This window comes from Periplaneta americana, chromosome 9 (assembly GCF_040183065.1).
Source record: "Periplaneta americana isolate PAMFEO1 chromosome 9, P.americana_PAMFEO1_priV1, whole genome shotgun sequence".
Classification (NCBI taxonomy): domain Eukaryota; kingdom Metazoa; phylum Arthropoda; class Insecta; order Blattodea; family Blattidae; genus Periplaneta; species Periplaneta americana.
In genome coordinates, this window is record NC_091125.1 from 51,873,117 (window position 1) to 51,990,383 (window position 117,267).

General features: G+C 35.4%; 1 protein-coding gene across 5 annotated transcripts; it reads right to left on the reverse strand.

Annotated features, from left to right (window-relative positions):
* Nucleotides 1–1,688: 1,688 nt before the first annotated feature.
* Nucleotides 1,689–116,628, reverse strand: LOC138705930 (metabotropic glutamate receptor 6-like). Of its 5 annotated transcripts, none has more exons than XM_069834721.1 (18): nucleotides 116,406–116,628; nucleotides 60,401–60,557; nucleotides 46,631–46,790; nucleotides 42,831–42,967; nucleotides 39,350–39,498; nucleotides 38,932–39,128; nucleotides 35,574–35,726; nucleotides 31,888–32,099; nucleotides 28,391–28,676; nucleotides 26,685–26,810; nucleotides 24,025–24,146; nucleotides 22,677–22,872; nucleotides 18,677–18,959; nucleotides 13,779–13,978; nucleotides 10,151–10,331; nucleotides 7,531–7,694; nucleotides 5,305–5,448; nucleotides 1,689–3,956 (listed from the first exon to the last, which is right to left on the reverse strand). In XM_069834721.1, exons 2-18 carry the CDS (start codon nucleotides 60,554–60,556, stop codon nucleotides 3,820–3,822), a joined length of 3,003 nt encoding a protein of 1,000 aa, XP_069690822.1. In that variant the 5' UTR covers nucleotide 60,557; nucleotides 116,406–116,628; the 3' UTR covers nucleotides 1,689–3,819. The 5 variants fall into 5 exon arrangements, with proteins under 5 accessions (XP_069690822.1, XP_069690823.1, XP_069690821.1 ...); XM_069834722.1 differs by having other exon boundaries at nucleotides 3,674–3,956; nucleotides 5,305–5,445; nucleotides 22,677–22,875; nucleotides 116,406–116,537; XM_069834720.1 differs by having other exon boundaries at nucleotides 3,674–3,956; nucleotides 22,677–22,875; nucleotides 116,406–116,537.
* Nucleotides 116,629–117,267: the final 639 nt, after the last annotated feature.

Below are 117,267 nucleotides of genomic sequence, written 5' to 3' on the forward strand. Positions count from 1 at the left end.
ACGTTGACAGTCCTCAGAAGAAAAATGTGTGGTTTGCAACTTGACAGTGAATACTACTCTCTATTGTGCAGTATACCACTTAGAAGTGGCTGTTGTGAGGTAATGATGTGCAAATCTTTAAAGTGGATTTTGCTGCAGTTAGATTGTGTTTATTTGTGTTTTATTTTATAGAACTTTATTAATAAGAAAATGAAATTTCAAATGTTTGTAGGCTATAATGGTAGCATAGGCGGAGAGAGAACAGTTTCCTTGGGGGAGGGGGGCATAGAAAAATCACAGAATCCCGATATGAATAAGGTTATGGAGGACATTATTTACCTTCTGTCCCCCGTTATAGCCTGACTGTGGTACAGTATATCGGAATATATGATCATTTAATAAAGGTATTTTCGGGGGACATATTTCTTAATGCTACATCCATACCTGTGATGTTTCGGAGCAAGTTGTATAGACCTAGAACTGTAGGTCTACTACAAATTATAATAGGGCATAAGATAAAACAATCTCCCTATTTTTCTCTCTCATACACAAACACATGTATACATAAATAACACTAGGCGCCTAACGCTTACCAGTACCAAAAGAAAGGTACATACTGTAATTACAGAATCACAATAGAAGGTGGAAAATGTAGGTTGGAATTTTATTAGCCTGTGAAAGTTATGTAAAGGGAGAGACTAAATATTCAAATGAATTGTAACCCATTGTATTAATATGATTCATGCTGATAATTCAAACACGGTTTCATTTTACATTCTTTATGTAACACAAATAAAACACTTTGATTACAACAGAGTTTGAAGGAACATTAGAATAGGAAACATCAAGTCAAACGAGTATTTCTAATATTAGTTAACTGGTGGACACAATTGTGTTCTCAAATTTGTGGGGCCAACTTCGTTGATTCTGGCTCTAAATCCACAAGTTGTAGTACGATATATTTTTATTTATATTAATTGTGCTTAATGTTTGGCCTCAAGTCACTAAAGGTTCCATTTTCTTTGTCTCTTTGATTTAATATTACAGTAGGGCCTACCGGTATTAAAAAAAAAAAACATAGTATATAAAATAACATGTATACATGTATATATCCCACAGAAACTTTAAGTATAAATATTATATTTAATACTTATGCTGAAGAATAAAAAAAATATATAGTAACCATCAGTTGTTCTTTGCAATTAAAAATGTTATAGCCTTTATTTCTTCTTTGTTTAAACATTTTAATTTTCATCTGATAATTACAACTGATGGTGAAGTGTCTGAATTGTTACATCTGTTTATATATTTCTTTTTTTATTTGTAAAATTCACTAACATTGTAAGACAAATGGTCTCTGATAGAGGAAAAGATAATTACCAGTAATGTTTTATCTTCATCAGAGTTCTCTGTCGAAAATAATTTATACCAGTATGTGATGAAATTATATTCTAAGTATAAAAAAAATTCTCGATGCATTCTTCACTCAAAATAACATTAATCCTGTCATTACAAACTTTCAATAACATACAGTTTCTTAAACGAGAGAATGAAGAAATAGAAATAAGACAGTTGGTTTGTTTAATTTCAACATTACATAATCATTTGCTTCTAATAATTCTTACTAGTAAGTATATTATGCCTGTAGCCCTAAAATGATGATTGGGTTGGTTATCTTTTACAGTCTATAAATAAATATGTTTACTTGAAATAATTTAATTAATTTTATTCGTAAATAAATCATTTTAAGCATAGATCATTCTATTACAACACAAATGAGAAAATTTTCATAAGTGATGAAACAAGCATGAAATTCGTAAGACAGGATTCCGAACTTAAAATATTGTAACCCTGTATAATTCGGAAACCAAAGGACTAGATTTAAATGTCTTAAACAGCACAATTAGCAATATTTATATTTCTTGTTTATTGAAGTGAGATTGTGTCTACCAGTTCTGTATGGACAGCGGTTGTTTATGCAGATTCCATCAACAGTAACATATAGTTCAGAGCATCAGAATGTACCGGTACCTAACGATAAGTTGGAAGACAAGAGATGGCAGCTGTGCTCTTTTGAATTACAGTAAACTTTATTTCCAATGTAAGAAAGGCAAAATGTGATTAATTTCTCGCCACTTATCAACCTAACGTATACATTTTAATTTTTTTCTCAATCTATATTAAGCTCTTGCAGCTTGTACCCATTACATTTAATACACAGTAATATGAAAAGTAAAATCACTTTCTTTTCCCATGATTAAACCCTTAGTCCAGTAAACTGCAGAAAATACTTTCACTGACTGAGGCAACACTTGCCATAATGTAACACAAGAACTTCAAAACATGTACCCGTATATTTTTTAAAATAAATTCACAGTAACTCTCTTTGTAGACTTATGTTATATTTCGCCCATTACGTATTTAAAACTTTTAAAATATTCTTATCACTAATATATTCTCTTTCACACAGTTTTATTAAACCTGTCAAAATTATAAAATACAACTGTTGAGAAAACTGTGATTCTTTTGTCATATCAAGACAAATTTTTGGAGTTGATAGACGTAGGTACTGAATAATTTTATAAATTACGTGTGTCTGGAAGGCATAAACTACTGCACTCTTGTCAGTAACTTACTATTCTAATGACTAGCTTTACATGGGGTTTCATATATTGACACATCAACACAGAGTTGGCATAATGACAGTTGCTAATGGGTTCATTCCCAAAACACTGCCATAATATCAATATGATGTTAACAGTCTGTTAGTAAATACAAAAATAATTACAACGTATCAGTTAAGATCTGTGATTGGAAGAGTTTTCGTATTTTCTAGATGCCTGTACCTACTGTATTTGTTTTGTAATGTCTCAATTTTGCAAATTGTGTTCATGAGATGTAGGTTATGAAAATCAAAATCAGCAGAAAATTACATTATTGATTTCTTGTACATCAGCAGTTTAGTTGCTAATAAGTTCTACTTTTTAAATAGATTTGGATGATGGAAGGATGTTATTGGCAGAAATGCAGTTCTGTATTATGTTTCTTCATATTTTAAGAATTATAATTATTCCTTTAAAACAAATCATGAGTGATGAATGAATACCCAAGTCGGTGGGTTTGTATAGTCTTTTCGGTAATTCTTGTCGTATTATAATGCTGAGTATATATTTTTTATGTAATATAATACTGTGTCATGTTTGGTCAAATTCACATCATACAGAAATGCTAATGTTTCTGAGATCACAGATACTTGATCACAAGAGTTTGCCTGATTTTACTGCATGCACGAAGCATAATATGTAGGCAATCAAGTAATGTAAGTCACTTTTAGGTTACTTAAATGTTTGATAAAATGCACTTCCGTAAATCATTAGAACAGTACCTTCTCAAACATTCGGATATTTTCCTATCTTAGACATCAGAACATGTCCAAATTTTTTTCTTTTGTCTGAAATTTTATTTATGTTATGTTCATAATCACAGTACATTAATCTGATACATTCGTGTACCTTCTCTGAAATTAACTACTTGCCTACTATGTCTCATAACCAACATTCCGAATAGTACGGTACCTATATAAAATGTCACAATGACAACATTCTTGACTAAGTTGTCACAGCAGTAGCATTATGATGAGGATGACTCTTAGTTTGAAATTGAAGTTGTTCACCCTGCAGGTGTGTTTAAGTTCCCAAAAGTGACTTTCATGTCTTGATAACTCCAGAGTGTCAGAATAACCATACAGGTCATACATGTTGCTGAGTTTTCTAACTCAGTGTCTGATTCTTTCTCTCATAAGAGAGTGTTAACAATTGAATGGAGGAGTTGTGTCTTCTCTCACGCGGGACTAGACTTTGTACTTGCTTGTTCAGAGATATCAATGGAGTCCTCTTCTCTTATGGAGTTTGTGGATGACTGATTGAGTGCAGGCGAATTTCGTCCCATTGACGCCGTCGGTGAAGGTTTACCTCTCCCTGGAATTAATAAGGATATATTTTACTTTGTTTTTCTTTTTTACATTTTGTGAATGCTTAATAGAAGAACTGCATCTCTAAAGCTGGGTACTGATAACTGAATTTTGCGCCTATTTATAATACTATGTTTAATAATGTTTACCTCATACAGTAACTGGGACAAGACTTCATTAGATTTATTGTATGAAACTACCTTGAAATAACTTTAAAATAACTTACGAAAGAGGCATTTCTTAAGACTTAAAATAATGTTGAACCAGAGACGGATTTGAAGCTTTGACTGCTTCAGTACATAAAGAAAATGTCACCTTTTTCCTGACATATTCTAAATTAAAATATTTTTTGAGGTTTAAGAAAATAATTTAAAAATTAGTAATTGATAATAACGTTTACAACTTTAATATTTTAATTTAATGAAATATAGTCAGAAAAACTTGTTTTTAAAGTTGACATCATCGGTAAAGTAGACAAAAAGAAATGGTCCGTTTTATTTCAATAAGAACTTTTTAAGTTGCTTAATTTGTATATTTAAACATTATACAGGTAAACATGTATTTTAGTTCATCAGTTACATTGGCTTAGAAAATGTTATGCTCAAAATATCTAAGTGATCACTTTTTGATGTTTTGACTTTTGACTAAGAAATTGATTTATTAGATCATCATATTCCAATGATCACAACAATTCTTGACTCGATGTTTAGAATAGCTAGCGCATTACGGTAAGTCTGTTCCCGATTAGTTTTGAATGTAAATAGTTCTGACTTTATTGTGAAACATTTAACATTCTGTGCATTTGGCAGTTCATATTGTTGATGTTGATGTTAATAATAATAATAATAATAATAATAATAATAATAACAACAATATACAAAATTTAAAATACCTATAATTTAAACTGTAAACAATTTTAATAATAAGTCCTTCCTTGACAAAATTCTACATACGCCACTGATGATGATCATAATTATTGCATGATTTGGTGGTGGTGGTGGTGGTGGTTTTGGTGGTGGTGGTTTTGGTGGTGGTGGTTATTTAGGTGGTGGTTTTGGTGGTGGTATTATAATTGCCTCTCAGATTAAAAGGAAGGTGACTTTTGTTGGATTTTTGTGATTTTAAAACCGATAAACCATTTCTCCAGTAAAATACGTCGGGTTTGTGGAAAGAAAATTTACCTTTAATGTCAGTAATGGTGTCCATGGAGAGAAGGAATAATTGTGTGAATTCATTGTTATTAATTTATTTTCAGTAATGGAGATATGTGAATAAATTCATATTCTGGTTTTAGTTAACTTGAAGTTTTGAGTAGACACCAGAAGGTACAAACTAGAGGAAGGTAGCACACTCACATTGTCGTGCTACTTGTGGGCTGTATTGAGGTCGAAGTTTCTGCTGTTGGGCCTTCCTGTTGAGCTCTGCTACCACTGACCCCGCATTGGCTGTTACATCCGAATGCAACTCGTCATTGTTCTGCACATAATGCATGCCTCCTGCTGCAAACATAGAAGTTTGCAAAATGTTTTAAATAGATTTTTGTACTAATTTCCAAGACAGTATGTACCAATATGTTTGCATAGGAAATGGATTTTCTGTAACTCAGAATGTCTAACTATTCTTTATTATAAACATTACAAGTGGAACTATGTTTTCCTATATTCGAGATGTGGGGAAATACGTAGATTAACTGACATTGGTACAGCTTGTCTAATACACTATCTGTTTTGTCAATCTAATTAACTTAAGAACCTTTCAAATTAAAGATTGCTGATATTGTGAAATGATATTAATTAAGCGAAATGAGAATGTATGAGGAAAAAGTGTAATAGTTGCTCTTTCCACCACAAATCTGGAAAAAGTTGTCTGGGAATAAAGCCCAGTCCTTTCTATGACAAGGTATCAAGTAAGATATGGGTGGACCTCGAGTCTCCTTACTTGAGACTAGGATGTTTAAAACACTAATATATCTCGGAATGTACACAGTACAACTGTTAAACAATAAGGAGTGCATGGCGGCCAAGAGTTTGAATTTTGTTTTTCATATTTTTAAGAAAGAAATCATTGCTTTGCTCGCAGATTTTGTAGAGTGTGACCCATGGGAGAAAAGAAGCAAAAAGGTTCATCGAATTTTTGTCAAGGTAGCGCATGTGAACTAGCGTTTTCAACGTCAGAAATAAGCTTGCAGTTTTTATTGTATAACAAACCTGATAAAGGAATATTAAATTTTACATTGTCAGAGACAACTGGTATTAGAATGTACCAAAATATGAAATATTTATATAGTGATAACTGAGTCATGCACTGGCCTTTCGATGTTTCGTGCAATTTTAAGAAGACAGTCACTGAGGCTGACCTGTTTGTGTGAGGTTCAACATAGTGTGGAGAAAAATAGAGCATTAGTCGAAATTTTTCTTCGGGAGTTTATTACAGAAGGCGCCATAGTGAATAGTCATTGTTATTGTAAGTGATAACACGTAAACACGTATGCATGCACTGGATTATTTCAGAAACCACTGTCTCCTGTTGCATGATAGTACATCTTCTTTCTGTGCGTTGAGTGTGAAGAATATTCTTGCTTCTAAATTTTATCTTTGTGATCCAGCATTCATCTATTCTTTAGACTTGACACCGATAGACGAAGGTGAAACTATTGGTAAATGTTATGTTTTATTTAACGACGCTCGCAACTGCAGAGGTTATATCAGCGTCGCCGGATGTGCCGGAATTCTGTCCCGCAGGAGTTCTTTTACATGCCAGTAAATCTACTGACATGAGCCTGTCGCATTTAAGCACACTTAAATGCCATCGACCTGGCCCAGGATCGAACCCGCAACCTTGGGCATAGAAGGCCAGTGTTATACCAACTCGCCAACCAGGTCGACAACTATTGGTATTTTTTAAAGAAAAAAGTTTCAGATACATTAGTGACATCTATTGCAGTCTTATTGGTTAAATGGAAGGAGTTAAATAGCAGAACTTCTAGTGTGCTGTTTATTATCTGTACCAATACGACACAAATGTCTACTTTTATGCGTTTTTAGGCTTTCATGTTGAATGTGATCAGAAATAGATTTCTGAGGATTGCACTGTGTCTTGAAACTTAACATTTCCGAAATTTCGGAACTTCATACAGATTCCATCAACAGGGCAAATAGGTACAGCCAGTGAGGTCGTTTACTCTTTTGGGCACATTTTGTCTCGCTTGTTTGGAGTAGCCAGACATAATGCCCAACAGAGTGGGCGATCTTTCTGGTCATATCTATTTGCGCTGTTGATGGAACCTGTGTGTAGTTGTGGAATGTTAAAAATGCTAAGTTTCAGAGTACGGTGGAGTACTCAAGTCATTTTCTGACATCTTTGTATGAAGTTGGGTGACGATTATGTTTTTTTTTTTTTTTTGTCTTCAGTGAAATATTCCAAGTGCATTTGTTAGGTGTTTTCTTAATAAATGCTATTTCGTTTAATTGATGTGCTGTGTAGCCTATTTGGTTAATTAAATGTTAATTTTTTTTGTAAATAATTGATTTCATAATAATGTGGAAATTGACTAGGTCATAATGCTCGCTGAAAAGATTTACCATTGACGACAACTGCAACTGGAGTGAGATTTGTAGGTGTTGGTGTGGCGAGGTACGAGGAGCTGCGATGCTGAGACATGACCACTTCCTTCGTGTTTTTCTCTGGCTTGAACAGCACAATGTATAGCTTTGGAAAGAAGAGGCAGCCCAACTGGACCAGACCACTGCAAAGGAGATAAAAGCATTGACGTGAAATGTACAGGACAGTAAAAAAACACATTCTCGGTTCTAAATTATTCTATTTTGACTTCAAGCATGATAATTGAAAATAATAAAATTTAGCATAAATAGTGAAAAATTCTGTAAAAGTATATATTACATGGAAGAAATTGCATTGCAGGACTGGCTTACTATTAAACGATCATGCTTTCATGGTCGTGGTAGCAGAATTATTGAATTGAAAATCAAAATGCAGTAATTGTTATGACATTTTTGTAGAGGTGAACATTAGAAGAACGTTTGAAACAAGTTATGTTTTAATTAATATATTCCAAACCATTGTGAGACCAGTAAGGGATGAAACAATCTGAGAAACATGTTCTATAATTTCATTTTGATGCAGTATATTGATTCCTAAATTGTGACCTAAAATGTTATTCTATCATGCACTTCAATGATCTTAACATATATTGTAATAACTTCGCCAAGGTTATGACAAGTCCTCTCTGATTTTCATGTTCCTCATTTTACTTTGTATTTAGCTCACATAGCTGGTTAGATCGACCTATAATGCCTTTTTCTTTGTGATTGAGAGTTAGTTTGTGGTACTTGGTAAGGCAAAGAATATATGGAAGGGTGGTAATTAAATAATTGAATTATGATGAGAGAAAACAGAAAAAACAAAGTTTCTGATGAAACCTTTCTTTAATATTGCCTTTGACCAGTATTAATTTACATTTATACTGACTGCGACTTGAAATAATTTAATAAAATATAACTGTTTATTTAATGGTATATAGGCTACATGAATAGCTTCAAATACTTGGGGTGTACTATAAGCAGTACTGGTAACATGAGCTGCTGCCAGGAAGTCAAAAGGAGGATAACAATGGCCAAGGAAGCTTTTAATAAAAAAGGAGCATTTTCTGCGGACCTCTGGAAAAAGAACTAAGGAAGAGACTAGTGAAGTGCTTTGTATGGAGTGTGGCACTGTATGGGGCAGAAACATGGACATTACGACGAAGTGAAGAGAAACGACTAGAAGCGTTTGAAATGTGGATATGGAAAAGAATGGAATGTGTAAAGTGGAAAGACAGAAAAGAAATGAAGCTGTGTTGGAAAGAGTGGGTGAAGAAAGAATGATGCTGAAACTGATTAGGAAGAGGAAAAGGAATTAATTGGATCACTGACTGAGAAAAAACTGCCTACTGAAGGATGCACTGGAAGGAATGGTGAACGGGAGAAGAGTTCGGGGTAGAAGAAGATATCAAATGATAGACGACATTAAGATATATGGATCATATGAAGAAACGAAGAGAAAGGCAGAAAATAGAAAAGATTGGAGAAAGCTGGGTTTGCAGTGAAAGACCTGCCCTTGGGCAGGCTACATCAATAAAACTACATACACTTGCAGTCCTAGTCTTCTAGGAGTTTCCTCTTACGTATTTTACATTTTAAAATTAAGTTTTAAATTTAAAATCTGTTTAATTCTTCAGTCCTGTTTTCGGTATTTGAAGCCGATCATGTATGAAGCCACTCTTGTGGACCAGTTGAGATAATTTGTGCTCGCTGAGCAAATTTTCGCTCATCCTTGGGGGGGGGGCCTGTTTAATTTATAGTTTAATATAATACTATCAACATTATAACTTATTATTTCCTTGGGCAACTGACGCTTCTGTGCTATCTTTGTTATCTGCGAATATATCCTGTTCCTTTTACTCGTGTATTTGAATTTGATCATTGATATGAAAATTTCCTTTTTACATCCATTCCTTTGTTTATGTCTTGTATCTTACACCAGTCAATGCTGCCTTTATTCCTTTTATTCGAGAGTAGGCTATAGAATGCAGTTGCAAGAAAAGAAATGACATATTTAAAAAAATCGTAGATTCAAGAAGGAGTTTGAGTAAAAAAACTTTTTCCTTCAGGTTAGAGATTTGTTAACTATTGTATTGCAAAAGCGAAGGTAATGAGGGAGCAAACATCCAAAGCAATGGATAAATAGCGACGTCAAAAATAAGAAAAATCAAAGATGACGTGCATTTGAGGCGAATGGAAGATTAGCACAGAGATTTGTGACTAGTCTTAATCTGGAATCATGGGATAAGGATTATACATAAATTTGGGAGGTGGTGAAATGAGACTTTGCCCTGCATGGAAAGAAAAGCCTAGTTTTGCTCCTATGTATTGAAACCTCCTTTGTGTTAAGACGAAACAGGCAGTTTTTATCTGAGGGGAAGAGGAGGAAAAGGGTAAGAGAGAGAGAAAAAGAGAAATATAAAAATGAGACGAAATAGGACAGATAGGAGGAAAAAAGAGTGAAATTTCAGTAATTTCTTTGTAATATATTGTATGGGTATATCTTCATTCTTAAAAATATTTTGGATGAATGTAATAACAGAATATCCTTTAAACTGGTATTGCAGCCATAGCGTGACAACGTTCAACATTGTATTCATACCTGAGCGACAGTGATATTGCAAGTGTGACCACTCGGATGGAGTTGCTGGTGGAGGCGAGGTAAAGAGGCACGAATGCCAGCCAGATGATGATAGCAGTGTAGTTAGTGAAGGCTATGTGACGCGTCTCATTGAAGCCACCTGGACATTTGCGCGTTTTGACAGCATACGCAGTACAAAGACCTGTTAAAAACAACAAAATTTTAGTTAAATGCAATAAACTGTTGTTCGATATTGGTGTTGTGTATACCGAAGTTAAGACTAAAATGTTTAGATGTTTGTGACAGTGTATTATACAGGGTGAAAGCGATATAACCCTACACATTGAAAGGAAGGATAGATTACATGAAAATAAACAAAAAACCTATTATACATTTTGAGATTGCCATTTATTTGGTGTTCTGTCCAAGGGCAGGTCTTTCACTGCAAATTCAGCTTTCTCCAATATTTCCTATTTTCTGCCTTCCTCTTTGTTTCCTTACATAATTCATATACTGTATATCTTCTTCTACCCCGAACTCTTCGCCCGTTCACCATTCCTTCCAGTGCATTCTTCAGTAGGCAGTTTTTTCTCAGCTAGTGACCCAACCAATTCCTTTTCCTCTTCCTGATCAGTTTCAGCATCATTCTTTCTTCACCTGTTCTTTCTAACACAGCTTCATTTCTTATTTTGTCTGTCCACTTCACATGTTTCATTCTTCTCCATATCCACATTTCAAATGCTTCTATACACTTCTTTTCACTTCGCCGTAATGTCCATGTTTCTTCCCCATACAATGCCACACTCCATACAAAGCACTCCACTAGTCTCCTCCTTAATTCTTTTTGCAGAGGTCCGCAGAAGATGCTCCTTTTTCTGTTAAAAGCTTCTTTGGCCATTGCTATCTTCCATTTCACTTCCAGGCAGCAGTTCATATTACTGCTTAAAGTACATCCCAAATATTTGAAGCTGCCCACTTGCTCTACTGCCTCATTTAGAATTCGCAAGTTTATTTTCTGTATTTTCCTTCCTATGAGCATGCTCTTCGTCTTATTTGCACTTATCTTCATCCCATACTGCTCACAGCTGTCATTCATCTCCAGTACTTAGCATACCGGTATCCTTTAGTATAATTTCTTCTTCTGATAACAACGCCAGATTGTGTATGATTAATTAAATAATTGAATTCATCCGACGTAAGATGTAAACAAAAGATTATGTATTGCACAATCAAGTGATTGCTTTGGCTTGGGCTTTTCTCCATAAAATTTAAAATCTCCTCCCTGTCAAGAATTTCTTCAGGCCATTGCGAAAAGTTGGAATTACGTTGCCTATGCCGTGGACCAGTTAGCAGACAGTGATGAATGTTTCCGCACTGGATAATATCCTATCGGAAATCTGTCTGCATATAAGCGTTGAACACCATGCGAGTTGCATTTCGTCTCTCTGTAAATTAACATCATGTCCAGACATTCTAACTTAGAAAATCTCGGCATTGCGATACACTAAGTTGAATGGTAATACAATCTTCACTTAAAATCGGAAACTCAAACATCCACTGGATATTCACGTAATACTAGAATAAGACGACCTTGACTATCAATTATCCCCTACCCCTATCGAAAGAAAGTCGAGAACAGCTGATAAGTGTTGCCGTGTCAGTCTTGTCAGTCAGGCAACAAATTTGCTATATTGGTACAGTACTTTTTATTTAATTTATACGAAAAAACTGTCCATTCTATCGAAATACGACAAAAGAAAAAAAGTCGATGGTGTTCAGGTAAAGGGGATTGCCCATTTTTTGTGAAAATGGAATTCTGTTCCCAAAGTGTATACACAAATTAAATTGTACAAGTGGGTGTGCGAAAAACAAAATAATACTAGCACTTGATATGTTTTATTCGTGTAAAAAATTATGTGCAATTCATTCATTCATACATAGTGTTCTGCCCGAAGGCAGGTCTTTCACTGCAAACCCAGTATTCTCCAATCTTTCCTATTTTCTGCATCCTCTTTGTCTCCTCATATGATCCATATATCTTAATGTCGTCTATCATCTGATGTCTTTTTCTGCCCCTAATTCTTCTCCTGTTCGCCACTTCTTTCAGTGCATCCTTCAGAAGGCAGTTTCTTTTCAACGAGTGACTCAGTTAATTCCTTTTTCTCTTTCTGATCAGTTATATCATAATTCTTTCTTCATCCACTCTTTCCAATACAGCTTCGTTTCTTATTCTGTCTGTCCACTTCACATGCTCCATCCTTCTCCATATCCACATTTCAAATGCTTCTGTTCACTTCGTCGTAATGTCCATGTTTCTGCTCCATACAATGCTACAGTTCACACAAAGCACTTCGCTAGTCCTTTCCTTAGTTCTTTTTCCAGAGTTCCGCAGAAGATGCTGCTTTTTCTATTGAAAACTTCCTTTGCCATTGCTATTCTCCTTTAACTTCTTGGCAGGAGCTCATGATTATTTGCAATAATAAGTTTAATTTTCATTTATCTCAAAACTCATTTTTATGACTTACCTCCCTTTACCCAAACAACATCGAAATATTCTTTATTACATTCTCTATTAGTATTGACAGAAATGAAAGAAGGCTGATTATCCACAATGACGACATTTATGTTTTCGAAATATGATCAATTCGCTCTGCAAAGCTGCAGAGCTATTTCATTTCCCTCCTGTATAGGCTAATTTAGTGATGCTTTCTTTTACATATTACGCGAGATTAAAATAACTTTTTTTTACTTAACGGTTTTTCGAATTACGATCACATTTTTTCACAACATGCAGACATATTTATTTTTGCAAAATCACGACATATCCTCTTCTGGAGTTACAGAACTATATTTACTCTAATACCAACCTCAACAAAATCAAATTTCTCTCCCTTGTTTCATGATCATGACCAAGAAACATACGAGAGTTGTATTATAACCTTCTCTACCAACCAGCATGTAGCTGCTACATAATTTTATAGGCAAGTGTTCCAACTCTGAATCAAACACTTTTTAGAACAAAGGCCTATATCATTTAATTAAGATTGTTTATTTAATAAAAATTAAGAAGAAAAGTCAGTAGTGTCGAATTTAACTAAATAGGAGTATTATTGAAGGCTTCATGTAATTTCGTGTAACTTTTGGAACAAGAAGTACCTACCGATACCGTACACTATTTTCATCCATATATCACTAAAGGAACCAATTCATATATATTGAATGTGAACAATATCTGTTCTGCAGGTAAGGAAAGAAAGCTGTAAATGGCATGCCAAAAACCACTTTCTTTTTGGTTCGGGGATGCTTAAAACTTGCATTTCTGCAAAACTCTCGAAATCGATTTTTTTTTTTTTGCAGCATCATAATACAGTAGCTACTTTCCGTAGGTTTCATATAATGAATAAGTATTATGGAGTTCATTGGCCAAAGTAAGATTCAAGAATTTGTACAGGCCAGTAACTTACAGAAGCAGTAAATTGTACTAATCACATTGACTTCGTTGTACGTAGGCCCTAAGAATGTTTTACTTTGTTCACTTGTGCTTTACGAACAATTGTAATAAATTTTACTATTTAGTTACATTAACAACAATTGATTACCATACCAAAAACAATCCATTTTCCCCTTAATGGTATTTTTCAGGCATTACCTATGAGCACAAAAGGGTAGAGTAGTCCCACCATGTAGGAGTAGTCGTCGAGCCCTTCACAGATGAGCAAACGTGACTCCCTGGTAGGAAATGAATGTGTCACGTGGGGCGGTTCATACATGAGCCATGATACGTTGATGACCACCTCCACTGAAGTGAGCAATGCTGTGATCACTAGCTGGGAAGTGGGACTTGTGTACCTGTAGGAATAAACACGTGAAATATTTCATGTAAGAAAATATATTACATAAAATATTTTGAAAAGAATATTTATGTTCTTGTAAAAGTTAAAATAAAAAATAAGAAGAAAAACAATACCTAAAGATAGCTTAGTCTTATTTATATTCGATGTGTCATATAATAACCCAATGCAGAAGCATCACGATGTTGTCAATTTACTTGCTACTGAGAGTAAGTGCAACGGAGCAATGTATTAATATTATGGTAAAACGCTTACAGTATCTTCTAGAAAATGATTACTGTATGAGCTCGAAGCAATTCTTTATTTCACTGACATATCAGGTGTCTCGTTGTTTTTCACATGATGAAACAATTGTCGTTGAACACTACCAGTAAGGAGGTGGTGTGAATTTGAAGAATAATAAAAATAGGGTTAAGAAATAAACTGTTTCTTCATTGTTCTACATACACTTTTAACACTTAGATAATTGCTGATTAACTCCAAACTTCTTTACTGTGTTAACTTACACTTCGAAACTAGTCAGCCAGGTAATTTCCTAAGAAGTTAACATAGTAAAGAAGTTGCAAGTTAATCAGTAAATAAACTGCATTAAATTATGTAAAATACAGATATCAGTCAACCATTAAAATTGCAAAGGTAATTATTCAATCTGGTACATACATAATTGATACTATTTTTTCGTGCTACTCTAGTTTAAAATGCATTATAATTTGGTCTTGAGCGCCAAGTCTTGTTGATGTTAAATGATATGTTAATATTTAGTAACTTAGAAAAATCATACTCACACATATTATTTATCCCTTCAGATGAAATTTTGTTCTGTAGAATCTAGTATTTATTTATTTATTTTTTTTTTTTTAGTATTTAGTATTTATTATCTAGTATTTATTTTATTAATCTAATATTTATTTTATTTTGTTGAGATACAAGTGAAAATATTTAGACAATCAGAAATATTGACTATAACATACAGTAGGTCTCGATCACACGCACGCACACACACACAACTGTTATATGCTGCTCAGAATTTCTAGAAAAGGACATACGTTTCTTTTATAAGTAGTATGAATGAAACTCACATTCATAAAGATACCTTCAAATGAAATATTTACCCAGATTTTTGTTGAACAACTGCTTTTATTTTTCATACATGTGGTTATATAGGCCTTTGGATGACATAGAGGCATCACAGGTTCAGATAGACCTAGAAATAGTTTCCTCTGACATTAAGACAAAGGTTCCAACTGTGCAACAGTTTCACGATGCCTTCAGTGAAGAAGCGTGTCAGTTCCTGTGAAAACCACTCCTCCACCGCATCGCACACCCTCTGATGTGAAGTGAACCGACATCACTTCAAACGTTTTTCATCGGTCCAAATATGTTGGAGTCACAGTGTAACAGACAGGACTGTATAGGAAATGGTGAAGTGTTTCCCATCAGAAACTTTGCAGTGCTATGACCGTGGCATTTGCGTTGCCTACCTTTTTCATGCAGAAGAACAAAGCCATGAGACAACTTCCCTGAACGCTTGTTTTTTATGATTGTATGGAGTAATCAGTGACTCGCAGAATCACGCATCGTTGATGACGCCACTTGGTACCATTCAGTCCAGCAGCAGGAGACCTTATCATGAAACAACATTGTTGTCAAGACTTTTACAGATGTGGCCTGAGTGATTGACGGACGTCACCACTGAATACTCATCCGCTTCATTGCTGGATCAAACCACATTCACCATGTCTCATCATCGGCAGCAATTCTGGACAGGAATAAATGTATTTCCGCGTGGAAGTGTGCCAGATGTTGCAATGCCAATCCCATACATAATGGTTTTCTGTTCGTCTGTTATGGTTCTCATTATGCACATGTCTTGCAAGGACAAACGTTCGTGGATTATCGTATGCACGGAACTGATACTAGTGTTGAGTTCAATGGCAGTGCCATTGATAGTCAATGGTTTCCTCACATCATAGTGTCTACTGATTCAAATTTTTGCTATGTGACAACCAAATCTTGGTTATATCTGCACACGGACACATTCAAACTTATTGCATCATTTGTACATTGTACTCCTCTTAAAACTGTCTTCGCTATAGGCTACATATTCTACCAGTGTCGTTAGCCCAGTGTCTTCCTCCCAAAAAGTGAACTAGCCTTTCGTGCCCACATGGACGTATCCATGAGCCACTTTGACTGTATGTCTTCCTCTTCGAATCCCACATGTTCACGTCACTTGCACAGTAGTACGACATTACGTCAACTCTACAGAGGCGACACAATCTCAGCAGGGGCGTATTTTGCGGGCTACTGGCGGTAGCCCAAGGAAATTACAAAAGAAAAAGTTTATAATATAACATAATGTAATAATTTTGTATTATTAGTTTTACCATAGTAATTAAAATTAAAGTAATTGTTAGATATATTTTGTGTAATAATAGGGTCAGCGGTAGCTCAAACCCTTTAACCAGTACACGCCACTGAATCTCAGAGATTTTTATACTCAGTAACGTGATGATGTGTTTATATTCATATTCTCTTCACTACAAAATAAACAGTTGTGTAAGATTATTTTCAAATTTCAGATGGGTGCACTGAAAATATTTTGCATAGACCGTTATTGCTGAAAATATGAATCATTATCGATATCTATTAATACTCTTTAAATTATTATTTTAAAATTTTCACTTAGTAGGAATGCTCATTTTGAAAAGAAAATATCTTGTGATTTTCTTAAACGTAAAATGTTTAATTGTAGTGTAACTTGATTAATTGAATCGCATTATTTCTATTTTTTTTTTTTTTTTACAAAATGAACTACTCTTGAAAGACTACACTTAGGCCTTTATACCAAAACCAGACATACCTACATAATATTCCTCATTATTATTAATAGCTACAGCCTTGCAGAAAGGAACCAATCAACACAATATACGCTCGTAGATAGTAGCTGAATTTCAATATCAATAAAAAGCTGCAAAACGTGTGTCACTGTTTCTATATCAAGTATCTTTATAAAATTAATTTTATTCTGATCAGAGAAATTATTTGAAAATATACGACGGTTGTACCAAAAGCCATCCATGAATATACCGGTACTACATTCGAAGAAATAGGCCCACAGAAATATACTCGTCATGAAAGATGTTAGAAAATCTGCTTTTCCATACCACCACTGGCGTAGTTCAGGTGTAGAGAGCTAAGCTCGTGCTTCTTCGAGATTGCGTTCGGGCTTCGGTCCGAATCCTGCTTAGTCTAATTGTACATGGTTACGTTTTTTCCGAAGTTTTCCAAAACTGTTTTATGAATTTCAGTTAATCATATGACATATCCTATCAATCATCTCGCCAGATTCCGCTCTGCTACCATCAATTCTATAGACGCAGTTGGTGAAGCGTCATTAAATAGCCGAATAACAAATTATTCCGTTTGACATATTTTGCCACCTTTCCTGAAGCTCAAAAATACCCTTGCAACAGAAGTCCAATTTTGGAATTCCTGAGATGATTATGTATAAGCTGTTGAACATCTTCATCAATGTCGGAATAGTGTCTCGAATTTTATCCTTTATAAAATCAAATTATAGCCCAAGAAGAAGTTTCCTTACATTCTTTTCAGCTGTTCTCTTCACGCACCTGTATCTGTTACAAATCAATTACTTTTCTTCTCTGGTCATTTATCTCTCTGTGAACGACCTAGAGTTTTGAAAATCTTTACTTGCAGATTCATCGAATTAGTATGACAAATATTTGGGAAACTACAAAATTCTCTTACATACGACAGCATGTGACTTCACGTTGTTTCTCTATGAAGAAAAGAGAAGAATTTTCATTTTTCTATTGTACACTTTTAACACTTATATATAACTGAGTCGGCCTGGGTAGCGTAATCGGTATAGCGCTGGCCTCCTGTGCTCGAGGTTGCGGGTTCGATCCCGGTCCAGGTCGATGGCATTTAAGTGTGCTTAAATGCGACAGCCTCACGTCAGTAGATTTATTGGCATGTAAAAGAACTCCTGCGGGACAAAATTCCGGCATACCGGCGATGCCGATATAACCTCGGCAATTGCGAGCGTCGTTAAATAAGTCATATTTTTTTATATCACTGATTAAATTTCCAACTTCTTTACTGTGTTAATATTTAGGCTAGGTTTTGGACAATGAAGAACATGACTTCGAAACTAGTTAGGCAAAGTAAATTCTAAATTTTAACACAGTAAAGGAGTTGGAAATTTAATCAGTGAGAAGAATTTTAATGAAAACTTCTGACTATTGCAACATACAGTTCGGATCTGGAACCCTTGCACCACTATGTGTTTGGTGATCTCAAAGTACTGACATCGCATTTCACACTTCAGTAAATCCAAAATGTCCAACACTGCACGTCATTATTGTTTATGGAATGTTGAAACAATTATATTGCAAAAGCATTTTTTAACGTCAGTAAAGGTGGAAAAAATGCGTTAATCATGTTGGTTATTTCGTGAAGAACTTATCTTATCAATTCATTAGGAATGAATAAAATAATATTCTTTCATAACGAATATGTTCTTATGGACTTCTTTTTGGGTCTGTTTCTCTTAGAATAATATAGAGAAATAGAGTCATGACTAATCCAGTTTTTATAACATTGTGGGTTGGTTTCCTTTGCAAGAAGGTAATATTTCAGTATCTTAAAACTTTGGTTACACTACATGTACCTAGTCTTGTGTGGAGATATTGGACGGTTGTTGAAGATGCGTGAGATGCGGTTAGTCTTTGTGACAATAGCTGCATAACAGAGTGTGTAGCAAAATCCAAGGAAGAAGCGAGTCAAACCGCAAGTGAAAGGAGTGGGTCTTGCCACTATAACAAATGTGACACAGAATGATGCCAGCGTTCCAACTAGCAGCAGATAGCTTAATTCTCTCCCAGAGGCTTTGACGATGGGGGTATCGCTGTAGGTCCAGAAGATCACAAGCACGAATACAGTGACCAATATTCCTGCAACAAACAGTAAGATTTGTTTTTCAGAACATCGTTGTAAACATGAACAGCACTTGCGTTTCTTATGAATTTTAGTGACTTGTCTCTAGTTACTGTTGTAAAATAATAGTTTATAACTATAAAATTATATCTCTGGCGTGTTCTTTGAGATGTGTTGCATAAAAAGTTTTTTTTTAATATTTTTGCCGTCTCATTTATCCTGTTCCATTATTTCGTATCATTTACCATCAGTACCATATAGCACTTAATAATTTAATATAATTTATCGTATTTCTTGATATTTTATTCGATTTTTATTTCATATTACCGGTGTACCTATGATATATATTATGTATCATATTACGTATTGTAATCATACACATACAAAGTATATGATTGTCTTTTGAACAGAATAATGTAAGAAATGGAAATATAAAAATTGGAGATTTATCCTTCGAAGAGGTGAAAAAATTCAAATATCTTGGAGCAACAGTAACAAATGAGCCGTTCAGAGCAAAAGTGGTGTAAGTCAAAATTGGGTAATGAGGTTTAAAGTAAAAATTCTGTAAAATACAGCACAAAGTAGCAGTTAATAATTGTGTCCTTCGTGCTATCCACTGATTACTACTAATAGTTTAAATAAATTGAATATTAATTGCTACTTTGCGCTGTATTTACAGAATGTTTACTTTAACCCTCATTACCCATTTTTGACTTACATCACTTCTACTCTGAAGGCTCAAATATAAATTGACACTCGGGAGGAAATTAAACGCAGAATAAATATGGGAAATGCCTGTTATTATTCGGTTGAGAAGCTTTTGTCATCTAGTATGGTGTCAAAAAATCTTAAAGTGAGAATTTATAAAATAGTTATATTACCGGTTATTCTGTATGCTTGTGAAACTTGGACTCTTACTTTGAGAGAGGAACAGAGATTAAAGGTGTATGAGAATAAGGTTCTTAGGAAAATATTTGGGGCTAAGAGGGATAAAGTTACAGGAGAATGGAGAAAGTTACACAACACAGAACTGAACGCATTGTATTCTTCACCTGACGTAATTAAGAACATTAAATCCAGACGTCAGAAATGCATATAGAGAGTTAGTTTGGGAGGTCGGAGGGAAAAAGACCTTTGTGGAGGCCGACACGTAGATGGGAGGATAATATAAAATTATATTTGAGTGAGGTGGGATATGATGATAGAGACTGGATTAGTCTTGCACAGGATAGGGACCGATGGCAGGCTTATGTGAGGGCGGAAATGAACCTGCGGGTTCCTTAAAAGCCGTTTGTAAGTAAATAATCATACTCTTATTATGTTGATGTTGCTTAACTTCCTTGTTTCCCTATATAATAATGATTGATAACTCTCTTTAAAGACTGAATGCATGCAAATTACTTTAATATTACAATTGTTTCACACATTATACATAGATTGAGGGGAAAAAAATCAAGAAGATGGATAACTTTTGCCATCTAGGGTCAATTTGAGACAGGGATAGAATTTCAAATAGAGTACCGTACTGCAAAGAGGATAAATAATGGCACGAAAACAATAAGCATCTTGAACTCATAGCACGATTGCAAACTCGTGGAATCTGCACGAAAGACGAATTGGCATCCACTTACATGGACCCGTCCAAGAGTCTTGCTGGAGGGGGGGGGATGTTTGAACAGTACGCTCTATGAGTAAGCAGTCGCCCGCACATACAGAATCCCCCCCACTTCGAAGTCTCAGAAAGAAGTTCACGTTGGTGCCACGAGTTTGCGATTGGGTTCTACCAGTGTATGGAACAGAAATATTATAAATATTATATTAATAGAACAAAACATCTTATATAATATAGACGCTGACTTTGCAATATTGGGGTGGGGGGGGAGGAAGGGCAAGACTGCACAAAAGTTTGAGAGTGTACTGCTGTGGAGTAACGGTTAACATGTCTGACCGTGAAACGAGCAGATACTGGGTAACTTTCAGTGCTGGACCCTGGACTCCTTTCGCTGGCATTATCACATTCATTTTACTCAGACGCTAGATAATCATCGCAGTTGATAAAGCGTCATAAAGTAAATCAATTACAAAAAAAGTCTGAGGAAACTTTAATTGCTGTTTCTCAAAAAAAAAATGTCGTTACGTATTTTTTTTTTTTTTTTTTTTTTTTGGGAAAATAACCTCATCTGATTTTTTGTACAATAACCATGGAAATTGTTTACCCCAAGATTGTTAAAAATTACGGCCCTTTTATAATGCCTTTTACCTTTCACTTTCACTGCTTTTCTCGTCCTTCATTGATCCTTTTAGCGATGATGAACATGATCTATTATAATTGAGGGTGTCAGAAGCAAAGGGGTATAAGTGCACTTCAGTTACTTTTGAGAAAATGTGATTGAAAATGTTTAAGCTTTCGTAAATTCCGTGAAGTTTTAATTTTAAATTTTAATGAGTGATATCTTTAAAAGACATATCCTTTTTGCTACTAAAATTGTTCATGATTTAGCTTATCCTGGATGCACTTAAATTGTTTTTTTTTTTTTATAAATGTCACTTGTACACCTTTGCTTCTGACCCACTCAATTCTCTTTCCGTTTATTGCAGTTTTATATTGGATAGTTTTCCTTATTAAGAATGTATCCATTATCGATAATTGTTACAACCCAATAACTGAAACTGCATATTAACAGTTACTTTTAAATTTCGAAACAAATTAATGGTTTACGAAAATTTCGAACAATAATACTCGTAATAATTTGTTAACTGATATTACAGTTAAAATACAGTTGAACATAATGTTGATCTGAACTGTTAATTCCGTATTATTATTATTTCTCCTTGGTAATACTCAGGACCATTTTATTTTCTATCGCTATGTTTGACAAATTTGAACTCAACTGAAAAAATGTGGATAATATAAAATGAGGTGGAGTCACCGTTGCATAATATGTTTCACTTATCCCAAATGTAGGAAGAACGAAAAGGAGTTGTCACTTGTTCGTTGCGGCAGCTGGCCATTTCTATGGATTTGAAATACTCATTTTTGGCCTATGTCCCAGTTCATATTTCAAACAAATTAATTATTTTTAACATGAATCTTACTTCGAATTATTTGGGGGGGGGGGCGACGTACCTGGTTCTTTAAGTTTTGGGGGAAGAGGCTGCTTTGTGCCTCTCGAAGTTGGCTCCTGTGATCTGATATACGTATAAGTCAATCCTCCAAGGTATGATGCTATATGGAGCTGAGTTATGGGTGATAAAAGCAGCATGTGAGTAGATTAATGGCAGTCGAAATGGATTTCTGGAGAAGGGCAGCTGGGAAATCTCGACGAGAAAACATCAGAAATACTGACATCCAGAAAAGACTTCAGATGAGGTCGAGCCAAGGTATGGCCACGTAAGAAGAATGAAGGACAAAAGGCAGTCCAGAGGTGGAAGATTGTAGGAAGGACCTCTATGTTGAACCACATATCAATGGAGAAATTCGGGATGACAGAGAAGATGCAGATGATAAGGACAGATGGCGAAGTTTATTTAATTACAGGATATATGACCTATCATACAGTATATCTCAGTCATATGTTGAATATTTGTGTGGAAGAGAAAATAATTTTTTATATAATATTTGGTTGAAGAGGAATCTCAGGATTAAGGAAAAAATAATATGGAATTTTAGAAATGAAAGTGATATTCTCGCTTCAGACAGCTGAAGTGCTGAAATGTGTATCTGTTAAACTTACCAAGACTTGCAACAGCCATGGCCGCAATGGCCCAGGGATTTTGGTAGTCGATGAATTCTTCGGGAATGGGAAGACATTTGGAGTGATCACGCGATGGTAGAAAACCCATGGGGCAGTCTTCGCAACGGTAGTCATTAACTTTGACCTGATACTCTCCACAACTGCGACATCGCCAGCAACACGTATCCTCCCGCTGCTGCTGAAACAGAGGCCATGTGGTTGAGTTACTAATACTAGCAACTTAAACTGCAAATTATTCTAACTTTCAGAATTTGTTTACTACGAATTACCGATAATGATTAGTTATTGTAATGAATATCTTCTCGTGCTTTTCTTGGCCAATGTCATTTTCAGAGACAGAAATTTCTAATATGAATACTACATATTTTAATACAAATTACAATCATTTTAAAGACTATTATATTTATTTATTTTTTTTATTTTTGTAACTAAGATTACAGGGGAGCATCTCAGAAGAATTCCATTAAAATGTTTCCTTTTAAATTTATGACAGAAATTACTTCTAAACAGAGACTGAGAAAAAAGTCTGTAACATGAGCACAAATTAGTGATTGAGAGAGAATTGGAGTGTTATCATCTATCAGTCTAGAAATAGAAATTAAATAAATTTAGTTACAAATAGAGTCCATAAAGAACATTTTAGAACTGTCATCTTCCTGCTGCATTAAGCCCACTGTAACTTTGTATCTATTTAGGATTTGGACGAGTGCAACTTTGAAGGTTTTCCAGACGAGCATACAGAAAGCTATACTTTTAAAGAAAAAAGTATCTTATAATGAAAGTAGGAATAGCGAAAACAGATAAAAGATGTTCAGTAGCATAACATAGGAGCAAGTCTTAACTATTTGTAGTGCATCTCTTAGACCATAATATGGTTATATTATAACATGTAATGTTTATTAAAAAATTACATTGAAATTATTCGATTGTAGAAATAAATTTATTGAATTCAGAAGAAATTTGGTGGAAAAAGAGTAAAAATATTAAATAAATTTACAACGTTTCGAAGCTTCGATCTGTCTCCATCTTCAGGTGAAAAATCAGGCTCAGAGAAAAAGGTATTCTATTCGTTGAGGTCGTTATAAAGGACTAATCTACATTATGTCACCTGAAGACGATTATAGTTTGAATGTTCTGAGCATTGTGAACTTTTCCCCAAATATAGTTACAAAAAGAAATAAAAGATTGATCTATCTGTTGGATTCAATACTATATAATCAGTTGGAGAAAAAGATGAAAGTGTGGAATTACATTTGGTTATTATGTAAAAGAATTGTCACTTAATTAGAGCTATATTACACAGATGTACTAATGAAACATATCATACCTGGATTTTCACTTGATGTGGTGCACATGGTGTAGCGCAGGCAGAAGGGGGGAAGTTCTCTCCTGAGCGATAGCGGATGGTATCATTGTCAATATTGAGAATTGGCAGTCCTTCATCATTCACTGTGAAAATCGAGCAGTCACTTCAAATTACTGGATTAATCTTTTTTTTTTTTCACACATTAAATTTATATTTTTTTAATGTCTTAATTTTGAAGCAGATTATGATTTTGTATTTATCTCCAAAATACACAATTTATAGAAGGATATCAGTTGATTTAATAAGCAAAAACAGAAATAATTTCGAATGTGGTGAGAGAACTAAAATTACAATGCAGTTTGCAAGAAAATTCAATCTTGAAATGTTGTGAGGAACTTTTAAGCAATCATATTATAGTGAAAATGTAGAGTTCAGAAAAGATTTGCATGTAAACTGCTGTTATGTGTTAAGATAACAGCTGTAACATCAGTTTGTACTTGGAGAAGATGAACAGTGACTCACAATAAGGAAGAAAGCTCCAAACATAAGACAGTTCAATTAAGACAAACTTTTAGTTGCTTGCTCATTTAATCAATTTTACTTGCTCGATTTGTTTGCATTCACTATGTTTTCTCTTACTTGCTTTTTTCCTTGTTTGCTTCCTTCCTTTTTTACTTGTTTTATTCATTTATTTCTTAGCTTATTCAAGTGTTTTCTTTCTGTGTTTGCTCGGCTGCTTTCTTCCCATGCTCCCTTTACTACTCACTTCCTTTTCTTCTCTTGCTTCATTGCTTTTTCTTTTGTTTGATTTCTTTTCTTCCTTACTTGAGTGCTTCATTTCATGGTTATTAAAGTATTTTCTACTTATTTTTTTACTCGATTGCTTTCTTTGCTTTCTTGACTACATTCTTCCTATGCTTTCTAGTCTGTTCTTTTCACTTCCTTGATTGATTAGTATTTTCCTTGTTCTTCCTATGTTTGATTGGCTGCTTTCTTCATTTGCATGGTGGTTTTTTCCCTTTGCTGGTTTTTCCCCTGGATTTTTTCTCTCGCTTGTTTAAGTGCTTTATATCATGGCTTGTTCACGTGTTTCTTCCTATGCTTGTTCAATCATTTCTTCCCTGTGCCTTCTCGACTCCTTTTTTCCCTTCTTCTGTTGTTTCGGTCCACGGGTAGTTCAAGACTGTTCTGCCTATGATTGCTTTCTCCCTTTGCATGTTCGCTTTCTTCTTCTTCTTCTTCTTCTTCTTCTTCTTCTTCTTCTTGAGTAAACAATATGTATGCACAAATTTGTTATTGTTACATATAGTCCCACGCCGTAGCGTCGTGTTCTAAGGCATCATGTCTGGACTCGCGTTATGGAGTGAGCGATGGTTCGACTCCTCATGGGGGAAGAAATTTTCTCATGAAATTTTGGCCAGTGTATGAGACCGGTGCCTACCCAGTATCGTGATGAATTTGGGAAGCTAAGATAGGTAGCGAAATCCAGTTTCGAAAACCAGCTATAATGGCTGGGGGGATCATCGTGCTGACCACACATATGTTTGTATTGGTTGGATGATCGTTCACCTCTTCTGAGACATCTGGACGTGAGGCCAGCAGTCGGCTGGTCAGCCTTGGCCTTTCATGGCTTATTGTTCCACGGGTTGCATTACGTTGGTATTGCTGAATTCATTCCACACTTCGCATGATATGCTAAGGTAAACAATATCCACAAAATATTTTCGGTATAATTTTTCACTTCATTAATCGATAAGTACAGTAAGTAGAATCTCGCTAATTCAAACTAATATTGGGTTTCGAACGTGGTCGTATTAGTAAATGTTTGAATTATCCAAAACTACATTGCATAAAGTATTTTTTGTTTTATGTTTATATTTCTCAATATAAGTTACTTTTAGTGCTTATTCAACAGTATTATGGCTGATATTTATTTCAAAACCATATGTAAAAATATCGATCTGAACCTCATGTGAAATTTAAACTTAGTATGCTTTTAAACCTTTACGTAACTTTTCAAAGAATGGTTGCACTCTGTCAAGGGTGGCTAAAATTTTCAGTAAATTTCTTTTTCTTCGTCCGGATTAACCCGAATTTGGGACTATTGATGGTTCGGATTGGCGAGCTGCTACTGTATATGCTGTAGCCTATTTATTTGCACATTTTAATGTATTATTGATCATTCAATAATAATTGGTTGTTGTCGTATGTACAGTACTTATTTCACAAATACTTAATGATTAGTCAATTCAGATCTTATGTCAAATTCGATTTAACTGCTTGTTCTTGTTAAAAAATTTACAATACAGACCACAACCGTGTAATTTGTCTGAGAGACCTCTATACAAAATCGGCCATTTCTTGTCCATGATCAAATTTAATTTTGATAACCGTAATTTTGTCATCGAAGATAATGAATTCCTCCGTACAGGTATCGCCACCTTTGAAGTGGAATTTTTCAAATTGCTAGACTTGGAAAGTCCAGAAGATTTTCATGATAGATATTTGTAGCAACGATTTCTTTTATTCTCTTTGTTTACTCTTTGTGCCTAATAACTTTCATAAAAAATGTTTGGAATGCAACTTTTTTTTTTTAATTTTTTGTTTACTTGTTTCAAGATTAGTAGATAATCATAGTTGGAGAGGTCTGCGCGGGTATTAAATCTTTGGGGTATACTTACACGTGTAATTGCCCACTATCTTCCAGTGATAACGATTTCCACGTTCATCCTTCTGGAAGTTGAGGATGGAATATCTTGGTGGACCGTCCCGACCATCCATGAACATGAAGGGTTTTCCTCCCTCGTCTGTAACAAGAACAATAAAATTTCTTATACAGATCATTTACACTTAGCATGGCATGGACTTCTAAATTCTGTTCCTGTTACAAGTCTTTTGTCTATATTATGCGTAAGTGTAGGAACTTTGTACTTGTATACATTCGAATAACATAGGTGTTTTTAAAGGTGTAGATTGGACCTAAAGAACTCGGTAGACATTTTCAAAGGTAGATTGATTCTGTAAATAACTCAGAATATTTCATTCCTTGTTTTCAGCCTTTCAGATATTTCCGAATATAATTTTTCCTGAACTTCACTTTTTAGTGATTATGAACTATAGACAATAGAATTAATGAGTAAGTGAATGAATGAATGAATGAATGAATGAATGAGTTTGTGTGTGAGTGAATGAGTGAATAAATTAGTGAATAAGTGAATGAATGAGTTAATAAATGAGTGAATGAATGGATGAATGAGTCAATGAATGGATGAATGAGTGAATGGATGGATGAATGAGTGAATGGATGGATGAATGAGTGAATGGATGGATGAATGAATGAGTGAATGGATGAATGAATGAGTGAATGGATGGATGAATGAGTGAATGGATGGATGAGTGAATGAATGGGTGGATGAGTGAGTGAATGAGTTAGTGAATGAATTAATAAGTGAATAAATGGATAAGTAAATGAGTGTGAACGAATGAGTGAATGAATGAGTGGGAATGAATGAATGAATGAAGTGTGAATGAATGAATGAATGAATGAATGAATGAAGTGTGAATGAATGAATGTGTAACTAAATTAGTGAGTATATTTTATTACCTGAAACTCAATTTTAAGTAATCTTAGTATAAAAGCATCATTCAGAGCATAGTAATCTTTTTATATGGAAAGATTAAAGTGCAGATCTAACATTATGTGAAAGTCACTGTCGTTATTTCGTTCGATTCCTGCATATTATGTTATCTCTTTACCAACACATCGTCGAATATTGTCTTAGGTTAGACTTGTGGTCGTGCCTTCCCCATAGCATGAAAGTTAAACTGTGTGGTTCAGTCTAATGTCAAGTTCAGAAACCAACATGTATTTTTTTTTTTTTTTTTGCAAATCCTGATAGAGATATAAACATATCCAGTGCTCGTAAACTAACCGACCGCACTAGATCTCATCTGACACTGATCTCACTTGACTGACCTGGACTTGAACATAATAATAGAAGAATGTTTACTTATATGGATGAGTGATTGGACGGATGGGTGGTGAGACATGCGGACGGAAGGATGGTAAAAGCGCGGACGGATGAACTGATGGTTAGACGTGAGGAAGGACTGACGGGTGATGAGACGTGCACACGTAGGCTACGTATGTGAGACGTACGGACGAATGGTGATACGGATGCGCAGACGGATGGTGAGACTGGCGAACGGACGGATGGTGACTAATGAATTCTTGAATGGATGGATTGATGGATGTTTAGATGATTAAATTATATATGAGTGAGTGAATGAATAGTTGGAGGGCGGACAGACGGATAAATTGAACTAATGATCAATTCTGATAATTACCATTCTGAAATCAGGTGGATATTTATCCTTGCAGACATACCATTGAATGTGACATTGGAAAGATAAGTTCGCAGTTGATCGCCGTCAATGTGCCGCATGGCCTTGCACATGCCTCTGACTCCAGGACACAGCTGTGCCTGCAGGTTGTGCAGAGCTTGTGCCACTGCATACACTGCATCGCGCACGAAGTGCAGGTATCGCTGCTGCCGATAACCCCTCCATTTCTGCCAGTCGCAATTCTCGGGGTCCCCCGTCGTGAATGTGTCCTCTTCTGCCAGTGTGCTCACTTCGTCTGCGGATACATCTGTGGTCAATCCTTCCTCCAGCTGTGAACATATCACAGTGTTAATATCTGACTATGACAGACCTGTTTTGTTCCTTAAATATACGAAAACTTTATAGTTCTCAGGTGGATAACCAAATAGGCCACTCCCACTGAAGTTGCAAGTGTTATCCTTTGTCATCTGATGAAATTTTCAATCGGCAATCTATCTTAAGTTACCGAATTTTACTTTATTCAGTATACTTAATGATCCATCAAATCTAACTATTTAATTTTGATTTCTCATCCCATGTAATTTTAGATTTATGAGAGTTTGACATTTTTAATTTCACAATTTTAACATGAAACTTTATGCGCTTGACATTCGAGAAATCTGGTCACACGTTGTTAATATGGTGACGTCATTAATAACAGTAGTCATTAGACGACTGACATTTATTACGATGTGTTTAAGACAATATAGTTTCGAATTCAACCAGCCATTATAAAACGTAAAAGACAAACAAATGAATGTAACACCATAATCAATTTATTTGTGCAAGATCGTGCGTATTTGCTTGCTTTCCGCACAAAACCAATATGCGGTAAGTGTGAAATACCACATTCAGTATTCCCAACGTAACACACATAACAATTTCCCTCTTCTTACCGCTTAAGCGCCATATTCATTTTACTGCTTCAGGTTTTTAACATATTATTTTTAGAGACGTTTAACATAGTAATAATTATAAATTGGAAACTTACCACTGCAGTTTCACCTGAATTGCACTGTTAATTATTGTTTTTAGATATTTGCAAAAATTAAGTAAACTCTACAACACCACAAAAGTTACTGCATTTGTAATGCAAGTAACATTAAGGAAGCCGTGAAAAAATCAACAAGATTCCAGATGCCGATGTTATTACTGCAATATGTTATATAAATAATATTGTTAAAATATTAAAATGAAAAATACAAACACAGCAATAGTTAATTTGAAATGAATCCAATTTTCTGTAAGGGTATTTATTCAACAACTCATGTCATATTGATGTGTGAATCCTTTTAACTATCAATTCCATTGTCGTGTCGAGACTAGGTCTCAACGAAGGAAGCAATTACGAAGAAATTAATGAGAAAACTCCGTCATATTAAATTTAAATACGGGGAGTGAACATCCTTACATTCCCAACCATGCTCACAATAACAATCACGAACAGCATAAATGTTCCATGCAATTTTAGGAATTCGATGAATCCCCTGCTTTTTTTGGACGCATGGATATACAAAATTAAGGTTTTTCCATACTAGGATTGAAACATTTCAACATAATAAACTGATTTGTTCAGAACTTCAAAACCGTATTTAGTATAGGTCTATAACTCCATATTCGAGGAAAACAATATTTGAGGATTAAGAACGCGAATATTGAAAATCAATAAAGAAAACTTCTAAGATTCTCTATGGGAAGAAATCACAGATTAAAATATTGACTAGCTCCTTTTAGTTTTCTTTGTTACTCCATACAAAACTGGATAGTAGGCCTACTCGTAGGTGAAAGGTAAAAATTTAAATAAGAATTAAATTAAATTAAACAGTGGGATGTAAAAAGCACATTTCCTTATTCATTGATCGCCAATTGATTACTACAAGGAAAATTTTGAATTTCAAAATGTAATATCTTCCAATGTTTTTCGGTTTAATAGTTGATTTTTAATTAAATAAAGGCGGTGCATTTTGTATATATTTTTTGGTTCTTTTTTCACGCCTAAATTTATACAATAAATAATCTATTTCATTTATTCTCCTCTCATAAATTTCCAGTTTTAGGACAATTGAATATATAAATAATATTCGTGTAAACTTGAAATTATGAAAGTATTGAGCCAGATTAATCGTGTAAAAATAGAGAAGGAAGTTTTTTGAACCAATTTCAAGAAATCGTAATGCCATACTGTTGTCCCTCTAATCAGAATAGGCTACGAAGTTTTATAAATGCTAAGTATAAATTCAACCGTCAAGCTGGCAGGGTGTGTACCAGTGGAAAAAATTAAATAAAAGAAAAAAAATAATAATCGAATTTGTCTAAAGTTGTAAGTGTGATAGATATAGCCATATTTTAGTATCAGGATATTTACAGCAAGGCGCCAAGTTGTGACCTCACCTTCGATCATTATGACGAGTAGCTTGACATTTACAGTAATTACCATTACCTATTAGTCACAAAATTCTAATAACAAACTTGTAGTGCATTTTGTATCAAAAACAAGAGTCGTTAGTTTTTAAAGAAGCAGAGTTCTAGTTCTGTAATTATTCCTTTCGACGTGTATGCCTTCATTTGTTGCATTGCAGAATGTCATTTTTGGAATAGAGTTTCAAACTCTGCAATGACAAATAGTATAAGTGTAAGACAAGCATTGCTTCTCTGTGCTTATATAATTGTATTGGTCAATGATCAATGGAATGAATCGGGTATAAATTCCGTGATTTCCACCTTAATAGGTAGCAACAAGTACTAGAAAAAACTGTAATAGGAGATGATGTCACCACTCGGCGCATTATTTTCATTTTTAATTGGCAATTTTACGACGTTTTGTCAACTGTTACGGTCGTCTAGCGTCTGAATGAAATAAAGGTGATAATGCCAGCGAAATGAGTCCAACGTCCGGCGCCGAAAGTTACCCAGAATTTGCTCTTAATGGGTTGAGGGAAAATCTCGGAAAAAACCTCAACCAGGTAACTTGTCCCAACAAGGATTTGAATCCGGGCCCGACCGTTACTCCATAGCGATCATTTCAGATCCAGCAAGATGGAAGGTAGTATTCTGCTGCTTTCTATATCTCAAATATATTTTGTCAGCAAAAGTTGCACTATGTTTGTAGCTATAGGCTAATTCTGTAGTGTTTATATTAATTATATCATTTTGTCGATCGCGTGTTAAAAACAGATTACTTGTATAAAAATATTGGAAAGACTGGAACTACGGTATGACTATAGAAAAGCATTAACGTACTCTGTGAGGTTGTGGAGAGAGATTGTGAAGCGTAGTTCACTTATGGAATGGTCTACAGTAATAGTGTATTTAGATATGAAAAAGAACATTAGCATTCTGTTAAAATATAAAATAGGCATAATAATGATAATAATAATAATGATAATGATAATAATAATAATAATAATAATAATAATAATAATAATAATAATAATAATAATAATGATAATGATAATATAATCGTGGCTGCTTGGTTGATAATGTTCATGCTTGTGGTACTACCTGAAATTGCATATTTGCAGATCTGTAGCGCGTTGCGGAATGTTGTCTTCTGCAGTATTCCTTGAGAGATTCTTCGAACCAAGGATTGTGTGTATTGTGACTGACATTGAGGGACTTGAAGTAGTCGTCGAAGCCTGCCAAATTTCGATATAGTGGCTGCACTGCAAGCGCTCCCTCTAGGATGCTCTCATCGCTTACCAGCTCCGGTGTATCTGCAGATAATACAGAATTGACATGGACTCATAATAATTATACTGATCTGTTTATATACCGGTATTATAAAAATGAGTTGCGAGTCTTCCTTACTTCAGTGTTATTTTAAGTTGCCAATTGATGTGACAGATAGGCAACAGAAGTGAATAAAAAACAATGTGTTCACCAGGAAACAGATTTCGCTGAGGTAAATGCCTTCGACCTTTCACGGCTTACAGGTCAAATTTTCCCTGAATTGGACATGAGAAGATTTTGAACTATAGACAATAGAATTAATGAGTAAGTGAGTGAGTGAATGAATGGATTAATGAGTGAATGGACAGGTAACACAGGATGAAAGGACGTCAAGGTTAAAGTATTAGTCTATAGGTGACTTCCATTTAGTTCATTTCACTTTAGTTAGTGGCAGTGCAGTGCACATTGCAACAGCGAATCTTCATTTGTGATATATGTATTTTACGAAGAAATTATAGAAAAATTGTCGTACAATAATTCTGTGGAAATACATCTCATATCCTGGCGTTCAACAACCATCTTATTTAACAATCCAAATTTAGCGAGAAAAGTGATATAAACTCGATGACGTAGGCTATATGCTAGAACAATCTCCATAGGAACTGTTAAGAAAGTTAGCCCGAGAGATACATGTATCCAAGCCATAGGCTTGGAAAGCGATTAAATTGACTTATAAGACAATAGTCGTTCATAAATTGAACATCGACCATGTGCCTAGAGTTCAATACTATCGTTAGAGACAAAATACAGCTTGTGTCTATAAATCTTTTCAAAAGATTCGAAATGAGCAAGATAGTTGACAGTTCCAAAACTTATAACGCAAACCATTAAATTACATCTGCAATGCAATGTAATGTATAAATCGCGAGATTGTATTGCCAAAAACTGATGAGTTGAGTTACGGCTAAACGGGGTGTTATTTGCGCATGTCACTTTTCGAACGACGCCTTACTAAATGAAATCTCTTTCCTGTAACTAACATTGCTGCAGTAGTATGCTTAGTTACAGTCCTGATAACATCTAACAGATTGATCAACCTATTGCACCTTCAAGACAACTTCTGTCAATTTCACTATGCTGCCATCTAGCGACTGCAAAAGAAGTCACCTGATGGAATTGCATGGAGTAATAGCACAGTCTAGTATATACCAGTCACGAAGCTCAATACGTAGTAAATATGCATTTATAGACAGTTGCTAACCGCTAGGATCGCTAATATCGCCTCATTACAGACAATGCGAAATAGTACCGACATAGTCTATTGTTTCTAGCACCCTCACAACTCAAGCTTCGTGACTGTATATAATAGGCTGTGGTAATAGCTTGCAACTGTACTTCCATCTAGCGGTCATTACCAAAAAATTCATTTTTTCAGTGGAGATTCTGGTGCTTGTTCTCTTTTACATGTTGCCATTTCATAGCATAGGAATGACCAATCTGATACACATGTGATCAGGGATTACAGTTACAAGTAGGCACTTTTAATATGTACGCCAGACATTTAAATCTTTCATTCTCATGAGTAGTAAGATTTCAAATGTAATCCATGCATTTAATAATATTACTCTTCCACATGGAAGAAAAGAAGACACTTCTTCCATCGTAGGATGGATGAAAATGAACCATCCTTGTTTATATCTAAGGTATTCTTTGCGTAAAAATGTGGAATTTTCGTATATGTCAGAATAACACCATACTAATATGTAGAATAAATTAAAAAATGTTCAAAACCAAAGATATCCAGAATACATCCAGCATATTATTTTCTTTAGAAACATCTAATGCAGTGGTCTCAGCACTCGCTGAAATGTGCAAAGGGTAACCGGTGCCGTCCCGTGTGCACCGTCGTGCAGCAGGAAGAGATAGCATACCCGCTAGCAGCTACGAGTGCACCATGGTGCACTTTGTTCTCCGCCGGTAAGAGATGCTAGCCCCAGGGTGCTCTGTGCTGACGACCCCTGATCTAATGTGTCCTATAACTTTACGAACTTAATTTTAAACCTAAAATCATATGTTCTGAAATGCTAATTTTAACTTAATATTTCAAGAAAGAAGTCAAAGTACTACAATTCACTTGCATTTTCATGCTGCAATGAGAGTAATAGGCCTATTCAAAGCTGAACAGTTTATGCCTGTGTCGAGTAGAAACTACAGACATTGTTTTTCATTAATTTCAAATTGGACTTATAATTTTATAATTTTTTCTCTGAAGGGGTATCGGATTTTTGAAAGTGAGCGGGGAGCATCGTTTCAAAACGACATAAGTCCACAAATCATGATTTACAGGAGAATAAAACAATTCATATCTGCTAAAGTACAAAGTATAAAGTTGCGAGGTTATTTTTAGAAAATTGAATTTGAGACATTGTGATGAATGTCGTAAATAATTGCCTTAATATAAAGCTGCTATCACTGGTTAAATTTAAAAAAATCGCTGGACTTATCTCGTTTTGAACCATTTGTATGAACCTAAAGTTTTTTTTTTAATATTTCTTCTATATAAACAATAGTAATTTCAGGCAAGTTACTTTAACAATTTTGCATTTTATTTGTTTACAATTTAGGGTAACTTTATTTAAGATTATCTGACATCGATATTTTCTAAAATTTTAATTCTTTTTCAACAGTTTGAAAACAATGTAATTAAGATAATAATTATATGTAATATATAACTATTGCACTTTATGTCTGAACAAGCGACCTATCAAAAAGGAAAACACGAAGTCTTATACCTCCACTCAAATCGAATTTAAGCATGTTCCTCTTTCAAACAGTCACATTCTTCATTCTCACTCCCTTTCTCCATGGGTCTTACGTCATCTTCCTGTTCAATTATGTTTGCAAAGAATTGTAACTTACTATTTTCATTCCAGTTGTTCCTTCAAAAGCTTCATCAACAATGTTTTTTTTTATAGGCTATATACTGTATATTTAACGTACACTGACGTAAATATTCTTCTTTTGTTGCCAACATACAGTCAATATTTAATGCTGATTTTTCATGTTTTTGTTGCCAACAATGTTACGCCGGTGTAAATACGCTTTATAACAAATGCTTTTATAAAATGAGCCTAATTATATTACCACCTGAACTATGGGACACTTCATCTAGTAGTAATATATAATTAAAAAGCCTAAAGTAAAACTATGGAAACATAGGTGACGTAGTTCTCGCGCCAATTACAATGATTCGACATCTTCATAAACACCATAGGCTATAGAAAATGTGGATGTTCACTTTATAGCTTATCATTTCTCTGTAACTTAGCAACTATGCAGGCAGCAAAACCTTTTTATATTTTTGTGATTACTGTTTTTTCTACTACTTCTACTATAAGACGTTCATCCTTCGTTTTTTTATTTTGAAGTTGATAAATTGAGTTGACTTGCCTCCTAAAACAGTCGAATTATCAATTTTTCCTCGAACTCCGGAACTGTGCTATTGTTTTGGTTCCTACCTATTGGGTTGAGGACGATGTTCACGCCGCGATGGCTAGACGCGGCGCTCCAGGCGTCGCACACTATCCACACGAACCGACCCACCACGCCGTGGTGTCGAGCAGCGTCCATCAACTTCTGCGTCGTGGATTTGTCCGCGAACACGACCACAACTAGGATGAGGAAAATTGTTAATTTCATGGAGTGTATGACAAACTATAACATCATTGAGAATGTTTACAATTCTGCAGTGCTAGATATAGCACCAAGTTATTAGTATCTCAGTGAAACTGCCGGCATTATAAACTTTAGCTCAAGTGAAGAATGATTTTAGTTAGTCTCTTGCGTGGACATGTGTTAATAGCCGCTACGACAACTGTGCTTTATTAAAATGCTCACTTAGCGGCAATATGTATACATTGATAATAATTGTTATATTGACTCTTGCATTTATGGAAATGAAAGTGACATTAATTATTCCGGCCTTCAAATTGAATACAAGAACTCGCCACTTCGACATTAGGTAAAGGTTGCTGTGCGAGTCAATATTTAATAAATTACTGCTACTGCTATTTCTGCTACTATTAGTACTATTGCATTTAGCTTTCCAATTTATGAAAGCTCTTCGCTGCTAAACTGACAATAAAAATGTCATCGTACTGTATCTGTAGTGGGTTTCAAGTCATTACGTCTAAGGACAGCAGGTCTAATGGACAGTAGGTCTAATAAAACATGAAGTCTAATAAAAAATATCCAATAATAACTAAGGTCTAAAAGAAAAATGTCTAATGCCTAAATTCCTAAATAAAATTTGCCTCTAATATGTAAAAGTCTAAATAAAATTTACGTCTAATGTGTAAATTTCTAAATAAAATGTGTGTATAAATCTCAAATAATTTTAACAATACTTACTAAAAAAAGTTGATATTGTTACGATAATGAACATACGTTTCGTCAGTAATATGGTGCCTTGTCAGTTTCAGAAAGTTTTTTAGCAAAATGAATACATATACTATTAATTCGCCTGAAGGTAAAAAAAATTACAGTTCATACTAATTTCGACTACCACTTAAGATTGAGAAGTAGAACCAGCAATAGGATCTACTGGAGATGTTCACTCAGACACGCTTGCAATGCTACTTGTGTCACCAATGAGGACTTGAATAACATTCAAGTCTAAAAAGTGTGGAATGTGTTTAACCTTGTATTAAATGGACTCCAAAGAACTATAAATAACGTTGAAGGATGGCACTCGAAATTCCAAAAAAATATTATATCTCATCATGCATCCTTATGGAAGTTTTTAGAATACACAGTATAAGAACAGACCAACGTAATAATGGAATGCTCATAACACAGGTCCTGGCAGGACATGGAAGAGTTCAGCATTCCGTAAAGAAATCGTACCAAATTAATCAAAACAAGTAGAGAGAATGGTAACAAGTTACCAGCAGTATAAAGATCGTGGAGAAATTGATTTGTACTTGAGAACTTTAAGCTACAGGCTGCTGTACCGGAAGATGAAAATGAAGATTAATCTATTGTATATTTTCATTGCTCAACTATTTCAACATTAGACCTACTATATTTTATTCCTGAATTATATGTAATAAACAATAATATATGTATTATTGTTACAATTTAGGCATAATACTATTAGACGTCATTGCAAGTTAGACTATGTAGTATTAGACATTTTTTTAATTGGTTGTATTAGACTTGGTTCCAAAGACAAAATGTCATTAGACTTTCAAAATTAGACCTTCTGTCTTAGACCTACTGACCTCTAACCCTGTAGAGGCTAATGACTAATGTCACATACATTAAACTACACTGATTGCATAAGCCTTGATTGCATAAGAGATTGATAGTTTAATGCACATAGTTCAGAAATAAATTTAAAAGGAACCAGCCACTGGTCATTTATTTACAAACTAAGAGATTTGCTCCATGCTTATCCTGGGGCGAGGGACTGTAAGGACTTTAGAACGAACTTCTTTACCACGTTTTTGATAGGAGGACGGTGATTATCGGTAAATAATGAGATGACTTAATGTTTGGAGAATATTTGCAAGTTGTGGTAAATACGTCACTTTTTATTCTACCCCTGAACGACTTACATTCGATTTTTAATTCTTTTATATCTTGCTAAGGTCGTCTAAGACAGTTTTAGATTACTGTAGATAATTATTTCAAATAAATTTTTGCATCAAATATTTTGAAAATATGTAATTTTCGTGAAGATTTCGGAACCACTTCTCTTTTTTTTTTTAAGCAATATGATGGAATTTCTACATTTAGTATACCCTATCAAAAATGTTGGTTATTTGTTTGCTGACACCTCCAGAATACATGACTGGACTTTCCTAGTTTGTAGTAGGCCTACTCTTCTTTGTCTTAGTTTACTTCGAACTTTTGTACCGACTTATAGGCCAGTGCGGTATAAGTTGGAATAATTATTACTAATAGCTACCTCTGAACTAATACTAGACTCTCTCACATTGCAGACCTCATTGACCGTGTGGTCGGCACGATGCAGGGTCACGGCAGAAACGTCACAGTACAAGTACAAGACAAGACAGACCAATAACCATCCAGTACCATCCAGTAACCATAAAAAATCTGCGCCCACGCCGAAAATAAAACCACGGACTGCTTGGTTAGACAGACTTGAATTGAATTTCGGGAAGGGGGCACTATGACCCAGCACTGTGACCTTTCAAGGTCTGTTGCTTTACCTTCAAGCATTCTCAAATTCACATCGACTGACTATGCTACGGTTCGCTGTCTATCCAGATTTCGAGTAAGCAACCCAAGGTCTCACCGGGACTCGAACCCAGACCGCCTACTTAACAAGCTGAAGATCTGAACTCAGCCATCGGGGGTAAATTATGACGGACTCATTGGAAGTTTAAAGATTTCATTCCTGATATAAGAATTTGTAATTTTGAACTCAGTTGCCTGGTGATAGGACGTTGACTGAGTTTTTGACGTGAGCGAGAAATGACCCATAAATTTTGCCTGGCTTTCTCTCATTTAGGGACGAATTCTTTTTACATGCTTCCGGATTTTCTACCATATGGAAAGCAACTATTTTAAAGATCTTGTTTTCATTAAAATCCGTCTGGTTTGGACTCGTGGACCTCTAATATATCAGATTGTGTAACTACTAGATCACAGAGGACGAAGTAGTGAAGAACCAATGACATTAGGTTTTTCACTTTCGTAGCATTGTATTATCTCTCTGGATAGTGTGATCTCACAAATATTCTGAAGTATAAATATTTTTGTTTGAGTAATGAATATCTGATATTTAAGATCATTATCACAAAATTGATCATTTCTCAATTTGAGTTCAGTGGACTCTGCGGCACTCACCGCGCACCTCCGTCTTGTTCACGATGTTGTCCAGCACTATGTCGTACCCGCGTTCTCCAAAATGCTCCTTGTCGACGCGCTGCGGCGCTGAGAAGCACACGTTGTAGCTGGCCGCCAGCGACCTCAGCGTCTCGTAACCGTGCGTCCCATACTCGTTGTCGGAGTGCACCACCGACACATACGTCCAGTTGAACTTCCTGCAAGTCATTGCCAGTTTTGTAATTATAAAGAATTCTTGTAGGTTTCTTCGAAAAAAAAATCTTCTCAATTGCATGAGGTAATACTACAAGCGCAACTTGCATTACCAACTTCCCAAGAACATATTATTTCCAATATAGGTTCCCTTCACAATTACAACAACTTGTATCAACCAGTTACGATTACATTGAATTATTTTGCTTGTAATCTGAAGTTTTACCTGAGTATTTCCAGCATGGCGTGCGCCTGGTTTAGATCGCTCGGCACTGTGCGGAAGAAATAAGGGAAGCGGTTTGGGTCGCTCAGGGAAGGCGAAGTGGCCATGTAACTGATCTGCGGCACTCTGAAGAGTCGCAGCATTGTTGCCACCTGTCGAAAAAATAAACAAGAAATTGTTACAAATGTAATATATCCAACAAACCTTCTTCTTCGGGTGTTATTTTCATTATTTCAAAGCAATCCTCTTGCAAAAGGCAACAATGAAAGTTTACGTTACATCGAAGCAATCAGTAATAATGTCAAAGTAAATTGCTTGAAGTGAGGTGTTGTTAATTATTATATTCATTTATAGTGTTTGCCCAAAGACAGGTATTTCACTGCAAACCCAGCATTCTCCAGTCTTTCCTATTTTCTGCCTTCCTTTTAGTCTCCGCATATGATCCATATATCTTAATGTCGTCTATCATCTGATATTTTCTTCTGCCCCTAACTATTCTCCCGTTCACCATTCCTTCCAGTGTATTCTTCAGAAGGTAGTTTCTTCCCAACTAGTGACCCAGACAATTTCTTTTTCTATTCCTGATCAGTTTCAGCACCATTCTTTCTTCACCCACGCTTTCCAACACAGCTTAGTTTCTTATTTTGTCTGTCTATTTCACACGCTCCATACTTCTCTATATCCACATTTCAAATGCTCCAGTCGTTTCTCTTCACTTCGTCGTAATGTCCATGTTTCTGCCCCATACACTCCACACAAAGCACTTCACTAGTCTTTCTTAGTTCTTTCTCCAGAGGTCCGCAGAAGATGCTCTTTTTTCTATTAAAAGCTTCCGTTGCCATTGCTATTTTCTTTTGGCTTCTTGGCAGCAGCTCATGTAACTGCTTATATTACTCCCCAAGTATTTGAAGCTGTTCACTTGTTCTACTGCCTCATGTAGAATTCGCACGTTTATCTTCTTTACTTTTCTTCCTATAACCATGGCCTTCGTCTTATTGGCATTTATCTTCATTCCATACTGAATGATTATATTAGGAGACAGAATTGTTTATGTTTTTGCTTTCTACTTTCCATTTCTGGTATGTTTTTATTTCCGTGTCTGTGTTGGAGTGATGTTGACCAAATTTTGTATTTTTACATTCTTTTAAACATATAAAAACTCCTGAAGTCCGATTTATTAATACAATTACAAAAGAACGATAAAAATGATTTAAGAACGAAAAGTAGGCATTAATTTTATTTTATACTATTAAAAGAAATTTGGAAAACTTTGAACAGGCATCGTTCTGTCCTACCTGTTTAGGCTGTTTAATTTATATTGAAATAGGATTTCTTAATAATATCAGAAATAAAATAAATTTTGCATTCATCGTTACAATTGAGATCTTCTATAAAACTTGTTAAGGTAAGAAATTTATGCTTAATTTGAGATTTATGAATGAATGACTCACACGACTCATCTTGCCATTGAAATGGAAAATCACTCATTCTTGTGCCGGATATTCCACATTTCCTTCTGCGGAATAGCAAGCTCCCTGATGGCTCGCTTTGTTGATTTTTTAGGACTTCGATGGATGCAGTGACAGATGTTTTACACTGTCTCATAAAAGGTAGGGCGACCATTTGATTTAAATGTGTATAAGGATTCAATACGTTGAAATTGGGCGTACCAGTTCTAACTGTTTATTTGGTGAATTCTTTCCGTACTGTTTTCGAAAATGACGTTGTATGATGATAATTGATTTACATCAGTGAGAATTCAACACACAAAATACTTCCTCCCTTGAAGTAATCGCCAACATTATGTTATCATCATAAAAAATAAATCCTGGCGCAAAAGCCGTTAAGAGCCAGGGCCGACTGCTGGCCTCACGTCCACATGTTTCCGTAGAAGTGAACGATCATCTAATCAGAATGGAGGTATCACGATAATACCCTCAGCCGTTATAGGTCGTTGTCATAAACGAATGTTGAATGCACCGGTTTCATTCACTGGTCGAAATTTTATGAGAAAATTTCTTCTCGCATGAGGACTCGAACCAACGTGCATTTCGTAATGTGAGTTCCAGTCATAATGCCTTAGACCACGATGCCACGGCGTAGGACTACAACAATTACCATGGCTACCTATAGGCCTAATTAAAACTTAGTGTATAGCTCTATAATTTAGTTCACATCCCGATTTTGTAATTTTGATAGCCTACGATTAATATAGAATAATTGCGAAACCGTCTGAATTATTTAGGCTTAGCTTGTACAATTATCTATTTCGTCTCATAATAGGAGTTTTAAGTGTACCAATGCGATGGGAGCAGTGTAGTAAATTTGTAAATCTGCATATGGACTGCGTCCCCTGTATTCTGTAGAAACCTTGCCAAGCAATTAAAATAATTACTAGCATGTACAAGACATTACTGCACGTAAAGCAGCCATGGCGAAAAGGCCATGGTGCGCCGAGCCACTGTTTAAGCTGCAACGTGCTTAGCACCTATGGAGGGAGGCGAACAACCGAAGGGGAAGTTGTTTAGGACGTGTAACGAAGAAAGAAATGAACAAAAAAACATAGGACACATTATCACAACCTAAAATTAACTGTCTTCAGAATGTCTCTGCGACAAAGTTTCAATATCAGGAATTATGTCACTTACTGCCAATCGTAGTTGATCACGAAGGTAGGCTATTTGTCTGTCAGTCGTGATCTAAATTTGATTTTTACTATTTTCATTGTTGAAAATAATTTTTCGCTAACGTAAGTTACAGCGAACATGGCTTCAACAGAGCAAGCGAAAGAACGAAGCTTGAAATATTTATTTTTTTCCAAAGATTTGAAAAGTTCAATATCTGTCAAGTCCTTACATCTAGCTTTCATTTAACGTCACATTGTAAATCTGTGAGTTTAAATTGAAAATATAACCGCATTATTCGTACATCTGCTGTAAAAGAATCGACGTACAGAGATGATAATAATAATAATAATAATAATAATACTTAATAATAATAATAATAATAATAATAATAATAATAATAACACTTAACCTTTTAATGTTTCATCAGTAACATGTAGTAACTTATAATGCCGTTTTATGTTATACAACCGTTTTCCTAGTAATATTTGTGAACAAATCATACATTTAATATTTTCATCATATTGTAAGCAAAAGAATGCATCCTCCCATCCTACTTGAAACTTTCGTTTTTTATAGAGGTACATGGTTTCGAGAGAGATATTGCGACGATACGCCACTCGCAGTTCCGAGACAAATACAAATAGAACGGAGTTTGACTCCTGTGAGTAAGAGGGTGGGGGTTGTAGGTAGGAAGCGAGAGAAAAGCACTGCGAGCCACAATGTGCTCGTGAGTCGCATTTTCGCCGCAGCTGACGTAAAGTATCGTTTATATTGCGGTAGGAAGTGTACATAAGACAATGAAAGTGGTATGTAACTACAATGTGGTTTTGAATCTCAGGATTCGGATAGTGACTTACCTGAATTGTGACAGAACTGGATTGAGCACCAATGACGGCAACCACCCGGTCGAATCCGCCGCCCCGGAACTTGGGGGTGCTGCCATCTTGACACTGGAACTCATGCTCGTGAAACTCGTTGAAGTGAGCGATGAAGCCTGCAACATAGTCATATTCTTAGTTGGCTAGTACTGTGCATTGATAATGGAACAAAATGTCCTTTAGTTAAGGTGCCAGTAACTCAATTACATTTTGCATAGATACTTTATTGAAGGAGGACAAAGGCTAATTTGGATTTCCAGGTCTCTGGTAGGGTAAAAAATCCTGGTAGATTTGACATTTATTCCTTGTGGTGAATTTCAGTAAAATCCTGAGGGCCTAATTAGTCAAATTCACTCTCCTCACCTGCACGCTGGTGTTCTGTAGGGTCTTTTAAGATGAAAAGAGAGAGTAATATGCGGAAAGCAACGGGAAGCTACCGAATTTATTTTTATTCCCAAGGAAAACTTGCAGAAAATAGGAAAGGTTGGAGGATGCTGGGTTTACAGTGAAAAACCTGCCCTTGAGGAGAAAACTATGAATGAACTTTATTGAAAATACTTGTACATTGCATGTAGGTTGCTTTTAGACATAAAAAGCCGATGGAGATGCTTTTTACGCTCTTGGAAGCATTAATGAAATTCTTTTTTGTACGGTCTTTCAGTAGATCATTCACAGTTCTCTGGACGTTATTGATCATCTCAAAATTGTAACCTCGTGGGTGGTTCTAAATTTTCAGGAACAGAAAGAATTCACATGGACTGAGGATCTGAAGAGTGCGAAGGCGTACGAATCGCTTTAATGTTCTTTGGAACCAAAAACTAGCATCACACAGTGAAATGTGGCAAATTATATTTTTGTGACGCAGCAACAAAGTATCGACAATGTCTGGTCGGACAAAAGCTCTCAATATCAGAAAGGCTGGTTAACTCAATTTGAGTTATGTCGAATACTAACATTTCGCTGTCAGTAATCAATGCGAGATGATCGAAGTTCTTGCTCTGCGTTCTCACTGTCGCAGACATTTCTGAGCGAGTATTCTTTATTGTTTCCCTCCTTGGAAGAACGTCTGATATCGCCGACATACTTTTTAATATCTAATTTCATTAACCGTTTCACCGTATAGGTATGTTAGGATTTAATTTTTATATGGTAATTTGATATTGTACATATTTTATTTTCATTTATTTTATTTATTTATTATTTTGCTAATAATCGTAACATAAAATATAATATATACAGAAAAACTTTAGCTCACCCCTGAAAGAGCAGAACTCGTGCTCAGGGGCGGATTCCTGAATTGAAATTAATAATGACACAATACAATTTGTCTTACGTCTACTGTGCAATTATAGTATATAAATTTAATTTTACAATTTTTCAATGTTTATAAAATCCATACATAACTTTTTAAATTTAATACTAGAACTATTAGAATTGACAAGATTTGGATATTTAAATATAAATTTGTTATATATTCTTGGGCCTAAATTACTACTATGATTAAATACTGCAATAGTGTTGCAATTTGGTTCAAACAATCTTAAAGAATTCATACCTTTTGTTTCATAACTATGAGAATACAATTCAAAATTATTTTATTATTATTTTATGTATGAATTTTATTAATACAATATAATAAATTTGTCTTACGTTAAGTACATTAAAGTCTAGAAACAAATTTTGAGATGGAAAATCAATAGGTTTATGAAGACATATTTTAATTATTTTCTTCTGTCATAAATAAAGTGGATTAAAATTGGATTTAAATGAGCTACCCCATCCTATAATTCCATACATAATTACCGATTGAAATAAAGTTAAATATATTGTACGTAATAAACTTATTGACAAGTAATTCCTCAATAAAACAAAATAATATACTATTTTACGTAATTTATTACAAAGGTAATTAATGTGTTGTTTCCATTTTAAATGATTATCGAAAATTATGCCTAAATACTTAACTTCAGAGGACTCTTTTAATAATCGGACATTTACACTGTATAAGACAACAATCAGAATTATGTAATTTAATACTTAATATAAATGTAGGAGGTTTGTTACATTTTTCAGACAATGAGAATGGAATAATTATGGTTTTATTTTCGTTGATAGAAAGATAATTTATGTCAAAACATTTTTTATTAATTTAAGTCCATTATTTGAATTATTATATGCATCATACCAGGTTTTTCCACCAAAAAGTAAAACTGTGTCATCTGCATAAGAATAGTGAACACCATTGTATTGTTGTAAGTCAATTTTTAATAAGTCATTAATATATATTAAAAATAGAATAGGGGCTAGAACTGTGCCTTGGGGAACACCTATATTAATAATTAAAGGTTCACTTGAATAATTGTCAATTTTCGTTATTTCAATTCTGTCGTTAAGGTACGATTTTATTAAGTTTAAAGCATTACCTTTGATTCCTAATAAGTCTAATTTCTCAATTAAGATATCATGTTTCACTGTATCAAATACTTTTCTTATGTCCAGGAAAATACCAATACATTTGTTACCTTGATCAAATTCTCTAACAATTTTTTTAGTAACTTGATATGAACATAATATTATGAATACTAAATTTTTGGCCTATGAATGAAAACGAATCACGTTTATAGATTACAGGTGAAAGTAAAAGTGCAAGAGTGAACAAGAACATATAAATAGCTATACAGAGTGAACCAGCTATAAGTAATGTCATTAATTTCAAAGGGTTATTTTTTGAGACTTGACTTGTTTGATACAATTTTGCTCGTTTTTGCTTTCTTTTCGAAAGAAAAATATTTATATGAAATTCTGGCAAGTAGGGAAAGTGCAAATTGTTAATATTCTTCAGGATAGCTAGAACAAATAGGCCTATTGATTGCTTATATAAAATCCACTGTTGTACTTATATAGTTGGTTTTATATGTTAGAAACTAATTTACCAACATGTTCAAGAGTAGTTTTGGTTTGCCAGAGGGTAGATCTCGTATAAATAGAACAATATGTACCTTGAGTGCTGATTCGCTTATTTGTAACTTTCGCTAGTTTGCCAGAGCGGGGACATTTCATAGCATATTTTGAGAAAGCTATTGAATTAATTCTCAATATGCTCAGTCAGTTTAAGAGAGCAATATATTATTATTATTATTATTATTATTATTATTATTATTATTATTATTATTATTGAATCTCCAAAATTTACAAATAACCCTATTGCACCTAAGGTATGTTAGGGTTGTAGTTAAAATGATAAGCATATTATATAACAATTTAAATATGTTTACAATCTTTTAAAAATATGGAAAGTGAAACTGATAAAATATTTACAAGAGCAAAGCTTAGCAAATATTTTGAAAAGAAGAGGACAATATGTAATGTTACATCGATATAAATGTGAAGCTAATTTATATCTTTCTCTCCAGAAAATTGGGAGTCAAGTAGACGATAGTAAACAGTCTGTAATGATTCGTTACATTTTTTATTAATGTGAAATCTTTAGAAATAGGAACCAAGTTTACCATTATCCGATAGAAACTGGGTAACAATGTAGTTGGGTGCCAGTAATTTACATTTAACCCGATCTGAAACAGTGGGAAAAAGCAGCTCTTTCGTTAAAGACTCGATGCAGGCTCACTATTTCTCCAGTGGTCACCCCATTTCTTCATCATGTTCTTTCTTAATTGATATTTCATGAACGAGAATGGACACTTATTCTTGGGAAGTTGGTAATGTAAGTTGCGCTTGTAGTATTACCTCATGCAATTGAGAAGATATGAATAGTAACGCACCTTTCACAAAGTCCAGGGATTGTTCTAGCCCATAAGCCGGACTATCACATGAGTCGAATGCGATCATGCCGAGTTTGATTCCCGGTAACAGGTCGGGGTCATTGTTGATCTGCTCCAGGGTGTAAAGCATTGCCTCGAGAGGTTGAATTCCATCCTCAAGCTGCAACAAAATAATCTCATTAATAATCAACTTATTGTGAGTGGATTTGCACGAAGGATGATCGACAAATTTGTGTTAATTTTTAATTATTCGGGATATTCGTAGTACCTATGCTGGGACTCACGTTAAACCTTTTTCCTTTTTCAGTCCGACCACCAACCAGATCTCAAATCAAGACGTCATAATGACAAGAACAAAGATCCATGTCTATAGCGGGCTTCAAACCCATATCATGACTTCCAGACGTAATCTATTTGCTGAGCATTGAACATGCACTGTCCGGTCAACCGAGAATTTTAAGCTTTATTACAAGGAGCTCATTAGAACTTCCAAATTAAAAATTTCGTGATGTAATTGTTCTACTCAAAATTTTGTATATAGGGTGATTCACAAGGATTTACCGTCCCTTACTGAGCTTATTTCCGTAGACATTCTGAGCAAAAAATGTCATATAAATATTGTCCTAATCTCAATATTTTCAGAATTACACTAATTTGAAGTTTTTTTTTGTAAAATACCATTATTCTTCAGTTTTAAGGGTAAAAGAATATTACAGATAAAAAGTGAATTATTCAGGAGTATCATTTCTTTAATTAGCTAGTATTCTGAAGCTAAAAATGTGTTGTGAATTCCATAGTTGCTTCGTACAGATTTTTTTTCGATTTTTAATTACAAAATTACATTTTCTTACGCATTTATCGCAACAATTAATACAAATTATGCCACTGTTGTAAATTCCTTAAGACTGTACATTAGGATGTATAATTAAACTGTAAAGAATCAAGTTCCTAAAGTCGTACGATTTCTAAGAATTTTTTGATAATTGCGTAAGAATGATGTCATTTTTGTTAAAAATTGAAAAATGAAATCTGTACAAAACAATTAACAACACATTTTTAGTTTCAGAACACTAGCCAATTAAAGAAATGTCACTTCTGAATAGTTCAATCTCTATTTGTAATATACTTTTTTATCCTTAAAACTGAAGAAAAAAGGTATTTTACTAACAACTTCAAATTAATGTAACTTTGAAAAATATTGAGATTAGGACAAATGTTTATATGACATTTTTTGCTCAGAATGTCTTCGGAAATAAGCTCCGTAAGGGAGGTAAATCCTCGTGAATCACCGTGTATATCAAAATTCTGAACTTAAATACACTTAAGACCAAAGCATAGTACAGTCGAAACATTACACGTGAAAATTTACGCAGTTTTAAAGGCATGGAGTAGGGTTTTTTTACTATATGTACTGTAAATATAAAATCTATAATAAAAGAAATCTGAGTTGTTGTAGCTCCTAAATTAGCATCTGATGACGGTGAGCAATGCGGAAATGATGAATGAAAACAGCAGAAACATGTTGACGATGTATGCAGTGATAATGAATTTTGTGGTCTTGTATTTTATGAACTACCGAGAACCATAATTTCTTAATGAAATAAAATGGCTGTCACTTGACAGAACATTCTTAAGCTTCAGGGAGATAAGGGTAGTGATAGTCAACATTCATATGTATCTACATGAACTTGTGTGTTTCGTGTATAACAGTCGCAAGCATGTATTATACGAAGAGCTCTTGTTTTGTGTTGTTTATAATGACTTTGAGGATCGTTCGAAGTACTGTATATACTGTAGTCTAGAGTAAGTGACGATTATTTTAAACTGACGACTGGAGATTAGAATTATCTGTAGTAATGTCACGAGAGGTCTGAGATTCGCCGATAAATCCACGAGCGAAGCGAGTGGATTTATCTGGGAAATCTCAGACCTCGAGTGACATTTATTAGGACTATTTCGTGAATAAAATAAAAATGTAAATAATATATTCCTAAAATTCGATCACAAAATGTTAATAATTGTATATTAACGAACGAATACTTAACCTATTTAGACATTGTGAAGTTGAAATATTCGTAGATGAATATCGATTACTGCAATAAAGAAATTCGATGTTATTATTCAGTAATGCCAATTGCGAAAAGCGAAATACAGGTTTAACAATGTTAATTACATGTACTGCATTTTTCTCTTATTATTATAACATAAATACATTTTCATTATCTACTGAAATCATAGTTTAATTTAACAGTAACAGTGGGGACAGCTATATACCAATGCTTATGTATTCACAGCGAGACATGTTACTACACAGTGAAGCCATCTCTGTATAGATAGGCCTAATTAAAATACGAATTTTATTACGCCATACGGAAGGCAGTTTCATCAAAGACATTATTACTATGCAAGGTCTTTGGGTTTGATATGTGATGATGTTACATAAATTTGAACATCTGACTTTCTATTAATTGTTTAATTTCATTCACGAAATAAAATTTTATAGGCTACTTATAGGCTAAGTTACCTGTGGTAGCAGGACCAATGTCAGCTGTGCCTTATTTCGACCGTTACACACAATCAGTGCTACACGAAAGCATTTTTTATAGCTCGACAAACGCATTCTCGCTATAGTGTGTAACGGAAATAAAGCTGCATCTACACAGTTCAATATTCCAATCGCGTATGCGTGTAATATGAGAATATTGAAAGAATCAAGTTTAAAAGGTACGTTCAATTATGATGCATGAAGATTTTGTGTCTACATGGAGCGCCGTTTTGAACGTCGTCTTCACTGCATAAATATATTAATTAATATTACATATCAATCTTGCATTCATTGCTTTAAAGTTGAAAGAAAAGTTTAACCGTGTAATTGCATCTTAATGTATTCATGATCATCAATTTACGGGGAAACAGTTGGCGACAACGACTAAACAAAAGAACGACCATGCGATAAATTGATAGCGATAAATCTTACTTACAAATGGCTTTTAAGGAACCCGAAGGTTCATTGCCGCCCTCACATAAGCCCGCCATCGGTCCCTATCCTGTGCAAGATTAATCCAGTCTCTATCATCATATCCCACCTCCCAAATCCATTTTAATATTATCCTCCCATCTACGTCTCGGCTTCCCTAAAGGTCTTTTTCCCTCCGGTCTCCCAACTAACACTCTATATGCATTTCTGGATTCGCCCATTTCAAACGTCTGGATTTAATGTTCCTAATTATGTCAGGTGAAGAATACAATGCGTGCAGTTCTGCGTTGTGTAACTTTCTCCATTCTCCTGTAACTTCATCCCGCTTAGCCCCAAATATTTTCCTAAGCACCTTATTCTCAAACACCCTTAACCTATGTTCCTCTCTCAGAGTGAGAGTCCAAGTTTCACAACCATACAGAAGAACCGGTAATATAACTGTTTTATAAATTATAACTTTCAGAATTTTGGACAGCAGACTGGATGATAAGAGCTTCTCAACCGAATAATAACACGCATTTCCCATATTTATTCTGCGTTTAATTTCCTCCCGAGTGTCATTTATAAAATCTAGCTGCAAAAATTATCGCAAAGTGTGACTATGATTGGTTGGAATTCAAAATTTCGTTACACTTCATTGGCTGAAAATGGAATGACGTCATATAAACGAAATAGTCTCCAGAAGTTCAGGGTTTCTATTAGAATGCCTGCACTCTATACACATACTACTCCGCATTACAAAAGTGTAAAAGAAGTTGCCACATCTGCTCGGCGTTGTTTCGACAAAGATTCAGTTGTCTTGCTGTGTATCGCTATTGTCAGATGACTGTTTTTCCCTGTTCCTGGCATTCAAGTGTCATTTGAGATTTAACTAAAATGTACAGTATAAAATAATATTTTCTGCATCTTAATATTTACCACTAAATTAAAAGTGTTGTCGAAATTGTTGTGATTAATTTAACCGTCGTCATAATCTTCATTACTGTTTTATCGTAGTCATCATCAGGTAACAGAAGAGTTGATGGTTATGATGAATAATTTTTAGCGTAGTTATCTTACCACCGAACCATCTTCAATCATCTCGCATTTCTACTACTACTATTACTACTACTTCTATTCCTATTACTCCTGCTCCTAATCCTCCTCCTACTACTTCTGCTCCTGCTCCCCGTCGTATTCCTACTCCTCCTATTCCTATCTTCTGCTTCTCCTACTCTTACTTCTTCTTTTCCTCCTCTTACTCCTGCTCCTATTCTTATCTCTCCTCCTACTACTCATATTCCTCTTGCTTCTACTACACATACTCCTTCTGCTTCTACTACTTATACTCCTGCTTCTACTACTCATACTCCTGTTTCTACTACTCATACTCCTGCTTCTACTACTCATATTCCTCCTGCTTCTACTCATATTCCTCCTGCTTCTACTACTCATATTCCTCTTGCTTCTACTACACATACTCCTCTTGCTTCTACTACACATACTCCTTCTGATTCTACTACTTATACTCCTGTTTCTACTACTCATATTCCTCCTGCTTCTACTACTCATACTCCTGTTTCTACTACTCATATTCCTCCTGCTTCTACTACTCATATTCCTCCTGCTTCTACTACTCATATTCCTCTTGCTTCTACTACACATACTCCTGCTTCTACTACTCATACTCCTGTTTCTACTACTCATACTCCTGTTTCTACTACTCATACTCCTGCTTCTACTACTCATATTCCTCCTGCTTCTACTACACATACTCCTTCTGCTTCTACTACTCATACTCCTCCTGCTTCTACTACTCATACTCCTCCTGCTTCTACTACTCATACTCCTCCTGCTTCTACTACACATACTCCTCCTGCTTCTACTACTCATAATACTCCTGCTTCTACTACTCATACTCCTCCTGCTTCTACTACTCATAATACTCCTGCTTCTACTACTCATACTCCTCCTGCTTCTACTACACATACTCTTCCTACTTCTACTACACATACTCCTCCTGCTTCTACTACTCATAATACTCCTGCTTCTACTACTCATACTCCTCCTGCTTCTACTACACATACTCCTCCTGCTTCTACTACTCATACTCCTCCTGCTTCTACTACACATACTCCTCCTGCTTCTACTACTCATACTCCTCCTGCTTCTACTACTCATAATACTCCTGCTTCTACTACTCATACTCCTCCTGCTTCTACTACACATACTCTTCCTACTTCTACTACACATACTCCTCCTGCTTCTACTACTCATAATACTCCTGCTTCTACTACTCATACTCCTCCTGCTTCTACTACACATACACCTCCTGCTTCTACTACTCATAATACTCCTGCTTCTGCTACTCATACTCCTCCTGCTTCTACTACACATACTCCTCCTGCTTCTACTACTCATAATACTCCTGCTTCTACTACTCATACTCCTCCTGCTTCTACTACACATACTCCTCCTGCTTCTACTACACATACTCCTCCTGCTTCTACTACACATACTCCTCCTGCTTCTACTACTCATACTCCTCCTGCTTCTACTACTCATAATACTCCTGCTTCTACTACTCATACTCCTCCTGCTTCTACTACACATACTCCTCCTGCTTCTACTACTCATACTCCTCCTGCTTCTACTACACATACTCCTCCTGCTTCTACTACACATACTCCTCCTGCTTCTACTACTCATACTCCTCCTGCTTCTACTACTCATAATACTCCTGCTTCGTACACACCTGTGGAGTAACGGTTAGCTCGACTGGCCGCGAAACCAAGTGGCCCGGGTTCGATTTCCGGTCGGGGCAAGTGACTTGGTAGAGGTTTTTTCTGGAGTTTTCCCTTAACCCAATATGAGAAAATGCTGGATAGCTATCGGTGCTGGACCCCAGACTCATTTCACCGGCATTATCACCTTCATATCATTCAGACGCTGAATAACCTAAGATGTTGATAAAGTGTCGTAAAATAACTTACTACTGCTACTACTACTACTACTACTACTACTACTACTACTAGTACTACTACTGCTCTTACTACTCCTATTCCTACTCACAGCCACCGGCGTGGCTCAGTCGGTTAAGGCGCTTGCCTGCCGGTCTGAAGTTGCGCTCGGGCGCGGGTTCGATCCCCGCTTGGGCTGATTACCTGGTTGGGTTTTTTCCGAGGTTTTCCCCAACCGTAAGGTGAATGCCAGGTAATCTATGGCGAATCCTCGGCCTCATCTCGCCAAAATACCATCTCGACGCTAAATAACCTAGTAGTTGATACAGCGTCGTTAAATAACCAATTAAAAAAATTCCTATTCATCGTCATCATAGTGATTCTCATAATGGTCTGTTGTCAAGGCTTGACTTGTTCATTTCTCATGATGGTTGCATACATCATTACAATGTCATCATTAGACTGTGGAAATTTATGCTAATCCATATATTTATTGATTGTGCATATATCTCGACACTTTTATATTACCTTTACTAATGGAAAGATGCTGATGTTTAAATATGTTTGCATATACAGAGTGATTCACGAAGAAATGTCTTAACTTTCGAATATAGTTCTTGAAACCGTTTTAAGTTAAAAAGAAAAGTACATGTGATCACGAGTGCGATTTCTAATGGTTAAGGAGGTATGCTAATGTATTTTGCAGAAATGAACGTATCATTATGAACTTGTTAAAACATTATTCGTAAATAATAACTGTGTTGTAAGATATATTATTGAAATTAAGATGACGGGAGCTATGCTCGCACACTGAATGTCGCGCTCAAGGACAAATTAATGTCAATATTGGTGATGCTATCAATATGCAATTCACACGTGAGAGCAAAAGTTTATTGATGAAGAGAGTGGTACATTTGAAAATTTACTGTACAGGCAAACTTCGACTACAGTAACACGGATATGTATGTAGCTGTGAACATAAAGTGTACATATTCTACCGATCAGCATCTAAAAGTGGTTTAGAGCAGTGAAAGCTGAGCAGTTTTTTTTTACATTAAAATATCCATAGTTCTGTCACCACTCGAAATCGGACGCTTAATCATATTAACATTTTTGCTCTAAACGACTTCTAAAGTCGTATTTTAAAGTTATTACTTTTCTTCGTGAAACATCCTGTATGTTTGTAGTTTTGTGGCTAAAACAGTAGGAAACGTTTCAAACGATAAGCTCGAGAGAGAGGGAACAAATTTTCTTCTTATATTTCTTAGTGTTGTTTTTGGTGAAATATAATATATTCTTTAATGAAGTAAAACTCTATAAAAGAGTAATTGGGAAGTTATAAGAGAAACGGCAATAAATACTCTAAGTTCCTAACAAACACGACTGCTGTCTAGGAAATGTTTTGCTCTTGCCGATGTGGTGCTTGTAATTTCTCAGAACTATGGTGGCCATACATTCAATTTCAATACTGTAGTAGGGAACATTTAGACACACTCGTAGGGTGTTACGGTCTTGCACTGTAGGCAATAAAGTTTCTCTTTCGTTGAAAGAATCTCGACCGAACGGAAGAAGTCGTAATAAAAATTCCCTCAGACTACTATACAACTTGTAAACTCAATGTTTCATTCTGTTTCGTGAGGTTCCTTTATATTTTTGTGTCATGAAGTGTGATTGAACTGAACTGAATAAGTCATTTATCTTTTGGAAACTAATTTAGTGATCTCTCCTCTATTCTGTCCGCCACTTTCTCTTCCGCATTCGTTTTTGTTCTTACTTCTTCATTAGTTATTTTTCTCTTTCTGAAATTCCATTCTTTGATATTATAAAATGTGGGGAAAAGAAAATTTAAAACTAAAAGTCGGAATGAATTTGTAATGTTCATGAACACAACAGAGCCTAGGGTAGAACCCTCATCTTCTTATCTTGCCCACCGCAAATATCACAAGAATCAACGAGGGTATCGAACCCGAGTTCACGAAATGACAAGCTCCCAATCTGCTGACGGAGAGACTGATAAACGTCGTCTTCAGCTCACGTTCCAGAACTCGAACAGTATAATTATCTAGAGTAGGTCGAAAAGAATTAACAGTATTGATTTACGGTAAAATTGATAAAGCTGCCACAAACAAAGAACTGACTTCGGACAGTTCCGTAACATATTTTTGAACTCCCTGCTACTCCCTGCACATTTGGACAGCCAATAGGAAGTTAATTCGTTACTCGCCACAAGGCAGGTCAAGACGACGTTGCCACATAGATTCTCAGCTCAGTTATTATCATAATGTAAACATTTCTTCAGCTCTTAACAGTAATACCCGCCTACTGTTTGCTTCAGGAAAAGGGTGGGGAATGCTGCTAGCTGCAGTACTGCTCTCTGGACTTGTACCTTTCACGTGCTTATATGGAGACGTTAGAAGTTGCTTCTTAGGCTGCGACAGCTATAGGTGTAGCCCCGCCTTGGCTATGTTGATAGCGTATGCGCTTCCTAACCAAGCTGTCCGTGTTTCGGTTCTCGGCCTGGGTAATAGAAGAAATTTATCTTCCTTCCACGGGACTGGGCGCAGGTTCTTTGTCATGTGTTGCCCTGTGCCTTGCTGACTACACGACCAGAGAGGCCCGCAATCTGTATCTGTCTAGTGCTGCTCAAAAGAAGATAACTTCCCCTGTACTGCATTAGATTTAGCGTTGGCATCACTGGTCGAGTGAGCCAGGAAGGAGAAATATGAAAATAAATCCGAAAATGGGAAAGCTCCTGTAGCATTCTTATTGTCTCATAGGGCCGTATTCATAGACATTTTTAGCGCGGGCTTCCGGTAGATGAACAGCGTTTTTCGTATTCATAAACCAGTGTTAGCGATAGGATATGATTTGAATTCTCCACTAGTAACCAGTGGATAGCCGGGGCTAACTTAGTACGCTCGTAGCGCGTGCTGCGAAATGTCTATGAATAGCACCCTTAATGTTTAAATAATCATACACATTGATTCAGCTGACTATAATCTACAGTAATATATCATTTTTATAATGCTATATTAATTCTTACTTCAAATATAAAATGTTTCTTCAGGAGAGGTCACAAGAGAAAGAAAAACTTTGGTCAACCACCTTTCACTGAACAAAAGCTTCTGCAGTCGACTGCTTCTATTTAAAAGACGCGGGTAGTCAATAGAATTGAAAAGAAGACATCTCTTGGCATCTGTTAGGTATTTCAAAAACTTAAAAGTCAAAGACCACAACTCCATGGCAGTCAATTGAAATTTTATCACGGGATTAGGCACCTTTACCCTATCAGCTGGCAATACAGTGGGAGATAAAATTGACTGTGAAAGAAGAATGAGAAGTCCTAAATAGATGTAAACTTTTCTGTTATTAATTTATTTATCGTTAAATTTTCTTGTAATTTATTTAATACTTAACCTACATCTAATTTTTCTATATTAATTTTAAAATTCAGTTTAATACAATACTAATAAAAACTACAGTCTGATTTTTTGAAGTATCGATTTTTCGTATAGGCCTATCTTTCGCCATGTTACTTTACTTTCGTGTTGTATATTTATATTATGACTGGTAAATCAATCTTCATAGCTATTTAAGTTCTTTTTTAAATGTTCTGGTATATGTATCACTAATTTGTAATTAACTTGTTTTCGACTGGCAATGAATAAATGTAGGCCGGCTTATAAATTACCTTGGCGTGGGAACTAGGGAACTGGAGAGTTGGAACGAACCGCACAATAAAATTATTGCAAATGATTCACACGAATATTGCTTCAAAATGTCTAGTAGGTCAGGTGTAGGTTTATAAATGGTTATAAAGTCGCAACGAAACCATTCCGAGACTTTCTCCAAGCGACATAAATATAATTACGTTAATATTAGGAGTAGGCCTACATGTTAAACTGCCATTTCCACCACAGACATTACCAGCAACATACGCGTTTAGACCCCTTCTGCCCTCACTTCCGCGAGGATTTTGAGTCAACGCTTGGCATTCAAAAGTAGCAGAACGCCTTGAACGTATGGTAAGCAACGTCGTTTCAAATGACACAGAACAAACGCGAGACAACAAAACGCGACGCCGAGTTGCTTAATGTGATTGGTCCATTATAGCAATGCGTTGATTGGCTTACGATTTATATGACCATAAATTCAACAGATTCAGAATTGTTCAGCATGGCTCATTTCCAGGTTACTCATGAAAATAACATTGCAGTTTTGACAAAGATAAGAGAGGAAAAGGATATCTGCACAGTGAAGACTTAGTCCATGACTGTCAGCTATTGTTTGAAACTAATACCCAGTACCCATCTAATGCATAGGAACACAAAATTATTATTATTATTATTACTATTATTATTATTATTATTATTATTATTATTATTATTATTATTATTATTATTATTAGATTGAGGTGCATTATTCCGTATTGGATCGACTGTAAGACTTTCATAATGGTCAACGTGATGTGAATTCTTGGGTTTTCGCATCATGTCGTAAAGGTGTAAACATCCTATTAATTTTAAATTCTCTGTTTCTTGAATGTAAAGCTTTTCGCCTCTTATTTAATATTTCTCTATAACCTTACATGTGCAATACTTACTCACTTACTTACTTTTAAGGAACCCGGAGGTTCATTGCCGCCCTCACATATGCCCGCCATTGGTCCCTATCCTGAGCAAGATTAATCCAGTGTCTACCATCATATCCCACCTCCCTCAAATCCATTTTAATATTACCTTCCCATCTACGTCTCGACCTCCCCAAAGGTCCTTACATGTACAAGAGTGGCAAAAAAAAAACCGGACCGACCCTTGTAGCTGACTTCAGAGCCTTGTTCACTCCAGAGCACTTTTCGATTGCTGGTAAAATTCATGTTCTAAGAATAATAAGTTAATTAAGTAGTAAAATATCGCTGCAATCGAAAAGTATTGGAAATAAACTTGAATAAGGAAGAAAAAAGTTTCCTTCCCAGGCAGGATTCGAACCACGAAAGTCTTAGTTACCAGTCTATCGTGCTCTGGAGTGAACAAGTCTCTGAAATCAGCTACAAGGGTCGGTCCGGTTTTTGTTTGCCACTACTGTGCATAATATTGCGGGATTTTTTCCCATCTACAATAGACGTGCGGTCTTGTAACACTGAGTCAGCACGATACCGGTTTTGCACCAAACTCATCAAGAACATCAGATTGGCAATGATCATCCTTTAATGTTCACAACGAGACTCAAACCCACAACTCTGATTTACGCGCCAGGTCATAGCTGCGCACGGTATTAGTAGCGTATACTATGGCTGTTTTCTATGTACTGTACGTCAAAACTCGTAAACATACTTAATTCACATAGTTTTAATTCGTGTTCATAAGAAATAACCATTAGTAACTACGAATCGTACAACAGAGAACATAGAAGGAAATATTACAGCATCGAGCAGCAATTATTGAAGTGGTAAGTGACGTCACGGACAGGCGAGAGGTCTGCTTTATTGTTACTGCTGATGACTCGGCGATTCCCATGAAGTCGCAGATGGGGGGAGTGAACTGCGGCCAATTGGACTAATTAGTGGCACTTTCCTCTCGCTCTGCAGAAACTGTATCCAAACAGGTGGTTTCCGACTTGCTTCCAGTTTACTCGTATCATTTAGTCTTCTACAAAGCTGTTCATGACAAACGATTTGCAAAGCTTCTGCCGTCTTCTCAAGGTTATTTTCCTTATAATGATCCAGGCCTACTTCTATAGCTAGATGAGATATTTGATCTTCATGGAGAATTCTGGTAGTAAAACTGATGGAAAACTCACTCTTCTCGCTTCTCTTAAGATCTTCCTTACATATTTTCTTCTAATACTGCGTTCTGATGTCTTCACACCTTCTCTGTCATTTACTTTCTCTCATTTACTCCTGCCATTTCCTAGTTTTCACATTTCTACCTCAGCTGTTCCTATTTTCATTCTTTCAGACTTATTTCTCTTCTTATCTTCACTAATTCTCTTCTTTTTGCTTTTATTCTGGCATTTTCTTTCTTCCCTTATGCATTCTCATTTCTCTTTTTTTTCTTTCATTTTCTTTTTTAACACTTCTGATTTTGTCCTCTACTAATTTTCTCTTCTTTCCTTTTTCCTCCCATCTCTCTTTCCTCATCTCTCCTTTCTATCCTATGTTCTCCCTTTCCTCCACTCTTATCTCTTTCCTCCTCGTTTCTCTTTCTTCCTTTCCTTTTTCCTCATCTCTTATCTTTTTCCTCACCCCTTCTCTCTTTCCTCCTCTTTTTTTCTCTCGAATCTCTTTCCTTTTCCTTTTCTCTATCCTCCTCTCTTCTCTCCTCTCTATCTTCTTTTCTCTTTCCACAGCTCTTCTCATTTTTCTCCTCTCTTTTCTCTTTCTTCCTCTCTTTTCTCTTTACTCCTCTCTTTTCTATTTGCTCCTCTTTTTTCCTTTCTTCTCTCTTCGTCCCTCTTTCTCCTCTTTACATTCCTCACTCCTCTCTTCTCTCTTTCCTCTTTTCTCCTTCCTCCTCTCCTTTCTCCTTTTATCTTCTCTTCTTTTTTCCCTCCTCTCTTTTCTCTTTCCTCTTTGCTTCTCTCTTTTTCCTTTTCTCCTCTCGTTTTTCTTTCCTCCTCTTTTCTTACCTTCCTCTCTTCTTTCCTTCCTCCTCTCTTCAATCTTTCCTTGTCTCTTCTCTCTTTTCTCCTCCCTTTTTTCTTTTCTCCTCTCTTCTTTCTTTCCTCTCCTCTTCTCGTTTTCCTCAACTTTCCTCCTTCCTCCTCTCTTCTTTCTTTTCTCCTCTCTTCCCTCTTCTCATATCTTCTTTTTTTCTTTACTCCTCTCTCCTTTCTTTCATCCTCTCATCTCTTCTTCCTCCTCTCTTCTTTCTTTTCTCTTTTCTTCTCTATTTTCTCCTCTTCTATTCTTCACCTCTCTTCTCTCTTTCTTTCTCACTCCTCTTCCCTCTTTCTTCCTCTTTCCTCTTTTCTCTTCACCTCTCATTTCTTTCCACATTTTCTCGCTCTTTTCTCGGCTATTCTATCTTTTCTCATCTCTCCTCTCTCTTCTCCTCTCTCCTTTCTTGTCTTCTCTCTCTTTACCTTCTTTGTCCCTTTTCTTCTCTTCTCCATTTTCTCTTTCCTACTCTCTTCTCTCTAATTCTCTCGCTTCTTTTTTTCTCTCTAGGCTTATCTATTCTCATCTATTCTCTTCATTCTCCTCTCTAGCCTTCTGTTCTTTAATTTCCCCTCTCCTTTCTTTTGTCTTCTCTTCATTTCTTCTCTTTTCCCTCTTATCTTTTCTCCTTCTCCATACCAATTCTTTCCTTTCCCTTTTTTTCCTGTTCTCTTGTCCTCACTGGTCTGTGCTTTCACTCACTCTCCTTCCTCTTTTCCATTTTCCTCTCCCCTCTTCTCTTTCCTATCTTTTCTCTTCTCCATTACACTCGTGTTTCCCCCTTCTTCCTCCTCCTATTCTTTTACGGCCTCTTCTCTCCATATTCCTCTTGCTCCTCATACCCCCATCTTGCTCTTCACTTCACATAACTGCTGTCTTTCAGAGTTTACGCCAGATGGTACGAATGCTGGATGCGAAACTGCTGACTCCATTAAGCCGCTTAAGTGTAATTTAAGTATAAATATCCTCTATACAGATAAAAATTTCATTTTGACGTTATTTTCTTATATTATAAATAAATTTGATTTACATGCTCTCACAGTAGTTATAAATTATAACTATATGTTGTAAAATGTCCTGATTTACAATTATTTTTGTCATACATAGTTACCGTACTTCAACCAATGTTTCTTACTATATTAGCAAATTATCATAGAGAGAAAGGTGTTGCAAACTGAATTGAATGTCGCACTCACCTGCACCTTGCCGCAATCGTTTCCCCCGGACCCTCTGTGATGGATGGGGAAGAGAGCCCCGAGCATGATGTCTCCCGTGTAGTTGAGGTACTTGTGAGCGGCCCCTGTAGGAGCTGTGATGAGCCCCAGCCACGCAAACCACCACACAAGCAGCATCCTGCAACAACCACATACAATTCTTGTTAATTACGATCCAAGAGATATAACACCATGCAAAGCACAATAGTGTTACGAAATTCAGTGATCAGAAACCAATAAAATCTAATGAATAAAGTGACCTTAAAACAGACATTAGCAGCAATGGATCTGAAACCCATTTTCCACAGTCTGCCAAAGATCGTAGATCTTAAAGGGTTTAAAAAGTATCGACAGGTGTTACACAGCGAACGTAGTTTGTGTTTCATGTCATGTACTTATGGTACAAAAGATTTTGGAATAAATAAAAATATGTGTCGGCCATTTCTCACCCATATAAATACAAAGAGTCACGTAGAAATTGTTCAACTAGCCACTTACAATCTTAGCTTATAGAGTTCAACAGCGGGATATTTACAATACAGAATCAAAAATGATCATATTATTTCCCCAAAACTAGTTTCAATATTGTTTCACTATTGTTGCCGTGGCAAATAAAATAACTAAACTGTGAGCTGAGATTTTCTTGAGTAAATGTTTTTTTTTTTTTTTTTTTTTTTTTGCAAATTTATACCAGAAAATGATGAGTTTTACCTTTAAAAATGCGAATTAGTGTTACTGAGAATGTAACAGAGATTCTTTCAGCGTTTTGAGAAAATTCAAAACACTTAAATGTTGAAGTATGGATCCTACAATTTGTCGTCATTGTTTCTTGTTTAGTCAACTGTTCCAAGACAGGTTTGAACATCACAAGTGACACCAACAAGGAATCACTCATGAGGGAAACTAGGCCAGGAGGTAACGGGGTAGGATGGCCAGTTCCTCTCCCCCGCCATGGCATACATCGCTAATTAGTAACATATTACACTAATCAGAATTCAGAAGTATGCAAAAATTCTTCTTCCTCTGATACATATCGTCAAGTGAGATGTACTGCCTGATAATAGCTGTAGTCTACATGTCAGCCAGGATCTCAATCAGAAATTTTGTCGTCATTGTGGGAGAAAAAAAAAAAAAATATATATATATATATATATATATATATATATATATATAGAAAATATTCCGATATGCTGTTCATTCCGTAAAAGAGAAACTACTAATAATAGACGAAAAAAATGGTGATCATGCCTAAATATCTTGAAATTGGTTTCTGTTTGAATAAACCCCATTCTTTTATTAACAAAATTGTGTTATTAGTTTTCTATGAACTTGCTTCTTGACAAAGCTATAGAGGACTTTCAAATCTTTCGTGACTTTTGAATAAACACACATCAATATTACGACGTTGATGACAGCATAAGCCATGACAGTATGACTGAATAAATACACGAGTAGAAGGTGGCATTTGGAGCACAGGTTTGATTGATCACCTTCCTCTGGCGTCTAGTTTAAATCATAGTAAGTTAGTAGCTGTTTAGCTTTTTCCTGTAAGCGTTCATTAAATTCAGAGTCGATACTTTTATAGATAAATATAACTGGAATTGTGATGTGTGTGGGATATTTGTTAGGTAACAGTTTTTCCCACTGGTGGCATTACAATTTAAAAATTGAGTAAGAAGCTAAAAAAAAGTGTTACTGCTATGCATGCAAAAATAAATGGCTGATTGAAAAGCATTTTTGCAATGTGGAGACCCAAATGAGCAATGTCTGAATAGATTGATAAGTTACATTCTTATTTTGAAGATAAACGAGATCACAGTTAACCCAACGGACTGTTACGACAAATAATGTGAGCATTTAATCAACTCAACTTGCCTACATATCACTAGTCTGTTTTCACTACTTCTTGTCTAATAAATGCTTAACATAATATAACATAACATAACATAACATAGCATAGCATAGCATAGCATAGCATAACATAACATAACATAACATAACATAACATAACATAACATAACATAACATAACATAACATAACATAACATAACATAACATGTAGGCCTACATATAACATATAACAGATCTAACAGGCAGATTTAGGAGTAATATATTATGTCCTATAGGTATTTTCCAGTTAATTTAAGTTGTGAATAAATTTGCTGTCTTCTGCCTACTGAGTGTTCTTTATAGCTCTGGTGAGGTATACGATGAGCCGATATTCTTCCTTTTTTCAATTTACACTAGACGCACATTTGGTGTAAATTCCGCAATTGGATCACGACGATCTCCGACTTTCGTATGTCATCACATCTCATAGACGATTTGCAAACACCCTAGTCGTGATCCGATCTTAACAACTGAGAACGGTGTGCTTTGTGAACTATACTTCGTTCCATCATGTCTGACAGGAGAAGCCATCATTGACGGCAGAGGAACAGAGAAGTATAATTGATCGACCAACTTCAAGTCAAACGTGGAATGAGACTTGTCATTGGTTCAATAGCAATACTAAAACTTCTCTCCTACTCTGCCGGCAATGTTTTCATCTCCTGTCAGACATTATGGGTGCTATTCATAGACATTTCGCAGCACGCGCTACGAGCGTACTAAGCTAGCCCCGGCTATCCACTGGTTACTTGTACAGAATTCAAATCATATCCTATCGCTAACACTGGTTTATGAATACGAAAAACGCTGATCATCCACCGGAAGCCCGCACTAAAAATGTCTATGAATACGGCCCTATGGAACTAAGTATAGTGCTTAGCGACGCCCTTCTCCCATTAATGTGTCCCAGCGAACGTCTTTTAGAGTTCTTTCTGTTCAAAATTCCCTTAAGTCCTTCCTTTGGTCACTGTTATTGTTCCTAGGAAGAATTCACAGCCACGTTAAAAGATGAGCGTTTAAATTTTACTTACAAGAATTTGGCGCTTTACTTGTGTGTACTATGGAAATTTCTTTCTTCCTGTGTGATATGCAGTGATTTTATGAACCGGTATTTTAATTGTGTATCATGATGACTGGACCCTCTCATCACCCGCTATGAAGGACGCATTAGCTGAGCGGATTTTCTGACCACCCGGTATGACTTTCTCATATCAAAGTTCTGACGCAGGACCAACGCTCGTTTCCTTCGTCGTCTTAACGAAATTCACTCTTGAATCTTTGTTACCGGATCCCAGATAACTACACAGAAACTGATAAGTGATAACACTTCCGACGCGCTATTTATGTCCCTAAAGACGCCACCAAGTGAATTTTTTAGAATGGAAGAAGAGTAGCAATCTTCTCCTTACAAAGTGTACAGAATTTTCTATATAATAGCGTAGAAACACATCACTAAAGTGTCGAATTTCTTTACTTTCGTGTTATTGTTTGACATGATCACATTAATGAAATATGGGAAAGTAACCAACTTCTACAACACATTCCATCAGTCAGTTTGTGATTTCTCACGAAAGGAAATAGCTTCGATCACTGATAAATCCTGCAAAAAAGACATGATAGACAAGAATATCTCCAAGTAGGCTACACCCATTCCTATGGAGCGCCCGGTAGCGTCGCGATTAAGGTGTAGCGCTGTATGCCGTAAGAACGCGAGTTCAATTCCTGATGGGATCATGAATCGTCTTCATTGACACAATTCTTCCGAGCGTAGTATGGCTCTGGGGTTCACTAAGTCTCTGCCAGAAATGAGTACCAGGGGTATTTGCTTGGAAAGTAAAGACATTAAGCATTTTGTTATTAATGTCGACTTTCTGTGAAGGTGAGAGTTTTAATTTCCCGCTACTATGTGGGCCTCCTTGGTCTGTAATGTGGATTCGTTTACTTTCTGCATCCGTTCCTGTATCATGTCCATTCCATGATAGTTCATTATTATCTCATCACTAGACTTTTAATGTTGGGAACCAATTACACAACTTGACTGAAGCATGGTGCATAGACCGGTGACGTGAGCTATACGAGGACATTGACTTAGTTCTGCGATCGATTACGCGAAGAACAAGGTGCATATAAACAAATCTCGACAGCTCTAAAAATAAATATACGTTACATAGCATTACAAAGATATAATTTTACGTATCTTTCGTTATGTGCAGAAGAATTATCATAGAATTATTCGTGGGTTTGAGTTTCCTCCTTTCTTTTCTTGTGCTACAATGTCTCTGTATATAATATCGCTTGTCACCTCGTATGTTTGTATTACATAATTTACATGTAATGTTCCCGTCATTCATTTCAAAACCTCACCAAATTTCGCTGCAAAAAATATGCGCCTGAGAACCTTTAACCTTTGGCATTATTATTCAGTAGGTACACTGTTTATGCATGCTAGAGTACTTACTGGTGAACAGAGAATCAACTTGAAACCACCGTAACGCATCCTGTCGGTCCCAAAAATTACAAGCCACTTATCACAATCTCATTTACTCTAGATAGTTCCTAACGTTCGAAAGGAAACTTATGGCATTTCAATTCTTTATATTTATGTAATTAATTTAAAATTGTTTCGCGATAAACCTAAAGAATTACAATTATTTCTGATTTAAAGGACTTAAATGTAGTAGAAATAATAATTCTTCTCTTATTCACTCTAATCTTTTCTCACGTTCACCTTCTTCTCTTACCTTCTACGCTTCCATTTCATTGCCCAACCGCAAGGCTAATGTCAAGTAGTAGTCTATGCGAATCCTTGGCTTAATCTCGCCACATTCCATCTCGCTATTATCAATTTTATTACATCGACGTTAAATAATCTAGTTATTAAAGAACCAATTAAAATTAGAGCATTAGGATTAGAAGATGAAATTTCTGCGGATTATAATAAGGGTAATTTTAAATGATTGCAAATGTAATGAATATGTAAGAGAGCAACTGAGCACATAATAGTACATTATGCAACGAGCCTATAATGAAGGTAATTAAGAAGCGAGTATGGATATTTATGAAACGAGCGCAAGCGAGTTTCATAATTTTCATACGAGCTTCTTAATTACCATTATAGGCGAGTTTCATACGACTTTTTATGCTCGACCATATTTCTAACTTGATATTATTAATTTTCTTTGTATCTGACCTTGACCAATGTCCCGTATGTTGTGAGATGTGCGCAGACGCGAAAGTATTGATTTTTTCCGAGGAACAGATGTCCACATTGACCTTGCTAGGCCATAAGAACCTACAGAGATAACATTCAAATTAAATTAGACATTGAAAAACGAGATGACAAATTGAATTTATTTGAATATTATTTACAATTAACGCTAATTATTATAGTAACAGAACATAACCTTCTGTGACAGTATTGGATTTCCAGCCTCCGTGACTTTTCGCTAATTCTCTTTCGATTGCATATCCGAGAATAATCGATACTTGCGGTTTTATAACGGTAGAAAGCTGACCTGTGATTGGCTGAACAGTTGTAACCTGAGTCGTCATTGGCTGAAAGACCTGACCTTTAATGAGTAGGTGTGCTTTAATGACATGCATTAAAGGTCTGCTACCAGGTGTATAATTACTACATTTCGGCATGGTCGAGCATAAAAAGCATTAATTAATTACTCGTAAGAGAAAACAGAGGTAATATGAAAGGCCACATAAAATGCAAAGTAATAGTATATATTTTATAGGGATCAAAACTAAATGCAAACTTGAGTCGAACATCTAAGAAATGAGTGAAAAAGAAAGTATGAACAATTCAGTTCGATCAGAAGTAGATATAATTACCTTCTTCTTCTTTGTCTTATTATTAAACCTTCTCCTTATATCGACTTACACTCTAATGCTGTAGAGGAGGGTAACTTTGGACAAACACTAGATCCTCACAGTGAGGGGTCAGCACGATGAAGGCCACCGCGAAGATGTCACAAGACAAGTGGAAAGCAAGGGATAAACACCCAGTTTCCTGGAGTGGAGGTAAATCTCCACCCCAACCGGGGATCGAATTATAAACCTCTTGTTGGGAAACGTGCGTGCTATCCAAAAAAAGCGGACAAGCAAGTTATAAATATGAATAAAATGAAGCCTACGATACGTGGTAGTGGTAATGGTATTGGGTGGCTAGGGGTGGGTTACGGACGAACCTTCAGCACTTCGTCTCGACAGTGGTCTATTGTGCACCCCGAATTATAGGATGAATGAGAATGAGGTGTACCAGCCCACTAGCCGCATAAGACTCCTCACCCGCACACACAATGGTCTCTCTAACCTCCCTTAAGTTCATATCATTAAGGTGACCAAGCAGCATAGGATCCATTCCGACAGCCCTTCTAAGGTGTTGAAGTTCCCACGGAAGTGCTCTTAAGAAATAAGTCCCGGCAGAGATATTGCGAAAGGCTCAGAACCCAGGGACTGTTTCGGAGAGGTCGACCCTCCTGCAAGCGGACGAAGACATGCATCATGATCTGAATATGCCTATGGAATGAGATGATGAAGTATGGATGCTATGATATGAAATCTAAATTCTTTCTCTACAGGGAACAGAAAGGAAAATGGATCGTGGCAATGAAATTTTCAACCCGGCATTTGCCTAAATATCTATGAAGAACTGCGGTAAAACGACAATCAGGTTGGTCTGATCTGTCTGGATATTTGAACCGCGGAACTCTCGAATGTGTCTCTCGTGCATGCATAATGATGAGTCACCTCGCTCGATAGAAAGACCATCATCATCATCATCATCATCATCATCCAATTCAAGCACTAGACCTAGTGGTCTGTTACGGTCTCAAGGTCGTATGCCATTTTTTAATGGTCTTCCAACAGATCGTTGTACAGAAGGGTGGTAATGTAGCATTGCCTTTGGCCATCTTTCTGTTGGCATTCTCTCGACATGCTGTTTCCTATTAACTCAGAATCGCATGCATGCACTCGCTAAAAGATATTGTACGTCACTGTTGCACCTTGTTTAAAGGCTAGAAGTGTCCGCTCTGATCATGTCTGTTCTAGTCCATAAAGAAGAAAATGGCGCTGACTTGTTGATGTAATTATCACAAAACATAATCGCAATATTCGCGAACCTTACCACTCTCTAGAGCAATCTATAACTGATTTAGTCGAATTGGAAACGAGTGTTCTGTTAGTCACTTCTGTCTATTGACTTATCTTAATTCGAGCTGAATAACAGTTCCGGTTTATTGGTCAACTGACATACGCCCATACAGTATTGTCTTGGTATTTGAATGGAAGGTTTTATACATTTAGGCCTCTGTAAATAGACTATTATGTAGATTCTTTTAACAAAGAAAAATAATTTCAAATGCGATTCTCACTTATCCGCTTCATCATCTGTAAGGTTTTCGACCGACGAATAATAGAGGCTTTACAATGTATTTTTAACTTAAGTATTGGTTTTTCCATTATAGATAGTCTACGCGCACTAAAACACATTGCGTCATAGAAGTCTGAAATAATTTGGCGGTCACAACGCGTCACAATCGAGTCTCGAACCCTGGATTTAACGCATTTCCGCCGCCAGAACCTCGCCACTTCCTGTTGTGTATTTAGAAGGTGTGTGACGTCAGCACATATTATTGTGGAGAGGCACGTGCGGAGCGTCGGCGTCGCACTCCGCGATCCGCGACCCCATATCACGCGACGAGACGAAGGACATCGCCGCGAATCTAAGGGAGAACTCATGCAAAGACCTTCAATTCCTTGAGTAGCTTCCTATTCAACTTTGTTTTAAAAGTAATTTAATTCTAAGCGCTTGGCTGAAATGTTCTGCTATTAATATTGAATTTATTCGTTCAGATTTGAGCATTAGTCTATTACATCTTCATTGTTTTGAGAAGTATGAATAAATCAGCATTTTGCAACGTCCTCCTTAAGACAATCTAAACAATCCTGGGCTTTAGAAACGAACACATATAAGGCAAGGCAATGTGCATCAGTGGTTAATTTTTTTAGGCGACCAGCGAGAGCAGAAAGCTATGGTGCACGCCTTACAATTCATTACTCAGCAATGCTTTCCTTCAGGTCTACTCGTATGGGTCCTCATATATATGTATTAACACTACAATTGAGTATACACCTGGTGGCAGTGATATTACAATAATTATATTAATAAAATTTACAATAATTATAGCAATAAAAACTAAAATAAACGTAAATTTATTTCTAACTATAAATAAATAGATGCAATAAACCTAGGACTATAACTAAAAACTATGCTGTAATAATGCCTACAATAAGCAAAAGTAAGCTTAACTTATAAGTACTTCTATTACACCCAACTATTACCAACTTAAGTAATTACATATCACCTTAATTAATTACATATCAACTTAATTACATATCATCTTAACTAATTACATATCAAATTAATTAATTACATGACACAACTTACATAATTACACTGCACCTACAATTACATTTTCAGTCTAATCTCAACCTTCTCAATATATATATATATATATATATATATATATATATATATATATATATATATATATATATATATATATATATAATAACTGTCTCTACCGGAGAAGTGGAGTGAGGAGTTAAGGGGTAGTCCAGTGAATCAATCGAGTAATTTACGCCCAGACCTGATCTAGTACATAGCCTAGACATGAAGCACACATAAAGTTTTGGCGAGGTATACATAATTTTCCATTTTTTTCTCAGTAATCTAACACGTGCCTGCTATATTTATAAAGAGAATTCCTGCCCTTTGAGCAACAGCAGAAGAGTTAATGTTATTATTTATTATTGATACAAAGCGTATAAATTCTTTGATGTTGAAATGGTTTGTATCCTGTGGTTCTATTTTCACCAACTCCTCCTTAGTTCGCCAAATCTAAATCATTATATTCTATTTATGAATTGCCCATGGATCGAAAGTAGCGGGTAATTCATTCGGTAGAGTAACAGGCTAGGGACTAGAATATCTCTGTTTCAATCTCGGATGACGGCGGAATTTTTCTCGTTACTAAAACTTCCAGAACGGCCAGGATCGGAGTGACAAGTCGACCACACTACGTCACTCTAGTGCTGGAGCTCTATCTTCATGCCCCATGCACCTTCACGACGTTTAAAGGAGATACTTTTTACCTTTGTCATGTATCGAAGGCTGGACGTCCAGTTGAAAATTATTCTTAACCTTACTTGATTTTCGGCATTTGGCGCCTTTGTCTTGTCCACTTTAATTTCTGAGTTTTAATTCTTGTTGCAATAAGTATCAGATTCCTTCAATAATAAGAAACTTTCTCATTGGATACCAGTTTGTGTTCTTTAGTTCTCCCCCCCCCTTCTTGCTTTAAAATTTAAAACGTTATGATGAAATATTTGCAAATTCGATTAACTAATTTTTACACCAGTTAAGTTGAAGTGACATATTTCATTTCATTGTTTTTTTTATTCACTTATTATATGGAGTAATTATAAAAAGAAAGAAAGTAATGTGAAACTACAAAAAATATATTTCGAGATTTTCACGAAAATACATGCCTTTAAAATGCCTCATACCGAAAAAGTCATTTCCGGTATGCCGTCTTATCTGTGTACACCGGTTTCTCCTATTCTAATGAACGAATATTTTAATATTCAGTACCTGCTGGTCCACCGGAAATGATGGAAACGAAGTATATTACAGTTATTTTACGCAACAATTAACGAGTCCTTACTTAAAATTAAAAATATATACATGATGGCTATTTGTCCCGCGCCATATCTGCATGATAGGCCTATAAGACAGAAATATTTGATCAAAAACGAATAGAAACTGAAGTAGCTACTTTTGTGTTCTTCGTGTTAGTAAGGTTCTTAGTTTTGCTAGTAGCATGTTATCATTGTACAAATTTACGCATATATGCGAACAGTTGTTTTTAGTTAATATTGTCAAGTCAATGAAGAGATAAAGTGTAACGGACTTGCATCTTACATCTGTCTTACGATTATGTTCCACAAACTGAAATCCTGACATGCGTAATCTAGCGACGAAGAAAACGCGTATATAATATACAGACAGATCCTGAAGTTCACTTGGCTGTATAATGTGTTTTTGTGAAAAGAAACGTGTAAACATATTTATTCATTGTTAATTCTGTCAGTTTATTTTATCTGATACACGCAGATGATTATTTTCATTATATTTAATAAAGAAAAATAGTCTTATTTATTGAAGTGTCAAAGTTTATTTTTGCTGTAAGTATTTTCAGCATCTTATTAGTAGAGCTCGGATGTAGGCAAAATGCCTTTTTTAATCTGAATGTATGTATGAAATACCTATTAGAGATAAACACGTTTCCACACATTTGTGGACGATAGGTCCAATTTTTATTTTGCCTTTTTGCCTATTTTAATTCCCGTTGCCTATTTTAAGGTTAAATGCCTTTTTTAGTTTTTTACGTCGTTATTGTACATTTTCTTTATTTTTAATGCATTTAAAATAAACCGCATATAAATTGTATAAAAAAACAAAAAAGAACGGTTGCACAAATTAAAAATATATAATCACCTCACATAAATATTTGCTGAGAATCGTATTCTCCAGCAATAAATAGGCCTATGTTTCCAAGAAGTCGTAAACTTTTCTCCGCTACCGATTCCATCTTTTATGTCACTTAACAAAGATGTTTGGGTCCACACCTGTGGAGTAACGGTCAGCGCGTCTGCCCGCGAAACCAGGTGGCCCGGGTTCGAATCCCGGTCGGAGCAAGTTACCTGGTTGAGGTTTTATCCGGGGTTTTCCCTCAACCCAATATGAGCAAATGCTGGGTAACTTTCGGTGTTGGATCCCGGGCTCATTTCACCGGCATTATCACCTTCATTTCATATCATATCGCTAAATAACCTAGATGCTGATACAGCGTCGTAAAATAACCCGATAAAATAAAAAAAAATGTTTTGAACAGTATAACCTCAGTGCTCAGGTCACTTCGGGGTTTACCAGCGAAAGAAAGGGAATGAGGGAAGTATTAAAAGCAAGCCTCCAGGTCCCGTTACTGTTGTCGCTTGCACGCACAAGTCACGCGTACTTTGAAGTCTCTAATTCCTTCTCACACCCCTCTTTTGGAGACAATACACAGTCAGTTTTTCCCGATCTCTGAAAGAAAGTAGAGACAGTCCTTCTGAAATAAGTTGTTTTAAGTTTGCTTCAATCACTTCAGTAGAAGTAGAAAGATCTTTTTCCACCATGAAAAACGTTCTCTCTGATAGGCCGTTCTCTATGTCAGTTGACAACTTAAAAAAGCATCTTGTTGTGACATGTAACCAAGAAAAGTGAGTACCGTATGGGATAATTTATTAAGTGTTTGTCTATTTTTTGCCATGATTAATAAATGCCTATTTCAATGCCTACTTTTACTATTTTTAGTACCTATATGCCTGCCTATTTTAACCAAAATAAATGCCTAAACATCCGGGCTCTACTTATTAGTATGCGAGCATAGTAGGACTAATAAACCCAAATTATAGGCCTACTCGTACTGCGTTCCGCCACTGTAGTACCCCCGTGTCGTCCTGTATAAAAACAGACGTGGAAAGAAGAGAGTGAAGCGGTCTCATGTCTTGAACTAGGGTCAGAGGAGGAGTGCTCATTAGAATCCTCTTGGGTAAGTAATTTTCTCATAAAACTTTGGTCTTTGTATGGGATCAGTGCCCACCCACCGTCATGATGTATTTTGAGATACAGTAAATAGTGAAATCCGGTTTCCCAAGCCAGCTATAAAGACCGGGAAGGGGATCATTGTGCCCTCCACACGTTATCTTCGTACTAGTCACCTTTGCTGAAGTATGTAGATGTGAGGCCAGGAGTGGGTTGGTCATCTTGGCCCTCCATGTGCTGTTGCGGCACATAGGCTATTTAATTTAATTTAATTTAATAAAAATCGCAATTTACTCTAAATATGCTGTAATGTGTTTTCTTTATGTACCGGGTATCGATCAAATTCCAACAGAATTAATACAAGAAGGTGGAAACGCTTTATCTAGTGAAACTTACAAGTTTGTACTTGCTATTTGGGAAAGGAGATTGTACCAGAACAATGGAAGGAGTCCATAATTGTACCTATCTTTAAGAAGAGAGACAAGACTAATTGTAATAACTTTCGAGGACTTTCATTGACATCGTACAAAATTTTGTCCAATATTCTTTTGAGAAGATTAACTCCAGATGTAGATGAAATTATTGGGGATCATCACTGTGGTTTTAGGCGTAATAGATCAACTATTAATCAGATGTTTTGTATTATACGGATATTAGTGAAAAAGTGGGAGTACAGTATAAGTGCACAGTACATCAGTTATTCATGTATTTCGAAAAGGCATATGACTCTATTAAAAGAGAAGTTCTATATAATATTCTTATTGAATTTGGTATTCCAAGTAGCTAGTTCGACTAATTAAAACATGTCTCAGTGAAACGTACAGAAGAGTTCGTATAGGCCAGTTTGTGTCTGACGCTTTTCCAATTCACTGCGGGCTAAAGCAAGAAGATGCAATATCACCTTTACTTTTTAACTTTGTTCTATAATATGCTTTTAGGAAAATCCAGGAAAAGAGGGAGGTTTTGGAATTTAACGGATTACCTCAGCTTCTTGAATTCATTGTCGCTCAGAGCTTGCTGTGTAAAACACCCAGCCCGCAGGCGTACTGATAGATTGCAACTTGAATATTAAATAGTAAAGACTTTGTGAATTAATACTTGCTTACTTAATTACGGCTTTTAAGGATGTTCATTGCCACCCTCACATGAGCCTGCCATCGGTCCCTGTTTTGTGCAAGATTAATCCAGTCTCTACCATCATTTTTTTTGTGTATTGTTTATATTGTGTATACCACTGCCACCGGGTGCTTGCCCACTTGCAGTGTAATTAAATACATATAGCCTATACATATCCCACCTCCCTCAAATATATTTCAATATTATCCTCCCATCTACGTCTCGGCCCTTTGTGAATTAATAATAATAATAATAATCATTATCATCATCTGTTTGTCAAGAAATAGGCCTAGTGGCCTGTTACGGTCTTCCGACATCTTCGGAATGGTCGACTCATAGGTCATCTTCCTCTGGTGGTGGTGGTGGTGGTGGTGGTGGTGGTGGTGGTGGTGGTGGTGGTGATGATAAATCCATTTGTTTTCTAATGTTCTAGTAAGTTATACTCGCTTATTCTTTGTTTCTCACGAAGTAACTAGCGTTTTTATTGTGTTGTAGGCCTACATTCATTACTGAAACCATCTCTATGTAAATAATAGCCTACATGTTTGAAGTTAATAACTTGTGATTCGTGGATTAGTTCTGAGCGACAGATTTTTTCGCTCCCTCTTGCGTATTCTAGAATAAGTGTCATCTCTTTTCCATTTTCTTAAAAGCTGTGCAGGGAATCCCTAAGTGAGACAAGCGACCAACAGGCATGGAACACATACAACTACTATTAGTAGAGGTGGTAGTGGTAGTGGTAGTGGTAGTGGTAGTACTTCTTGTGGTGGTGGTTTATTTTTCCATTACACAGGTGGACATTAAAATTTTACAACTTAACTAATACAATCAACAATATTTACAATGCAGATGGATATTTACAAAATATTACATTACAAAATAGCCTTTACTAAACCATATTTCAGACGAAGTTTACAGTGTGAGTACACAAAACTAGAAAAAGTGGAAATAACAGAATTAATATTCTATCACTGTCGAGAATAAAATAATGCTCCTACCTTCCATACTTTTCTGCCTCCAAAATTTATATCATCGGTATTATTGAAGATATTTATAATAGCAAAACGAAAATAAAAACCAGGTGGCCCGAGTTCGAATCCCGGTCGGGGCAAGTTATCTGGTTGAGGTTTTTCCGGGGTTTTCCCTCAACCCAATACGAGCAAATGCTGGGTAACTTTCGGTGCTGGACCCCGGACTCATTTCACCGGCATTATCACCTTCATATCATTCAGACGCTAAATAACCTAGATGTTGATACAGCGTCGTAAAATAACCAAAGATAAATAAAAAACGAAAATAAAAGCGACTCACTTATTTACCAAAATATTTTGCCAGAGTCGAAGTACTACCGGTTCTACAAAGATCCTATCGGCTCCATACACCTGTTGATGCAGTAAAAGCGTGCAAAAATTAAACCGGAAAGAGAGGGTGTTCTACTGAACGTTCTGAGATGGGGAACTTACGGTCTGCGAAGCCAAATTAAAGCGATCAAGTCAGTTTCGCTGTAAATATCTAGATCGACATTGTAGCCTACAAGACATCCTCATTGGGCCATATCTCGTACCTTGTCGTTTGAAGGCCGGATATACTCTTGTACTAGCAGTTCGTGCAAGTAATTTTATCTGAGATGTTCGAGGATCGTATCCTTTGCTATCCGTGAGATGATGTGGGTGCAGCGCGGCGGAGTACCGCCTCATTTCAGTGTACGTACGGTAGATGTCCGCAACCATCTGGATGATACATTTCTTGGTCGTTGGATTGGAAGGGGAAACTCTATTCTAACTCTGCGAGGTCATCCGACATGTAGGCCTATTCACTCGATTATATCCCAGAGAGTTATCTAAAATAATCTATTTATAAGAACTCTGTACACATGGACATGAAATTAGATGCCAGGAATGTAGCCGCCTGTGATATAGGCCTACTGGTATGATAAAAAAAAAACACAGCTGGGACATTTGAAAAGATGCGGCAGAATCTCGTACGTTGATTTAATGCTTGCGTTGAGGTTGGCGACCGTCGTTTTGAGCAACTGTTGTGAGGTACAAAATGGTATGTTGTTGAGTCAGATTTATATGATATATACAAATAATATTAAAATTTAAATAATAAGTGTAAATGTAAATAATATGTAAAGCTATATATTTGTTTAAGTTTACATCTTCTTAGGCTGGCTTCTCAAACTCAAGTTCCCTATCTCAGAATGTTCAGTCCCGGGTAATTTTTTAACGCATTTACTGAATCGCCCTGTTGAGTTTGCACCCATTGCGATAAAAAAAAAGTTTTAAATAAAGTTACCGCACATTTATTCCAATAAATGGCACATATTAACATTTATTCTTCAAAAAGTGAAATAAGTTTTAGTAACGAAACCACAATCTTTGATAATCTAATAGTTATCATACTTTCAATTGTAGCCGACATTCGTAGATTCAAATCCTGCTCAGAGCAATAAAATTTGTAGCATGACTTCTTCAAAAGTGAAATAACGCTTTAAGTCCATCTTGTAGGTGTATGACACGTAAAGAATCCCTTTTCCGAATGGGAAGATTTCAGGCGAAATTTCTCATTTCTCTCCAACGTACAATCTTAACTCGTAGTCATACTCTCTTGTTATTCTTTCATTAGGTTAACGACTTTTGCTTTCCAGAAATGGAATTATTCATACTCCTACATTAGCAGAGTCTAACAAGAACTTTAATTGGTTATCATATGTAGGGATGAGTGAAGGAAGAAAGCAGCCAGCGAGCAGATTCACACGTGAAAATTTTTCAGCACTCGTAATGCGAGTATAAATAGCAAACTGTTATTATGATCTCTTAGAAATACCGATAACGAATTACAGTACATGTAAATCTATGAATTATTTCACTTTTATTTAAATGCTCTAGCATCAATATTAAAATAAAAATAAATAATAGGTGTCATTTACAGTAAACAGTGTGTATATTTTTTCATTATACATTTTGCACAAATTTTAATAGGCCTATTGCTATTGTATGTTACTTTAGTATCGTATGAATTGTGTGGAATCATTAATAGATATCCTTCGTTCACTTTAATACAATTGTGCCAAAATAAATATTCAATTTAAAATAAAAAAGTACTTGATTTTCCCCTACCTTCTTTTTTAGGAATAACAAATACAGTAGTAATCTGAACCTGATGTGGATTGAACTTAAATAGAGGTCTGATATGTTATAAATGATCAATACACACTATTTTGACAATAATTTTTTCACTTCTATTTAATTCAGAAGCATAATAATATATTCAAAGTTTATGTAAATAGGGCTATACGACTTTATTCTGTATGATTCTTCATAACTTTCACGTGGAAAGCAGCTTTTCATCGTCGTTTTCATATCTACATGGAACGGTGACAAATATCAGAACGATAAAATATAAAATATTAGACAGAATCAAGTAAATCAGTACTGGTGTGTAGAGTTTGTATATCTACTCAAAGACTACATACCGTACAAAAAAGTGTCAACTATCTTAGTAAAACAGACAAATATAGATAAGACATAGTCACTCGTGACCCCTTCTCAGCAAATATTATATGTGTCTCACAAGTTGTTTGCTCTTTTAGTAAACGTTACTTCTTCAGTTCTTATTACTTTAGTAAGTTACTCTTTTAGTAACTGTTCGAGCTCATTTACAATTTACTTCTTTAGTTAACTATAGTAGTAACTATTTTTACTAAAGTAGTAAGCATAATCGGTAAGGTGTATCCATTATTGAGTCCGGGTTCATTTCAGTTTTCAGTATCAAAATGGGTACACGGCATTTGCAGATACAAAAAGCGCTCCAAAAAGTACCAAATAGCGGGAAGGAGAAATAATGAGATCAAAGTGACAAAGAACACACCTTCTAAAAGATGAAAGTAGGAGGAAGAAAAGGCAGAAAAGAAGAAAATTAAATGAGTATTTGTTGGTAACCTACCGGGTTTGTGTCTAACTACAAATCGGAAGTCTATTAATTAGACAAAACGAATAATCAACTGCACAACTTCGGAGTCCCACTAAACAGAACGATGAAGACGTTAGGTACGATTTAACCTCATTGTCAGTCGCAAGTCAAGTGGGATGAAGTAGCGTCTCGCTCATGAATATCGCGTTTCTAAGGAGACAAATCACCGCTTGGTTCGTGTATGTGCAGTAATTCGAGAGGAACGATGCTGTTTTGTTTTGTCACAAAGACGTCACGTTTCCGATCCCTGCCCCGTCAATATTCACTGACGTCATGCTCCCACCGGGTCACGCCCTGATCCATCAATTCTGATTGACCAGATACACTAAATGCAAGAACAATATATGTCACCTATTCGTCTGAAACTGAAATTGATAAACGTAAGGTGGATATAAAAAAAGAAACAATTGTGGTTCATCTTCAGTTTTAGATCTTTTTTGATTATCTTTGTGATGGTACAGTAGAATTACTAAAATCATTCCTTACTGCTCAAAATTAGGATACCGTGATTCGTTACTAGTTTCATAGACTTGGTTCATTGTTATTCTGCCTTGTGTAAGACGGAAGCAATCAATCATCTCAATGATCTAATGGTTGTCCTATATTACATAGATTGAACTGCGTAACGTCAATACAACTCTGTCCAAGGTACAATTGTTTAGAAGGTGTTACATTTTAGTGTAACACAAAGTTCAAGAATTCTCCGCTAGATGCCTACATGCCAAACCATACGCGTGCAGCGATCTGTGGAGTGTTGCGTAATTTACTTGCAAGTGATTAAACGAAGAACATTGTATAATAAACCACTGCAAATAACATCAACAAGATCACGCAATGTGCACGCATGCGTAACGTATTATAAAAGTAAATAAATAAATAAATAAATAAATAAATAAATAAATAAATGCATAAGTCGTACAATTTATAAAATGAAACGTATCTTATTTTTGGGATTGTAAAGAATTCATTTTATGTACAATCCAGTAAATGGAACTTATTATTTGGATGCTCATTCAAAGATTTCATGTGTGTGTTTCTTTGGAATAACAGTTTCAAAAAATGAACTATAAAAGTAATACCATTCGCTACATGATGCAAGAACTGAATTGTTACGAAACGTGTAATGAGAAAATGTATCAATTTCGTGGCATTCATTCTTGTAAGAAAGTGTTACAATTAGAGTCCTGCGTTTGGTTACCTAAAGCCTCCGAGCAACGCGCAACAGTGAAGGTATGTACGGAGTATAGCGCAGCGTACACACTTCAGGTCTGATGTTCAGTGAACCATGTCAAAGCAAAACAAACCTAGACTGTTGGAAATAGAAGAATTTGGCAGCAAGCACTTCATTAGGAAGGAAGAAAACGTATTTTATCAAAAAGAGGCGACATTTTTCTTTTGAAATACCGGTACTTAAAATGTTGACAGTCACTCGTAATGTATAGAGACTCGTATAAAAAGTAGTTGGTGTAATTAATTTTGCTTTTCTTGTGATTTATTGTATTACTGTAATTTCCACCATTTATGTATGTATTTATTTATAGACGTGTAAATACATAGGCTGTGTCCATTTACATGTTCACGTGTAAAACAAGTAGACCTATTCATAATTAATTTCTGTAATCTGGCATTAGAGACGGTAATAAATGGAGACAAAAGCAGCCTACAAACATTTCTAAATGAACAGAAGTTGAAATATCAGAGCCGAAATATATTATAGCCTATATTTCAATATTAACTCATTTTTAATTGTAAATATTCAAATTTCAGTTGTTTCAATAAATTATCATATTTACTTCTAAACTCATTTCGCTTCGATAAAATATATCTGTTTATTTTAAAAAGTGCAATTTAAATCTTCAAAACTCTGTAAATAGGCGAAAACTAATGAGCATTGGCTTTTACTTTTTGGGTGAAAAATAGATTGTGAAGCAAAAAAGTAAGCCTAACTAGAATCTAGATTCGCTTTACTTATTGTGAGAATAATCTTTTGATGTACATATGATGGCTTTAAGTAAATATTTTGTTTGTTATTAAATACACATGACAGTATATTTTGTATGTGAGTAGATTCTCATTGTTCAGCACCTCTACTGCCCTATACGAATAAGCAGATGTAACACATGTAATGAAGCGGGGAGACGAATCAGAGTCCTCCTTTGCAAGCGAAGCTAGTATGATCCTTGTGCTCCTAATTTTCACTCAAAATAACCAAACGCAGGTTTCTAGATAGTATAACTGACAGAGATGGAGCCCGGCCTCGTTGAAATACAACTTGCACTCTTGGAACATGTAACAATTTCGATCGAGCTGTGTCTTCCACATTCAGTATCAAAGAGGGAGTTCACAGAATTCTTGTCTCCATGTGTAGAAAACTGCATACAGTATATTTAATCTTGTACAATTTAAAATAACATCACAATTTTATTAGTTTTTATAGTTAGTAATGCTAATTTAAAAATTAGTACCGTTTTCATGTTCATTAGTTAAATTAAATTACTGTGTTATATTGTAATCTGGATTTGAATGGTCACCTGATTTGTCAGGCAGATGTCTCCTTTTCTTTGTGACAAATGATTATTATTTAACCAAGCTTGTCATGGTTAACATAACTCATAACATAACTCATAAGCCTTGGTTTTTCTGAACCGACGCATGCTACGTGCGAGGCGCAAGGCCCGCTTCGCACAAATCCGGACTCCACGAGAGATAGTGAGTGGTTTCTATAACTACGAGATGCGAGATCTGTGCACCTCGCAACTATAGAAACCACTCACTATCTCTCGTGTAGTCCGTATTTGTGCGAGGCGAACCTCGCACGTAGCATGCGTCAGTTCAGAAAAACCGAGGCTATAGACGGACATTCAGTATTACGGGACTTACACGTTTATTCAAGTATAATCTGTGTTGTATAGATTCGTCTTACAGTGCTGGCCGCCTCAAATTTCGACCTTCACAGGTAAATAGAGTACTATTTTAATGAATTTCATTGAATAGAAATAAATTAAGGAATATTATTTACTTAGCATTTTAAGTGTAATTCGAGACTTTCACTGTGTTCAACGTTGTACAAAAATTTTGGATTTATGCACCATGTTAAAATGTTCGCAGCTACTTAATCTGCGTCATCGCCAGAGATTGATGTCTGTAGAATCTATTACTAAGAGCTGTTCTGTAGTGATGGACTGCTGTTATTTGTAGACTAAATATCCTGTCTGCAGACGATTACAATAAGTACTATTTATTCAGCTGTAATGTGAACAACATGTTACTTGCTGTTCTGTTTGAACTAGGCCTACAGACGAGTCTGTTTTTACACAATTTTTATAATCATCACTGATATGCTTTTGTTTTTCACGTGTTTTATGAGTTATCCGTCTCATTTAATAACAGACTTTGTATAAATATTTATATAACTGTTTCATAGTATCTCGACAATTTATAATACTTGTTTTTAATGGATAACCACATGTGTACATGTTATTATTAAATGCATGATCTCAGCTGTATTAGTTGTCTTACCGTAAATGCAATGTACACCAATGGAATATACTACAAATTACGTCAGCATTATATGCAGTATATGAAATACCTTCAATGAATTGAAAGAAAGACAACCAAATAACGTCTAACTATGTGAGCTCTAATAATCATATGTCCAATAAGTGTATGAACAAGTGAATAAATAAGTAAATAAATAAACAAAAATAAATAAGCAAATAATTATAAAAATAAGTAAATAAGTAAACAAATATAAAAAAAATATATATAAATCAATTAATATATGGGTGGATTGATGGCTGGATACATGGACGGATGCATGAAGGGACACATAGATACATGGAAAATTAGATGGAAAAAACTAAAAATTCATTATCCTTCTTTCAATTCTTTTCTTAACATCACTAGAGCCCAAATATGCAGACGTTGAAAGCTTTAATAATATCAGAAAGATACTAAAACATCCTAAATAGTCACTAAAAAAAGGCGTTAAGAATGCGAACTAATATTAAGAACGTACACCATATTCATAGTTTTCTGCCCAATGACAGGTCCTTTACTGCAAATCCAGTATTCTCCAATATTTCTTTCCCTCCATCCTCTTCGTCTCCACATACGAACTATATACTTCTTCTGCCACGAACTTTTTTTCCATTCACCATTCCTTTGATTGCAGCCTTTAATAGACAATTTATTCTTAGTCAGTGACCCAGACAATTTTTTTCTTCCTGATCAGTTTGAGCGTTATTCTTTCTTCACCCCACTCCTTCTAGCACAGCTTCATATCTTATTTTGTCTGCCCATTTTACACGCTTCATTCTTCTCCATATCAATATTTCAAATGCTTCTAATCGATTCTCATCACTTCATCGTAATGTATACATATGTTTCTACTCCATAAACACTTCACACAAAGCACTTCACTAGGTGCGCAGAAAAAGCTCCTTTTCCTATTAAAAGCTTCTTTGCCATTACTATCCTTCCTTTGAATTCCTGACACCAGCTCATGTACTACTTGTAGTACACCCCAAATATTTGAAGCTGTCTACTTGTTCCACTGATTTCGAATTCGCGCGTTTACAGTCTTTATTTTTCTTTTGATAACCATAGTCCTTGTTTTGTTTGCATTTATCTTCATCCCATACTACTCGCGGCTGTCATTTAGCTGCAGTAGCACATCCCTTAGTATCAACTCCTCTTTTGGTAACAACACCATATCAACAGCAAATCTTATGCACTTTATTCTTCTTCCTCGTACGATCACCACTCCATGTTCTGAAAACAGCAGGCTATATAATGGACATAAAAATTAAAAATATTTTCACTTATTTAGCTGTGCTGCATTTTTAACATTAGCAGCTGTTTTTTTATTGTGCTCCAAATGCCGCTTTTTCCCAGATTTTGCATACGAAAAACTTAGGTCAATCTATCAGGCCAACTTCTAACTTGTTTCTTAATAAAATAAATGAATTATTAAACCGATTTCCTAAAAACAAAAAACACGTAAGCAGTAAAAGAGTGAAATTCCCTTGTTAAATTTTATTTAACTAAATTTGTAAGCGATAAAAATATGAAACAGCAATATCGAAGTAAAACCAAATTTACAGCTCAGTTTTTGGAGCTTAATACTATATGAAAAATAATTCAGGCTTGATTTTATTTTTAAATGACAAGAGAAAAATCTGAATTAATACTTCCACATCATTTTCATGCGTACATGAAATGTTGGTTTCGCTATTTCACACTTCAAAAATTGTTTGAAATATAAAAACATAAACATGTAGTACAACCTACCTCTTTTTCATAGTATTGACAGAAAATTATCCTTCCGTCTGTCGTGAAACCTTGATCTCCGTCTAGTCACTCCTTCACAGACGTACTTCTTGAACTCTCTTCTTTTAGCTTATAGAGATTATCAGCATACCGAACAGTTCAGCAGATTGACAATGTACTTCGAATAACAGTTTTGTTTTGTTGAGGTTTGGGTTTTTTCTTAGGTTTGGGTTTGGTTTTGTTTTTGTTGAGGTTTGTGTTTGTTTCGGTTTGGTTTGGTGGAGGTTTGTGTTTGGTTTGATTTCGTTGAGATTTGTATTTTAGTTTCATTCTGTTGTGGTTTTTGTTTGTTTGGTTTTGTTGAGGTTTGTGTTTGGTTTTTGTTGAAGTTTTGGGTTTGATATTTTGAGGTTAAGGTTTGGTTTCCTTGAGGATTAAATTTGGCATCCTTGAGGTATGAGTATGGTTTCCTTGAGGTTTTGAGTTTTGTTAGGATTCGGTTTGTCTTAATTTGGTTGTTTTGATTGGTTGTATCTAATTCCGAATATTTGACAGTTGCCGTTGGGTCAACTCGACTGGTCTCAGTTAAATTCATCCCCATATTAAATTTGTGCAACTCATATGTACAGTACGTCGGCGGTCTTTTTTCTTCTATACTTAATGCTCTACAATACACATTCACATTTCATATCGCATTTTCATCTTTTCTTCAGCCGAAGGACTTGTAAATCCAGACAAACTTCGGTGATCTTGTACATTTAACTCTTTTTGTAATAAGTTGCAGTCAATTGTTAAGATTTTTTTTGTATTTATTCTTCATTCACCGTGTCTACTCTTAATTTGTTCCTATTATACTATTTCTAGTTCATGTTATGGTAAAGTTTAGTTTGAAGATGATGGAAGTTGTTACCAACCTAAGTGCATTAATCTACTCATGTGGTCTCATTATGTTATCATATAATATTCTTCGGTTTTACAATGTTTCAAACATCTTCCGGTGCCCAGTTAATTAATTATTCTTTCGATTTCTAATTCGTTATCGCCATTCCTCTCTATAATTTCATTGTAGTTATTCTGACCCTTTCTCCTTCATTCTTTGTTGAATGTCATATATTCATTATAGGTCATGATCTTCCCCTTTTCCTTTTTTTCAGGTGCTATCCATTCTAAAATTATCTTGGTTCACCTTTTTTCTGACATTCTCTTAACATGTCCATTCCATTCAAATTGTTTCTGACGAATGTAATCTATTGCCGAATTTTGTACTAATATTTTTTCTTGAATAACTGTACTTCTAATTTTCTCTCTTTGATATCATTTATCTTCACCAATAATCCTCCTCTGTTACCAGTAATTTTGAATGCCTTTCTGCCTTCAAGTTAAAAATTTATTATCCATATGTACCCAATTACACTTCTAACTATTGTCTAATAGGGTAAATTTAGTTTCTCTAGTAATGCGTTTGTCCCAGAGGATACCATTTACAGTAGCTAGACCTACATACAGCTAATTCTCCGAATTTTATTCTCAGAGTGAATTTAATCAATCTTCCATCACTTACAATTTTAACTTCTATGTTTAATCGATTTCACTTCCAAAATCAAATTTTGATGTCTCCTATTGCCAGTAGGCCTAATCTGTTTTTTTCCATATGAACAACCAAATCTCATTAACTTAGCCTTGTATAAGTATCCTGATCAAGTAATCTGTGTTATCATAACCGTGTACTACAATTCACTGATTATCAACAAACTATAAAGAATGTAGTTTCCCTTGTTTCTGTAACCATAACCTTTCATCTCTTCTTTCATATATTGAGAACTTTCTATGTATGTATCTTTAGTAATGTAGGCGAGAAAGAACGCCTTGACATATATTATCTTTTGTTATTTTAAAGCAATTTGAAAGGCGTTTTCCTACTTAACTTCACAAAATGAATTTACATATACATTTTGTATTGCATTTATAGTTGTTTTGTTCATGACCGAAATTCTATCTTTCCTAGACAGTAGGTATAAGAATTGTCAGGCAGAGGTCGTTATGTCGTAAAAAAAAGTATTTCTCTCAGCACAGACACACATTAACACTCAAGACTTGTGGGAGAGTAGGAAATATATGGGCTACTGCTAAAACGCAAGAGTAATACCACAGTAGGTGGTAACACAGTGAGGCAAGAGGAAGGGGATTGCTGTTGAGGAAAATGCTATCCTTTAGATTTCCTGTTGCTAACAAACGCGTTAGAAAACTTCGAATTATAGCTCTTAAACTGTTATTCGTATTAAAAAGAAACTGCGGTACAAGATTTTTCTCCATGATATAGATCTAGAAATATCCAACGTTTCAAAAGGTTAGTAGAATGTTAGTCCATTATGTTTTCGTCCATTCGTAATTTGGTCCTAATTTTACGTTTGTCCAGTTATATGTTTGTCCTGCATCAAATTTTGCTCACAAATCTTTCGTCCATGTCATTTTAGTATGATGTGAAATTTCGTCCTATATAGGTAATATATTTTGTCCTTACCTGATTTAGTCCAGTTTTGTCTTTCAAGCATTTGAGCTGTATACAGGGTGTTCATTAAATATGGAATATTACTCATAACGTCTCAAATTTTAATTTTACAAAAATGTTTATACGAAGGCTGTTGGAGATAAAACATACAATATGATACCAGTGTTAGTTGTTCAGGCATACAGGGTGTGATAGTAAACTTATTTTTTTTAAATGGCACCCTATTTTAAGATTTACATAAGTATCCGAATCTCCATTAAATGTTACGAATGAATGCGTTGAAATTTTACCCATTCACCCGTTTCATGTCTCTTTAACTATTTATTAAACTTGTTTCTGGACTTCAAACTTAGACAATATGTAAAGATTTTCAGCTCAAGAATGAAAACTGTTCGTTGTTGATTAATGTTAGTGTTTTGTTTAATTTCATAGCCTACTCTAAGTGATTGTACGTGATGTGAGATGGAATAGATCAGTCATATAACTATGAGAAAGACAATGGACTATTTTCGTGCTAGACTGAAACATAGTTTAGCTGTGAATGGTTCTCATTTTGAACATCTATTCTAAGTTTGCTTAGTAATAGTGTTTTATTTAGTTGTATGACCTACTTAACATGATTTTACATACACTTGGAGAAAACGCGGAGAATCCTGCTTAAGTATTTAACAAATACCTAGAGCTGATTTGAGATCTCAGGATTAACTTACTTGGTCAAAGCGGTATAGAAGTGTACCTTTCATATTTGTGCTGAAGATGCGAAGTTTGATCAAGAGAGATATTTCTCTGGCCTTCCACATGCACCGTTCATGATTAGAGGGAAATGTAAACTGGTCTTATTTTGTAATGGAACGAATATGAAATAAAATAAAAGAAGACTTCGCTGCTGGTGCGTGCATTTCGACTGTGATCACACTATACATCTTGTTCTACTTAATTCTCCATATAATATTTTTATCTTGGAAGTAATGGATAAACTATGCAGATTTTCTAAGTTACTAGCGTAATTATAACCAGTTTTATGTAGTTCAGACATGGCTGACTTTGAGGGTATATTACGTTCACTTTTTGTACGTCGCTTTGTGCATTGTCCACAAGAGGCCTCTGTCGTCTCACGAGACGTCTGTATCAGGAAATTAATGGAATTTCGTTGGACGATGAACAGCTGGCCTGATTTTTTATATGCCATATTCATGCTTTAATGTACTTTTTTTCATGGAAACAATAGGACTTCAGTCATCGTCGATGGAGTTTTGTCCATGCTAATTCCACGCTATATGGTAAACCTTGTAACCATTGGTCCACATAGATTGCTTATTTGAACAAGTTGGACGCATATAATTTCAATAAAATACGTGTGTATTTGCGGACAGATTCTTCAAGTTATTTATTTCAGGAACAATTTTAAGATAGGTAACATACGAGTAGGCCTATATACTATTTTTTTTTTCAGTGTGAGGTTTCATGATAAGTTTCAGTGACTATAATATTTTAAACAAGTTTTTTGTACTCATTCACATTATGTAACAAGAAAATGACAATTTATATCCCGAATAAACAAGGAGAACTTTACTAGTGGTAGCTTCTGTAATGGAGTATCGTGAATATATTTGGAAACAAAGACACAAACATAATGAAAAGAATTAGCCTATTTCTATTGAAATGTATTTTCTTATGTCTGTAGGTGAATAACAATGAGTGATCAAAACAGAAATGAATTGTCAGGAAAGAAATTGAAATGTTCAACGTCACTTGGGGAAGGGAGCACAAAGGAAATAAATGATAACAAGGGTCCAGACTTCTAAATATTGATCTGTTTTTCATTATTTTCTCTTTACAATATTTCAACGCTTTTTCCCCCATATTCTGTGAGCGTCGTGTGAATCCTGTCGAACCTAAAAACAGCTAAATTGAGCTTTGAACACTTGAGAGTGACGGATCTTTAAAGCTGGATTCACTTCGTTGTTTTCAAATTATTGTGAGCAAAAGCTAACCATGCCTGGCACAGCCTCTGCTTTTAAGTTATCCCTGATTTGGAAAGTTAAAAGACAGAAGAATTGCTGTGAGAACCAGCAGCAGTAGCTTCAATGGGATACGCCAATATAACATCGTTGTTGTGGAAATAATTCTCTCTGCGTATACGACGTGTTAAAAGGTAAACAAACTTTAATCGCAGAAAACCTAGAAATATCCTTAGTCGTGTACAGATTTGGTTAAAACGTAGAAGGTGTGTAAAGTTAAGGATTTGTAATTTATTATACTTCACCGATTTCCAAAAAAAGTATCTTTATTTAATAATTGCTACGAAAGGCTAACATTCCGTTTTAAGAATTGGTAAAAGGCTACTTACATAGTCAAAAAAGGTTAACAATGTTTATAAAATCAAAAAAATATCCTAATTCCAGTTACGTGACTTAAAATAGGTGTTCTTATTCTCAGGTGCATGTTGGAGACATAAATTTGGACAGGCCTAGAAAGAGAGGGACAGGCTCATACTCAGTATGTTGAAGTTGGTAGTGATTGTTTATTTCGATCAGTGTGGGTTTTATCCAGTGGAACTGTATGAAACAGATAAAATATGAAAGACAAACATCAGAAAAGAGATAATCACTCATTCCCTATGAAAATGCTGAAACTGTAGCCAGAATTTGGTTACTTTACCTCTTGAGAAAGTGGACATTAATAAGATGATAATTAAACGTAGAAGATGACATAAATGGAAATAATACAAACAAACTGGGTGAAGTAGCTTAACATTTTTAAGGTCAGTTCATCGTAAATCTACTTGTTGAGTGATTCTTCTCCAAAAATAGAGTATATTCGCAATGTCCACACAGAATGCCATCCGAGAGTGGTAATCTTTCAGTACAAGTATTCCCGTTATTGAAACGCTGAAACCATCTTGTGCTACACGTTCATTCACTACACCTACGTCCTCTACTTTAAAAAAAAACTTTTCGAAGCCACCAGCGTAGCTCAGGCGGTAGCACGTTTGCCTCCTAACGCTGGACTCGGGCGTGCGTTCGATTTCCAATTGGGCTGAACACCTGGTTGAGTTTTATCAGAGGTTTTTCTGAATTGTAAGGCGAATATCAGGTAATTTATGGGAAATTCTAGGTCTCACTTCGCCAAAAACCATCTCGTTATCAGAAATTCCATCTAATCTAACCTAGTAGTTGATACAGCGACGTCAAATAACAGTTTAAAAACTTTTAATAATCCCATTTCCAGTAATGTCCGAGTAGCATACTCGTATAGTATATTTGAAATTTTGTTGTAATCATGTATTGTTCTTTTAAATTAAAACATTGGCAAATAGTTACGGTTATCGAAACTGCTACGAATGTCAATCTCATATTTGATACAGTAATAAGTGTCTCTTTCGATATTTAATCAGTCGAAAAAAAAATATAGTGAAACCTGTCTTAAATGTCCACTATAAATTCTAATGGATAATCATCGCTTATAACTGCTAAATTAATTGAAAGAATGTTGAAATATGGAAACTGATCCTATTTGTCACATGGTTAACTGTCTTATAATCAATTCATGCACCCGTAAGATAACCTTTATCTTCAAGGCTTATGTTTACATCATTAAATTTCTTAAACCAGTCTGATATTGTCTTTCTTCTCACTACATTCTATTTCACATATTTCCTCAGCTGCTGATTTTTCACAATTATTTTATTTAAGTCAAACCATTAAAGAAAAATATGGAACATTTTGAACATCATAAAAAAATTCTCTAGTAAGATTGACATTTTTATATTGTATTTAGCCATACAGTTTTACAGTTTTTGTCAACAGAAAGCTCGCTGAGTGTGTACTCTCTATAAGCACAGTGTCCTTCAATTAGTATTAATTTTGACAGTTTTCGTATCCACACCTATCCATTTCAATGTTGCCGGGCAAACTACCAAGGGGATTCTCTGATATCCACAGGAGAGAGAGAGAGAGAGAGAGAGAGAGAGAGAGAGAGAGAGAGAGAGAGAGAGAGAGATTTTCCACACATCATGCCATTCTGATAAATGAACGAAAACGTACGGTTATTGTAGTGGTATTTACTAAGCTTTTGAAAAGTAAACTTTGAATAATTCGTGTCTATGTTTATCTTCATTTCTACTCCACTCAGACGATTAAACAGTCTGACAACATTTATCTGGCGGGAAATGATAGTGAGCGTGTAGTCTTCTATACGATCACGGACGGAAGTTTAGTGGTATGTCATATTTAAAAAATACTTAAGAAAACGTGTATTTTGGACTTGGAAAACATCATGGATTTGAATCTTATTACAATTCAAAATTAAATACTATTATGTAGGCCTACATTTCATACATAAACGATAGTTATTAAGCACAAATGACATGTTTTCATACTTTTTGTGACGCACGCTTACTATTTGAAGTTTTGTTGTGATCATTTATTCGTAGATGAGGTACGTTGGATTTGTTGTTGTTGTTGTTGTTTCTTATCACAATAGATAAATTTAGATCAGCTTCATTAAATTTTAATCAACATATTCAACAGAAAACTAATAAAACACACATGGATCCAGTAATTAAAAAAAATTATGAATGGAAGTTATCAGCAAAATACCTCCAGTTCCTATAACAATTAAGGCAGACGGTGGTAAACAAAATAATAATACTGTGGCAGTTATTTTCGAGGAAAATTTTGAACGTAAGACACTACAAAAGGGAAATCCAGATATAACATTTCCGTCTTCAGAGTAGAATTACAAGCAGTTTTATACTCTTCGAAGTCTATTGTAATAGCTGATACTTAAATTTGAATATTAACTGACAGTTTTAGTGCACTTTACCATCTACAAAATCGATATAAAGAATTTCACTTCACCGGAAACAATTAATTGCAAAGGCTATTTTGAGAATCATTCAAGTCACTTATGGTACAATGGATTCCCTCCCATGTTGGAATTTCCGGGATTGAAAAGGTAGGTGGAATACCTTAACATTGCTGACATAATGTGGAAGAACCCAGCCCCCGATAAAAACAGAACACTTACAGAAATTCAAAAGTCAGCCGAAACATTCATGGTAGTCAGTCGTAAGCCTGGACAGGTCACGTTTGGTTTCCTTGTGTACAGTTACAGGACAAAGCTGTGCCATGAATCAGTGAAATTCTGTAAACAGTAGCAGTAATCTGACCACTTCCGATCCCTTGACATTTCTTAAAGCGAATAGTGACAACTTCTGCAATCTGAAGCAGTTTTCTTATAGATGAAAAGAATACAGCTCTGTGAGTAATTTGTGGCCGATCCTCAGAGTAGAGATGGTCTATAAAAGTTGTCTTGCCGCTGAATGCGAACGGAGGCGACCTGTTAAATAACAGATATTTACACAAGTTAAAAAAAATTAAGTTGTTTTTAGATAACAGCAGCAGAAATTAAATTGTTACGTTGTGTTAAAGACGGTATAAGGGAAGACAGAATGGAAAACATAGAAATCACACAAGACTTCGAAATAATTGCAGTAACAGAAAAAACAGAAACATATAGGCCTAGACAAAACTGTAAAATCACATAAACTGAATAAATGAAGAAAGATATCCCAAGCTACAGTGTAATGCAAACCAAAAGGAGGGCGAGATGTAAGCAGACATAGCAAGCAATGGGCTGAAGTCGAAACAGGTCTGATGACCTAATCCGTGAATGAAGATGATGAAGATAATGATGATAGAGTTTCTTTTAGGAATAACATACGTATACAGTCCATTGAGGTTGCTGCTGACAAGCAAACATTCTGATGAAGGCAGATAAAAGTTATTTTTTTTCTTCCACCATGTCAATAATGTCAAAATAAGTACTTGTACAAATTTTGGCTACTCGACCGCAATTACGAGGCCGTCCAGAAAGTGATTTTTCCTGGGGCCATCTACAGAAAAAAAGCACAATTGCATGAAAATATTTATTGAAACAGATACAGAAATTGTTGCGCTATTTGTCAACATATCCCCAACTAAGACATTTGTCATACCATGGGATCAATGTTTGTATCCTTGTGTCGTAGAAGTCAGCCGCCTGGGATCGGAACCAGCGTTTGACAGTCATCTGCACCTTTCCGTCGATCCCATGATATGACAAATGTCTCAGTTCCGGTGGGGAATATGTTGAAAAATAGCTCAACAATTGCTGTGTCTGTTACAGTAAATTGAACCAATAAAATTGTGTTTTCTTTCTGTTAACAGTCCCTGACGAACTTATATTTTACAACTCTCGTAATTGCGGTCGAGTGGCCAAAATTTGTATAAGCACTTCTTTTGACATTATTAACATGGTGAAAGAAAAAAAAACTTTATCTGCACACATCAGAATGTTTGCTTGTGAGTGAAGGTGGTTATTTCCCCAAATTTTTCTATATTACTTAATTATAATTATATTACTTAGATTACTTGTAAGAAAACCTAATTGGATATCGAAAAGCCGGATATCATATAAAACTTCAGAATATCAACATGCCAAACGAAGATACATGTACTTCCAAGAGAAACATGGTTTTAAAATATGAAACCATAAAATATTTCAACTTTAATCCATGGTAGAAGACGATATAAAAATCATATTAAATATTTAAATAATTAAGTAAAAAGTATATCAAAGAAGACCAATGGAAAAGCAATGAGAAATAAAACTGTTGAATAATTTTCAAGACACACTCTCACCCCCTCTGCGTGGTTATTCCGGCGATAAGGTAATACAAATACAGAAGCGACATACATCTGCGTTACGACCAAATGTTTGTTCACGCTATCTCACGTGCTGCAACAGGAAGGCTCAGGAACAAGTACACGTTTGATGAAATCTGTCGTTTGTACGGCACGAAATTGGGGTTTATCGTTCCAATGAAATTTTCAATTAGGGATGACAAAGTAATACGGTTGAGATTGTTTCATCAGCAAGACGAAAATTATTTTCGAGAGCTACTTTATAACCATAATGGCATAAAGTAATTTGTAACTCCATAAAAAGGACGTGAATTTGGGGGAGGAAGTGATAGTACCAAGGGTGGGAGTGAATGAAGTAATTTAAAGACTCTAATGCAGTGTTTGCTGGTGATATTGTTGAGGATTTTAAAGATTTCAGAAGCATGATGGTAAAAAAATTCGAGGAATTAAATCAATCGTTAAGTGGGGTATAACTAAAATTGGTGAAAAATGTGGTGGGGGAGACGAGATTTGGTAGTAAAGGAAGACAAGAGAGTGAAGAAAGTGCTAGCTACGAAGAGGGGGGAGGAGTGGTCAGTGAAAGAGATAGAGATCAATGATGATAACGACCTGTATTACTAAGTTAAAAAAGCACTAGTGAACAATAATTTTCGAGTTAATAAGGGACCAATATTAATGAACTGGTAAAAGATCAAGAAAGAGTAAATGGAAAGGTTAATATCAAGGCATCAGAGTTAACGAAGGTGTAAATACTTACGGCTTCAAAGGAACCCGGAAGTTCATTGTCACCCTCACATAAGCCCGCCATCGGTCCCTATCCTGAGCAAGATTAATCCAGTCTCTACCATCATATCTCACCTCCCTCAAATCCATTTTAATATTATCCTCTCATCTACGTCTCGGCCTTCCCAAAGGTCTTATTCCCTCCGGCCTCCCAACTAACACTCTATATGCATTTCTGGATTCGCCCATAGGTGCTACATGCCCTTCCCATCTCAAACGTCTGGATTTAATGTTCCTAATTTATGTCACGTGAAGAATTCAAACGAAGGTGTGAAGAGTAGGAATTATTGATGGTGCACGTAATTTGTTACAGCGAATAGTGAACTGAATAACAAATCGGCTATAGAAGTGAACTGGTATAAACAGTAAGGTATATGTGAAATAGTAAATAAATAATGAATAGCAAAAACAAGGTAGGATAAGTATTAAATAAATGATGGACTGAAGAGCAAGAGGGGAGACAGCTAGTGGGATTAGGGTAGTTATATTAAAGTATAATGCAAAGAAGTGTTATTTGTAATAATTGTTAATGGCGGCACCGTATACGTAAAAATGTGAGGTCCACCATTACATGTAAGAAATGCTATGACGAAATATATATCATATCATATAGCAACTCCATTAAAAAATTAAGAAATACTAATAGAAAAAGTTACAAGTAAAATAAAGCTTTAAATAATATATTAATAATAATACTCGTATTATTATTATTATTATTATTATTATTATTATTATTATTAACAACCAGTTACTGTGAGAGTTATAAGTAAGAAATAGAACTTAAAATGATATTGTTGATTGTGATGATGATGATGATGATGATGATAATAATAATACCCAGTTACTGCATAAAATAATTTATAACTCCATAAAAATCAGGACATGTTAATAAAATAAATTTTCTAATAATAATAATAATAATAATAATAATAATAATAACAACAATAATAATAATATAAATAAATAGACAAATAAATAAATAAGTATGTGTAAATAAGTAAATATCATCAATAGCCACAAGGATTAGACCTCATGGTCGTTCCGGCTTCAATTTTGTTTCATCCAAATTCATTTCAGCATTGCATTTCTGGACGCGCATAACAGCGGTGACAGTGTAGGTTATAATCTTAGGCTACAACACTTATGGCATTATCCTCCTCCACCCGGAGTACTCGTATATGTTCATGGTATTGACGTTGATAGTCCCGTATTCTTTCAATAAGATTAAACAATTTTAGTTTGGTTCTTATCTCTCTCTGTTAGCTGTTCTATCTCGTACACTTAGCGGCAAAAAGAATGGGCCGGCTGACAATTTCAAAGTTCCAGAGACATAACATTACGCATGCTCGTCTCGTCAAAGCCATAGTTCACCAGTTAATATATAATTAAACCATTTAAATTTGCTGTATTTTGTTTAAGAGTCTAAATTATGTAATAAAATCGAATGGCGGGTGGATTCTAGATACATCAGGGCCCTTGAAGAATGAAATAATAACAAAATTTATAAATACAAAATCAACCGGAGGGAATATGAGCAGGAAAATCACGTATTATGCCGAACCGACATTAACAGTCATAGTAGCGTAAGTTGTTACGGCGTTGGTCTCTTGAACAAGTTGATAGTAGTAGCTTAAGGTTCGAATCTCCTCCACTCTTCTTTTTTTATTACAAATTTGCCTCATAAGTGTCTCCCAAAGCTATAATTATGCGGCGATATCTCTTAGAATATATCCAAACTCTAATAAATAATAAACATCCCTCTCTCTTTCAAGCAATACTGCTATCTGTTAATACAACGTTCTGTCTCGTCATTACGCTTGAAGATGGCACAGAAACAATAGCTCATTGCCCTGGTTCGCATAGGTTATTCTGCGTATCCTACTCTCCGACAGGACTTCGATTGGAGAAATGTCATTTTCTCCGACCAGGTAATTGTCTCCAGTAGCATTCTGCGTATGCTATTCTCCGACAGGACTTCGATTGGAGAAATGTCATTTTCTCCGACGAGGTAATTGTCTCCAATAGCAACGATAGTACTGCCCTAGTTTATTGTATGAATGGCCACCGATACGATGAACGCTTCGTGAGACGAATTATTAACAAGTCGGGTTGCGTGAGGGTTCGCTTGTTGGGGGTGGATGTCATACGATGGGGCAGGACTTCTGGAACGCATCCACGGGCGGTTTACGGCAGAAGTCTACGAACACATTTTGGCAAATGTAATGATCCCTTCCGTCCGAAAACGATATCCAGAAGGAGCACTTCTCTTCCAGCAGGATAATCATCCGATACACACCGCCAACCGGATTCAAAGATGGTTAACGAGGAGGCGTGATGTCGACCCAGTCGACTGGCCTCCAAATTCACCAGATATGAATCCGATTCAAAATTTGTGGGCTGCAGTCAAAAGGATCCTACACTCTAAATGGGCAGAACAACCACCCGTTCGGACAACTGAGGAATTGTGGGACAGAATTCTAGATGCGTGGGAGGAGATGGCCAAGAATTTAGACCTGTTCCATAATCTTGTGGACTCCATGCCGCGCAGAATGAGGGCAGTTGTTGACGCAGGTGGTTTGTGGACGAGATGCTAGTCCCCACTACAGGCCTTGTTTTGTTAATATATTAAAAAATTGTTTGTTTTTGTTTATTTAATTATTTATTTGTGTTTGATATGCGTCCGGTTTAGAATGTGAAACAAGTATTTTTGTTTATACAGACCAGGTCTCACCTATTAATAGCCCACAGGTGATGGGCAATAATATTTTTACAAGGCAGGCACAACGAAGTTTGTTAACAAATGCCATTTCACATTTAAACTAATAAATTAAGTAAAAGTTAAAATAAAAAAATAATAATTTTACCGTACCGGGAGGTGAACTCACAACCTCTTACACAGATGTCAGACTTCTTACCACTGGGCTACACAATGCTCATAAGGTTTACTACATTATAGACTGACGATTTTCAATGAAGAGACACCACAGCAATGCCTTGCAGTGGTTTATGTTTACACGAGTGAACCGCGCGATAGAACTTAGCATTTCTATCGACCAAGAGTCGGCCCATTCTTTTTGCCGCTAAGTGTACATTTTCTCTAGCTGCTACAACTCTCAAGAATTTAATTTCTTCTACTTCAGTCCTTCGAGATAATTGTTTTGTTTGAGTCCAGTACTGCGAGCCATATTGCAAAGCTGGAACATCCATCATTCTACAGAACTTCATCATTGTCTCTGTATGAGTTCTATTTATCAAGTACCAATAGGCAGACAGACAAACAAATAGAAAAACAAATATACAAACAAATAAATTGATGAAATAAATAAATACATAAATTAAATAAATAAGTAGGTAGACAGGCGGACAGATCAGATATGCAGGTAACAAAACACTGATGTTAGGAGCCGTTCTTTCGAAAGATGATCTTACAGGATTTCTGTCTTCAGTAAATTGTTCCAGGACTGTATTCCTAGACGAGCATTTCGTGTCTTGTTCTCTTGTATACGAGGTAGTTATTATTGTCGTTAAACGCCTCGATGACAGAGTATAGTGGGAATGGAGGTAAACATAAAAGTCAACGAGACGACGAAGAGGCAGGGAGAAATAATTGGTTATAGTTACGGGTTAATCGGGTCACAACTCTGTAATCACTCAATTGCAGGCGACAGAACAATGCGAGCCTCGCACTGCGGCGCGTTAGCGGTGGAAGACGAAAACAAAGGCAATGCAGCGAGCCTCCGTTGTGGATTTCTAATAATCCAACTCATTATGCTGATATTCCATCAACATTAGCAGTTTTACGATATCTGTTTCATAGCTGCTCGATTTTAGTTCATGTATCCGGTCTCATATCGCTAGCAAAAAAGCAAAGCTCGTAAGTCCTGAGAACGAAAATTTTTAGGAATGTAATAAAACTGTTCTGTGTTGAATTTGCTTGACATATGAAGAGAAAGATGATTCATGAAATGGTGTGATTTTTTTTTTTTTTTTTTTTTTTTTTTTTTTTTTATGAATCATGCTTTTGTTCAAAAGACAGTCATATTTAACAGAACAGTTTTATTGCATTTCTGAAAATTTTGGTTCTCATGACTTACGAGGCTTTGCGTACTTTTTCTAGTGATATACAACCTCATACTATGTGTCCGAATGTCTGTAGACTATAGACTGACCCATGTCCCTGCCGTCACGTCGTTTTAGTAAATGCCATTTTGTCCCGTTTTCTTATTTAAACTTTTAAAATATGCTTAAATATTGGTCAATCAAACTTAAATTCAAGCTTGCATTTGTCTGCTATTATGGATACCACTAATTCATGTACCCATGGTACAGGCTTGTAAGTAATCGTTGGTAGAGGCATGAAGTTTATTTTTTTGCCAGAAAGTATAGCATCCGTGGAAAGAATATTCTCTATTATAAATATATGGTCCAAGGAGAAATCCCGATTAACTGTTGAAGCAGTGAGAGCTATGATAATAAATTGTAAGACAATTGTGACATGGAGTATGGTACTAAAGACCGAAGTTTGTTACGTGAAATAAGATTAAGTTGTGAATTGCATTCTACCTCTACACCATAGACGTCGTCCACACCTGTGAAGTAACGGTTAGCGCGTCTGGCCGCGAAACCAGGTGGCCCGGGTTCGATTCCGACAGGGGCAAGTTATCTGGTTGAGGTTCTTTTCGGGGTTTTCCCTCAACCCAATATGAGCAAATGCTGGGTAACTTTCGGTGCTGGACCCCGGACTCTTTTCACCGGCATTATCACCTTCATCTCATTCAGACGCTAAATAACCTAAGATGTTGATAAAACGTCGTAAAATAACCTATTAAAATAAAAATAAAAAAACCATAGATGTCCAATTGTAACTCGTACAAAGTAACCCTCGGCGTAAGCAACCCATAGCGCATATTCTTTAATGTCGTTTTTTCTATTTTATATTGAAAGTTATTGACCTTAGCAGAGCATGCGTGACGTTCTATAGGCGTTTGGACACCCATGCTCTACACCAATCTAAAAGTATTTGTGTGTTTTGTCAAGAGTAACTACTGGTATTGTAAGTTCAACATTTTTATCAGACGCGATGTCAACAGTAACAACTACTGGAAGTCGTAATTTTTATGAAAGAAAACATTTCTTTGAATGTCTTATTTTTTTTTAATATTACTCACCCGCCACCGTCCCGATTTTATCCGAAAGAATTACGGTCAGCCTAATAATAGATACATTACTGTGAGTGACAAGGCCCATTATGAGATTAGACGTCCGATTCATATGCAGGTACACATATTTTTGTGTGAGAAAATAGCGGAGAACGTGTTTCTTGATGCAGTTAATTGAAATGTCAAAGACTTATAGGGTGTACATTTACACGTTTACTGCTTAGGCGTTATAACATTCATAGCATATAGATTTCTAGCATATTCTGGTATGAGAACAAATTTAAACTTTTATGAGATAATTGAAGGCATTAGTGTATGAAGGCTTTATGAGTAGAGGTAGGAAGTTCGTACCAAAACATAGATTTCAGAATGTGTGCAGCCACGCATATAGATCATCTCACTAGTTGTCTGCTGTGTATACTATACTCTGTTCACATAAACAACTGTGGATGAATGACTTTTGTAACTACATTACAGCAATATGCACAGTAGGGAAGCAGCTTCATTGCGATTACATGCTAACATTTGCTGCGGAGTTGTGCTGTTTAAGTGAGCATTTTTAATAAGGGAGAATTTAAATCTTCCAATCAAACGAAGTTGAATGCAAAACTTCAAGATTTACCGGTGGTCATACAAGTCTATCAGCAAATGGAGATACGTATTTCCTGGAAATTATGTAATGTGTATACATAATGTAAAGAATCAATATTATCTCAGGAACGCTGCGCTACGAAATATTTATATGGAATACTTTTCTTTGCATGGGGGATACAACGATCAAGAGAAACATTCTACTTCAAAACTTGACTCAAAATAGATGTAATTTTTTGCGTTCTCGACTTACGTATGATGTTGGTATGTTTCAATGTATCTTCAAACAAATTAAGTGACTGCTGCAGTCCAGAAATATAGAAATGACTGGCGCCGCGAGATGTGGAAGAATAAGTATTTTTCAGATATAGCAGTACATACCAATCCGCAGAAGTCCCAATAGTCATTAACCCTTTCAGTCACGAATTATGATTTTTATTTAGAAAAGTGTAATTGTTTGTTCTTGACTACTTTTAAGTTTTTGTGAATTGCCCACAGTCTCATTTTTACAGCATGATGCCTAGATTTTCAAATATGAACTGTCCACTTAAGAGGATAATGTGGCTAAAAGGACCTGTCAACAACTGTCCATGAAGCGGCATTGAAGTGGCATTGAAGTTGCTGTCCTCTGTAGAGGATGCAGTAAATTAAAGGGTTAAAGCAAAAAATAGAAAGTGTTCTTGAAACGAATTATGGGTTTAATGTGATGTGCCATATACGAACTGCACTGTTATATTCACAAAGCTGTTGTTCATTTGGCGATACAGTAATGAATGCAGTATCATATTTCAGATTTGCTCCAGTTACGTCTTGTGATGCGAACGAACATTTTCAGAGTATAAATATAATTTTTCTGAATAGAAAGATATATTTTTGATAAACTGAAAATTTAAATTATTATTGCTTGTAACAAAGCTAGGTACATATGATTACGTATTTTTTTTGTTAGTCTTAATATACAATAGATAAATCATTTTATATTTAAAATTACGAAGAATGTAATTGCCAATTTATTCTTGTTTTTTTACACAATGTTAATTGTTCACTTTGTTTCTGATTCTAAGGCAATGGATCATTGACACAAAGATAAGTGTATGGTTACTACCTGACTTTACATGTTTGTTTTGTTGATGTTGAGAGCTACGTCACTGCAGTTAATTCGGTAGATATACAGGATGATTCACGAGGATTTATCGTTCTTTACGGAGTTTATTTCCGAAGACATTCTGAGCAAAAAATTTCATATAAACATGGGTTCTATTCTCAACATTAACAGAGTTACGTTTAGTTTTGGAACGCATCGCTGTGAATGCGTGATCTTGGTCAGGGCGCAGTCAGCAGCCAGCTTGAGCGCTACGGAAATCAAAGATAGCCGTATGCAGTTACGTAGAGCGACGAGTGCCGTTCACAAGCGTGCGTCCAAGTGTACTCAAGCGGACGGCGACATTTTTTAAAATGTGTTGTAAACTCTCCAAGACTGTAAATTAGGGTGCAAAATTGAACTGCATATTTAATAATTAAGCCGGTGGAAGTGGTGTGATTTGTAATAATTGTTGTGATAAGTGCGTAAGAATAATGTAATTTTCTAGTTCAAAATAGAAAAATATCTCTGTACGAAGCAACTAAGGAGTTCACAGCACATTTTTAGTTTCATAATACTTGCCAATTAAAGAAATACTTCTGAATGGTTCATTCTCTATTTGTATTGTTCTTTTACCTTCAAACTAAAAAAAAAAAAGTATTTTACAAACAACTTTAAATTAGTGTAAGTCTGAAAATATTGAGAATAGGAACTATGTTTATATGGCATTTTTTGCTCAAAATGTCTTCAGAAATAAAGCTCCGTAAAGGACGGTAAATCCTCGTGAATCACCCTGTATAGTCTAAGCTCACACAATTTAACAGTTTTGGTACGAAATTCTTGTCACAGAACTCGACCTACCGGTACATGACCTCGGGATTGTCTGTCACAGACGTAGGCCTATCTGTCACATCCTGGAGCTGTCATAGATCTCTGCCTATCTGTAACTGATCTTGGGATTATCTGTAATAAAATTGTTCTTTATTTCATATTAAACCTAAAGTTTTTTCGCACTTTGATAACATTGGGAAATCGGTAGTTATAAAATCGATACGTATGAATAGTACACAAATCAAAATAGTGGTGGGTCGCATCTATAATACATCTGAGCCGAACATTATTTAGGTGAGTTGAATTAGCAATCAGTATGTGAAGTTGGACATAACGGTTTTATTGAGGTCTCTATTCAGAATCAAGTGATAATCGTGCAGGCGCCAAAGTCTGCCGTATTCTTGCACACTGATGCTGAAACTCGGATGATAATAACTCAAAGACATAGGCCTACTAGTTTTGTTAAATATTTCAATAACAACTTATATTACAACTGAACTTATAAATTTATCCTTGTCTGCGCCGATTACAATAGGGAGTGTTATAATGTGTGCCTTTTCTTGTACAGTGTTCAGAAAATAAATATTGAGGTAATAAGCCTTAAATCGATAGACTGAATGCAAGAATGTTGTTTCTAATTAAGTAGGAAATGTACGGTGCTTAATTCCGTGTACATAGAGTTCCTATGCAGACCGGTCCCACTCCATAGTATGTCGGCGCCGGCAGTTCCATGCATGCTTCCTTACGCAGACCGGACCCACTCCACTCCTTATCGCTTAGCTTCCTCGGAACAGGTGCTCCGCACTACCGTCATTAAGCCGACGGAACATTACTATAGTCCGAGCGTCCAATTAATACCCAGACAGAAGGCTTTGTGTTTGATATATCTTTTTACACGTATTAATACTTGTAATGTCAAGCAGTTATGTCACATTTTCGTTGAAAAGATATTGCTGGTTATAATTATTTTTATACTGACATCAGTAAATTGATTTTTACTATCACCTTCATAGTGAATAAATTTTAAACTAGTTTAATTAAAATCAAATTTAAATTATCAACCTCTTTGTCATCAGTCAACTCCAGATACGACAACAATGGTTTTTACTACGCTTGGAGTAGATATGAGAACGTCAATTACAATTGACTCAGTGTCAGAGTTGTCTAAGCAACAATTATACTCAAAAAAGTTATTGAAGTCTAAACTTAGACCTCGTTTTTTAAAACTATATGCTCTCAGTTGGAAATTATATCTCATTTACTATAATCTAATATTTATCTAGTACATCTAATTTGGCACATATATAAATGATAACACTGAACAACAAATTTTTACTTTTTGTCTTGCTTCGAAATAAAAATAGGTGAATATTACTAATATGTGTGCCCTAAATCTGAATTTAAAATCCAAATTGCTCCATCACATACCATTTTCCGAGGAAAGTGAATTGAATTTTTTAATGAAAAAACTTATTTTTTTGTTTTTCACTACTACTGTTAAAATTACAACAAACTAGGGATTCAAAATTCCTCATAATACTTGAAAAATGTGTACTGGATACAAAAATGATATTTCATAGTTTAAGACACAAATACACAACGGCAATAAAAATATGTCATGTGTATGATGAGAAAAATCTCGGAATTTGAACTTCCATTTAAAAGGATTTTCTGGATGACTTCCGTTTACAACTAGACCCGGGACTGTCTTTTACAAGGAACCAACAATAGTCTGCAAGCTTGCTGGATGATGATCTTCCCTCTTTCCATTTCAGATATTTCTTGATGAAATCTTCCCCATGCTCGTCCCTTACGTTCCAAGATTAAGAGAATGAGAATGTAAAAGTGTATTTTGAGAGACATATTACACCCCATTTTCTCATATGAACTTAATATGGTTTCCACAAGTTCGCTGTAGTTGTATGGTCTAGGATTTTCAAGGAAATTTCAGCAAACATATTTGAAAGCGCGCCAGGCCATTTTTTTATGTAACGGAAAGTTTTTCCTCAAACAAAGAGTCAGTCAGAACTTCGCGAATTTGTGGACCGATGAAAATGCTCTCTTTTAATTTTCCTTCACTCGAACTGGTATTTTTTTTAATACTGAAAGCCGCACCATTGTTTGTTCATTGCGTAGACCTCACTTTGAACTGTTATGAAATTTACTGAATAGAAGGGACCAATATCTGTTTATTTATTAGAAGTACAAAAGAACATGCCAACAACCATAACAAACCGGAAATAGGTCATAAAATGCATTAGCTTTTGTTTTGGTTTACAACCCCCAACTCGCGCCAGATGTTTCCTGGGAGAGCGCTCATCGAAAAGTGAAATCGTAGTATATCTTAAAAACCTTACGTCATACGAAGAAAAGATATGCATTTTCGGATTCAGCGCACACCAAATCATAAGGGACACATTGTTTTAAGTCGAAGCAAAATTCTTGTTGTTCACTGTAATTTACAGTCACTTTATGCAGAAATCTACGGCTAAAAAATTTGTGGATTAGGCAACTCTGGCACTGAGCCACTCAATTGCTAACATATCATTGGTAGACATTATGTTACCGCTTCTTGTGATTGGAGTGGCATCTGAGGAGTTCTAGTCAATAAACAAACTCTTATCTTGTCTCTTCAAAAGAAAGCATCCTCTTTGACACCGCCTGGGTATGAAATGAACGTTCGGACTATACCTGGAATCGGTTGTTTAGGAACTCTCTGTATATTTGATGTGTATGAGATAAATATGTGTACAATATGCGTATGTGTGCATTATTTGCATATGTTTGTGCGTGAGTGGAGGTATTTTAAAGTAACTACTGTATCAAAATGTTTAATATACTGTATATGCAATATCGTTTCCGACTTCAAGATTTATCCAACTTATCCTCTTACTAGAGCAAAACTGAGTCTCGTATAGTCTTCTCTGCCGTGTCTGTAACACAGCGCAAGGCCGAAGTCTATCATGTAAGTGGCCGGGGTTCGGTACCCGGTCTTGTTGTGATGAAATTTGTGGTGGACAAATCAGTTCTTGCAGAGGATTTTTTCGGCGTTCTCTCGTTTTCCTCTTCTATTCCACCAATACTATCCATTTCTCCCTCATTTAATCTATCATCCGCAATAGTTAAAAATGGGCTGGTGTGAAGTCTTGGGTCTCCGATACCGATACAGGCTTTAATGACTTGGGGCTTCTTTATGAGGCACTCGTCTGGGATGGAATCTGGTTCTGTCAGGACTGAGTCAGGATAACCTGTCTCTCTGTATCAGGAAACTTGTCACATTGAGAAAATCATCACACAGAGATACAGACACAATGGGTCAGTGTAAACATATCATGCGTATATTCATCTAGGGTCCTATCCTCGAAAATCCATCCAGAAATGGTATCGTTTGGAAATGAATTCGCGAAAGACTTGTAACTTGGCTTTTAGATACCCTTGAGTTGTTTGGAAACAGCAGGAAGTGTGGAAAACATTGAATATCAGTTGATGTTTGAAAACAATGTAGTACAGTAACTTACATAGGCTATCAAACAACGTTATCAGGGAGACAATCCATACTTCCGTGTAACTAAACTGTTTATTTTTCACATGGAGAAGTTACGGGAAGAGATGTAGGCCTATATTGTGATCACGGCATCAGTAACGAAATTGGATTATTGTGAATTTTATTGCTTCCCGTGAGATCATATCCATCTGGACAGTCTGCGTTATTTATTTTGGCAAGAGAATCGAATTTATATAAACGCCTATAACTTTGGTAACGCCATATCTGTGACGTCATTCCTCCTGTTTTCTGCTTGGGTGAACAGCATGCGTTAACACATTGAGTCGCAGTTATTTGCACTGTACAGTTTTAACAATTTTTTATAAGCTTATTATGAAAGCTTAATTTTCATGGAACTTTCGTAGTCCATCAATACAAGAATTTATCTTACAGCTATGACATTATTATTTTTTGTCCCTTATCTTGCGTTTAGGGTGACAATAATATTTCGGGCTAAAAACGAAACAATGCCCACAGTTCCTTGAGGTCCATAGATCAGTTAGCCTTCTTCCTCCCTGAAAGTAAGTTGATTACATTTAGAATGTTACGTTGTAAATGTGGAAAGTATGTGTTACATCGCTGCAGCACTTACGCAGCCACTCTTTACCAAGAAAAAACATTTTTTTTTAAATAAACACGTAATTTTTTCTGCGTAAAAGACTGTAGGTAAAAAAATGAAGCAATACAAACATCATCATTATCACCATCATCATCATAATATGCACTACAGCCCTGTTCGGGCCTCGGCCTCCTTAAGAATTTTCCTCCACTACTCCCTATTCCTTGCCACCATCCACCAGCTCTTGACTCTAAGCTTCCACACATCTTCAATTATTCCATCCATCCAACGTAATTTGGGTCTCCCAACACTTCTTCCTTCCGGTTTATATTCCAGGACTCGCTTAGGGATGCAATACAAAACAACGTGTGTATAAATATGTACTGTACATGGAAAACTGGAGAGACAAAGTACCTGTTTCTGCCCAAATTGTCGGTTTATAGAGCTTTTGGAGTTTAAAAAATACCGTCGGGTCCTATATAGGTGTCTTCTTAGCGGACCTTCCTCCTCTTTGTAATATGTCTAGACTAAGTTCAAATAAGTTATTTACATATTTTCTAACAATTATAAAATAACAGAAGTAAATTAAATACTGTAACTAAGCAGTTCTTCAAATATAAACGCTCTATGTTGCTTATAAATAGACTTATAGGCCTTTACTAGTTTGTTTGTATTTTCAATAACCGAATGCTGTGGAATTCCTTTCAAAGGAAAAGGGGACATCATTTAATTTAAGTTCAAAACTGTGGGACGACTTGAACAACACTATAAACGGGACATAATATGGTCTCACCACTTGTTTTTCTCAGCTGTGTCAAGTGGTGGTCTTGCGACATGCTCACTATATAACCAGGAGACCTACAACTCGTGAAAATACCATGTGATGATATGCGATAGGATAGGATAGGATAGGATAGGATAGGATAGGATAGGATAGGATAGGATAGGATAGGATAGGATAGGATAGGATAGGATAGGATAGGATAGGATAGGATAAGATCCGGTAAGGTACTATGTGATATGATGAGATGCGACAAAATGTCACAAAATGAAAATATCATGTGTATATGAATCATTTTACGAAACGCAAAAAATAAACTTCAAAATGCAATATTATAGAGTAGTGTAGCATAATCGCACCGCTTCCTAAATGGCACCACTGCTAGTTTAAAACAAATTACTGTATTTGTGTAGCATCTAGTGGTATTGTTACAATCTACCATATGAACTTCCACCATGTCACTTGATTTCTGCCACTTCTTTGTACTAGCAATGTGGTGATAGAGTATTTAATATAATCGCTCAGGTGGATGTATATTTAGCTAACATTTTGTAACTAAATAACGGATTTGTAGGCAAAGGAATCCATGATCTTAAGATGTTATTGGTTAAAAGAAATATTAAAGAACATTTAACTTAGTACGATTTTCGAACATGTGGTGATTATAGGCTAGAATGAAGGAAATAATAATTTACGACGTAGTCTCTTAATTCGCACCACTTTGTAGGTCCCTAATTCGCACCGGTGCGATATGAGCAACTGTAGCAATTTTACGCGTACAAAAGAAGGCCTAAAAATTTTAGCTAAACGAGGAATGCATCAGGTGGGTGCAATATCAAGTGGTGAAAAAGGCGTTAATACAACAAGTGTGTGTTGTACAAGCGCACCAGATATTTTGTGCCACCTATGAAAATGTTTAAACGTCACACAGTGCATCCTAAATTATCAGCTGGTGTTCTTCCAGGATCGTTATTTGTTTGCTCTGATTCAGGTTACATCAACAGTGAACTATTTGTCGAATAGCTCAAACATTTTATTTGCCACTCAAACCTGCCATAGAAAAAAGTGCTGCTTCTGTATGTCCACTTATACGAACCATTCCAAAAATTTAGAAGCTAGATTATCTCGGGAAAATGATGTGCTCCTATTTCAGCTTCCTCGTCATAATACTCAGGGGCTCAGCCTTTAGATGTTTCTATCTTAAAACCATTTCAGACAGCTAAATCATGAAGCAGTTCTTAGGTGGATTCGAGATAATCGTGAAGAAAAGGTGACGCAGTTTACAGTTTGAACTGCCTGGTGAAGCACATGGCAAATGTGTAACAATAAAAAACGCATTCAGGAAGTTTAAATGTTAGGTAATTTATGCTCTATTTTTTCAATTTCATTTGAAGATGCGTTACTCTCTTTCATTAATTTCAATAAACTTGTAATTTGCATTTATTACATTATTCATATTAAATACTGTTAAATATGTTCAATATTAAAAGCTTTCCTTCATCTTGTTCCCTGCAGTTAAAGAGGTGCGATTTAAGAAACCGCAGGTGCTATTTAGGAAACTAGTTGCCTAAATGGCACCACTGACAAGTTTTTCGAAAATGTCATTCTACTTCAAAAATATTAAATCAAATTGAAGGATTCCTTTTTTACATGAAAGGTAAATGTTCTGGGAATGTATTTCTGTAAAGGAATGCAGAAAATAAAAATTGTATTGTTCAATAAAAATTATAAATGCTAAAGTGGTGCGATATACGCAACCTTACCCTACTTACGCCAAATCTGAAATGATTGCAACACGAAAAGTCACTGGAGAAAACTAAACCATAGTACAGGTTTCGAACTTCGGAATGTGATTTCTTTTATAAGAATAGACAATTAAAAATGAGTTTCAATTTCGGGTCTGTTCATAGAAGATTAGAAGGAAGACCTAAATTACACATATAGGTGTATAAAGTTATGGTGGCATCAATTTTATTTTGTGGTGGTTGTTGTTGTTTAATCAACTGTCCGAAAACAGTTCTGAACCTCACAAGTGTTACCAACATGGCACCACTTATAAGGCAACTAGGCCAGAAGATAATTAAGTTTCCTTTCCCCCTCCATTGCATACATCGCCGATTACCTACATATTCCACTATCAGACTTCAGATGTATACAGACAATTGTTCTTCCTCTGACACACATCGTCAAGTAAGATGTAATGCCCGATAATAGATTTTCATTTCAGCCAGATCCTCAATCAGAGGTACTTTTATGGTTATGAAACTTAAATGTTTAATAGAAACTGTATAGGCCTACATTAATAGAATTCTTTCAAAAATAGGCATTTTGATACCAGTAAAAGAATGTTCAAAATTATATTAAATGCAACATGAGCATACAAAAAAACAGTGTAATTTTATCAGTCGAAACAATAACAAATAATAATTAAATACTATCTCATTTCAATATGTAAGAGCTTATAGATCATTTGTTGAGAAACGTATTTTTTTTTAAGATGATATAATAATTAGATGCCTGTATCACACATTTCTTATTCACACACTTTTGAAATATGTACATTGGCTTGTGTGTAATAGGTACAAGGTGCAATCAATGTAGTATTTATGCTGTACTTCTATTTATTGTACCGTTAAACATACATCCTCCAGTCACTGAAGATCACTGCTTTCATGTCAATTGAGTCAGTCTGTCAGATTGTCTTTAAGAACTGAGCTTATACACGTCATTTTGTGCAAAAATGGTCGAAGACCTATTGCTATTTTTCCTGTAATCTCTCCATTACGCCTTATGGCTAGTCTTCTTCTCTGCCTTTCAAGTGATGCATTTAGTATAGACCTCCAGGTGCTTCCCTGGTTCTATATAACTTCGTTTTCTATGTCGTGCGTGTTGCCTACATTCAGGGCAGTCCGGAAACTTAATGATTGCCCCTTGTCTATTCAGTAGTTGGTTAGATTCTAAAAAGTAATGAAAACTGAAAAGTCAATGTCTCAATAACGAGTAGGCCTACTAGTAGACTTCTACAAGAAGTAGTGGTGTACCTTAACTGTGAGTCATTTGAATGATGGGACTGTTTTTATATCAGAATAGGAAGCTAAAGATAATCCAAGAATAAAGAATAAAGAAGTTTAAACCGAATAAAGATTGCCTGATCATGACTATAAAACGTAATATTAAATGTACGTAACAAAGGAATTTTATGTATTTGATTAGGTCTGCTTGCATTTAAAATAGGAATCGAAATACAAGGCATTTGAAAGCTTTTACAGGAAAGCATAACACGTTTAAGGATGTCAGTACTGATATGACAGGAGATGGTTAAGAGATTGTGGAGGTGTGGACATTGGTGTAGTGGCAAATTCTGAAATTTTAAAGTTATTAAGTAGATTAACATTTAACCTATGGTTTATGAATAATTAAGTTCATTCAAGTAAAAATATTGAACTCCAAAAAGTAATGTTTTTTTACAGAAATGTCTCACTACCCGCTTTCTTCTGAATTTCTGAAAGCACATGTTTTGTAGCATACTATCATTAAACTGATATTTAAGTGAAATATAGTGTTGTAATGATGCGATATTAATTCAAGCACGCAAATGTACTTCAAGCGGCTATTTTCTTCTTAAAGCAAGAATGCGCCAATAGCAGGAGGGATACACCTAATTTACACATACAGTAAGAACGAGTAGTCGTGTAGTTAAATAAGGATTTAAAGACAGTAATAAAGAACGTACATGCTCAACCAATATAGCGTTTAGTGTATAATATATAAAACGCACAATGTTTGTCCAAACTCAGAAAAAAAAATGGGCCGCCTAAAAGTTCCAGATACAACGCATTGCGTATGTGTGATAAACAAGAGAGCCTAAATGTATGCTACTTGTGGACAGTCTTGCGAAGCTTGTTGCCTACATTCAGGTATACTGCTACCAAGACTCGACCCACATTTTATTTCCGTATCTGTACGAAGCATTAAACGACTTGCGTGTTTCAAGAGGAGAATATACAGTAAGTTTATAAGAGGTATGAACGTACTGATATGTTTAAGGGAGCACATGCAGTTTAACAGCAGTAAAATTTTGGAAATATTTATTTTTTCTCTCTCTTGATACAAATATTTAGAAAATTAAAAATGTTAGGTGTAAAACACTACTTTTCATCTACTTAAGAAAAATATTTGCATAGTATAAAATAATTCATTTATGTATTTTTCTCAAAATTCAAAGTGGAGGATGTTTACCATGCTGGGTTTCCCTGATAACTCAGTTACTTTTTTGTTGTTATATATTCTCTTGTTCTTATACAGCTGGTTCTGTGTTTACAATATCGTGTTCTTTCAACTTCATTCCTTATTAAATAATATTAACTTAGTGTTAAAAATAACTAATCGGTTTTGAGAAATTTTAAGTATTTTTATTTTTTATCAGAAGTATTCAAGAGACTGAAATTATTTTGCATAATAGGCCTGCTGTAGGTAGAACCTGCACAAATCCACTACAAGAATTCATGAGTATATGTTAGTGTTTTAGTTATCAGAGAAACGGGTCTTGAAAATGTAATTTGCTGGAAATAAGCAATAAACTTCCCACTGTCAGGTGGAACTGGGGTTGTAACACCTTGCCTTTTTAATCATTACTCGAAAACTATTGCAGATATTGATGAATTTTTTTCTGAGAAAATATTATAGAATACTGAATCGACTTTTATATTGTAAGATGGAAGAACAGATGGAAGAAGAGCACTTTGGGTTCAGGAAGGGAAAAGGTACGAGGGATTCAATTGGACTGCTACGGACAATCGGCGAAAGATACCTAGAGAAGAGTAAAGAAGTGTATATAGTATTTGTGGACCTAGAAAAGGCTTTTGACAGAGTGGATTGGAATAAACTGATGGGGATCCTAAAGAAAATAGGTGTGGGTTGGAAAGAGAGAAGACTTCAGTAATCTTTATATGAAACAACGAGTGAAAGTCAGGATGATAAGATAAGAAATGTCAGAAGGAAGTGAAATTGGGAGAGGAGTACGTCAAGGATGTCCTCTATCACTTATCCTGTTCAACATCTACTTGGAGGATTTGGTGAAGAACTGTTTTCAGAACATGGAAGGAGTGATAGTAGGAGGAAGAATAATAAAGTGCTTAATAGTTGCTGATGATATGGCCTTGTTAGCAGAAGAGAAAATTATATTAAAGGATATGCTACTGGAGCTAAATGACAGCTGTGAGCAGTATGGGATGAAGATAAATGCAAATAAGACGAAGAGCTTGGTCATACGAAGAAAAATACAGAAGATAAACTTGCGAATTATAAATGAGGCAGTAGAGCAAGTGGACAGCTTCTTGGGGTGTACTATAAGTAGTAACATGAGCTGTTGCCAGGAAGTCAAAAGGAGGATAGCAATGACCAAGGAAGCTTTTAATAGAAAAAGGAGCATCTTCTGCGCACCTCTGGAAAAAGAACTAAGGAAGAGATTAGTGAAGTGCTTTGTATGGAGTGTGGCATTGTATGGGGCAGAAACATGGACATTACGACGAAGTGAAGAGAAGCGAATAGAAGCATTTGAAATGTGCGTATGGAGGAGAGTGGAACGTGTGAAGTGAACAGACAGAATAAGAAATGAAGCTGTGTGGAAAAGAGTGGGTGAAGAAAGAATGATGCTGAAACTGATCAGGAAGAGGAAAAGGAATTGGTTGGGTCACTGTCTGAGAAGAAACTGAAGGATGCACTGGAAGGAATGGTGAACGGGAGAAGAGTTCGGGGTAGAAGAAGATATCATATGATAGACGGCATTAAGATATATGGAGCATATGAGGAAATGAAGAGAGAGGCATAAAATAGGAAAGAGTGGAGAAAGCTGGGTTTGCAGTGAAAGACCCGCCCTTGGGCAGAACACTAAATGAATGAATGAATTTGTGCAAGAAAGATTGAAAAATGTATTTTTAAAGGACTTAAACTACACCTAACCCCTTAAACTTGTAGCTGAATTAACTGAAGAAGTAAATTTTAAAACTTAACAAATCCTCAAATAGGGATATGAATATTAATAAATTATAAGAGTGGATATTGTTTTCGCATACGGAAAAGGATGTGGTCTTAGGTGTTTGGTCAGTATATTTATAATACGTATACATATTTATTTTGAGAACTCTCTTTTCATGTTGCCATAATTTTTTGTTAAAGTTATTTAAAAGAACAGTGCATATATTTAATTTGCTTTCATTGAAACTGGAAAATAACGTTTCTGTATGACATTCAGTAAAGTTGTATTTTACGCATTGTGCAAAGTGACTCTTCAGAAAAAAAAAACTGGTATTTACTTAAAGCAACTAGGCCTACTGGAAAAAAATACAATATTGAATGTTAAAATTTTATTCAGTCACAAACTCTAAATGTAACACTAAATTCTCCGCAGAGACGTAAATGTGTTACAGACTCAAAGCAGTTATGCGTATCTTGCAGTTAGATACATTTATTCCAGTACCTCTAAGAACACCCTAAGAGAAGGAGGTCGGGAAGTGGATCCTTTGTTTTCTGAATTTAAAATTTTCGAATTTTTTTGGCAGGAAACCGTCAGTGGCGTAGCGTCAATGTAAGCTAAAAAGCTTAGCCCCCCCCCCCAGTTAATAATAATTTCATAATAAACCTGCAGTTTATGGAGAAAATTATTTATTAATTTTAATAGAATTTATATTTACGCGTTAAATATTGTGATGCGGCAGGTCAGGATGATTTGTGATGGAGCAGTAAACAAGAAGCCTGCACACACCAGCTTCCAAGCAGACTGGTTTCTTCTGTGTAATCCACCCCGCAGATTTTCCATCCCTTTCTAACTAAACTACCCTAGTCGCAAGGCTCGCAAGAAGCTAGCTTTAACATTTTTAAAATAAGTAGTTTCCGAGTTATCCCTTTTCGTCAGTTGTGTTCAGTTGAAGTGTTAGTGTGCATTGTGGCTGATATAATAAATAATGAGCGAAATAACAGTTCCTGACACTAATTTACTTGAATTTTTTTAGGTCAATTGTATTATCAAGACTGACTTACGAACAAAAGTGTGACTTAAAAAAACAAATGACCGACTCCCTTGCTGTCAATGAAGAACACAACCAAAAGACAGACGCATACTTACGTAATGATACTAATACTGCATCTGTTGACCGTTAATATTGTGATTTCTCTAAGTATGACAGGGAGTGAGCTAATGTTATACGTATACGTGTCTATTTGTTAAGAGATATGTGTAAACCGTGAAATCATATTTTACTACGTATCATTTGACGTCATGCCTTATTGGTGTTACTTACGATGTTCCAATCAATCTTCGACTGCTGACTTGACATTGACTACTATTTATTTTAAGACTGTATTTTTGTAATACGTTTTCTCATATTGCATGAAAGACAACTTGAGTTAGCTTCCCCTGCTCAAAATTTTATGCTACGCCACTGGAAACCGTCACCTTTTCTTCTAAGAAAAGCGATCCATTTTGCAAACTTCCAGATGTAGACGTTTGCCTTACTAACAGCGTCGATTTTAACATTGAATAATGTAACCACAAAGTTAACTTTTCAGTTCGCATGTTCATAAGTAGGCCAGCAGGACAGTTTCGTTATTACCATTAACACTTTTCTTCTAACACCAGTTCATGAACTTCTCATATTGCGCATTGTAGGCTCTATGTTCTTCGACATTTCTGACATCAACTCCGATACAGCGAACTCCTCCACTTCATAAATTATACGAGCTTAACTTTCGATTTTTTTTCCAAATTACACATAAAAACGCAATTATTATTATTTCTTTATTTTCGTAACTATGGAAGTTACATTGATGTTTACTCTATTCTCGATCTTAGTTTTTTTAAGACATGAAATCTAAAATCCGAATAACTTCAAAATGTAGTTTTTAGACTATACATTACTTTATTTTCATTTTACTGTCGTAAAAACATCGTATATCACGCGTTCCGGAAGTGTTTTTTTTTCTCGTGTGATCGACTACGCCTCGTTTTATAAACTTTATACTAGTGCCAAAAACACCATTTTATGAAGTAGTATCATAAATAACTATTTTTACCTACTGTTAAAGCCATAGGCGTAGCTCAGACGGTAGGCACCTTTGTCTGCTGCTTCGGAGCTGCGCTTGAGCGTGAGTTCGGTTCCCGCTTAGGCTGTTATCTGGTTGGGGTTTTTCCGAGGTTTTCCCCAACTCTAAGGCGAATGTCAGGTAATCACATAGCAAATCTGAAATACTATTTTGCTATTACCAATTTCATCGACACTAAATAATCTATTAGGTACTACAGTGTCATTAAATAATCAACTAAAAATTTAAAAAAGCACTGTTACAATGTAGGCATAATGTAAGTTGTTTCGTACAAACTCAAATCCTTTCTTACAAGTGAATTATTCCCACTCACTGCAATTTTCTCACATAAAAATGTCGTTCACTTCTAACAGCAATTGGAGTTACAAATATGTTTCCAGTACTTCTGACTCACTTTTTCTGTCAACATGGGAAATAGTGCTGTAATGTGTGTCTAGATCGCAGCAAATTTTAATTGAATGCGTTCATTTAGAGGGCTCGTCCTTGCTTCAGTTGGATTCTGATAGTTACCTTCGCTTGTCTTTCAGTCATCTGATGAATGATTCTTTTTTTTTCATTGTTAGATACACTCTTTTAACACTTGTATAATACTGATTTTCTATTGAACCGTCATATCAGAAATAAAATTAAACATTGCCAGACTAGAAGAGTCCAGGAAAGTCCTAATTACTGAAGAATATGTTTGTTTCCATTTTCTGCATCTGGAGGCATTTGAAAACCAATCGACTTTCCGTCTCATAAAACTGTCTTTAAAGAGTAATTTAAGTAACATTAAACGATAAAATTGAACCACTAGCCAAATCGCAACCATAAGCTTCACGGAACATTTAAGAGAAAAATAATAATTTTTCCTTGGCGTCTATGATGATTTTTTTATTCTTATAGAAAGTCTGTAAATACTCAAATAAGTAACTTTGAAGGAGAAACAATGACAAAATTACAGCTGATGCAGGTTTTAAAGAAATACAAAATAAAATCACAGCAGTAAATCAAAGACGCAGAAGTGGCGCGACAGACCATGAAGGGCCAAGGCCGACCCGTATACTGCTGGCTTCATGTTCACATGTCTCAACAAAGGTTAACGATCATCCAACCAGAAAGGGGGTAACGTGTGGTCAGCCATTATAACTGATTTATGAAACCGAATTTCGCTACTTGTCGTAGTTCTCCAAATTTATAACAATGCTGGATGAACACTGGTCCTCCCATACCCTGGCCGAAATTTCAGCAGAAAATTCCTCCCCAATGAGTACTCGAACCAGCGCTCATTCCGCAACGCGAGTCCAGACGTGATGCTTTAGACCACTACACTACGGCGCGGGACATGTGCTAATTACTACCGTTCATTTTTAATTCACACATTAATAACAGATCTAGAAGTTAGAATTATAAGCATTGTATTATTATTTGTGGCTACAGGTTGTTTCGAAATTTACTGTCAGTGCACTTGAATTATTAAAAAATAGGCCTACAATTATTTTTGAAGTTTACCAAATTGTTCTCTAAATTGTCAAGGACTCGTTGAAAATTTTACAATATCATTTATATTTTAATGGTTAGTTTATTATGTCACTTATAGGCCTATGTGTAATAATAATAATAAATAAAACATCTGGCCAAAAACCTGATCCGATGGAAAGTGTTCTCTTCCGCCCTTTGCTCTAGTGGGAGATATAGAAATTGGATGGAAATGAATGGAATGAATGAATAAATGAATGAAGTGGAATGATGAATGAAATGGAATGAATGAAATGGAATGATTGTATGAAATGGAATGAATGAAATGATGGAATGAATGAAATGAAATGAAATGATTGAATGAAATGGAATGAGTAAATGAAATGGAATGAGTGAATGAATGAATGAATTAATTAATTAATTAATTAATGAAATGGAATGATTGAATGAATGGAATGGAATGATTGGATGAATGGAATGGAATGATTGGATGAATGGAATGGAATGATTGGATGAATGGAATGGAATGATTGAATGAAATGGAATGATCGAATGAAATGGAATAAATGGAATGAAATGGAATAAATGGAATGAAATGGAATTAATTAATATATGTAATATAGTGTATTTTGTATTTTGTTAAATGTTTTTATAACTTGTTCTGAAGTGTAAAATCTAAGTAAATTTCACTGTTTTATAGTAAGTTTAATTTACAGATATCTTTTAATTGATATTTCTGAATCCTTGAGGTCATTCTCTGTTCGAGAGCAGATTAGGCTATTATTTAATAACTATTTGTTGTTAAAATAAGTATGTTTTAGATGGAATACGCATTGTTGATTATTTAGTTCTGAAGATAATTTACAAAAAGCCGTGGTTTGAGTTAAGCAAAATATGTTATGACACTTATGATTATAATTTAATGATATCAATAAATAATATAAAAATTATTATTCCCTGAAGAGTTAGAACAAAAATTGCTCTTTATGAAAATATCAACAAAGAATTTCAGCCAGGGGTGTATTTCAGGCCTGGCGGGCCCTGGCGCACCAGGGTACTATTTTTCCAGGCTAGGAGGCGCCAGGGTACTTTTATTATTTTCATATTATAGTCAAATTTTGGATTTATAAAAAGTCACATTTAATTCATATTTAAACTATTTCATAATGAGATCTACTCCGCAGACCTAACAATGTCGAAACTATATATTTTTGTCTAACATTCCATAAATATTCCTGCGGAAATGGTGATGATGAAGACGACGACGACGACGAAGACAACTACAATCAGTACTACAGAAATTCCAGAGCCAGGGCAATTTTTTGTTTAGAAATACACCACTGATTTCAGCTATCTTGATTATAATGTGTAATAATAAGATTATATGAAATGAAGATAGCTCTAGTAGCATAAATGAGTTCATATATTTAAATTCGGTTATTTGTGAGGCACAATATAGAAATTCAATTTTATTTCCTTTTTCTAAAGTTATGGCAGTACCCATGTTGTAGGCCTATATCTATAAATTCTCAATTCTGACAAAATGAAATTAAAGTGATAGAAATGCCGTTTTCACATAAAAATAACGAGATATGTATTTCTAAGTAAGAAGGTAGGCTCTATCTGTGAATAATTACACATTTTTAAATTAATGCAAAAAATATCTATAGGGTCAAATGGGAGGGATGCATTGAAATAATAACTGACGATGATATTCCAAAAGTTACAATTAACAGTTTACAGATCTTCTGGAAGAAGAAATATTGGAAAAGAAAAAATAAAAATTGAATCGCATCAGTCCTAATGGCTTAATTCTTGTGGACGACAATAACGCTGGTGATAATAGTGATGCTCAGGAGAGAAAATTGCAACATAGAAAAATCGTGGGGTGTTAGATCCGTCTTGTATGGTATGAGTCACGAAGCAAGTCAACCGTGGGATTACACGCCACGAAACTAATAAAGTAATAGATAGTGACAGCATACTCACGCCTCAGCTGTGATGCGAAGGAGACATAGACGAGCCACCACTGACACCACGAAACTGTTATTCCTGATCACACTACACAACTGTGAGAGCGAGAAGATTCGTCCTGTAGAACACCCTGTTGCTGCAGGTGTAAGCACACACGCTTGTCACTTGTTACGAATTCAAACGCGACGGCCTGAACCGCGCGGCGGTAAAACGACAACTGACTGCGAGCACGGCGTCGGATGTGTCATCCAGCGCCCCCCTCCCACTGAACACGGAAACTGCGGCCGGAGCGATCGCACTTCGATCCAGCGTCATTTCCAAGCACGCAGATAGTTCTAAATTTTTAGTGGCTTTGTGATGACGGAGTTAACTAAGCTTATGATGTAAATAAACAGCAGAAAAAGAGAGAACGGACAAATAAGGAACTGCAGTGATTAATGAAGAATGGGAAGAAAAGGAAAGGGATGTGAAGATGTAAAGAAAATAAGGTAAGAAAAGAAATATGATAAAGAGAAAAGAAAATAAAGGGAAAAGAAAGAAGGGAAAAGAAAAGAGAAATAAATTAATGAAAGAAAAAGAAAAACTAATGAAAAACAAAAAGAAGAATGAAAAAAAAGAATAAAAGAAAAAATAATAAAAGAAAATAGAAAAATAGTGAATGAAGAAGAGAAAAAGGAGAATGAAGGAAAGAAGAGAAAAAGAATTGAAGGGAAACGTAATAAAAGAATGAAGGAAAAGAAGAATGAAGTGAAAAAAGAGAAATAATGAAAAAAGAAGACGAATGAAGGAAAAAAGAAAAAATGAGAATGAAAGAGGAAGGAAAATAATGAAAAAAGAAACATAAGAATGAAAGAATGAAAATAAAAAATTGAAAAAT

What these genes read in the sequence shown, in the direction of transcription:
- LOC138705930 (XM_069834720.1), bottom strand. Translation starts at nt 60,556, where the DNA reads ATGCTGCTTGTGTGGTGGTTTGCGTGGCTGGGGCTCATCACAGCTCCT. An exon ending in ACGATTGCGGCAAGGTGCAG is followed by an intron (nt 46,791 to 60,400) that starts GTGAGTGCGACA and finishes ATTTTGTTGCAG; the next exon opens with CTTGAGGATGGAATTCAACC. An exon ending in CATCGTCCTCAACCCAATAG is followed by an intron (nt 32,100 to 35,573) that starts GTAGGAACCAAA and finishes TATTATCTGCAG; the next exon opens with ATACACCGGAGCTGGTAAGC.